A 121619-nucleotide genomic window follows, 5' to 3' on the forward strand; every position below is an offset into this window, starting at 1 on the left:
TTTCGGCTAACGTTTTAAATAATTCAATGAAACCTTTGGTGATTGGACAAAAAAACATAGGCTGATCAACTGTGTACCACAATTTCGTACCTGTAAATTAGTCTACGCCTCAAACGGTCTACGTTTATTACAGAAACCTTCGAATAAATTCGATTACAAGTAAACAAGGCCATAGACTGGTGAAATTCGCATGGTTTTCTCGTGAAATGCGCACTGCTAAATAGTTCTACTATATCTGTCGCACGGCTTTATTAGCGTATCGTAGGCCGGTCTTAACTTTTATTAAACCAAGCTTTTCAAGCGTTTTGTGGCGATTTTCGGCCAAATTAATCTGTCTATTTGTGTATAATCCGATCAGATGGGTAAGTTTTAAGATACTGTCGACAATTTACAAAGACTTGGTAATATATTTAAATAGGCTTAAATGTGTTTTGTATCGTTATTATACTTTAACGACTCTACAAAACGATGGTTAAATTTGTTGATGAGATTTTGAAACAAGGGTTTGCGACGATGTTAATGAAAAATTTTCGTAAGTTGTGTGCACATGCATTTATCACAAAAACTCTCAAACTTCGCTCCGCTCATTTGGTCATGGTATAATCTTATAAGAATCGTTAGAAAAATATCATCGTCATTTCCTTTACTTTCACTGCTTTAGACATCAGTTGGAATACCAAAGTAGTCATTATAAGTGTCCAAAATGTCAGAGTCCCGTAGAATCGGCAAAAAAGAAACGATTAATTTTCAGTACTTCTACGTTATTACAATTAAATATTGTAATACTCTTATAAAAATCGTTAGAAAAATATCATCGTCATTTCCTTTACTTCCACTGCTTTGGACATCAGTTGGAATACCAAAGTACTCATAAGTGTCCAAAATGTCAGAGTTAACTTTAAAATCGGCAAAAAAGAAACGATTACTTTTCAGTGCTTCAACGTTAATTACAAAAACCTTCGGCAATTGGAAAATGCCATAGACTGGTGAAATGTGCACGTTTTTCTCATGAAATGCGCACGACTTTATAGTTCTACTATCTATATTTATGTGCGTTTTGTTCGCCGGTCTTAATTTGGATTGAAAAAGGCTTGTAGGTTTTAATGGCGATTTTGGGCCAAATTAAACTGTCTAGTTATGTATTATCCGATCGGATGGGTAAGTTTTAGGATATTGTCTACACTTTTCAAAGACTTGGTAACATACTTAAATAGGTTTATATGTGTTTTGTATCGTTATTATACTTTAACGACTCCACACAACAATGGTTAAATTTTTTTATGAGATTTCGGTACAAGGGTTTAGATACGGCGTTGATGAATAATTTTCGGAAGTTCTGTGCGCATATGCATTTATCATAAAGCTCCCAAACACTTGCTTCACTCGTGTTTGGTCGTGGGAAAATAATAGATGCAATATGTTCTTATATAGTATATATAGATAAAATTTTTGGGTAAAATTGCTTAGTTTATACCTTTTACACAAATATCAATGTACTCAAATTTTCTGATAACTACTGTATATCATTGGTGATATTACTAAAGCGCATTGCAATTCAGGAGAGAACGACTGCAGTTACTACAATCACGCCTGCATATTGGGTATGAAAATAATTGGCAAAGAGTGATGCCTTCTGACAATAGAATTATTTGTTTTGTATTTAAAGCTTGTTGGTTTGTTTACTCGGAGAATGTATTTGTTTACTTTAGGGAAGCGAGAAGTAAACACGCTGAATATACTCCTACATTATTTATTAGCTGCGGTCCTGTGTAAACATGCCGAAGTCATAATCTCCCATATGCCTAAGAAATCTGACAAAAGTTGACCTTGTGATACCTTGTGGTACAAGACTCTTGACAATGCTACTGTTTCGATGGCTGCCTGATCGTTATTAACTTGTGAATAATAACCAATCACGTTTGTAGAAAGGTTCTTGTCGTCGGTAAAACAATCTCTAACAGGCATCACTGGGTTCACTCTAAACCAGATAGAAACTAAAATAAAACTACCATATTTTTCACACACCATGGGAGGGCCGTATTTTAGGCGCAGTCTCAATTCTGTGGTCTTTTTCTCTACTTTATCAATATATATAAATCTAAATCACAATTACTAGCTATGCTGTTGCGGATTATGGGCTTCATCACTCTTCCAGCTTTTTTTCTTTTGCTCAACTAATTTCGTTGGTGAAAATAAATCACAAATCAAAGTTTGTGCGTATATGTGTGTTTTGGTTAGTTCATCTATAGCCATTAAACTTTAGGAATGAAATATACGTTTCATGATAGATTTGATCTCAATTCTTTGGTTTCATTCTCTACTTAATCAACACATAAAGCACTATATTACACATTATATTAGCACAATTTAAAACAAACATAAAAAACAACCCCCCCCCCCCCCCCCCCGTCTGCATTTGGTGGCGTAACTTGACTCCCAGTTTAAACTGAGCCTCATAAACATGTCAGCTGATGCCATTTTAAGAAGTTTCTTAAACAAGTAGATATCGGTTAGTAGCCTTCCTCTGCTGTATACTTAGAATGAGTTTTCGTTGTTTTAGCGGTAAATTGTCCACGGAGAGGTGACCGCAGTGCATTTCCAAAAGGCACACAACAGATTTTAGAATTCAGTCCACACGCAGGGCACACCGTAGTAAAGGGAGCACAGTCAAACTTTTATAAAAATTTAGTTTTTATGTGCGCCTTATGATGTATATGATGTAAAAAACACGGTAACTCAAAGCTATCTTACAAAAGATCATATGTAGAGGCTAGCTAGCTTAGGATCTTAAAAAATTTCATGCGAGTATGTGAATTTATTACTCTGCGCTGATAAGTTGAAAGACTGACTAGCACACAGTCTATGGAATAAGGTTAGCGTAGTTGCCTGGGAATGAAAGTTCTATCATGGAAATAACTCTCTATTCATTCAGGTTACTAGTATGGCAATGAGTTTGTTTACTTCAGTGGACAGCTTATTCCAGCTAGTAACCTAATAGTCTAGTGCACCATGAGAGATTGTCAAGTATAATAACCATATGTGCTATTATTCTGAAACGTTGTATGGTGTAATGGTTAGAGTGTTGGTCTATCATGCTGAATGATATGGGTTCAAATCCCTTACGATGCATGGATCCAAGGAATGCACCTCCAATCCTGGCTTCAAACGGATGGATGTAGCCTGTCTTGACAAACTGTTTTTTTTGCGGATTGTCCCCCGTTGAGCCGGGCGAGCAAAACAACAGCTTGTCACAAGACCTACTGCGTCTGATGCATCAGCTGCACTGAAAGGGAGTTGTTCTCTTCCGTCTATGCGGCTTGGCTGCGATGTTATGTCGGTCGCTCCATTGGTAATCATAATGGATTTCGCGCAAAAATTTATGTAGAAAAAAATATGATAAATACGTTTAACTTTATTCAAACTTAAGAATAAAATAAATTAAAAATAAAATCAATAAGAACAAATAAAACTGACTAATACAAAAATACAAATAAAACTGACTGAGCGCACAAATAACAACATGTTTAGTTGTTGTTGTTGCCTAAGTTCTTAAGTTCTACTAAAGTTTATCGTAGAGACTGGTCTCTGGTTAAACTGTTCTATCTTATTTTTTTCTAGGTAAATTTTTGCGCGAAATCCGTTATGATTACCAATAGAGCGATCAACATCACATCGCAGCCAAGCCGCATAGACGGAAGAGAACAACTCCCTTTCAGTGCAGCTGATGCATCAGGTGTAGTGTGTCTTGTGACAAGCTGTTGTTTTGCTCGCCCCGCTCGCCGGGGGACAACTCCGCAAAAACAACAGTTTGTCAAGACAGGCTAGGATGGATGTGGCTTTTAATATAGTAAATATTTGTTATCCGCTAGATACCATATTTCCCACCTACAGGAATGTAAAAGGGGACCAGAATCACGGTGAGCTAAAATAGGATGGTGTGGATCTGTAAAACTTTCCTAGCAAGTTATAAATTATACAGGAATTGCAAAGATTCCCCTTTCTTAAAACACACATTCACTGCGTGTTGAGTGCCCCTTACAACCCATCTATCGGAAGAACTAGAAAACTGCAAGCAAGTTGTGATACCAGTGAATGAGAGCGAGCGCATCAGTGATGCTGCACAGCTTTGTGTATTTGTCAGTTCTTTTCCTGACAAGATGATCGATGAAGAGGTTATTGCAATTGTCCTTCCTTTTCACGACACAAACAATTTGACTTGCAAAGCTTTCATTTGTTTTTTAAAACACTAACACTGTAGAGTGTAGAGGATTATCACTGTTTCTATTGTTTGTTTGATGTGGATTGGGAGTTGTGCGCTCATTGAGTTACGATGTGATAAGTGTTTCAATGGATATTCGCATGTTGAGGGTTAACGCAGTCACTTTGTTTAAATAGATAAGGAATTTATGTCAGAGGCCATAGCAGCCACTCTTGTCTCGCTTCGCAAGCGCTTTTGCACATTGAGTTCTATCACGGATAGTAAATATCTTTTCATCGCTGAATGGAGTGTTGGGTATTGTTTAAAAGTATCAGTATTACTTAGAAAACTATCTTCTGATAAGAAGTAGATCGAACTGCTCAAATTGAAATAGGAATGGCTGAAGTGTGGAAAATGTTCAAAATGGAATAGTTTGTGCGGCATTTTCTTGTGCGTCATCTGCAAGAGCCGTTTCTATCTTTCGCCAGCATGAAACATTTGAGTAACTCACTTGACTCGCTGCTTCCATCTTGAGGATGAGGCAACCTGTGGATTACCCTCGTCATAAAAACATAGTCACTGCTGTTCACAGCGCCGTAGCCTATAGTCCTAAGACCATAGCTTCCAGTCCAAACTCTATAGCCTCCAATCATAACACCATAGACTCCATATACTGCCCATATTATTACATATACAATCTTTACTATAATCCATTTGTCTGAAGCCAGTTGGATGTTAGTAAAAGATTGCATGTCGCAGGGTTCGAACTCAGGCAATCAGGTACACAACAATCTTTGCCACTCAACCAACTTGCTGCATTTTGGACTAGTTGTACGTTAAGCTATTACACCTGATAATCTCATGTCACCCTGCCAGAGTACTAGTATATATATTAGGTAAATAATACTAGTGTCACTGACATAAACCCATAAGTCGTGTGAATGTCATTTGAAGGTGAGCCATTAGTCACGCGAATATATGGCACATGAGATGCCGATAGAAAAGTGAACAAAGGAGGCTCTGATTGAGATACTGCTAATTTTTATTGATCCGCGCCGTGTTAACTTGGTGGTAAATCCTTTTAAAGCCTCAGCTCGTGAGCTGTGGTTGGTTACTTCTATTTACTCATTATGAGAATACCAGTCAATAGCTGAATTACCAAAGCTATTCAATTAGCAGTGACATGTGCCGCAAGTGCTGAGGGTACTTGTCATAGTTTGCTTGGACGCTTACTCCAGTTGTCACATTTTATGCTGAAGTGTTTGACATGACTCATCCAACGCGGTTCCTTAGATAAGTTCTAATCAGAAATGTGTTTGCTGCCGTCTCAGCTTCAGATTCTACCATACTTTTTGCTGCTTCTCTCTTTCAGTCAAGGTGAGGAGTTGTCTTTTTTCGCCTTTACTTTTTTGTTTTATGTAAAATATAAATGTAATCTCTAGTTTGTATATATGACGATTTGCATTACATACACTGCATTTGTAGTAATATATTCGGCTTGTTGTAAATTTTAATAAAGAACCACGTTTCCTATTAGACTTGCCACAACTTTTAGTTAGAAGTAAATTCCAGTAAGCTGATGTACTCTGAACACAAAGTATATTTACTGTTTAAAATATAATAACTGATATTTGCAATTATTGTGCTCATTTTTATACAGAAATTTTTTACAAATAAAACAATTATTGAAAAATTGAGGTGTTTTATATTATCTTTAATAGTTATAATCTACATGTAGAATAAATAAAAGGGATGTAGTATACATATATACTCTAGTAGTTTTATCAAACATTTATGAATATATAAATTTTTTAACTTTTAAGTAGTTATCAACAAAATGATATTTTTGACATGCCAAAAAAAAGAAAAAAAATGAGAAAACAGAAATTAGGAATTATTGAGTAAGTTGACCAAAAATTTGTTAAAAGTTGATAACCTTATAGTATTGATAGTGAATTAGTGATTTGAAGGTTGTAGTAACAGAAAGTTCATAAGCTAAAGCATAAGATGGTGGATGTAGTCTGTTGGTGTCACGGAATAGCAAATGATGTTTGTCGCTTTCGTGTTCGTACATTCACAGTTTATTTGCTACCCAGACATGTTAATCTATATATATATTTCTCAAAGTATGTCGTCCGTGTGTCGTATGTCTGTCTGCATTCCGGCTATAGCTATTATTAGAATAACAGCAGCTGGACAACAATGCTGACGTAATGTCATGGAGTACCGTCATTACAAGCCTAGCAACTTACTGCAATTTTCCATTGGCAATGTGCCAGGCTAATAGCTTGAAACTTACAGTTGTTTAACAAAGTTTTAAAACCTTTACAGTCGTTTTCATTTTTCTCTTAATTTATTTCAACAACGCAAAACCCTTCTCCCATGATATGTAGTTTGAAAGTTAGAATGGTAAATGTTGTTATATGTTAAACACAAATCAATTTTCTGTTCAGACTTTTTTATTACCCAGGCAACACCAGGTAGTACAGCTAGTAATCAGATATAATTAGGAGTGAGCAATAAAGTTCTCTGTAAACCTCCATATTAGTAAAAGTATTCATAATTTAATCTGATATATTTCATGTTCACATACCTTTAACAAATGTTCCATGCTTGCAAAAAATGGAAAAAGCGCTTGCAAATGGTGCACAAGAAAATGCCGCACAAGCTATTCCATTTTAAACATTTTCCACACTTCATTCATTCCTACTTTAACTTGAGCAGTTCCACATGTGTCATCGCAAAATATTCAATGATAGTTTTAGTTTATAAGCATATTATGAAAAGCGATATCAACTAGTTGTATAGTTGAAAAGTTGTATCAACTACAACTATCGGTGGCCCCATTAAAAGGAGATATTGTAGTTAGTTCTGTGTGGGTATTGGAGTAATGACAGTACAGGGTTTCCTTTTACATATTAAAGTTCTTTTTTTTAAAAAACACAAACACGTACGTCTGGTTTAGTCACGATTGTTTTTAATTGGTCGATTATCTTTGATGATACCCTTAACTTTGATTTGTTAATATCACTAACAACTTGAACTGCCATATTTCTTTTTTTCACCCCCAAGATATTTGGTTGACAGCAAACGTGTGGCTAATATTTTTAGTGTTTGACTCACAACATTGTTGCCGGTATAAAATAGGGCATGCTAAAACCTTTTCATGTTATAAAAAATTACAGAAATTGGAAATAGTAACCAACTCAAAATTGATGACACCGGACAGACCACAGTTCTGATCACTTTAAGATATGAACTCTTCAACTTACGATGTAAATTTTAAGCTAATAAATAATTCATCATTTGGAGTAATTTCTAAAAGTTGAAGTTCAAAATACTTCAAAACCACAGTTTTGCAAATCGGCAATTGTGTACACAGTTCTCCTTCACATAGCTTGGTTCAACGGTGTTGGAATAATGTGTAATTAGGTTACACACCTTTTTTATTTTGAAAACTGTGGGTTTCAACTGATTCAAAAGGTTTAGTTTATAACAAATATGTGGCTGATAGTTTTTTTTTGCTGATTTATACAGTTGCTGCCAGAGAATAGCAAACACAGGGTTAATAACTTGTAGAATGCCGACACTCCGAATAGCAAAAACATGATATAATTATGACCGAGTGAATGTCTCCACCCGCAATACTAGTCATTGACTCAAAATGGAAGATATGCACTACCAGACTACTCATGTAGGTCTTTTCAATGACATCATCAAAGATGTGACATCATATCCGATGGTGAAACTATGTTCCCTCAACTCACTAACTAACCATTATGATAGACTATGATAGACAGACTGTCTATGATAGACAAACATCCATATTTAATCCATGACTAATGGCATAAAAAAAACGCTTTTCAATGACATCATCAAAAGTGTGGCTCTCACAACATCATGCGTGGTGGTAAAAGAACATAAGTGTTTGTTTGATTCACTAACTAACTGTAGACAGATATCTATGACTAATTCATAACTAAATATAACACTTTTTTCATGACACCATCAAAAGTGTGGCTTTTATGACATCATACCCGATGGTGAAACTATGTTCCTACAAGTCACTAGTCATGGACAGACATCCATAACTAACCCGTAACTAATAACATAATAAACAACGCTTTTCAATGACATCATCAAAAGTGTGGCTTTTATGACATCATACCCGATGGTGAAACTATGTTCCTACAAGTCACTAGTCATGGACAGACATCCATAACTAACCCGTAACTAATAACATAATAAACAACGCTTTTCAATGACATCATCAAAAGTGTGCCTCTTATGACATCATATTCGATGGTGAAACTACACGCATGATCGTAGGACTATGACTAACCACAGACAGACATCCATAACTACCACTGAGTGGCCATATGTTACTGTTTGACTTAGCAATAAAGTTAATTTATCTATGGCCTCTAGGCATTCACTTTTATAGCATCACTGCGCTTGTCTCATACTCACTGAAGCCGTTAGGGCCTTCCATGGCTAAAGATCACTAATTGACGCCTTTTCATGTCCCATGGTTAATAGAAAACTGAAATTTCTGCATTCGCGTTACATGTTTCAAAATCCTGCATAACTTATGCCCAGAATATTTGTATTTATCCTTCAAAACATGACAAACATCGCTTTTCATTCCATGACACCAACATACTACATCCATCATCGTATGTTTCAGCTTGTAAACTTTCTGTTACTACAACCTTCAATTTTCTATCCCTATTTCTCTGCAATACTATTACTGCCCTGAGCAAGCAAAACGCCATATCTTGATTGTTTTAAATTTTTCAGTACAAACACAAACGCGTTTTAGTCAAGCCCGGCCATAGTATTGGCAGTATTCCAATTATATTTTTTGATTTATTACGGTCGGATATCAAACAATCTTTACCAGAAATTTTGTTTTGTGAAAATTCAAAATCAAAGGAGTTATTTCACTTAGGACGTTTTGATTGCCTAAATTGTCAGATAGGGCATTTTGCTTGCTCAGGGCAGATTAGATTAGCAACTTTTAAAGCACCTTTGATCAACTTACTCTACAACTCTTGGTTTCTGTCTATTCAACTTTTTTCCTTTCTTCTGACATGTGACAGAAACATTTACTTACCAAAAATGAATAAATAGAATGAGAAGTTATGTATAAAGATGCAGTGACCTTGGAACATATATCCGTGTCATTGCTTTATAAAAGTACATTTATAGGTATGACGTGTCTGTCGATGTGTATTGCTGCGTGCTTAAAAGATGAGAGCTGGTAAAGGTGCATGAATGTATAATTGTTATTGCTTTTTATGCGACAAGAATATGGTTGTTTTTGGTCAATACTATATATGAAAAAGTGTGCTTTTCAAAAAGCCCCAACATCTTCTTTTCTCTCTGAGCCTATCAGTGCATATTAACATGTTGACCTTTTGCAATAGAGCCTTTGTTTTCGCTAAACAAACTTTGGAATACTGTTTTCTGTATCAACGTTGTAGATTATGTAGAGTATCACACTATAGATTAGATGACATACATACCAGTGATCATAGGTGGAGTATCACACTATAGAATAGATGATATACATAGCAGTAATCATAAGTAGAGTATCATACTATAGAATAGATGATATACATAGCAGTAATCATAGGTAGAGTATCATACTATAGATTAGATGATATACATACCAGTGATCATAGGTAGAGTATCATGTTATACCTTAGATAATATACATAGCAGTAATCATAGGTAGAGTATCATACTATAAATTAGATGATATACATTGCAGTAATCATAGATAGAGTATAATGTTATAGATTAGACTATATACATACTAGTAATCATAGGTAGAGTAACACACTATAGATTAGATGATATACATACTAGTAATCATAGGTAGAGTATCATACTATAGATTAGATGATATACATAGCAGTAATCATAGATAGAGTATAATGTTATAGAATAGATGATATACATAGCAGTAATCATAGGTAGAGTATCATACTATAAATTAGATGATATACATTGCAGAAATCATAGATAGAGTATAATGTTATAGATTAGACTATATACATACTAGTAATCATAGGTAGAGTAACACACTATAGATTAGATGATATACATACTAGTAATCATAGGTAGAGTATCATACTATAGATTAGATGATATACATAGCAGTAATCATAGGTAGAGAGTATCATACTATAGAATAGATGATATACATACTAGTAATCATAGGTAGAGTATTATGTTATGGATTAGATGATGCACATACCACTAAATGTAGGTAGATCATGTACATTATATAAAGCTTGGCTTGACCTCCTCCTTGCATTGCAGAATATGTTATCTGAAGTGTATGTTATGCTAGTTACATTGTGGAATATGCTAATTGCAGTGTATGATATGTTATAGTACTCACAGTAAATGATATGTTGCCTGCAGTGTACAATATGTTACACTTACAGTGCATGATATACTGCCTAAAGTGTATGATATGTTACCTACAGTGTATAATAAGCTACCTGCAGTGTATAATGTGCTGCCAACAGTGTATGATATACTATCTGCAGTGTATAATATGGTTCCTACAGTGTATGGTATGTTACCTACAGTTTATGATATGCTGCCTACGGAGTATGATACAATACTTGCCGTGCATAATATGCTACTTACAGTATCTGATATGCTATTTATAGTATATGATATGCTCCTACAGTGTATGATATGCTACTTACAGTGTATGATATGATATTTGCGGTATATGATATGCTGCTTATAGTGTATGATATGATATCTACAGTATATGATATGCTACTTACAGTGTATGATATGCTACCTATAGTGTAAAATTATGCTACCTACAGTGTATAATATGGTACCTACAGTGTATGATATGCTACCTACAGGGTATAATTACAATCATGTAGTGATTGTCACATATCTAACTAGAAGCGTATGTAGTAAATCAATTGCTTTGATTGAAAAGTTGGCCTAGCTGTCAGTTTCTTTCCGACTCTTCAATTTCACTCGTCTTAATCAAAATTGAGATGATAATGCTTCCTGCTAAGTGTCAGCGGACGCTGCCAATCTGACTTTGTACTCTCACTTAAAAATCAATCTGCTATTTCAAAGATTGAATTATAAGAGAGTCTTGAAGGCGCTATTAATACATGCAATCAATACTAGAGTGAGGTGATGCTGCGTGCTGGGTTTGATTGTAAGGACCCTGGCAGCCCCCTGCTGTCAGGCTCACTCGACTCAGGGAATCGTATCTTGAGTCCTAGAATCTTTTCTCTTCTGCATGAGGCCTTAGAATTAGGAAGTGCAGTTAAACACCGTCTTAAGGGACGTTTAAGTCTATTACACTATCTATTATATTCTGAATCATTTGAAATAGTAATAAGTCTTCTGAAATATTAAAAAGACTTCAATAGGTCTCATTGCAATAACTTATTCACTGTATGGAGATATGTGCTGATTGCAACATCTTCTTATTTGTTGCAGAGCGAGATGAACAGATAACAATATTTTATTTGCTGTAGAGCGAGATGAGCAGATAGCGATATTTTATTCGCTGTAGGGCGAGATGATCAGATAGCGATTTTTTTCGCTGTAGGGCGAGATGAGCTCATTGCAATATCATATTCACTGTAGGGCGAGATGAGCTGAGGGCAATATTCTATTAATTGTAGGGGAGGAGGAGCTGATTGCTACATTCTCAGGTTCAGAGTTTTTGCACTATAACTTTACGGTTCACGGAGAGGCTATTGTAAGTGAAAGGGAGACGATTAGCTTGTCATTTAAGACAACAGACGGAGATGGACTACTCTTCTATACAGGTATCGTCATATCCCACCATAAGACAATCAAACAGTTTTACAATAGTACACGTTAAAACAGCACACCAAAGAGGAAGGAGTGGAATGATGGTAGCAAAACGTCCATCACTGTCAAGAAATAAGTATTACAATAGAGTTACGTAGAGACAGCAGTGATACATTGACAGCATTGTAACTCTATTAAATCTCGCTGTGCATAGATGTTGACTAAGAAATGAGGTTATTCAAAAAGTTACTTGACGAGCTACTTAAGAGTCAGGTGCGCCTGCAGTTCTTCCTTTGGAGATTGCTACTTACATAGAGTTACTACCTGCAGTTCTTCCTTTGGAGATAGCTACTTACATAGAGTTACTACCTGCAGTTATTCCTTTGGAGATAGCTACTTACATAGAGTTACTACCTGCAGTTCTTCCTTTGGAGATAGCTACTTACATAGAGTTACTACCCAAGATAGGAATGACAGTTTATAGTCATGCTTCCCTATTCGTTTCACAGCTGAACCCCTACAACTGACGAGAGCAATCTCACACCTACTTGTTTGGAATAAAACAAAAAATGCTCACAAAAAACATGAAAAACAGACATAATCAGAGTATATGAAAATGATATGTTATGGGAAGGTCATTCTAAGAAGTGTCTACTGTTTTCACACAGCAAAATATGAAAAACTTGCTGATAGGTGGTGACTAGTTATAAAAGAATCTCACTCGTGACTAAAACGAAGTCGTCTACTCGGTGATTAATTTGGCAAGCTATTTAGAGTCTCTGTTATCACTACCTTGCAGATGCATGTAAGACACATTGACCAGTAACTTTCTGCTGCAGTTGGTGTAACTTTTCTCCCTCGCTGCAGTTGCTCGCAAACTAAATAAATCTGTCCATATTATCTGTTTAAACTAGCTATTCCTTAGGTTCATTTCATTGATAAAAAAACTGCAGCTAAATGGTGCGCAACACTACAGCAGACGGCCTAAATATTCCATTCTGAGAGCGTTTACATTACCAGTGCATTTTCGTTACCAGTGCAAAAAGCCAATGAAGTCATAGAAATTATGATAAAAAGATAGTAATGATAATAATACCACAATTACTGCACAGTCAGAAAATTAAAAAGTTAATTTCAGTTGTTTTGTATTTGAAGAGCCAAATGGGTGAGTTTGAGAAAATCTTAGAATGGATTAAGTAACTTACATGGATTTTACTTTTCTTATAACGTAAAATACGTGTAAATTACCTATTCCGTTCCCAGATCTTCCCAATCTCAACCATTTGGTCCTTCCAATAGAAAAAACTGAAATTAACTTTTTAATTTTCTGACTGTACAGTAACTGTGGTATTATTATTATTACTGTTTGTTTATCATTTTATCATAATTTCTATGACTTCATTGGCTTTATGCTCTGGTTGTAAATAAAGTTCATATCCATTCATTATTGATTTGTATCAACAATTTTTTTCCTTTTTCTTTTTATTTTACTTGGTTTAGGGCCCGTGATTACAATAATTTTACGATAAGTTAGGGGCATCGGGCACCTCCAATATTAAATTAATTTTTTTCACTTTAGTCTACACAGGACAGTCTATGCCGCAAAATGAAAAATGAAAATCGAAAATTTAATCGAAAATCTAAAATGAAAAAAAATTCAAATACTATAATAAAAGTTGTGGCTGCCCTTACATCCAAAGCCAAGGTCAACATCTCTTTCAACAAGACTCCAACTTATTACCTGTGCCTTACTAGCACAGCTGATGACCACTCACGGCACAGATCGGTCTCTTTATGATCAGCCAAACTCTCCTATGGCAAACTAGACACATGATCTCTTTTTTTGGCTGTCTATCGAAAATGACAATGACTTGCAGCTTGGGTCAAGCAGTATGGTAGAGAAAAGGTGACCCAGTTCTCCGTATCTACCACTTCCTTAACTGTCAGATTAACCTGAAGGGATGCATTTTGCAACACGCCCAATCTGACATAGTCAGATAGCCATTTCACTTGCCCAATGTGTGAAGGACAGTGATGGATGTTAACGTGCTCACGATGTCAGATTCTCTCGGGCCTCCAAGTTATGGTCTAGACCAGAAAGACCCGGCAATTTAAGATCGAAAGTTTGCTGAGAGCTTTTTGTTAGATCGGCATGAAGCAGGGCTCGAGCCACCAGCCCCATGGTTGAAAGTCAAAGATGGGCTAGGCCACCCTGACACCCTAGACACATGGTACTAGTTTATATAATAGAGATACCGCTATACATTCTTTCTTCTTTGAAGCGCAACAGGAGAAAAAAAGCTATTTCCAAGGTTGAATTTGAGATTCTTGTTATTTAAATCAAATTTAAGTACTTACGCTGACTTGATGCTTTACATTTTTTACTTACCCATGAATAAACTTTTTTCTATCGAAGGCAATATTCAAAGAGGCTACAAAATATAAAACAAGCTGACTGCTAAGTTTGTTCTATGATCGTAACAAAAAAATAGATGTTATTTTACACAAGAACATGCAAGTTAGCTATAGTGATTCTAAAAACTACTCCATAAAAAGGTTGTAGCAGATACATGTATGGGCCAACCGCTATGCCTTTGTATTGACCATAGACAAAGAACTGAACCAAGCTATCCCAACGGTAATATATCAGCGCATCAGTATAAACAATGTAAAGAAATAATAAACTTTTGCTGTCATACGTTGATTTATTTTCTTTATAAGATTATTTCGGTACAATGGTAAAGGAAAATATATTACTCGACGGGTTCTCTTTTTTTGCTCTCCCTTTTTTTTTAGTTTGTTGCACTTAGTTGCAGTTTAGTCTGGGGATTTCTTACTTCTTTATGAAGCAAAGACTACATAAATTCTTTACATGTGGAATTTACGTTAAGGAGGTTTACTTATAGAAGCATCATCTGCACTTGACAATTCAATAAGAGTCTTGTTAGTTTGTTATGTTATCATCAGCTTAGTTGATAAAACAGTTAATCATTATAGTGTATAGACTATCCCAGTGTGTAACGCATCATTTCCTATCCTCATTTAGCCATGCATTGTCAGCACGACCTTTTTGCGTGCCCTCGGCCTCTCTCAGGAAACTTGCGGCTGATATTATTACTAATAACTCCCTAGAAAGTATTTATTTCTTTTCTGGATGATAGCCAGGTATATGTCGTTGTCTGCTCTGTTGCTTGACAAGGTCAGCACAAGTCAGCAAATCAATATTAAGGTACATGTATACGCATAAAAACATTTATAGTATTTCCTAGCATGACAGAACGTTTTCTACAGTGTTTAGGCAACCTTGTGTTTTGGATTAGAGCCTTTGGTTCTTAAAAGCTTTCATCCCTTCCTCATAATAGTTTTTCTTCACACTCAAACTATACATACTCATACCCTGGCAGTCTAGTGTACTATGGGAATAACTATATACACAATTATTTTGCGATGCTGAAAAGTGGTTGATTGATGCAGGTGGTAGTGTGCTGGTCTACTAATCCTAATGTCTTGAGTTCGAGTCCTGAACAAAGCGATATTTTATCCTAACCTCTAAGTAGGGCTTTAGACAGACACTACTCGTACTACGGTACGTAGCAAAGACTGTCACTCAAGCAATCTAATTTGTCTTGAGAATGGGTCAGGTGTAATAACCATATGTACAGTTATTCGGCAGTGCAAGTGGATGGGTGATTGGTGAAATTGTTAAAGTGCTGGTGTACCATCCCAAAAGTCATGATTTCAAACCTGTGAGATCCAATCCTTTTTCCAACCTCAAACCATGGCTTTGGACAAACACTGCTCGTACTACATAGTAAATACTAGTTGAATACCCGACATTGCATGGGTAATAAAACAATTACTCGTTGAATTTGAGTAACTTAAGCTAGTAACTTACTATAATAAGAGCCGTGACATCTGAAGCCAGCTTGTGACATTACATTATGCATAATATTTTATAATGCAATTATGAAGTTAAAGCCTGCTAGTATGTATGCATAAGTATGTGCCCTATTACTCCATAGTATGGCAAGGATAATGTAGTGTAGATGTAGTGTTGATTAGCTCACCGGTCTGCAGACTTGGGGGTTCTGAGTTCAAATCCTATACGAAGCGGATTTATCATTCCTAAAACTTCATCACTGTAACTGGACAGACAAATATTGAGATTTATATCTACATTTACATATATCTAGATTTATATACATACATGTAGATTGTCCAATCATTTGTTTGTAGTTTAAAAACTAATCTTTGAGCAGCCATGAATAACCAGCATATTAAAATAAACCTTACTGTCTGCTGATGTGTGACTTCAGCACGGTTACAGGCACACTTCTTTCTGTCCAGGTGATACCATGCAGTACCTGAATGTTGGTTTATATGAGGGAGTTATCTATCTCGCTATTGATATGGGAAATGGGGAAGAAGTTGACCTTGTTGGCACCGGAAGACAGTTTGATGATGACTACTGGCATGAACTTGTCATCAGCAGACATGCATCAAAGGTGAGACCACAGGCTACATCTAGCTATGAGTCACTATTAAATAGAGTAAATCTTGTTTTATTAGGTCATAGGTGAGCTTTAAACCCACCCTTATGAACTTATATCATAGACTCCTAATAGATATGTATTCAGTCTTTATATAACATAGTATGAATATCATCTAATCTATAACGTGATAGTCTACCTATGATCATTGGTGTGTATATCATTTAAGCTATAGCATTACTGTATAATGTGATACAGCTACAATATTATAGTATGGCAGCTCAAAAATACTAAAAAAGCAAAGCTACAATCATTCCTATCTGCTTAAAATAAACCAGTTGCAATGACTAGATCTATTCCTCAGTCTCAATACAAAACTGTTTTGTTATTCTGTTATATCCATAAGCTTTTTACAGTGGTTGACCACTGTAAAGTTTGACTCAAAATGCTAGACCCATTTTTGTAGCTGCTGCCAGAGCTCTGTAATATTGCTATTGTGTGCTTTCCTATTAAACAGTATTATTGATTTGGCAGCGCATTAATCCTTGACAATGTATGTCAATGTGATTTTTAAGGCTGACAGGTGCTCTTCTCCATTGCCCATTCTTTAATGGCCATCTCATCTTACCTTCTCTTCCTCTCTATGGCCTATTTGAGGCTTACGAGAGTATCTATGTAGTCAATACTGGTTTGTCATGAGTATTCCTAAGTGAGGCAAAGAAGGGGCGAGGTCTCGGTGTCACAGTAAAATACATCAGATGGATCTCTGCGCTGTTATTACATCAACTGTTTGTTGTAGCTCAAGGTTACATAAAGCCTCCTATAAGTGAAGATTTTAAACTAGCTGGAAAATATAGCTAAGCTATATACTAAAAATAAAAGTATCAGTTTAAATTAATTTTGTATGTTTTTATTTTATAGCCTAATCTGTATATTGTACAAGAAGCTCTCTTTGGATTAGGCTTCTTGTATACATAGTGCTATATATACAGTATACTATACAGTACATATATGTACATGTACTATATATACTGTACATACAGTATATGTATATTGTATAGTATATTTATATTTAGTGTATACTGTACACTATATGTATACTGTACACATATGGTGTATACTGTATTCTATATATGTACAGTATACATAGACTGAACATATACATTGACTGCATATGTATACTGTATAGATATACAATATATATAGTATATATGTATGCTATTTATACTCTATATATATATACTCTATATATGTATATGTATGTATATATATTATATACACTATATCAAGCTCAGTTACCTTCCCATGTCTCTGGTAGGAGACACTTGCTTGAGCAGACATTACCACTCAAGCAAGTTAATAAGGGTGAGGAAACAATTTTTGTTATATATACTGTATATATTTAAATAATAAGTAATTTGGATTTTACTAAAATATATTTGGGTTATAATTTGTTCCTTGCTTGTGTGTAAATCTAGTTTAGTGATGTTTATATAAATACTATTATCTGGGTTTGATTTTGAAAAAAAACTCAAAAAATTATATATATAAATGTGTTTTTGCACAATTGAACTGAAGAAGCAAAATAAATACACATATTATTTTGTGTTTTTACATTTTCAAACCTAAATATGTATACATATATCACTTTAAACTCGGCAAATGTTTTAAGCATGTTTCGCACTTGTTTCACTTTGATACCCAAATGTTGACGACTTTTGGGTATTGTAGTTGACGAAGGACATTGGACGCTGCACTGTAAGTATTACACAGGCTGTCTTACAATCTGATTGGTCGGTTGCTTTGTTTGGTTCAAATGCTTTATTGCTGTGCATTATATTATATTTTAACTTTTGTTCTTACTGCATAGTGTAGCATATGTGATTGTGTTTAATCTTTATATATTATCTTATTATTGTATCTTTGTTCTATATTATTTTACTGACAGAACTAGTTGAGCATCGTTAGAATCATTAACAAAGTTCATCGTTGTGTATGATCACTCAACTGTTCTATAACCCGACATCTATTGTAAATGTTAAACTCTCTCCACCTGCTCAAGTTTTCAAACTGCTGTCCAGGCACTCATTGCCTGGTTTTGGGTTTAAGAGTTGTCTCCTCTTTGTATAGTTTTTTATTGATCAAAGTTTTAGGATTAACCAATTCTATAGGCCATTGCAACTATGTACCTGCATTGTAAACAACTGTCAAATAAAGCATTTAGAACACATACTATTCACTACATCAAACACTGTTAGAGTTGTCTCCTCTTAGTCGGTCTCTTAAAGTAGCATTGAAGTAAGCTCAAAGTAGAACTTACACCAAATTTTACTAAAGTTTATCAAAAAGTAGCGGTATTTTTCTATTATTTGAAATTTTTTTTGGTGATTGAGGTGTTCTGGCAGCCAAGATTGAAATTGACAACACCTGATTGCGGTTAAACACATTGGTTCGAATGTGAAGGTGAAAGTGAAAATGCGATTGTGGCGCCTATTGTTGCACTTCGGCAAAGAGGCTGACAGAATAGAGGCGTACAACGCTGTAACTTGAATGCAATAGCCGATATCAATAATAAGAGAGACCGAAAGCTGCGAAGCTATGACATCATTTCAACACGTATTTTTCTTCGGAGCGTTGAACTTCGATCAAGTTAAAACATCGAGGTCATGCATTTGATAAATACTATGAGAGTTATAGTCTCTTGTCTCTACACATGGTCAGGTGACCAACTTTTGGTGTTAAGAATCATCTTAGACAAACCAATGTTGTGTTGGTTTGTATGTACATCTGTGTATTTACATGTGCAGTACGTGTGTATGTCACACATGTACCTCTGTTGAATGCATGTTTATATTCAATCATAATTTGTCAGAATGACATGCTCTACAGGTGTCTGTCAACGTGGATAGAATGTATGAGGTATCACGCTCATTTGCTGGAAAGTTCTCTCAGCTTGTAAGCAGGGTTCTATACGTGGGCGGAACACGGAACCTGAGAAAGCTTCCTGGCTCTCGAGCTACCCAGAACTTTCGCGGTTGCCTAAAGGAGGTTAGTAGTTGGTTAATCTGCAGATAATCCCCTCTTTAATCTGTCTATACCTCAATCGGGCAACTCAGCTGATAGTCAGTTAGTTTAAAGCTTTAATATTTTTGTTAACTGTAGATACGTACATCTAGCAAGATGTACGTACTGTTACAACTACATATCTACATCTACCTACATCTAGCCAGATGTAGGTACTGTTACAACTACATATCTACATCTACCTACATCTAGCAAGATGTAGGTACTGTTACAACTACATATCTACATCTACCTACATCTAGCCAGATGTAGGTATGGTCTTCAGATCAAAGGTAGATATGCGCTTCTGCGCATCGGGTGTCCAGTCCTTGTCAATAATAAATAGTCTTGGATAGTCTGAAATAGGAATTATTGCAGGTAAATGTAGATAAGAAGGTGAGTGATTATTGGATAGTCTGAAATAGGTATTAATGCAGGTAAATGTAGATAAGAGGGTGGGTGATTATTGGATAGAATATATAAAAGATCTTAAGTCAAAGAGTCAGTTTTCTGCAGATCAATCTCCAAAGTTTTGAAAAAGGATTTAAGTACAGTTTAACTTGGTTCTAGAGCACAATCTGTTTTGGAAGGTTCCGGAAATTAAAACTGTTCAAATGCTTAGACAATTTTTACAAATAATCTTTGCTATATGAGCCGTGTCTGTCAGTAACCACAGTTGGATGTTGGGAAAGGACTTCGGATTTGCATGAAATTTGAACATTTTGCTTATCAGCCGCGCACACTACCATCTGCACCACCTGGGTTTGGGAATAATTGTGCTGATACTTATTACACCTGATGATCTTTTATACTAGCTGAGAGCTAGCCATGACTACCACTGCATTTCCATGCTTCGAATGGGCTCGAAGTTGCTTCCACTTAGAATTATAGAAGCAGCAAAATATAAACGCATTTGATGCCATTTCACTTTGCTAATTTGCGTAAAAGATTTGCTGTGAGACTACTTCGGCATGGAATTGGGTAGATCTGTTGATGGATCTGAATTGATAATACTCGGCTAAGTTTTACCCAGTGAAGGTTAAACAATTCCAACACACAACCACTTGGGTTTCTGCTATGAAAACGTTTTACTACTCACCACTGTTTTTGCTTAACTTTTTGCCTTAGCATTAACATTTACATGCCAAGGATGAGTTGCTCGTACGAATATGATGTAATAATTAATTTTTAGTACAACTAGTTGACTACGCATAAATTGAAAAATGACCGTGACCTGAAAGTGCGTCTACTTTAAAAAGTTTGGTTCTGACGGATACATCCCGAATCTTAACATGATCTATATTGCAACTCCAAATCGTTGAAATGGTAGGGTTTGAATTCGTCAGCAGCGGGCAACTCCAAACACACTTGAAGCATGGAAACACAGTGTATAATAGGAGAGACGGTGTCAGTCTGTTCAAAGCCATGCATAGAGGTTAGGAAAGCGAATCGCTTTGAGCGGGATTCGAACTTACAGTTTTTTAGCTTCGCAGGCAGACACTAGCACTTGCACCAATCAACCGCCTTGCCATACTTGGAAATAATTATGCGATTAGTTATTACACTTGAAGATCTCTGAGAGAGTGTCAGGTGTGTCTCATATTATAAAAGCAGATAATATGTATTTATTTACAATAACTATGTTAAATGTTTGATTTTTTAACATTTGAATTTTGTACAGTAAACTACGTTTGGTAGCTAAATATTTAAACAAGTCATTCTATTTATGTTCAGGTAAAATTTATTGCCGACTCTCTTCGCCTTCTGATGCTGAGGCAAGCCAATTCAGGTTCTCCTTTCATCTCACAGTTCGGAGACATCAACATGGGGAACACTTGTCAGCCTGTAAGATACAGTATTTGATATATAGTGTAGGTAGCCGGCTGTAGTCATCCACTGAGTGTATTATTAAACAGGGTACCTATGTTTGCAGCTGACTCTGTATAAGTATAATGTTACTAACAGTGTCTTGTAACTGACTCTGTATGAGTATATTGTTACTAACAGTGCCTTGTAACTGACTCTGTATAAGTATATCGTTACTAACAGTGTCTTGTAACTGACTCTGTATAAGTACATTGTTACTAACAGTGTCCTGTAACTGACTCTGTATAAGTATATTATTACTAACAGTGTCTTGTAACTGACTCTGTATAAGTATATTGTTACTAACAGTGTCCTGTAACTGACTCTGTATAAGTATATTGTTATTAACAGTGTCTTGTAACTGACTCTGTATAAGTATATTGTTACTAACATTGTCCTGTAACTGACTCTGTATGAGTATATTGTTATTAACAGTGTCTTGTAACTGACTCAATTACATAATTTCGCAAACTTAATTCAATAAATAGTTGTCTTCAACGACTCTGTTAAGATAGATCTGTTAGTCTGTTAAGATAGATTCAGAAAAATTATGTTCTACTCATAATGAAATATATATATAGTATATGATGCTTGTTACCACAGGTGTCCTTTAGCGGGGATATTGCCGAAGCCGAGATCGGGCCGTAGTCTACACACACAAAATAACAACAAAGGTCCACGTAGTTATGAGCAAAAACAAAAGTATCCACCCAAATATCTCACCAATCCGATGAGCAGCACACACAAAAACTAAACCAATCGACTGAGCCACCCATCATGCCAAAATATTCCAAGTTTCAAGTCATGTCTTGCACAACTCACTTTATGGTTTGTCAAAACTTGTCCCAAAGTCCCTATTAATTTGAGACTGTCCAATATCTGTTTTAGAAATGGTCGCCGCTAGCCTTGCCTAACGTCCTGATTCAACATTTTAGTAACTATCAGGGCATTGCTAAAAGAGGGAATCAAAAAGTTCGGGAGCACTCAGCAAAGTCCCGATAGTTACTGAGATGTTGAATTAGGACGTTAGGTTAGGCCAGCGGCGACCATTTCTAAAACAGCAATTAGACAGTCTCGAATTAATAGGGACTTTGGGACAACTTTTGATAAACCATAAGGTGAGTTGTGTAAGACATGACTTGAAACTTGGAATATTTTGACATGATGGGTGGCTCAGTCGATTGGTTTAGTTTTTGTGTGTGCTGCTCATCGGATTGGTGAGATATTTGGGTGGATACTTTTGTTTTTGCTCATAACTACGTGGACCTTTGTTGTTATTTTGTGTGCGTAGACTACGGCCCGATCTCGGCTTCGGCAATATCCCCGCTAAAGGACACCTGTGCTTGTTACAGTTGTAAAAGCTCAATAGAAATACTACATCGATAGCTAAACAGTGATGTTTATATAAACTTTTCTATTTGTGTGACGAGGCTCTATTTTCCATTTTTCGTCACACTTTTGAACTTGTAGGCCACACAGAGTGAAGGCGTTTCTATAGTGCGCATCCAAGACAGAATTCTACTACAGAAGCTAAGCACATCAAAGACAAATTATATCTCCTTTACGTTTAGAACAACTGTAAAAGATGGACTGCTCTTGTACGCAGTAGGAGAAGAGTGAGTGTTAATATGAATTCCTCAAGTGTACAGTAGAAGAAGGATGGGTGTTGAAAAATAATCTTTGTAGCAAAATTAGAGTATGCAGTTATACTGCAGTGGACAACCATTCAATAGGGTCAACTTTTCAATAGTCAATTATTAAAGTCTGCTCTATGTGATAGACTAACATAACACTGAGATAATTTACAGAAGTTTTTTATGATTGCTTTACAATAGAGTTATAACTGAAAACAAAGAGTGTTGTGGAGTTTTTGAGATAGTTATGCAAGAGTAGCATGTTAGTTGTGTAAAAGTGCTTAGTCACCTTGATGTCAGACAACTGTGCAGTTGGGTGCTTGTTATACAATACTGATAAAGGTTATACGGTATACTAGTGTAAGAATAGTCAGTATACAGTACTGATAAGGACTATACACCAGTTAAATAATAGTTTTTACCACAATTTAAAATTGTAACAAAAATTATTTCAGTAATTGATGTACCAGATTCTTTACTAAATTAGAGCCTTGTTTTTGATTGGTCAAATGCGATATTTAAAATCAGTCTATTCACCCGGCTAGTTCTTCACCAATAAACCTTTTGGGCATCAAATTATTCAGCCGTGACTCATAACTCATAGCTTGTTAACAAAGATTGGTAATGAATGAATCTCTAATGTTTCAGCAGTGTCTTTGCATTGGAGTTACTAGAAGGACATCTCTACCTCATAGTAGAACATATCGGAGTGATTATTAGAAGGCAGATCGGTAATGCTCGGGTAGATAATGGTACAGACATACACGTCTATGTTACCTTGGAAAACTCTGGCATCAGTATTGAGGTTGGTATGGCTATGCCTTCCCTACACATTATGCAATGTTAGCCATGCCATGGTATTAGTAATAATACAATTATATGTAATTAAATATTATTAGACGTTCTCTAAAGTTTCAAAACTGTGTTTGGAGGAAGAAAGTTGACTCCATACTACCTTTTGGAGTCAGGAATGTTCACGCCACACACCCTTTTGGAATGAGAAATGTGCACCTCCCACATCAAATCAAGACAAGTTGTTAACAGGCAGTTAAATCAGACACCCATTTTGACAATTGACAAAAAACTTCTACAGAAATCCAGAGCTTCCTCCTGTTGTTTCAGGCTGATATAAACATATAAAATGTGGAGGTTTTACTTTGAAATTTTTAAACCTTGGGAAATGCGTCAAACGTTAATTGCTCCAAACAAAGTCTATCGAACCAAGAGTTCTTTTTACCACTTTTACTGGACCAACAGATTGAGCAACATGCTTAAATGTGTGCAGTAACCAGGTCATTGAACTATTTTATATGTTTAGTTGAGTGCAGCACCCAGGTACTTTAACTATGTAATATATTTAGTTGAGTGCAGCACCCAGGTAATTTAACTATGTTTTATATTTAGTTGAGTACAGCACCCAGGTACTTTACCTATTTTATATATTTAGTTGAGTGCAGCACCCAGGTACTTTAACTATGTTATATATTTAGTTAAGTGCAGCACCCAGGTACTTTAACTATGTTATATATTTAGTTGAGTACAGCACCCAGGTACTTTAACTATGTTATATATTTAGTTAAGTGCAGCACCCAGGTACTTTAACTATGTTATATATTTAGTTGAGTACAGTACCCAGGTACTTTAACTATGTTATATATTTAGTTAAGTGCAGCACCCAGGTACTTTAACTATGTTATATGTTTAGTTGAGTACAGCACCCAGGTACTTTAACTATGTTATATATTTAGTTGAGCGCAGCACCCAGGTACTTTAACTATGTTATATATTTAGTTGAGTACAGCACCCAGGTACTTTAACTATGTTATATATTTAGTTGAGCGCAGCACCCAGGTACTTTAACTATGTTATATATTTAGTTGAGTACAGCACCCAGGTACTTTAACTATGTTATATATTTAGTTAAGTGCAGCACCCAGGTACTTTAACTATGTTATATATTTAGTTAAGTGCAGCACCCAGGTACTTTAACTATGTTATATATTTAGTTAAGTGCAGCACCCAGGTACTTTAACTATGTTATATATTTAGTTGAGTGCAGCACCCAGGTACTTTAACTATGTTATATATTTAGTTGAGTGCAGCACCCAGGTACTTTAACTATGTTATATGTTTAGTTGAGTACAGCACCCAGGTACTTTAACTATGTTATATATTTAGTTAAGTGCAGCACCCAGGTACTTTAACTATGTTATATATTTAGTTGAGTGCAGCACCCAGGTACTTTAACTATGTTATATATTTAGTTGAGCGCAGCACCCAGGTACTTTAACTATGTTATATATTTAGTTAAGTGCAGCACCCAGGTACTTTAACTATGTTATATATTTAGTTGAGTGCAGCACCCAGGTACTTTAACTATGTTATATATTTAGTTGAGCGCAGCACCCAGGTACTTTAACTATGTTATATATTTAGTTAAGTGCAGCACCCAGGTACTTTAACTATGTTATATATTTAGTTGAGTACAGCACCCAGGTACTTTAACTATGTTATATATTTAGTTGAGTGCAGCACCCAGGTACTTTAACTATGTTATATATTTAGTTGAGCGCAGCACCCAGGTACTTTAACTATGTTATATATTTAGTTAAGTGCAGCACCCAGGTACTTTAACTATGTTATATATTTAGTTGAGTGCAGCACCCAGGTACTTTAACTATGTTATATATTTAGTTGAGCGCAGCACCCAGGTACTTTAACTATGTTATATATTTAGTTAAGTGCAGCACCCAGGTACTTTAACTATGTTATATATTTAGTTGAGTGCAGCACCCAGGTACTTTAACTATGTTATATATTTAGTTGAGCGCAGCACCCAGGTACTTTAACTATGTTATATATTTAGTTGAGTACAGCGCCCAGGTACTTTAACTATGTTATATATTTAGTTGAGTGCAGCACCCAGGTACTTTAACTATGTTATATATTTAGTTGAGCGCAGCACCCAGGTACTTTAACTATGTTATATATTTAGTTAAGTGCAGCACCCAGGTACTTTAACTATGTTATATATTTAGTTGAGTGCAGCACCCAGGTACTTTAACTATTTTATATATTTAGTTAAGTACAGCACCCAGGTACTTTAACTATGTTATATATTTAGTTGAGTGCAGCACCCAGGTACTTTAACTATGTTATATATTTAGTTGAGTGCAGCACCCAGGTACTTTAACTATGTTATATGTTTAGTTGAGTACAGCACCCAGGTACTTTAACTATGTTATATATTTAGTTGAGTGCAGCACCCAGGTACTTTAACTATGTTATATATTTAGTTGAGTGCAGCACCCAGGTACTTTAACTATGTTATATATTTAGTTGAGTACAGCACCCAGGTACTTTACCTATTTTATATATTTAGTTAAGTGCAGCACCCAGGTACTTTAACTATGTTTTATATTTAGTTGAGTACAGCACCCAGGTACTTTACCTATTTTATATATTTAGTTAAGTGCAGCACCCAGGTAATTTAACTATGTTATATATTTAGTTAAGTGCAGCACCCAGGTACTTTAACTATGTTATATATTTAGTTGAGTACAGCACCCAGGTACTTTAACTATGTTATATATTTAGTTGAGTGCAGCACCCAGGTACTTTAACTATGTTATATATTTAGTTGAGTGCAGCACCCAGGTACTTTAACTATGTTATATATTTAGTTGAGTACAGCACCCAGGTACTTTAACTATGTTATATATTTAGTTAAGTGCAGCACCCAGGTACTTTAACTATGTTATATATTTAGTTGAGTACAGCACCCAGGTACTTTAACTATGTTATATATTTAGTTGAGTGCAGCACCCAGGTACTTTAACTATGTTATATATTTAGTTGAGTGCAGCACCCAGGTACTTTAACTATGTTATATATTTAGTTGAGTACAGCACCCAGGTACTTTACCTATTTTATATATTTAGTTAAGTGCAGCACCCAGGTACTTTAACTATGTTTTATATTTAGTTGAGTACAGCACCCAGGTACTTTACCTATTTTATATATTTAGTTAAGTGCAGCACCCAGGTAATTTAACTATGTTATATATTTAGTTGAGTACAGCACCCAGGTACTTTAACTATGTTATATATTTAGTTGAGTGCAGCACCCAGGTACTTTAACTATGTTATATATTTAGTTGAGTACAGCACCCAGGTACTTTAACTATGTTATATATTTAGTTGAGTACAGCACCCAGGTACTTTACCTATTTTATATATTTAGTTAAGTGCAGCACCCAGGTACTTTAACTATGTTATATATTTAGTTAAGTGCAGCACCCAGGTACTTTAACTATGTTATATATTTAGTTGAGTACAGCACCCAGGTACTTTAACTATTTTATATATTTAGTTAAGTGCAGCACCCAGGTACTTTAACTATGTTATATATTTAGTTGAGTACAGCACCCAGGTACTTTAACTATGTTATATATTTAGTTGAGTGCAGCACCCAGGTACTTTAACTATGTTATATATTTAGTTGAGTGCAGCACCCAGGTACTTTAACTATGTTATATATTTAGTTAAGTGCAGCACCCAGGTACTTTAACTATGTAATATATTTAGTTGAGTGCAGCACCCAGGTACTTTAACTATGTTATATATTTAGTTGAGTACAGCACCCAGGTACTTTAACTATGTTATATATTTAGTTGAGTACAGCACCCAGGTACTTTACCTATTTTATATATTTAGTTAAGTGCAGCACCCAGGTACTTTAACTATGTTATATATTTAGTTAAGTGCAGCACCCAGGTACTTTAACTATGTTATATATTTAGTTGAGTACAGCACCCAGGTACTTTAACTATTTTATATATTTAGTTAAGTGCAGCACCCAGGTACTTTAACTATGTTATATATTTAGTTGAGTACAGCACCCAGGTACTTTAACTATGTTATATATTTAGTTGAGTACAGCACCCAGGTACTTTACCTATTTTATATATTTAGTTAAGTGCAGCACCCAGGTACTTTAACTATGTTATATATTTAGTTAAGTGCAGCACCCAGGTACTTTAACTATGTTATATATTTAGTTGAGTACAGCACCCAGGTACTTTAACTATTTTATATATTTAGTTAAGTGCAGCACCCAGGTACTTTAACTATGTTATATATTTAGTTGAGTACAGCACCCAGGTACTTTAACTATGTTATATATTTAGTTGAGTACAGCACCCAGGTACTTTACCTATTTTATATATTTAGTTAAGTGCAGCACCCAGGTACTTTAACTATGTTATATATTTAGTTAAGTGCAGCACCCAGGTACTTTAACTATGTTATATATTTAGTTGAGTACAGCACCCAGGTACTTTAACTATTTTATATATTTAGTTAAGTGCAGCACCCAGGTACTTTAACTATGTTATATATTTAGTTGAGTACAGCACCCAGGTACTTTAACTATGTTATATATTTAGTTGAGTGCAGCACCCAGGTACTTTAACTATGTTATATATTTAGTTGAGTGCAGCACCCAGGTACTTTAACTATGTTATATATTTAGTTGAGTACAGCACCCAGGTACTTTAACTATGTTATATATTTAGTTGAGTACAGCACCCAGGTACTTTAACTATGTTATATATTTAGTTGAGTGCAGCACCCAGGTACTTTAACTATGTTATATATTTAGTTGAGTGCAGCACCCAGGTACTTTAACTATGTTATATATTTAGTTGAGTACAGCACCCAGGTACTTTAACTATGTTATATATTTAGTTGAGTACAGCACCCAGGTACTTTAACTATGTTATATATTTAGTTGAGTGCAGCACCCAGGTACTTTAACTATGTTATATGTTTAGTTGAGTACAGCACCCAGGTACTTTAACTATGTTATATATTTAGTTAAGTGCAGCACCCAGGTACTTTAACTATGTTATATATTTAGTTAAGTGCAGCACCCAGGTACTTTAACTATGTTATATATTTAGTTGAGTACAGCACCCAGGTACTTTAACTATGTTATATATTTAGTTGAGTGCAGCACCCAGGTACTTTAACTATGTTATATATTTAGTTGAGTGCAGCACCCAGGTACTTTAACTATGTTATATATTTAGTTGAGTGCAGCACCCAGGTACTTTAACTATGTTATATATTTAGTTAAGTGCAGCACCCAGGTACTTTAACTATGCTATATATTTAGTTGAGTACAGCACCCAGGTACTTTAACTATGTTATATATTTAGTTGAGTACAGCACCCAGGTACTTTAACTATGTTATATATTTAGTTGAGTACAGCACCCAGGTACTTTAACTATGCTATATATTTAGTTGAGTACAGCACCCAGGTACTTTAACTATGTTATATATTTAGTTAAGTGCAGCACCCAGGTACTTTAACTATGTAATATATTTAGTTGAGTGCAGCACCCAGGTACTTTAACTATGTTATATATTTAGTTGAGTACAGCACCCAGGTACTTTAACTATGTTATATATTTAGTTAAGTGCAGCACCCAGGTACTTTAACTATGTAATATATTTAGTTGAGTGCAGCACCCAGGTACTTTAACTATGTTATATATTTAGTTGAGTACAGCACCCAGGTACTTTAACTATGTTATATATTTAGTTGAGTACAGCACCCAGGTACTTTAACTATGTTATATATTTAGTTAAGTGCAGCACCCAGGTACTTTAACTATGTTATATATTTAGTTGAGTGCAGCACCCAGGTACTTTAACTATGTTATATATTTAGTTGAGTGCAGCACCCAGGTAATTCAACTATGTTACATATTTAGTTAAGTGCAGCACCCAGGTACTTTAACTATGTTATATATTTAGTTAAGTGCAGCACCCAGGTACTTTAACTATGTTATATATTTAGTTGAGTGCAGCACCCAGGTAATTCAACTATGTTACATATTTAGTTAAGTGCAGCACCCAGGTACTTTAACTATGTTATATATTTAGTTGAGTGCAGCACCCAGGTACTTTAACTATGTTATATATTTAGTTGAGTACAGCACCCAGGTACTTTAACTATGTTATATATTTAGTTGAGTACAGCACCCAGGTACTTTAACTATGTTATATATTTAGTTAAGTGCAGCACCCAGGTACTTTAACTATGTAATATATTTAGTTGAGTACAGCACCCAGGTACTTTAACTATGTTATATATTTAGTTAAGTGCAGCACCCAGGTACTTTAACTATGTTATATATTTAGTTAAGTGCAGCACCCAGGTACTTTAACTATGTTATATATTTAGTTAAGTGCAGCACCCAGGTACTTTAACTATGTAATATATTTAGTTGAGTGCAGCACCCAGGTACTTTAACTATGTTATATATTTAGTTGAGTGCAGCACCCAGGTACTTTAACTATGTAATATATTTAGTTGAGCGCAGCACCCAGGTACTTTAACTATGCTATATATTTAGTTGAGTGCAGCACCCAGGTACTTTAACTATGTTATATATTTAGTTGAGTGCAGCACCCAGGTACTTTAACTATGTTATATATTTAGTTAAGTGCAGCACCCAGGTACTTTAACTATGTTATATATTTAGTTGAGTGCAGCACCCAGGTAATTTAACTATGTTATATATTTAGTTAAGTGCAGCACCCAGGTACTTTAACTATGTTATATATTTAGTTAAGTGCAGCACCCAGGTACTTTAACTATGCTATATATTTAGTTGAGTGCAGCACCCAGGTAATTTAACTATGTTATATATTTAGTTGAGTACAGCACCCAGGTACTTTAACTATGCTATATATTTAGTTGAGTGCAGCACCCAGGTAATTTACCTATTTTATATATTTAGTTAAGTGCAGCACCCAGGTACTTTAACTATGTTATATATTTAGTTGAGTGCAGCACCCAGGTAATTTAACTATGTTATATATTTAGTTAAGTGCAGCACCCAGGTACTTTAACTATGTTATATATTTAGTTGAGTGCAGCACCCAGGTACTTTAACTATGTTATATATTTAGTTGAGTGCAGCACCCAGGTAATTTAACTATGTTATATATTTAGTTGAGTACAGCACCCAGGTACTTTAACTATGCTATATATTTAGTTGAGTGCAGCACCCAGGTAATTTACCTATTTTATATATTTAGTTAAGTGCAGCACCCAGGTACTTTAACTATGTTATATATTTAGTTGAGTGCAGCACCCAGGTAATTTAACTATGTTATATATTTAGTTAAGTGCAGCACCCAGGTACTTTAACTATGTTATATATTTAGTTAAGTGCAGCACCCAGGTACTTTAACTATGTTATATATTTAGTTGAGTACAGCACCCAGGTACTTTAACTATGTTATATATTTAGTTGAGTACAGCACCCAGGTACTTTAACTATGTTATATATTTAGTTGAGTGCAGCACCCAGGTACTTTAACTATGTTATATATTTAGTTGAGTGCAGCACCCAGGTACTTTAACTATGCTATATATTTAGTTAAGTGCAGCACCCAGGTACTTTAACTATGTTATATATTTAGTTGAGCGCAGCACCCAGGTACTTTAACTATGTTATATATTTAGTTGAGTGCAGCACCCAGGTACTTTAACTATGTTATATATTTAGTTGAGTGCAGCACCCAGGTAATTTAACTATGTTATATATTTAGTTAAGTGCAGCACCCAGGTACTTTAACTATTTTATATATTTAGTTAAGTGCAGCACCCAGGTACTTTAACTATGTTATATATTTAGTTGAGCGCAGCACCCAGGTACTTTAACTATGTTATATATTTAGTTAAGTGCAGCACCCAGGTACTTTAACTATGTTATATATTTAGTTGAGTAAAGCACCCAGGTTCGACATCATTTGTCATAATTGAATAATCAAATTATTCGTTACAGCTCAACGGCAGTATGCCTGTAAGCATCAGTCTGGGTGAGCGGCGCAGCCCTAAACTTGAACTCACCAGTCAGGTTAGCCTCGCAGGGTTAGCCCTTACTGATAGTGGTATGAAACTCCACCCCGCTGTCTACACTTCTGGGCTACGAAGAGGTTTTGTTGGCTGCCTCAGAGATGTGAAAATAGATGGTAATGTATTCAATGGTATCTCATTGACCAATAGGCAACCTTTATAGTTTTCATTACCATTTACAAGTACATTCATGTATATGGCATCGATTAAATTTGAACTCGAATAGGACAAGATGATAATTTTAACAGCGAGTTCATTGTTCACTATAAAACTGATTTTTATAGAAACTTCATTCGCGAGTTTCTCTGGTCTTAATATCATAAACATGCCCATATTTAAACAGGTACCATAAATTATCAGGTTTTAATTTCAAAAATTCTAATCTTCATTGCTGATAAAATGCTTGAAGGCAATTGATAAGAATTTGTTTACACCTAATATTTCTAACAAGAAACAGACTGCAATTTGTTTAAATATAAATTCTAGCTCGTATTTTAATTCTATTCGCAGATTATATATCAGATTCTCAGACTATATAGATTCTCAGGCTATATATCAGATTCTCAGATTATATATCAGATTTTCAGAATATATATCAGTTTCTCAGACTATATATCAGATTCTCAGACTATATATCAGATTCTCAGACTATATATCAGATTCTCAGACTATATATCAGATTCTCAGACTATATATCAGATTCTCAGACTATATATCAGATTCTCAGATTATATATCAGATTCTCAGACTATATATCAGATTCTTCGAACTTATTTCATATATACTAACTGAAGATACACAGCAGCTTTTTACCAAACAATCGGCAGCATTTATTGCTTAGTAGCAGAGAAAGGTTGTAGCCAATTTTTGTTGGCAAATGTATGACAGCATTTCGTCAACTGCGAGCAACATCTAGTGACTTCGACCTTGGTCAGCAATGTCAATTCGCTGGGCAATTCCAAACCGAAAGCGCTTCGGTAGCTAAAGGGTTAATTTTTTCGCTACTGAATTAAATCTTTTACCGTTACTTAGTTACATATTTGGTAAAACCCTAAGTTTGACAAGGGGGCATATAAATCGTCATAACTTTTGGACCAATAATCATAAAATCTTACTTCAGCCGATGCCATAAAAACTGCTACAATTGTGTTGCCGAATAAGCTTTGAGACATTTTCTGCCACTTCTGCTACTATTGAAATGAGTATGTTCGAGTTGAACGAGTCACCAATATTATTACAGCTTTCGGCATTATTATTACTGCTAAAAATAAAATAATCTTTCAGTAGCCTTATTGTTCAATAAAAATCACAATGTCCATTGATCTACATTTAGTCAAACCTCCATAGTTGTAACGTGCCTGACATGGCTATTGCTAGGAAGAAATTTTAGCAATAACAACATGTAGCCATGTAACAACACTAGTTGGCACTGGCAATAAGCTAGCCATGTAACAACACTAGTTGGCACTGGCTATAAGCTAGCCATGTAACTACACTAGTTGGCACTGGCAATAAGCTAGCCATGTAACAACACTAGTTGGCACTGGCAATAAGGTAGTCATGTAACAACATTAGTTGGCACTGGCAATAAGCTAGCCATGTAACAACACTAGTTGGCACTGGCAATTGCATTCTTGAATTTGTCATCTTTAGGAATGTACCAAGATCTACGGAGACTGGCTCAGGCGCAAGGAGTTAGAGTGTCTGCCAGCTGCAACCAGTCAGCGCTGAGCTGTTCTAGAAATCGATGCCGAAATGGAGGGATGTGTGAGCAGACTACAAGATGTAACTGTTATGAGACTGCCTACATCGGACGACTTTGCTCAGATGGTGCGTTAGTCATTAGCAATTGGTTGAGTTCTTAGGAAGTGGTTTTACGTTCTCTGCTAAATAATTGCAATGCTATCTCATTCTTCACTATCTAAATATGAACTATTAAAAGCAGATTATTATAATTCGCACCTAAAACTTTCAAATCGATTTTGCTAATCTTATTTTAGTGCTATTTGAGTGCTCAACTAGTCAAGGATAATATTAAAAGTTTATTAATCTACTAAAATTGTCTGTTTGAATAATTTTTTTTTAGAATTAGGACACCAATGTGTCACCCATGTGTGTAAGTGATATGAATATGTGTTATTAATAGAGGTGGAACGAGACAGGTTTTTTAAGTTCGAGACGAGACTCGAGACACTGTCTTGTAAAAATTCGAGACTCGAGACACGAGACAGTAAAATAATGAGCATTTGGTGACGATTTCACTACACAAGTACTAGCTACTACAAGTACTAGCTACTTGGTATATATAAAATTAATAAAACTATTTTTAAATTGAATTTTTACCTGGTGTAAACAACTTAAATACAACATTTTAATAGTGATATGCATGTAGTTTTTGTAAACAAAAGTGACACAAACAGCTCTAAAATACCGAAGTTATATATTCTAAAAATTTTGAGCTTGATTGATCATAATTATTATAAACATATTGCTTTGTACATGTATATTTTTACCATCTATTGAATAGTTCTTACTTTTTAATGTAATGAAACCGATAGCCGTCGCTCTACAAAGAAATACCGCAACTAAAAGAACACACGATCACACTTTCATTCTTATCGTTTCATTAATGTTAAGTTTTGTTTGTGTATTAACTGTAGTATGTGAATTATATTTAAATTGTACTCATGAAATTATATTAATTACTGTATACATGCACATGTATATTCTTATATTGAGCTAACAAAACGTCATTGTTAACCGAACACGGACTATGGTCAACACGGCCTTTCGTTCGTTTCTCCGTGTCCGGGCAAGTTTTACCCGCGATTGGTAGTATATACGTAAAAGAGGCCCGAATTTTATGAAGGACAGTTGGTGTTTAGACACGATACGATAAAATACAGACATTTTACCCGCAAAAGTCTTATTTATTAAATTGGATTATCCGAAGAGTAATTAGATACGACCCGGTATCTGTTTTAAGGACACAGAACCGAACCAAAATATAACAGGGCCGTTGTCCAGACTACATGATTAGACTCAGTGGCCAACATAATCAATAGCAACAGGTAGTAACGGACCGGGTATAACTTTAAAGGCAGTTGCCCGCAATCCATTACAATATATGGAGTTGTTGCTACCACAAGAAGCCATGTTTTAACAACCTTGCGCAGGCGCTTTTGCTCTATTTCCTGTCTCGAGTTTGGCAATAGTCAAGTCGAGACGAGACCGATACGAGACGAGACAGGTCGATACTCGAGACATCTCGTGTCTCGTTCCACCTCTAGTTATTAACAGAACTACCAGCTGGTCTAAAAAGCTACCGCAAATTATTAGACTGGCATTTCATACTAAAGTAGGATAGTTAGATTATCTTAGCTTTACATAAACCTATTCAAGTGTGGCTAAACTTGAGTGAGACATTTTTGCATGCTAATAGCCAAAAGCACATCACAAACTGATACCGGATATATATGAAGTACATTTCTATTCCATGGTTGAAGAGAGCCCAGTGATTCGATTTAATGGGCAGCAGCAAGTAAAGGTCAAACCTCAGGTCAAATGGGTGACGCTTGCTGAAGATATTCTACTTCAGTTTCGGACAGGCCACGCTCATGGTGCGCTGTTGAACAGTCGAAATGTGAATCGCAGAAGTGGGCTTGACATGTTTCTCCATCTTGGGCGACTCTATATTCGTATAGCTTTGGCTGGAATAGAACACGTGAGTTAATCTCATCTCAGTGGCTATGTGGTCATGTTATGTGATCATGTTATGTGATCATGTTATGTGATCATGTTATGTGGTCATGTTATGTGATCACATTATGTGATCACGTTATGTGATCACGTTATGTGATCACGTTATGTGATCACGTTATGTGATCACGTTATGTGATCATGTTATGTGGTCATGTTATGTGGTCATGTTATGTGATCATGTTATGTGATCATGTTATGTTATCATGTCATGTGAACATGTTATGTGATCATGCAAAACAAGACCGTACTCATAGAAGATGTAAAACTATCAATACAAAAAGGATTCATGGCTTACGGTAGTAGAAAGAGCTGCTTACTACTTTTAAGAAAGTCTTGTACATTCATTGACTATACTAAAGTTATAGCCATGACATGTTTTATCTCAGAGGACAAAACTTGATTTATATCAACGGAGACAAACAAGTATGTCTTACAAGAAATAACTCTTTTGCTCCATCACGCTTAAAATAGTATCCTGCTTTCGCAATCAGGGATCTCTTAAATTTCACAATCATAGAGGTAACTCAAATCACACAGTCTCGGAAATCTGTCAAATCTCACAATCATGGTGGTTTTTCAACTTTAACTGTTATGCTGAAGTTATGCTCAATTATTGAATAGCTTTCTTGTGATGTGTTCTTAACAGTGTTCTAAAAGACATACGCACATGTAGTACTAGTAAGCATGTGTTAGTAAGAGACATCATTTTTACCTTGAAAGATTGAGCAAAATTTTCTTAAAAAGATGAGTTTTTGAAAAAAGATTTTTAACGGCTTGGTGAGAAATTTCACAGAAATTTCCAACTTAGCGCAATCATGTGCATGCAGTACATGTAGCATCAGCAGTGTAGGTGTAGTTCTTGGTGTAAGGTGGTTTTTGTTAAAAGATTCCCAATTCTAACAAGACGTTTTTATCAGAATAATGGGCTGTTTGTCGAAAAAAAACGCCCGTGCACCATATCATATCTGTACAGTAGCGTTTTTTATTGCATTCAAAGTTCATTAGCTGTTAACCAAATATAACCATCACATCTTCCTATTTAATTTTCTCTCCATCAAGTAGAAAGTGTTGCTTTATAAATTTATAAGTCATGAGTGATGTTATTTTGACCTGAATTACTAATAAATAACCTCAACGTATTATACATTTCACTTTAGGTTCTGGTCATTGGTGAGAACCTCAATGATAATAGGTGGCATTCACTCATCTTTAAGAGGCGTGTCAAACAGGTCAAGGTCACATTCGACAACATAGTGGTGAAAGATGAAGAATTACCTTTTACAAGACAACAATCGTTGTTAGAGCAGGCAATTACCATAGATGAGATCAAATTAGGTCAACCAATCGGTGAGTTGTATAAAGGCAACATGTATGACATCACATTGCTGTTGTATTTTGGTGGCAGACTCGTAGTGTTTGTGGTGAATGAGTTTGTCGTTTTTAGAGCTAGACAAATAACTATTTTACAGACCACCCCTTATGTTTACTAGCTTATGTTTACTAGCTTAGTTCAAAACAGAAGAAACCGGTTGAAACCGGTTTCTTCTGTTTTCTTCGGTTTCTTCTGATGCAAAAGAAATCTTTTCTTTTGCATCTATCACATGGGTATGTGGAAAATAGTCGCATGTACAGCGCACTGGGTTGTGCCAACTTCCTCTAAACATATAGAACTGTACCAGTTGACACGTGCTGTAGAGTTTATCTTTGCTCTTTTCCAAAAAAATAAACCTTATTTTTTATGCGGTGATTTAAAAATTTTATATATAGTCCACCTTTACACATGAAGTTTATATTTTTCAAGTTTGTTTGTAATACCGTTGCGTGTTGGAGCTAAATGTTTTCAAAATATGCTGTACATCATTTGATTTCTCCCATGGCCTAAAAACTGACATTTATTGTAGCTCTTTATTATATGCTATTGCAAATTGTACATCTGAAAACTAAATTTAAACAGTTAAATTTTATTTTAAAAAATTAAATGATTAGATTTATAAGCAATAAGCTGCGGTTTGTATCATTACGTCAGCTTTGTGACACGCAAAGTGCTTTGCAATACTGACATGTGGAGAGAGGGATACTCTGCACTACTCACTTTATTCCAAGCCAAGTGGTTTTAAAACTAACTTTGTTTATGAATTTTGCATTCATTAATTACTTTGGGGGTGAAGACGAAGGAATGTTTAAATTTTACATTGTACTGTAGAGAATTCCTATATTGAAGAGGTCGTAATAAAAAGTTTCATGGTGCATGCGGTTGAGTTCTGAAGAGACCCAGCAAGTAGCGATAAAAACTGGGACCTCACTCCATAATTGAGCAACTGACATCACGCATCTGCCGATGACACCACTGTGATAATTTAGTTCATAATTTACATTTGGTATGAATATTATAGTTGCAGCTTAATGCTAGGTGCTGCCTCATGATAGGTGCTGCCTAATGATAGGTGCTGCCTCATAGTAGGTGCTGCCTAATGGTAGATGTTGCCTAATGATAGGTGCTGCCTCATAGTAGATGTTGTCTAATGGTAGGTGTTGCCTAATGATAGGTGCTGCCTCATAGTAGGTGCTGCCTAATGATAGGTGCTGCCTAATAATAGGTGCTGCCTAATGGTAGGTGTTGCCTAATGATATGGGCTGCCTCATAGTAAGTGCTGCCTAATGGTAGGTGCTGCCTAATGATAGATGCTGCCTAATGGTAGGTGTTGCCTAATGGTAGGTGTTGCCTAATGATATGTCCTGCCTCATAGTAAGTGCTGCCTATTGGTAGGTGCTGCCTAATGATAGGTGTTGCCTCATGGTAGATGCTGCCTAATGATAGGTGCTGCCTCATGGTAGGTGCTGCCTAATGATATGAGTCAGCATCATAAGTCTGGTGACTGTATATTTCTAAACAACTTAAAATGTGAGTGTTTCTACTCAGGATTCTATTAGCTAATGACAAGGTGAAAGGCATAGAAAATGGAGCAAAATTCCTCTGTATTAGAATAAAGAGAACACAACTACGTACCAATCTTTTGATAATAGTTAGGAATGTGCTTACTGCAGATGGAGATGTTCCTAACAGCGCCGGTTCTGATTGGCTAGAGCCAACTAGCCGAACCTCTTTTGTTGGTCATATGAGACAACTCCTCATCAACAACATAGCTTACTTTGAACTCGCCAGTCAGGGAGGTAATAAAGACGTTACTTTCACCGCTGAGGTGAGCTCCAGCCCAACAGCTCCTATACATCCCGTAACATTTGGGTCAGCCGACACTTTTGTTGTGAAAAACCTCGCTGCCGGAGTTGGACACATAACTTTCTCTTTAAAGCTTAAAACCCAAGAAACTGATGGACTTATTATCTTTAGAAATGGAAAAAGACGAGATTTCATAGCCTTAGAGATGCTTCAGGTAACTTTACATGCTCTTTACTTATCTGTACATGAATTATCTTGCCACTCCTCAAACTCCTGTTCTCTCCAAAACTGCAAAATGCTGCATTGCAATTTATTAGCTATTTTCTATTTGGTTGTATACAAACATTTTAGTGATTTTTTGTGAAGTTGTAATAACCTGCGTAAGTACAGACTACTTATTGTACCTGAAGGAACAACTTGCTTGGCTGAAACTCATCATTAATATAATATTAGCCTCAGCAACTCGAAATGCTCACAACCGAGATACATTCTTTACTTCCTACAGGTTTATGATATCTGTCATACAGTAGTGAGAATCTTGTGCATGAATAGTGCTATCATTGCTTGAGATGAGGTCTTTCCTTAGGGCTCTGTTTTGCATCTCCTTGTCTGTCCTCAGCTCCAACATCTACCTTAATACCGTATATTCTCAAATAAAAACCAAACCAGGAAAATAGCCATAAAACGGTGAATTTATAGAAACACACATACGGTATAAGCCGACCCTATAAATCATAGCATGCAGTAAGCAACTATTACAGCAAAAGGTTGCAAAAGAGAATTACTTAATAGAAATAATGATCAATATTGTTATTTTGTCCTTTTATTGATAACTAACCAAATTCCCGGCGTTGCACAGGTATTAAAAACAGCTTATAAACGGTGGCTGGTAATGTAGCTGCCATTAGCCAATTTGAGTAAGTTAGTATCCGTATTGCTAAACCTACTAACAAGAGCCGGGAGAGCAAGTTTTAGCTGCGTTGGTTGCGTGTGTGATATGTGTATTTCAACCCTGATCATGACTCATATCTCTCCTCGAATCCATTCATCTCGCGTAGCTTAATTGGTTAGGTAATTGTTTGGTGATCAGAGATTCTGAGATCAAATCCTCCGCACTACAGATTTGTTATAGCTGGTTACCAATCATTATTATAGCCGGACAGACTGAATCACAGATGGCAACAAACTTTGAGATATATGACTGTCAATTCTTTTCAACTTTGTTAGCGGCGCTAATAATTCAAATAAACTGCATGTTATGTTGTATATGACGACTGTAAGAGATCACATGTATGACCAACCAATCACAGGCAGTTATTGCTGTCATAGCATATTATTATCAGCCACACGCTGCTTCGGGTGTGTGCGGACAAGCCCTTATCATGAGATCAAAAGCTAGACAGAAAAGAAAGGCAAAATGCGTTGACGCCGTTGCATTTTTTGCGGTTTTTTCTATGAGTGCAAACTCTCCATACAGTACAATACAAACTGTAAGTAAAAAGTTACCAGCTGAATGCTGGGCATAGTTCAAGTTGCAGTTGTTGGATGAAGTTGAGACAGTGTCATTTTATTTGAGTGCGCTCAGAATTATGCGTGTATAACTGGCCCTTTAGTTTGGTAATTTTTTTAAAATTTTAGCTTAGTTTAATTTTAAACTAGGCTTATATGCGAGGATATACGGTGCGTTCTCATGACCTATTTTATGTATCATACTTACACAACTTACACAACAAGCACTTACACAATTTGCGTATGTTCAGATGGATTGTTCTCTACTAAAGATTTTCCTCTTATCACGAGTTATCATACCTCTACCTTCAACATAGCTTCACATTTATATTTTAACACATTCTACCTGCTTTATCTCATATAGCGCTATTCCGCATGCTCTCAGGCTAATATTTTATAAAATACAAAAGATGCTTAGCCTTAGGGGCTCATTAGTTAGACTACAGATTGGGCTTTGTTTTATGCTATTGGAGATAATGTTTTTATTTTAGGGTCTTCTCTACTATCGATACAACGTTAGAGGCGAACTTGGTAGAATTCAAGCTAGCCGTAATTCTAGAGTAAATGACGGACAGTGGCATGAAGTCATAGTAATGAAACTCGCGAATGGGAGTCAGTCTATGATCATAGATGGTACCAACTACATTTCTCAGGTTAGCATCATATTAGTGTCTATATATGTAGTTGAGAATATAGAACTATTCATCTGCAGCCATGGCCTAGTGGTCTAAAACAACAGACCTGCGAAGAACAGGATGGGGTTCAATTCCCAACAGGGCCACTGGGTGTAACAGAAACAGCAACTGACTTTAAATTGCTCTCCACAACTGGGCATGTCTCTGGTTGTTGAGGCTCTTCTGCCACTGAGCTCAGACAAGCCCGGCCAAGATCCCAGAACCATTGTTTGGGCAATAATGCATTTGAAACATGTTTTTGAAAGCATGTTTTGGTAGACCTAAATACTTTTTCAAGGAGAAAAAGTTTTACAGCGCAAGTAATGAGCCTCAGACCCCACATGGTTAATAAATTCAACTCTTGTTTCATTCAACTGTCGTATCAGAAGTGTTTATTTTAGTAACCCAGGTCTGACAGAATTAAATCTGGAAATTATATTATGGTTACCAGTAGATTAACTAAATCGGATTCAGTCATTCACATAAATGATGTGGCGTGAATTTTATAAAATTGTTTTTTTAGTTTAGTAGTAGTATTTCATTGATCAAACTCATTCAAGATTTTTATGAGTGTGAAAACATATACAGCCTTTGGTTGAAATAAGTGAAGCAAACATACTTGATCTTTGAGGAGTTGTTCACACATATGGACAGGGGAAGATAAACCAGGTGGACTTACATGTAAGTTTAGTCTATAGGTCTAATACTAGATACCTTTCTTTAAATTAGCTACATTGCCGCTTTTGATATTGAATAATTTAATATTAATTTAATATGAATTTAATATATAATTTCAGGGAAACGTAAAGGAAGAGTTTAGATTCCGTGAAGAGATATACATAGCTGGGGTGCCAAGCGACATGTACTATCAGTTACCTTCATCTCTGCAAGCAGATAAAGGATACAAGGGCTGCCTTGCTTCTCTTGATGTGAATGGCCTTAGACTAGATTTAACTCCCTACATAGACAACAACATCAGGCTGGGAACAGGATGCTTTGGTATGACACTGCTTTCCATAGATTGATCTATGTTTCGCTATAACAAGAGAGTTGTGCACTGCTTTCTATAAATTGATCTGGTAGGATCTCATGTAAGTGCAAACAGCGTCCTTTTATTATACTCATACCACAAAGATTAGTCAAGCAGCTTGCTTTATTCACATCTGCTTATTTGCACAGAGATTTTCCAGCGTATACGTAAAATCTAAGAAAATAATTGACTCTACACTCAAATTTGTCCCGCCATTAAAAGTTTCTCGAAACGTTGCAGGCTGTATGTCAAAAGTCAACAAGCTGGTAAATGTGAAAAATAATTCTTTAAAAGAAATCTAAGTAATAATAAATATAGAAGTCAACTTTGTGTAGATCCTGTAATCTCTCCTGTAATCTAAGAATGAAGTACACTGCATATCTTCATCTCCCCTCCGAAAGCTATCCGCAAGCTGATCCTACACTTCCATTTGTGTTTCCCTAAGTCAAGTGGCAATAAAAACCTTTTTTTATATACTATTACACTCTATATTTAGCTTTTTTATCTTTTACCTTTTTATATTGTTTGCTGTAAGTAGCTGTTTCATTGCTATCTGTAATTGCCTGCAGTAAGATTTTGGTTTATGTAACGAATTAAACGACTTAGCTTCAATATATGACGTCTTTAACACGCAACGGAGATCTTGAGATGAATTAGTTTGTATACGGCAGTTTGGCTGTAAAAGGTTTGACTGTAGAGACTTGACTGTAGAGGTTTGACTGTAGAGGTTTGACTGTAGAAGCTTGACTGTAGAGGTTTGATTGTAGAGGTTTGACTATAGAGCTTTGACTGTAGAGGTGTGACTGTAAAGGTTTGATTGCAGAGGTTTGACTGTAGATTGTAGAGGTTTGGCTGTAGAGGTTTTTTGACTGTAGAGGTTTGGCTGTAGAAGCTTGACTGTAGAGCTTTGATTGTAGAGGTTTGACAATAGAGGTTTGGCTGTAAAGGTTTGACTGTAGAGACTTGACTGTAGAGGTTTGACTGTAGAGGTCTGACTGTAGAGATTTGACTTTAGAGGTTTGACTGTAGAAGCTTGACTGTAGAGGTTTGATTGTAGAGGTTTGACTATAATGGTTTGACTGAAAAAGGTATGACCGTTAGCAGAGGATTGACTGTAGAGAGGTTTGATTGTAGAGGTTTGACTGTAGAGGTTTGACTGTAGAAGCTTGACTGTAGAGCTTTGACTGTAGAGGTTTGACTGTAAAGGTTTGATTGTAGAGGTTTGACTATAGATTGTAGAGGTTTGACTGTAGAGGTTTGATTGTAAAGGTTTGACTGTAGATGTTTGACTGTAGAGGTTTGACTGTAGAGGTTTGATTGTAGAGGTTTGACTGTAGATGATTGAGTGTGGATGGTTGAATGCACAGTGCACCCCTAGGTTATGAGGTCTCTGTTTTATGGTCTGTTCACTTTGCGAAGTGGAGCACATTTATTCATCACCTCGTTACGACATTCTTTTGCTATACGACATCAACAAAAATGTCTCTTGAAATTCAACTTTGGCGGTCGGTGTGATGAATATGTTGGAATAATAAATATGCCAATATGCTATTTGCCAACAATTCCTCCACTAACGCCTGAAAGAGATATGATACTCTCTCAGTTAGCATTTTTTGTGTTTTGTAAATGCATGATACTGCGTAAGTGAAACGAAAATTAGTGAAAGTAAGCAAAAGTGAAAATGTATTATGCATTTTAGCATATAATATATTCGCTATAAAATTTAATCCTTTATACGTATATAACTATTTAACTACATATACAACTTTAGTTCATTAGCCATGGGTCCTATGATTGACAACAATGTTAAAGGAAGAAGTAAGAATTATAATCATAAGCAGATCATAACCACTGAATACACTAAAGTTATTCTTAGTAACTATAGTTACTAAAGTTAATAGACTATATAATGTTACTAATTTCTAGTATGTGAAGTACATATATAAAATTTTATGTCTTTTACCAGAGGTGTTTGCATTAGATAGTTACTATAAGCTTCTATACTCCTCTATACCACACTTTTGCCTTTCTGATAGCAACATCAAAATGAATTAATGTTGTTCGGCGGGGTCCACTGTATTATGAGCTTTGAATATCAATGGTAATGTACGTTATCTTAAATTTTGTTCAAGTTAAGATTCACAGAACACTACAGATATACATGTACAGTAATACTTCAACTTACGAGTGCTCCAACGTACGAGAAACTTAAGAAACGAGCCAGCTTTCTAGCAAGTTTTAGCACTAACATACGAGCCATGTTTGAGATACGAGCACTTGAGTGAGTTGCCAAGTATGCCGGAGGTGTTTTATTAGAACAGCATCACTCTGTATTTTTCAACTGCTCAGGTTATACTGTTGTACCGTGTTTTTTTGTGCACGATTTTCTGTGCAGAATTATGTGAATTAAAAGTACTGTGCGTAGACCGAAAGTTTGCCAGTAAAATGAAAGATAATACAAAGAAAAAGCAAATGATAACAGTCGATATTAAACGGAAAAGTATTGAAAAATATGCGAAATGTGTATGCGTGATTCAGATAGCTCGGCAATATGACAGAAATACATTCATAATTATCAAACAGAATGATTATATTCAGGGCATTTAGTTCGCAAAAGGATTAGCCATAGTTTCTAAACGGTGCAGCGATCTTCACGACCGCTGATGGCATTGGACAAACAATTGGCCGGTGACAGCGTAACTGAAACGATGCAATGTGAAAAGGCCCGCGCTATCTATCTAAACTGTTTAATAGACATTCGGACAAGTTGGCTAGTGGTCGTGTGTTAACCATTTGTGACGACACCTGTGTTCGTCCTAATCGCAACATGTTGCAAGGGCGACAAAGGCAAACGTCCTTAGATAGGTTTATCTTAAAACGGCCGGCTAGTCGTGAAAGCGAAAAAAAGGAAAGATTTCTCGCTAACCAGTGAGAAATTTCAAACTATGAACGCCGAAGAAATTTTAATTACGTTTAGTTGAAAATGAAAGTTTGCTTTTAGGTTTGCTTCTAAGTTTGTCTTTTAACACTTTGATAAAATCTAAATTTATCAAAGTCAACTGTTGTAACGAAGGATAACTTATATCTCCCTCCCTGGCAAATGCGAATGTTAACTGCTATTGTATGTATTTAATTTTACATTTTAATTAATCACATTTCCTTGCATTATTTTTTATTTGTTGCTTTTTGAAAGCATGTAGTACGTAAGGACAATAGCCAACATGTTCTTTCTGTTACAACATCTTGTTTTGAGTGTTTTATTTGCCTTTTTTAGAGTATGGAAACCAATCAATATATATTTAATTGTTCTATATATAAATTAATTGCACCAACATGCGAGTAAATTGACATACGAGCTCAATCTCGGAACGCATTAAGCTCGTAAGTTGAAGTATGACTGTATTATTACAAGCATGTTATAAAGGAATTGTAGGAAAATCATGCAAAACTATCTATTTTCGATATACACTATGTGATGCAAACAGTTTATTACTATATAAGTTATTGTCTGTAGTTATCCTCTCCTGTAGAGGCATGTATAATTTTTACTATAGATCCATCAGCATGTGCCCCAGACTCATGTCAAAACTCAGGAGTCTGTACACAATCATGGCCTCAAGTCAACTGTTCGTGTGAGATGACCACATTCTCTGGACCAACTTGCGCAGATGGTAAGTTACTAATGTAAGTCACTAAAGGTTCTAAGATGGGGGTAGGGAACCTATGGCTCTCAAGCTCCATATGGCTCTTTTGATGATTGCATCTGGCTCTTTGGTAAGTCAGTGGAAAAAAATCCATAATTTTGATTTTAATTTAATTAACATAATAATACAAGCAATGCTGAAATTACAGTAACGATAAACCAATTAAAAAATCAGGTCTATTTAATCGAAATATATTTTCAGTTGCAACTTTTCAATGTGGTGCTCGCAGCAAAGGGTTTCTAGTGTTTTCTGTACTCCGCTCTGCACAGACCGCACAGAGACTGCAAGAGTCATTTTTAGATCGAAAGTCAAACTCTTCAAACCAAAGGATGGTTAAAGAAAAAATTGTTATTTGAAATCCAGGTTTTTATACTCTAAAATTGCTCAAACATATAAATTTTATACATTTAATTTGCTGGGCTTCCTTTTCAATTTTATGTTTTCGACATTCGAAATATACATATAGCTCTCCTAAAATTAAATTTTGAAAATGTTTTTTGCTCTCTCAGTGAAAAAGGTTACGTTGACCTTACGTAACCTTTTCTATGTTCTAAGAAATCACTTTATTTACTAAATTTGTCATTTTTGACAAATCTAAAAAAATTATACTGGAACGAAGGTTCAACTATGAGTTTAACAATGAGACAGTTCATTTATTGATTGGTATGTGTGCTAAAGCTATATATAGAAGGGAATTCAAATCCTCGTTTTCTACCAAAAAGTGCTGGCAGCAGATTTGAAGTATAACGATTTATTTACTCCACATAGATTTTTCTTGGTTAAAGACTGCTTTTGAAGATTTTACAAAAGTTGTTATAGCTGAATAGTAAAGCAATAGAAAACCATCGTTCTCACCAAGAATGTAATATTAATTAGTTGGAGTAACAGAATTGTTTGCAAGAGCCAATCATTATGCAAGTCTATTTGCAAGAGCCAATTATCATGCGAGTTTATTTTTAAGAACCAATCTTTATGCAAGTCCATTTGCAAGAGCCAATCATCATGAGAATCCAATTGCTTTCATTCATTTTACATATTCATTTTTTTTATGTTCAATAGTTATGAATGGATGCATTCGACTTCCCAAAAATAATACTTTATGGAATTTTCCAGACAACAGGCTAGTCAGTTCAATTTGAAAGGCTGGCCGGGCAGTCAACAAGTTGGTGCCTTACTGAATCAATTAAAATACATGGAATCAAATTGCTAACATTAGTGTAAACACGTCTTTAGACAATTGAGTTAGCATTTACATGTAATCTAAAAGCAAAAAATGTGGCCCTTTGACAGCATTTTTTTGTATGGAAATGCCACGAGGCTACACAAAATGGATTTTTCAAAAGAAGCTTCTCCTCAAATAATTACCCCGTCTAGGTGTTAAGTGCATTTTCTTGCTTCAAAGACTTTTTCGAAGAAGCGGTTATTCTAATAAAGAAATCAGTGCAGCCGGGTTTCCACATAGTCAGAGATCTGAACTTCATAGACTTTAGTTGATGGTCGTGGCAGCACCACAGTAGGGTCTTAGGAACATGGTGGTTAATCTGTTTTGGAGTTGTTCACTCTCTAACAAAGCTAAAGAGAGGGCAACTTTTTTTTACTTGTTTTGGCTGATAGTTCCTGTCAATGTACAATGACAGTGATTCTCTTGTTAAGGCTATTTATATTTAAAAGTTTGTTAGCATTGATTTTTTATGTTTTTGGCTTTAAGTTCGAGTTATCACAGCAAACCTATATAAAATGCCATTTATACAAAAACTTGTCGCTCAGAGCAGTTAAAATCTGCAATGGCTATCATTTTTATTTGTCGGTGCATACTACATAGGAGACATTCTTTGAATTATAAACATTGTGAATAAGCCTTCTTTTATAAGTTCATGATGTTATGTAGAGATATCTTGATTGGCCATGATCTATTACATTTAAATACAATGTCAGTTGCACAAACAGAATTATTTAAGTTTTTTGGTTTAACTATTTAACTAACTGATAACTTTTAATAAATAACATTACAGATGCGACTACGTATGATTTTGGGAGAACGACAGGAGGACTCATAGAGTATAGATTTCCTGCACCCCAACCAGACACCATGAGTGACAACCTAGCCATTGGTTTTATTACCTCCTTAAAAACAAGAGCTACTATTTTGAAAGTCATTTCTTCTAACTCGAATGACTTTCTTGAAATATACATTTTGGTAAGGAATACCTTATCTGACCTGGTCTTAATTAAATACTTGAATCGCTAGCCTTTGCCACCATTACTCCATATATCCTGATAACCTAAATATCACAATAATCTTAATATCTTAATAACTTTAATATCCAGGTAACATCAATATCTTGACAGCCTTAATATCCTGATAGTATCAATATCCTGATAACCTAACTATCCTGATAACAATAATATCCTGATAACCTAATTATGATAACCTAATTATCCTGATAACATCAATATATCCTGATAGCCTTAACCCTTTCAGGTCTGCTAGTTTGTTATGTAATCATTGTTAGGCAGGCATTCCTGAGCAACAATCAAGCAAATTACCAATTTTCACTAAATGCGCCATTTCTCATAGATGGACTCAATTTTGTTACAATACATGCTACTAGAAATTTCCCTGTCATACAGCCCACGACCAAAACGATATGATATTGGAAAAAAGAAAGGGTACTTATGGTTGAGAAATGCAATATTAGCAGTCAAATGGCACTGCAGTGCAATAGGATAACTGCAATGGTAGCTGTAATGTACTGGGTGTTATTATGTACAACAAACAGCAATAATGAAAGAAAAAGATTATATGTTTATATCTTTCCCCCACAATAGGAGAAATGCAATATTAGAAGTAAAATGCACTGATATTATTAGAATAACCAATATTATTAATATAGTAATACAGTAATAATAGAAAACCAATGCACAATTTCGTTTACATTTCAAAACGTCATAGCTAACAATATCAAGAAGTTGTGATATTTATATAGATTTTTAGAAAATCTATTTAACAAAATTATTTACAAAAAATAATAACAGTAACATATTGCCCAACATCGGTCACTATATACTTCGATCTTGTAAATTCGAATGCTTATTCTTATAATTAAATTTTATAAAATCGAATAATTATTCTTATAATTAAATCTTATAAAATCGAATAATTATTCTTATAATTAAATATTGTAAGAATCTCATAAAAATCGTTAGAAAAATTATCAGCGTCATTTCCTTTACATTCACTGCTTTGTACATCAGTTGGAATACCATCAGAATACCAATGTGCTCATAAGTGTCAAAATGTCAGTTACTTTGAAATCGGCAAAAAAGAAACGATTACTTTCAGTACTTCTACGTTAATTACAAAAACCTTCGGCAATTAATCAATGCTATAGACTGGTGAAATGTGCACGTTTTTTCGTGAAATGCGCAGGGCTTAATGGTTCTATTCTCTGTCGCTCGGCGTTTCAATTGCCGGTCTTAATTTTGATAAAAGTAAGGCTTAGCAAGTTTTAATAATGATTTTCGGCCAAATTAATCTGTCTATTTGTGTATAATCCGTTCAGATGGGTGAGTTTTAGGAATTTTCTACAAATAATAAAGACTTGGTAACATATTTAAATAGGTTTATATGTGTTTTGTATCATTATTATACTTAAACGACTCCATTGAAACATGGTTAAATTTGTTGATGAGATTTCGGTACAAGGGTTTGTGATGGCCGTTGATGAATAATTTTCGTGAGTTTTGTGCACATATGCATTTATCATAAATCTCTCAAACAATCGCTTCGCTCGTGTTTGGTCGTGGGATAATTTTCGATAAGCTTATAAAATTTCAGTTCTGATGGTACATTCAAATTTGAGCTGTGTCTATTTTTCATCAATTCACAATTGTGTGAACATGGCATAATAGAAAATTTGTAAAAACTTTGAATTTACCCATGTAAAATATCGCTGATTTATTCACAGAAACACAAAATAAAGGTCTGAAAGATGTGATAATATAATATGGTAACATATATGTAATCTATATATAAAATCCATATATGCAAAATCTTCCCATTCTGACCACTCTGAATCAGTCATATCATTACTAGCCGCCATTACTAAACTATACTAATTTGCATAATGAAGCTTCATGAGATTCAGCAGTGCTTTACTCCAAAAGTTGTCATAGGAACATATGAAAGTATTCCATCATGTTGATAGGCCAGAATGTCTTTGTTTGAACAAGCCCATAAAAATTATGGTTCTCATTGGCTAATCTATGGAAAATTCCATTCTAGTACATGCATGTTGTCGAGTCCTTATACAGACTCTAAGACCTATAGTGTAACAATGGTGAGTCCTAATACAGAATGAAGGATCTGAAAGGGTTAATATTCTAATAACTTGAATTATCTGATGACCAACATATCCTGATAACCTAATTATCCTGATAACCCAATTGTAATAATTTCCTTTCCATTCCTTTGAGTTTGATTGGTAGGATGGAGAAATCAGAGCCAGATATAACGTAGGAACTGAAACACGCACTCTTACATATCCATCTTTTGTGAATGACAGAGTTTATCATGTACTTACTTTCACTCGCAAGGGGTACAACTCCACCCTCCAGATAGATGATGGTCTTAAGATTACAGATATTCCTCAAGGTTAGTTCGACTATGTTCATCGGATTTTATACAGGGTAAATAGAAATGTGAACTCCCTATGTATCTTCCAAGAGCAGTAATATGTACAAAAGAATAATGTATTTTATTTAATCAACTTGAGAACAAATAGTTTTTACAAAAGTAAATTCACATAAAAACGCAGCATATTCTGTGTTATATTAATATATTTGTAATATTTTAGTTTCTGGCTCCCCGTCAATAGAAAGACGCAGCAGTGAGGGTAAAACTTTGTTGTAAACCTGCTGCCATTTCAGTTATCTTGTCATTCTCCAACCAGTGTTATAATATTGAGCTTTTGTCTTCTTGTCTTATTGTGTTTGCGCTCCTCCTAACAGCAACAAATACTTCACCATCTTCTGACCAAAGTGGTGTTGTTAGTAAATCTAGTCTTTGTGTGTTTGCAGACGCTCATCTCAAAGTATTCAACAGTCAATCTCGTATTCTGGTTGGAGGATACATCTCCACAACAGGCACCATCGCCTCACCATTTGTTGGACAGCTCACAGGAGTGAACCTGAATGGTCTCGCAGTACTTGATAAGGCTAAAGAGAACCATCAGCACATCACAATACAAGGAGATGCGCAAATGATCGAATCTGGTTCTCGGTAAATATTTATGTGTAGATAACTCCAATATTTTTCACTTTTGGGCTGCATATGGCCTTTATCCTATTATTATTTCCCTTTGTGTTCAGCTGGCAGCACTAGAGTAGTTTGTTTCTCTCATTTAACTCTGTATAGTTTACATTCAATGTTGAGTTGGCAGCTAATTCTCTCAGCGGTGAATTTGACCAGCTTCATATAATCAGTCCCTGATGGTTTATCGTAAACTACTTTACCTAGTGACTTTTTAGGAGTTGAGTTTCCTTTTTCCGACAGGATTCTGCACATGAATTCTTGTTAGTTACTTTTTGTTAATATCCGTATCCAGCTTTCATCTAATTTGCTTTTACTGAATTACGTAAGCGTTTGTTAAATGTTTGTGCCGTGTTGACCTTTTAGCCAACACATACAAACGTTGTACAAACATGTGTTTCGGCTAATTGACTTCTTTTGAGTTCATTTCCTTTAGTTGCATTCTTTCCGATATTGTGTTTCTATATAAAATTTGTTACATGTTGCAGTCAACATTCTTGTATAAAAAACAGTTTTATTACTTTCATTCTACAGGTCTAACTCTTACAATAACATCTCAAAAAAGTTGTTGTGCATTGAAAATAAATACATTTTATAATCTATGTGAAAAACTAGATTATATGTAAAAATTAAAATAACAAAAAGTAATAAAAGATACTTTTCTTTCTTTTAGAAACATGTGAACGAAACTGTAGGCTTAGCGTTTCATAAGTTCATTCAGTGGTTGTGTTAGAAATAGGCAATGTAACTTACTCCCACTTACATTAGATATACTTTGAACTATTTATATTTTTTCCCATTTTATTTTCAACTCCCGGTAGTTTTTAGCTTCTTTTGAAAAGCTTCAACTGTTTGATAAGTTTTGAATGTCATGTTGAAAACTACTCTAGGTGGACAGTCAGATATTTTTATGAACTTCACCTCACGTGTTTGAAAATTCATATGGTGAGGTAGTCATAAGTATAGGTTTGGCTTTAGTAGATCTTTGTAATCGGTTTCTGGTAATTTTTTTTGTAATTGATAGCCATTGGTTGCACGGTATAGATATTACAATGTATTACTGAGGCAGCTTTTAATCAATGCTGCCAACTATGTTGAAAAATCTTTTGTTGAACACTTTGAACTTTTCTTGCTGGTCAATCTGGAAGTAAAGAGATAATCCCTCTCACATAACTAAATTTATTTGATTTTAAGGTGTTACACGTTGTTCGTAGTTTAATCACATGTCTAGTTATGTAAACCTTTTCTCTATCTGTCATATTTATGGGTGTTTTCGTTGCAGACGAGATGATGTAATGATACATGATATGGTTTCAATGGACGCTGGCAAGGGTGAAAACTCTGGAGAAATACTTGTGCTTGCTACAGACAAGCCCACCTGTGTCCCAGGTCTTGATGCCGATTACTGTAATAAAGTCGCAGGCAGTGAGGAGATCGTAGATAGAAAGATTGCTGTCTCCAGCATTGTACCCGTGACGTATGTACTGTTTCTCTCTTTACCGTTTAATTCTCCAGCATTTTTCGAAGAACGCTGACAGTTTCACACGTTTTTGCTACTTGAAGTTATCTACTGAAATCTTACCTAGATAATCTCATTGACTGAATGAAAGTTTTCCAACATGAGATCACCTGCTAAAACCTTTCAGACATAACACCACATACTGAAACCTTTCCTACACAAGACCACCTACCGAAACAGTTCCCACATAAAATCACTTTCTAAAACTTTTCCCAAATGGGACCACCTACTGAAGCCTTTCCCACATGTATGAGATCACCAGCTAAAACCTTTCAGACAAGACCACCACCTAAGGTCTTTTACACGTTAGGCTACCTACCGGAACTTTTGCCACTAATACTACTTGTGCAATTACCAAAGCTTGTCACTTTTCTGAGCATGTCCTCATCATTTTGATAATTTAATTCTTGTAATTTGAAAATGTTAGAGTGCTCCATTGTTTGAGTGGGAGTCGTCATTAACTGTTGAAGTATTTGTGAAAAATTGCAGCATCAAATTTATTTTCACACAAGCGCATGCTGGTGTGAAACAGGCCTAAATCAGCATCATGTCATTGTTACACTGCTATTTTTGACAAATTGGTTGACATACTAGTTTTTCTTGCTACTAACTTGTTGGAGATATCATCTCTATCTTCTTATTGTCTTCTTTCCAATTTAAACATTTTCCTAACTTTATTAAAATAGTAGCTAGTAAATATCTATACCCACTTGGTGTTATGATTGGATATTTGATTGTAGCAAGTAGTACCGTACTTTCATTGTCATTCTCAATTGAGAGTTGTGCCTTCATGACAAGATGCTTCGCATTGCTAAATGGCAAGGTATAATTCATTGAGAAAACCCACTTTGGTTGAACCCTAGCTTGTCTTGACAAACTGTTGTTTTTGCGGAGTTGTCCCCCGTTGAGTGGGCAAGCAACACAACAGCTGGTCACAAGACGTACTGCACCTGATGCATCAGCTGCACTTATAGGGAGTTGTTCTCTTCCGTCTATGCGGCTTGGTTGCAATGTTATGTCAGTCGCTCCATTGGTAATCATAACGGATTTTGCACAAAAGTTTATGTAGAAAAAATAAGATTACAACATTTAACCAGCGACCAGTCTCTGCGGTAAACTTTAGTAGAACTTGAGAACTTAGGCAACAACAGCGACTAAATATGTCGTTATTTGTGCGCTCAGTCAGTTTAATTTCTATTTTTGTATCAGTCAGTTTTATTTGTTCTTATGGATTTTATTTTCAATTTATTTTATTTTTAAGTTCTACTAAAGTTTACAAGAGAGTTGTAAACAACCAACAGTCTTTGGTTAAACGTTGCAATTTTATTTTTTTCTACATAATTTTTTGCAAGAAATCAGTTATGATTAGCAATGGAGCGACCAACATAACATCGCAACCAAGCCGCATAGACGGAAGAGAACAACTCCCTATAAGTGCAGCTGATGCATCAGGTGCAGTACGTCTTGTGACAAGCTGTTGTGTTGCTCGCCCGCTCGACGGGGGACAACTCCGCAAAAACAACAGTTTGTCAAGACAGGCTAGTTGAACCCCCTTCTAGGTACATGTAAAGTTTACTTACAAACTTTGTACATAATTCTCATTTGAAATGCATACTATAAACAAATAAAAATGGGGAAAAGTGGATGTTTGCCAAAACTGGTTTTGAGTCAAGGGACCTATGAATACTTCCTCCAACTTTATGTTGCACTATAATCGCGCTCTGTGTTGCCAGAGTGACGAAGCCTCCTGTGATCGAATGGCCAGGTGGTGATATATATGAGCCAACAACCGTACGGCAGAGGTATACAATAAGAACTGAAAGGGTGACTGATCCTAGAGAAGACACGTCCTATCAGCGAATAAGAGAGTTTTATCCTTCTTCTACACATGGGTAGGTTAGAAATTGCTCGCTATTGGCAGTTCGCAGCAGGTCTTTATTGCAGTAATCGAACAGCACATACTAATCGTTAAACGATGAACTTTTGGCTAAGCTACCTTGAAAGTTCTATTTAATCAAAACTACTAGACACTAGTGATCGTGTCACATCACATTCACTCCTCGCTGATTCGAAAAATTGCACATGACTCAAAATATGTGGTGCAGGCTTGTTCTGTTTCATGTCCGCGGTGTCTTTCATAAATGCTAAAGTCAAAAGAATAACCCATGTAGATATGTACCAGCCACAAATAAACATCCTAAAGCAGGTGCTTATGATGAAGCGAGTAATTTCCCCAGAGGGGGATAACTCTTGCCAAATAATCTACTATGATGGAATATAGGATAATCTCTGTTATCTTTTAAAGTTGGTTCAGGAATAAAACTAGAACACGTAAGCAACATTTGCATTATACAAAACATGTGACTTCATGTAGATTTCTTTTATTTTCAGTATATAATACCACTGATTACTCTATTTTATATCTAAAATGTACCGAACACTTTTGCAGGCCTTTTGATCTAAAAAGAAATTTACCGCTGATCGCAGGAATATGTGGAGCAGCCTTGATCACCGTCATACTCATAGCTGTCATAATATATCGACTGACACGTAAAGACAGTCGCAACTACGCAAGCACTCCTAGGCATCACCCTAGTTCATCTATTGATGACGATCTTAAAAATAGCATAAATGGACAAAGGACAGACGCTTCTACGCCACACACGCCACTTCCTCTGAATGGGTCAAGTCAGCGGTCTGGTAGTAAGGAGTGGTATGTGTGACCTGCTGCCGATTTGGTTGTGTGATAGTTATGTACAAAGAATTATATTGAATCATACTGTAGCATATAGTATTTATTGTTCGCCTTATCAAAATATATATAATGACAAAGTTTCTCTGCATTTCCCTGCTATAAACTTATTAGGAACTAGCGCGCTAGCAGTCTGGTGCATTGTGAGAGATCAGCAGGTGTAATAAGTATGTGCATAAATATTCTTAGGTGTGGAGAGGCGGCTGGAGCAGCTGGTTGCGTACTTAGTTGGGAGTCTGATGACCTTGATTCGATTACCGTGTGGTAAAATCTTTTTCCTAACATCTTAGCATGGTAGATGGACAGATGGACGAGCACAACTCTAGTTATATATATAAATATCAAAGTTTGTCATCTGTTCGGATATCTGTTCATAGCTATTAAAATCTTGGAATGAAGAATCCGTATCGCAGAAGATTTGATCTCAGAACTTCAAATTCTCCAGACGATGTGCTAAACCATTGAGCTACGCGAGTTTGATAGATTCATTGGGCGATATATGTCGCTATGTGGATGAAAATACGCTTACCGCTCTGCATTATGGCGCAAAGTCTTTTTATGCTTGCTCTCCCGGCTCTTATTAGTAAGTTTAGCAATCCTAGCTTACTCAAACTAGCCAATAGCGATGTGCCAGATGAATGGCAAATGGCAGGCAACTACATACTACAGCTTACCTGTCTGTAAGCTGATTTTTAATACCCGTGCAATGCCGAACATGACTTAGTGTTTACTATAAACTAGTTTATAGCAGACGAGCCAAATGCCCGGCGTTGCAGCAGGCCAAAGATAACTTCGAACACATTAACGTTCAAATCCCATATGATACAGTCTTTGGTCTCCAACCTTCAACCATCGCTTCAGCCTGAGAGACACATGGCTCTTATTATAGTAACGATCATAGCATTATAGTAATATATTATAACATCTAGCCTGTGAGTAGCTAAATAAATTTATATTTAGAGCAAAAAATCTTAAATTAAATCTTAAATTATAACTTTATCATGCAAGCATGAAAAAAGTTTTCTCACTTCCTGCGATGAATCTCTTTAACCTGAGACCTGTTAACTGATTCCAAGCAGTTCCATAGAAGCATAAATAAACACAGCAAGTCCTAGCTTCAGTCCTCATTGAAGAGCGGGGAGGGGTGTAAAGCCCTCATATCTTACTTGGCTATTTGATGTATTTAATATTCTTCCATCAGACATGCTCAGTGGCACTCAGCCGCTCCTTAGCCTCAGATATCAGCTGCAGGCCTTTAGCATTCAGTTGCTGGCTCATTGATGCAGAGTGCCTACAGGTTACATATCAGCCGTTACACAACCTTTAGACAGGAGCAAGAAGTCAATGCGAGTGTCTGTATGAATACATAAGGAAAATCTACAAAATTTTTTGTAAAAGTGACTAAGCCACAATTTGAAAAAAAGTAGTACTCTGTCAGTCTGGTGGGCCGTGAAACATCGTTAAGTGTAATAACCATCTGCACAATTATTGTAAATCCTGAGGGTAGTGGAGTGGTGCATTTGGGAAAGAGTTGGTCAACCATGCAGAAGGTTGTGAGTTCTAGTCCCAATCAATGTAATCTTTTTTCCAACATTCAACCATACAGTCGCTTGGGTCCAACAGGCACAACTCTTATTATGGAAAAGATTGTGATGAATTTCAAATAATCAGCCATTCTCAAAGTATTCACAAAATTTTCAAATAAATCTTCACGAAAATAGTAGTGAATATAATAGTAATAGGTAGGAGCTGTAGTGTATGTAAGCCGATGCTGAAAATAATATTGCGTTAACCTCTGAACCTTCAACCTGATGGCTGAGGCCAATCCGAGAACCTAAATTTTCCAAGTCACCAAACAGTTGATAAGTTTGAACTTGCATTGGTGATTTACATGCTGGTAGACTTATTTACAAAGAGATTTTTTACCTGAAGTGAAGCTCCGCAGGTAGCAGCTCATCATCTCTCTTGACCATAAATAAATCGTCCGGTACCTCAGCAGGTGCTGCTACATTCCTGGCAGATACTTCGTCTCTCGCAGCATTTCTATGAGCAAGATCCTCTTTGATCTCTTTCATCATCACAAATACTTCCGCATCTACAGAAAGTGAAATATTGTAACAGGTAAAATGGCCACGAGTGAACTTCCTAATTTATAGTTGTAGGAAGTTCAAGGCAATGTTCAACTTTAGCAGCGCATAACACTCTCTTGAAAGAGTTGTCCTCTCTCTAGCAAAGAATAGTTAGAGAGGACAACTCCTTTTTAAAACGGTGATACTACAATTATATTTAAAGATGTTGAAGACCTAATACCACTGAAAATTTTGCTCAGATATTTAAAATAATTGTATAACAACAAATATAAATGAATAAGAAAGAAAAATTCTAGTTTAATGGTGCAGCGCAAAATTTTTCCATAGTAACGTAAACATGAGCAACACCATAAAAGTCTATAAATTGGAACAGCTAGATTCGCTGTACAGTCAAACATTGACTTTCTATTATAATCTGTTCCCTAACATTGTTCGAAAAGCGATTTGTTTAAAATCTGAAGCTATCTTTGCATTATATTTATTGTAAGTAATTTTAATCCATTCCAGGTATAAAAAACAATTTTTAAAGCACTTTTTATTATTTCACATCTTCACACTATCATTCACGCCGTACACATGTAATAAACGAGCAGATAATATGTAAAATACAGTAATTATTTTATAAAACAAGCTATCAATAGACTAGACTAAGTTGGGGAATGTACTGTACTGCTGTATCTCTAGCAACTCTACCCCAGCCTTGTTTACTCAGTCTTTTGTACCGTGTCTGATAAACAAAAAGTGTAGAAATAGACTATGTGTTCGATTGTAATAAAGATCATATTTAGAAGCATAAAAAAACATTAAAAAAACAAATACGTCATGTTTAATTTTTACAAACTTGAACATAAATGTGAAACTAGCCAAGGCGAGCGCGAGGTTACCATATAAAAAAATGTTTTAATAAAACAACAGCAATGTTTCCTAGCAAAGATTGTCTGAAATAAAAAAGCAGCACAAAAACTTTTGTTTTCCTGATTTTTACAAAATGCAACGTAAAAAACTTAAGTCCAGTAAGGTATCGGAAAGCTGGCCTTGGCTTCTTTCGATTTGCTCAAAAACCAAGGTTTTAGTCAAAGTCCGTGGCTTAAAGATCTGATTTTTTAGTTAAAATCCAATTTGATGAAAATCAGAAACGTTTCGAAATCATGATATGATTGTATATGTAAACTCATAGTTATACCGCAACAAGATACGATAACTCCCACAAAATTTGTTGATCAGTGTAAAGCTAATAAATTTGCTTACTTGGACCCTTGACTATCTCGTGGTCAAGTGTATGAAGTTGTGGTAAAAGCTTGAGAACTAGCATTTTGTACGACTGCCTCATGCAAACGGGATTGCCAACGTCCCTCACCGGATCACGCAGAGCGATTGAGCTCAGGTTCTGTAGAGATACCAATGAGCGTAAGGCTTCAATCGTACCTACAGTGACGAGCGTTTTACAACTGCAAAGACTAACAGAACCACTCACAGTAAGAACAAGCATAAAATACATCAATCCGAGAACAAAACGGTTTACATATGGCAGCTTATATATACATATACAGATACAAGAAAGTGACATTAGATCAGGGCTTCCCGATTAGGGGCATTCGTACTTGTAAGGGGTGCAAGAATAAACCATGAAAATGAAGGTGTATTTGTAGGTGTAACAACTTGTTTATGCAAATCAAGATTTTCATATCTTCTATATATAAAAAAATAAATATTGTAATGGCACGGTTGTATAGCCATCACATTATATCAATAAACTGAAATTCATGTCTTCTGCTTTCGCAGCACCTCAAAATTCTCTCCTAGCTACCTAGAGTCGGCTACCTCAACTTAACATAGACTAATAATCTTATAATAAAGTTGGGGTGAGTGTGAGACTAACCTATCATATTGCCTGCGAGATTAAGCCACTCCAACCTCTCCAAAGTTTCAAGGCCACAGAGAGAAGAGATCTTGTTGTCGGAAACATCAAGAACAAGGAGATTAGTCAGTGAGCTGATTGGTTGTAAATAGGTTATTGCATTATGGGAGAGATCAAGTCTCTCCAGCCCTATGCATCTAGCTGCAAAAGAAAAAAGGAACGAGGGCTAAGATATTCGCATCTAATGAGTTATCTTGGGAGACCATATTCTAGCATTTTTACAGATAGGGAGTCTGAGAATTTCAGTCAACATGAATGACTTTTTACCTTATATACTTTTCTTCGCAGCTGCGTAAAACAAGTGAGAAAACTTGTCTTATCAATTATGGAAACATCAAGACTATTATAAGAGCCATGTCATCCATCTTTTCGTGAAAATGGTATGTTGAAAAGATTACATTCAATGGAATTTGAACCCGGGACTTTTAGCTTGGTAGACTGACACTCTATCCCAGTGTTTCTTAACCTTGTTGGATGTACTAAACCAATCGGTTTCATATCCTTTCGCCAAATCCTTTTTTATTAAAAATTGTTTTTCTCACATTTAAGAGATTGACATGTTTTAATGGTGCACAAAATGAACTGTTCATTAACGTCACCATTTTCAAAGAACAAAACCGATACATTGCGTGAACTTACAACAGATTGCATATCTATATTTCTCAAAGTTTGTCCGTTTGTAGGATTGATTGTCCGGCAATAGCAATTATTAAAATAGTTGTAGCTGGACAACAATGCAGATGCAAAGTCATGGAGTTCCGCCATTAGAAGCCTATCTTATTAAGCAGCTTACTAGAATTTTCCATTGGCAACGTGCCTGGCTAATAGCTTGAAAGGCACAGTTGCTTGGCAAAGTTTTTAAACCTTTACAGTTGTTTTTATTTTCCTCTTAATTTATTTCAACTACACAAAACACTTCTCTCATGATATGTAGTTTGAAAGTTATAATGGCAAATGTTGTTATATGTTAAATACAAATCAATTTTCTGCCCAAAGACTTTTTTATTACCCGGGCAACGCCGGGTAGCACAGCTAGTCTTTCCATAAAGAAATGACCTTGAAAATCAGTGTGACTTCTGCTGTTACCAAAGAGAGACCTCCACCAAACCCTCGAGACTGACTCACCGACGCCCTAAAGTTCGATCAAACTCAGGTTAAGAACCAATGCTCTAAAACCTGCGCCAATCGTGGTGGTACAAATAGTTATTCTGTGTGCTTTACCCTTTACACCTGATGTTCAGTCATGGCACACCAGACTGCCAGTAACATAGTAATAATAAAGATGCAAAACCAAAAACATGTAATAATCGCAAAACATCTTTACGTTTATTATTTTGTTAATTGATTTTTACCATAAACTATTTTCATTTCTTAGTAAAACAAGAACTGTCTCAATTAGGAAAAATCAGAACTGTTTGTCGCAGCTCGAAATGATTGATAACGCTGAGCAAATAAAAACCCTAGAAAAATGATGGCAACTACATAGACTTCTATATAGCGCCTTCTATTGCTATAGACATCCCATACCGATAGCAGAGATGTCCGTGATAGACTGCTGCGCCAGGGATATCGTGTGAATACTGGTAACATCAAATTCATTACTAGCAGATTTTAGAAATTGTTCTGTGAGCACTCCATCCGCATTCTCTCCATCCATGACCGCTGAACACCATGAAGGGATGACTGAAAGAGAAAGCGATAAGCCAAAAATGAAATCATCACATAAAACTGGTGTTTCATAAATGACACTATTATTTTCACGTGGATACACAACGGATATAGATGTATTTTCTAGATTAAATAAACAGAAGACAGACAGCCCAAACATAGTTTTTATCTTGCCAAAATGTGGAAATAGAAATTAAGTGGCATATACAGCATTTACAACTCAGGGAGACATTTCCAAGCATAACAGCAACAATATAGGCAACTTATAATAACAATTAACTTTAAATAGATGAGATTACTTTAAAATATTTACTATTTTCCAACTTACTGGTGCTAAGAGTAGTGAAGCACATGCAGACATGCACTCGTGAAGCATATCGCTATAGGTTAATGCTGTATCCTTGAGACCACCCATTAGTTAACCCAAAGTTAGACCATCCATTCAAGATAGAAACTTTGTTTGGAAACTAGCTTTTGGTTAACTTGCAAATTCAAGAGTAGGTTTGGAGAATTCGAAACACAAAATCGTTTTTGTGAATTACAGAAGTTCTTTGGTGTTAAAGATAATGAGTTTTGCACATATATCTGGTGATCTTTATGGTAATAGCATAAATAATTATTTGACTTGTATGATATGTAGAAAAAGTAACATAAAATGGTAAAAGAATAAAAGTGAACAATTCCGACCCGCTTATTAGCCAATTCAGAGAAAGTTAGTCAGCATACACAATATGACCAGCAAAATTAAGGAACAAGTCTATCTTAGTCAAGAGTCAACCAAATGTTAGTATTTGGTTTGAAATGGCTAATTTTTCCTTTAACAAACTACATGGAAAAAATTCATATTAGTAAATGAGAATGCAACTTCAAAAGCTTGCAAAATCGAGAGTACATACAAGTAAACAGCTTTTTTCCAAGAATGTGCCAATACTAATGCCTTATTTTAGAACCTGAGAAACAAAAATCTGCTATACGGTTGTAACTGCTAATAGTTGTCTGTATTCATCATTCTGTTGACCAACTAGAGTAGTCATTGATATCTTGGCTATGATTATGTTTGAAGTTTCTACCTGAATGCGATTTTTACTAACAGCTATGCTACAAGTTTCTTCAACATCACTAGTTGGCCAAGAGTCGTTTCCAGAAGAGTTCTAAATGAGTTCATCGAAAAACCATGTGGTACATTTATTAGCCAATTAGGTATCAGCCAATGATTCTTCATTGAAAGACCTTCATTGAAAGAATTCAAAAACCTTTTAACTGGTATAACTCTTGGTGCAATGATTCCATACTAGACACATCAACTTATCAAATCTTCTGCACTTGAAATCCTCTTGGCTGTTTGAACAATAATCTAATAGGTTTCATTTCATTTTGTAACTGATCACGGCTTGCAAAATCTGTAGCGGTAAGAAGTTTGGCTGTAAGAGAAGCTTCTAACCAGCATATGGTCAAATTATTTGATACGGCATCATGGATATGTCTAACTGTACAAAACATGCTTATGAGTTTCCGAATAGCTAAAAACCTTTACGCCTGTATACTCCAACGATCTTTATTTACCTCGTTTCCACAGGGGCAGTTAACAAATAATCTTTGTCTCATTTTTTAAAAAAAGTAGTCATTTATCGGCCCGGCCCTTTCATTTCGCTTAATGTTTTATGAAGATTCTAATCCATGATGTCCTGTGTACACCTCTTAGCAGCAAGAGCGTTATTCGTATCTTTTTCTTGATTCAGTTTTTCATCGAATTTTCAATATTTCAATATTTGCATCCTTACGAGAACAGCGTCTCTCTTTTATTTTTTTCCCTTGGTTAATTCTAATTAAATTATTGCTTATTTATCTGGAATGCAACTCAGATAAAATACAAAGCCAAAACTAAAGAAACAAAATTGGTCTCAGTGCTTTCTGAATAAGCATTAATTTTCATAACTAGTATTAAAAAAATGGCTCAATTTTTTCAGCTAAACACATCACAAAAAATCTACATTTTTCCAGCTTCTTTTTTATGATTCAATGTCTGTGTATGTCCTAATTTAATGAAATTTTTCATGCCTTGATGTTAAATATAATTATTGTACTATTTGAACATATTTTTAATAGTAGTGTCAAGGCAAGTCAAATCAATTAATCCCATTCACTCCATAATGTGGCATTAGAGCGATATTTTTATTAAGTAACATGAGCAGATTACTCTTAGTCTGGGTTTCTTTCTCCCTCTTTTCCCATTCTTTTTTTATTGTGATTTTTAAATTTGATTGGGGCAATGTTGTTATTAAAGTTGCGGGTAGGGATTAGGCGGGGACAAGAGCTTTCAATAAACATTCTTGGTAGGGTTGCGTGAAAGAAAAAAAGGGTTAGCTGTTAAGGGTCCGCACAAAAAATGAGTGTTTTTTAACATTGGTGTTGATTGCACTTTAAGTGCTTTTGTGGCGTGTATTGTGTAAGTGGGCATTTGAGAAAAAATGGGTTGGTATTGCAATTTCTTCATTTATTATTTTGTTTTTTAGATTTTTGTCAGCCATCCTCCGACGCTCTGCAAGAGTGGCTCATGACCACTCAGACATGAGGTCAGAAATCCTCTCATTTTTTTAAAGTTTGAACACCCACCTAAAAGCTTTTCTGTTCACAGACTCTAGGGAATCAATGTGCTTGGATAAAAATGGAGACCAGACAGTTGATGAATATTCAAGAGCTGGGCAACAGATGGTTTTAAAAGAAAGGGCTTTTGTTTTGGGTGAGCAACTTCTGAGGGATCTCATGAGCATGAATAGTGTGGATAAGGATTTGGTTATAGTCTTTTCTATGTGAAGGTTAAAGTTGATTTTATTTTCTATGACTCCGAAGTATTTAAAGTGATTAACATAAGTTAGTTGTTGGCCTTTTATAAGATATTTGTGAAAAAAGAGGCTCTCATGAGACCTAAAAAAAGAAGTTGTCTCACATTTTGTGATGTTAAATTCCATCTGCCATTTATCAATCCAGTCTATGAGCAAGTCAAGATCTGCTTGAAGATTTGCACAGTTGCTGGCTGACTCAATCTGGGAATATAAGAAAGCATCATCAGCAAAAAGTCTGAGTCTAGAGGTCTTAATAGCCGCTGGCATATTATTTATAAAAATCAAAAATAGGAGGGGCCTAAAACAGATCCATGGGGCACACCAGAGGAAACTGGACATGGTTTGGAGTATGTTTCATTTATAAAAATGGTCTGTGTGCGATCCTTCAACTAATCCTCGACTCAGGCGATAATTGTTCTGTCTAAATTAGTTTGGGTAAGTTTGAATAAAAGTTTGCTGTGAGACACTTTGTCAAAGGCCTTAGAAAAATCAAGGATAATGGCATCGGTTTGGATTCCAGTATCAAATGATTCAATGAGTTCATAAGTTGTGAGGATTAGCTGACTTTCGCAGCTTCTCAAGTGAAAACCATGTTGGCAGTCATAAAAAAAATCAATGGAGTCTAAAAATTTGCGGATGGAGTGTGCGACTATGTATTCTGTGGTTTTTGACAGCACACATGTCAGAGAGATTAGACAATAGTTAGTTGGCAAGAGCCTGCTACCTTTATTTTTAAAAATGGGTATGACAGTAGCCATTTTCTAATCCTTAGGGACAGTATGGTTGGATGAAGAGTATTGCATTATCTTGGTAAAAGTGGGTGCAATATAGGAGGCTAGGTGTTTCAGCAACGAGGTGCTCAGTTCATCTGGGCCAGCAGCCTTAGAAGGGTTAAGTTGTTTTAAGAGTTTTAAGACACCATCGTTGGAAATAGTTATTGCTTCAGTCTTCTGTTTGGTGTAGTTTGCTACAGTTTCGTTTGTTGGGGGAATGGGATAAGCACTATTATCAACTGTGAAAATGGAGGAAAAAGTTTCAGCAAAAATATTGGCTATATTATCAGATGGTTTGCCAGTGTTGTCGTGCAAGGTTTTGACTGTGTTACTGAATCCTCTTTTTGAAGATATGAATTTAAAGAGAGGTTTATTGTTGCCTTCCGTCAATTCATGGCAGATATGGATATTTAGAAAGGTATTATAGTCTTGTCTAATTAGTTTTTTACATTTTTAATCTGAAGCTGGAGCATCTGTTTATTTTCGGTGGTGGGGTACTTTTTAAATGTTTTAAACAATCTATTCCTTCTATGAATCTCTTTAATGCTGGTGTGTTTAATCCAAAATTTCTGTTTACATTTTTAAGGGGAAAATGAGAGATAGAAGCCTTAGCTGTTGCCATAATTCCATTTTTAAACGATTGCCAAATGTCATTAATGTTGGATTTGATTGATATGAGATTAGTTATTTGCCTGTCAAGGGCTTGGGATTGGATTGTTAGTTCAGTGTTATTAGTTTGGTTATATTGAAATTTAAAAATGGGCAATAGTTTGGAGAGGTTTGCCTGTTTGGGGCTATCAGGTATGCTCACCTCAAACTGCACATAAAAATAGTCAGATGTGCTTGGCTCTCCATGGGCATTATTAATTTCCATTGAGGATAACACAAGGTCTAGGGTGTTTCCTTTAATATGTGTTGGAAATTTAACAGGTTGGGAGAAACCATGTGTTTGAGAGAGGTGAAAAAAATCGGTGTGCATTTTCCTGTCTCGACTGGCTTTCAAGGTTTTACCAGGCCACTGTATTTCAGGTAGTGTGTTAGCGTATCTAGTAAGTTAATTGATTACTAGCTAAAAATGGAGGTAGATAAGCTATAGGAAAAACAGCTTTTGGGGATTCAAGTAGTTGTTATTTTGAAGCTTTTCCGTTTAATATATATATATATATATATATATATATATATATATATATATATATATGAGCAATCTTTATCATGGTAATAAATAGTCATATTTTACAATGTTTTCCACAAGTGAACTGAATGCATAATCTAATGTATACTTATATAAGAAACGCCATATGTCTAACGAAGGCTAAAATTATGCCATTGTATTAAAGAAAAACTGGACAAGTATTCCCAATAAGTTTTTTTTCAAACTAACTTTATCCGTTGTCCTGCGAATGTTTTCTCCGTTGTCGGTAACCTTACGAGAAGCTTTTCGCGCAAGATTTACATCAGATGATTTGAGATGGCAGATGAAAAAATTTACAAAAATTGTTAACGTATAAAACTACACAACAGTAATTTGTCTGTTAATCAGTGACAAATTTTCAGGTTGTGTTGTTCGTTCGTATATAGAAATTATCCCTGTGAATAAATAAAGATTGAGCTGGTAGAGATTGTTTCTAGTAGGGCCCGCGGTTACTAGAACAACTACTTTTCTACCTTCGAAACACAAGGCTTTGGCCTTTTTCCGTTCGGTTGCGCTCGGATTTTCGTGGTATGATTGTCTGGGCAGACTATCCTAGTTTTGCTTATCGGTTACAGTATACATTGTATGTACCTCCTTACCTTGTTGGCTTACATAAAGCTACTCATTAATAGAAACCAAAGACGTAAGATAAAATTAATGATTTGAAATGATAATGTTTAACGGCTTTGCGAAAAACACGTTTCCATGATATTGTTAATGCCCATTTATTACAACGAAGTAATCAAGCAAAGATCTAGAATTAGTACGGCACGAGCTACAAAACGCACGAGCTATTTTTCCTATGGAACCAAGCGTATGATGAAACCATTACATAATAATGATCTGTCCAATGAAAGGCGATTATCGCGAATAAACACACTAGCTCGTCACACAATGAACGGCATGAGATCGGAAAAGGCAAGATTACGCTGGTAAAAGAGCAAAGGATTAGCCAGAAGACCAGGATTAATACCAAATGGGAAGTCATTGCTGATATAGATATTGAAGTAAGAGTGCGTAATATATTTGCCTGCGAAACACTTTTATCATTAAACGCTCTCGCGGTCTGGAGATAGTTAATTACTACATAGCTAGTACAACCGAAGATCTGCTGGAGTTTTCTAAACACCAGTCTGTGGTAGGAGTTGGTTGCATTGCAATCCGTAATCACAAAAAAAGCTGTATTTGAAGATATTCGATAATCACACAGGCAAGTAGTTGTTTGTACGTACGTATAGCTACTGTAATGAGTAATATAAGTTGGTATGAGAAAATTGTCAGCTAAAGAACCTAGTCACTCGTAATTATTATATTGGGGTCTAGGAAGACATATGCTAGCCAACATTGAGCTGGCACGAACTTTATTGGAGTTGGTATTGGTTTGCCATGAATAGTATGAGCGCAAACAGCGTCCTTGTAGTTGTAGCTGTCAATTATCTCCGTGCCTGCTATCTGATTCACTCTACATTATTTCCACTTCATAATACCAAGGTCTGTTGGTTTAAACTATTTAAGTGACTTTGATTTTAAAGAAATGCTGTTGATTTATCACTAAATATGCTTGATAGAAGGTTACTAAGTGTTGAATTTTTAGCCATTATTTGCTACTATCTTATATTGTTGCAATTGCAGAAAGATTACACCCTGAGATTACTTCAGCCTCGACTGAGAGCTCGACAGTGTGATGAATAGTTACTAAATAATATTTACAAGTCTAGAGGTATGGAAATCTACCACATGACAGTTTTATTCAATTTTTCAATCTAAAATAGGAGAGTTTGCTTTTTATAAAGAACCTCATTTGCCAGGAATATCATCACATTGCTTCTTGCTGCTTTAACCAAAGATAGAATGAACGAATCAGAACTTAGCATAAAGTAAAGGAACTGTAAGTGCTTGTTCATAACAAAACCTTTTTTGCTTTACGATTTCATGTGCCGTAATGTCAGATGAATGTTGAATGTTGTTCTTCTTTTAATGTTGACTTTATGACATAGTAAAAGCCAGATGGCCTACAGTTAGTTAACCTTTTCAAAGGCTATTTTTGGATTTAGCTGTAATTTGCTACCTGTCCATCTGTTTGCACCCTCCGAGGCTGTATAAATCTCTAGTTGGCATTGTTCGCTGTCAAAGCCTCAAGCTCCTCACACGGATTATCAATCATTTGAAGATGGTTGTGAATAATTGTATAAGAGGAATCATCGGCAGAATCAATCAATTTACTTTTATCTCTTATGCTTTAACCGCATTTTAACCATTCTCACTGTTGCTTTCCTCTCTATTCTTAGTTGCCTCTATCAAGTTGCTCGACCCATTTCGTTGTCCCATTTACCTACTCGCTATCTGTAGGCAGTGATTAGTCAGTTCAGTTACTGTTAACTTACTGTTAACGAAGTCTTGTTAAGTTCACTTTTACTGGGTCATTTCCTTTACATTGTGCTAGGATTATTTTTGTGGTTTAAGGGTAATCAGACACTGGGATGGAAGTTTTAATCGGTCAGGTTAGTGCAATATCTACCAAAGCTAGAAAGCTTCTTCATCTTTGCAGGTCTCGATGATGCCAGAGATGTCCAGATATGACACACTGCCACAAGTAGGAGCTCATACAGGCCATGGCAAGTCAGCTGCTGATGAGTCGCTCAGGAAGATCAGCAGCGATAGCGGTATAGGTATCAGCTGCTCTCAAGGTGTTGGCGCGTCACCTCGGTTACCTAATGGGTATGAAGATATGATCGCAGAACCAAGACTAGCCACTGATGTATCAACAGCCATGCTGCTCGCGCAGCAACAGAGTTTGTCAGCGGCCGCTCTCAACCCGGCCATGTTGGGTCTTATGTCCGCCGGTATGGGCTTCCTCAGCAATCCTCTGGCAGCAGCCATGCTTCAGCAAGAGGCGACGGCACGGAAGTTTCTAGAAACGAATAACCCTGGTGAGCGCTTAGGTCTAGGAATGTTCTGGACGCCGTGAATGATCTGTCTGACAGGGCTGTGATGGATGTGTGGTAAACCGCAAATGTTTAACTCCTAGCTTAGACAGTTAGGTAATTGGTGTGGTGATGAAAGAGAAGAGAGAGAGGAAAGAAGGGGTGGTACTCCATGCCGCTGATATCCATCTATGCTTATTATTGCTTCAACAGTTATGATTCTCAACTCTTTCATCTTCTGTCACAGCATGACTTGCTATGGCCTCCCATTCCCTCCGTTATATAGATGGCATCTTTCTCTGTCTGCAGGCAAAACTGGCATAATGGGTGGCATGGGCAAAGTTGGCCGTGAACAGTTTCCCATGTATCCAGGGCTTGCTCAACATCCCTATGGTGTACCAGACCAGTTGGCCATATCTGAGGCCCTTCGCTCTCAGGTTAGTTGGGTAGGACTGTGCATGGACTTAGTGGTACATGCATGTCGAAGTACTAAATCATTATAGTAGACTGTCATGTGTAGGCAAAAGAGTTTAAAAAGGTGTGTTGTAGAAAAAGTATTAGCTATAATAACATCGTGACCTTAGCCTGTGTTCATAGTTACCATTCTTCTTTTGTAGCTGCTTAGCCGTAAACTTAGTGAAGAAGTCAATGCGGGACGAGGTCCAGTTAAACCGACTCGGAAGGCCAATAGTTTCAGTGGCACGTCATCCTCACCCCTAAACAGGCAGTTTTCTCCTCCAACCAGTAATGCAGTCTCGCCCAACCATAGCCTGAGTCCAGGCTGTCGAAACGGGGATGAGCAGGTCACCTCCCCTTACGGTAGGTGTTGTGTCTGCACGACAGTCACAGTAGGCTAGCATATTGGAGGGCAAGCTCTTTGTTATCTTAGAGAATGACTATGTTTGACAACCTGAGGACAGTGTGAGTCAAACGTATGCTTTCGAAAGAACGTATTTGGTGCATTATTTTGACAGGAGTGTTACATAATAGATGCGTGATTAGCCCAGCAAAAACCTTTCCTTTGTTAGCTGTTGACTTTTTATAACGGCCTAGCGTATGTCAACAGTGAGTTATTATGTAACTGCAGGCATAAACGGTGGCTGCCTCCTTCGTTGTCATTCCCCCAAGCATCCATCATTTGGTCTCTCGTTGGGAAATTCTTTATCGCAAGGTTGGATGGTTGGCGTATTTTAATTAAGGTGAAACGAGCTCTGGATAATTGATCTCTGGATAATTGATCGCCTCTTTGTCTAGGATTTGATTGGATCTCAAATACTTGGCTCACCACAACTCGGGGCCACTTGTCTAGTTGTTAGACCGCTCACCATTCCTGCCGTTGTTTGACTCACTAGCTCTTCAAGAACTTGATTTCTGAGGGTTTGACATTCCTAGCTCAATGGGCCAGCCCTCAATAGTGCTTGTTCTTTTTAATTTTGGTTCTTGTTGTTACTAGCCTTTCTGTAGCCAAATAAGCTCTTGCTTCTTTCTGAGATACAGTTTGCTAGCGAGTCAAATTAATCCACTTGTCTATTTTGGATTGTCATGCATATGACTTTGCTTATAGTGGTCAAATGACAGTCATTTACACCCCTTGAAAACAGTCTGCTGCTGCAACTATTGCGTTTGTCAGCCTCTGCATCTGGGTCTGAACATCAGGTAGTAGAGGTTTTTTGACAATGGTTATGTCAAAATTTGAAAACATAGCCTTAAATCTTCGTGAATATTTGATATTTGTGGGCTGTGATTATCGGCTATCTGTTATGTTCCATAAATTTTGGAAGTTGCTCTATTGGATTTAGTCAAAAGTTCATTTTGACACATTTATTTTGAAATTCCAGTGAGCTACACAAAGTTTACTTTACAAGTTTAGTTTGTAAATTTAAAAGTGGTTCGCAACATATGAGATTTAAAGAAATGGCTTGGACAGAAACCTGTTAGTTGGTACTGCTATGCTCCAGGATGAAATATTTATGTCCATGATCCCAGCAAGGGCTGAACTGAGTCATTTAGAGTACTTCACACGCTGTCTTCACTGAGACCAAAAGGAACTCGTGATGAAATGTTAAAACCTTATAATCTGCAGCCGTGTACTGGACGGCCGGCTCAGACACTAAATGCTCGTCTGCTCAAATTATGAAACAAAGAAATATTAATATGCTATTTTTATACACGGCCTTCATACAGGGTAGTTGGGATCCTTTTTCATTTGATTAGATTAGATTAAACAGAATGCAGACTAGCCCTATCTTTGACTTAGTGCTTGCAGGCTCTCCCCATTATGCATCTTGTCTGTCAATTCCAGAAGTTTTGGAGTTGATAGTTTTTTTCATTTTGATTGATAGATGCTCTCATTCAGGTATTCCTGTCCACCGCTCTTCCTGTGTATTACTCATGCTAATGTACTAGCAGCTGAAGGCTGGTCTACGCTTTATCGACGTATCGCGGCGTCGATCCCGCAATACTTCCGTGATCGTCAATGATAACCATGTTCACACTATCATAAACCTATCCCGTTTGAATCAGGAAATACTCTGTGATGTAGTGTTCCCATTTCTCTTTTTAAATCTTCGCAAAGAAACCCCTTCGTTTTCGCATGCCGGAATTAAACACTAGTCTTGCAGCGACTATCATAAACGGATAAGAATAAATCACACTATCCGCGACCGCGAATTACAATCGCCGAAATGGTTCACATTCAAAAGGCGGTCGTCGATGCTCGGTGAAATATCGGGAAAGTTTGACAGCTGCAAACTTTCCCTACCTGTCCGCGTTGCTTTGTCGATGCCATCAGTTCACGGTTCACATAATCGACGATGAACACCGAAAGGAAAACGCTAACAAACGACGATATAGTATGAACCACCTTTACTCTTCAAATCATAGACAAGCCAGAAGATCAAAGGTGGTAACTTCAGGCAGCAGATTCTACTGCCCACAGCAATTTAGTTGTTGTGTAATGTAAGAGAGTTGTTTATTTTGTACATTGTGCTTGGCACAACTCCCGCAGGATTCCCGACATGGATCCTAGTTTAAGATTAGTTGGGTCATTCACTTACCGAAGGCTCTATCTTCATAGTTGACTTGCAACAAAATTCACATTACAGTTATTTGGTATCAAAAGATTCACCATGACTTACTCTGCTGTGTTGAAGGTGCAAAATATATGGAAATGTGATTACAAGCTCTTATCAAAGCTCAAAAACGAACAGTTAATCGTCGCCATCACGAAAACGGTGTAGGTTGGAATCAATTTATTTCTCTGGCGTACTCAAACAAATTGGTTATTGTTTTGACACGTGATGTTCTGATGTGAAATTAAAGGCCAATAAAAGGCTCAATATAAAACTTTTTGTAGCACTAGTTTATGACAAACACCTCTACTGGAAAGCCTGCATCAAATATAGATGCTCGCTACTTCACAGTTTTGTTTCGGCTTGGTCTAATCGTCTAGTAGTAATCTGATCATGTGACCCATACTTCTTGCCAAACAATGCGAATAATTTCTGCAGCATGTTTCGACTATCACAGGTGACCAACAGGCTCGTCATGTTTATCAGAGGATGATATGCACTCCTTCGAGTTAAGATTAAAAAATTAATCTAATTTTTAGGCTAGGTTTCGAGATATCAGTGCTCAAAGTGACAGCATTACAATGATGATGAAATAAACGCGCAAAGGCAATAGAAATGGTTTTATTGAATGCGAAAAGTATATTTGTGAAAATATTTCGACGAATGAGGTTGCTTGAAAGTGTAAACAAAAGCCATCATGGTCAGCTACGTCCCATTTGAGCCATTTTGGAAAGGGATTCTAATCTACGGCGTTTTCGTGATGGCTGCGGTTAACTGTTCGTTTTTGAGCTTTTAAGAGCTTGTAATCACATTCCCACATATTTTGCACCTACAACACAACAGAGTAAGACATGGTGAATCTTTTCATACCAAATAACCGTAATGTGAATTTTGGTGCAAGTAAACCTTTAAAATTCGTCGTGGCATGTGAAAGTAGACCAGCAGTTGAAATGTTTTTCAAAGCGCATAAAATATTGCTTTATTGGACATAATTTTATGTTTGTTTCTAGGGGATGATGATAGTGTTCATTCTGGAAAGTCATCAATAGGAAGTCATACTTCACAGCCAAACAGCCAACCCCTGGCCAGCCACCCGTCCATGGCAGTATATGGCAGCTCTGTTGCAGAAAACTTTGGATCAATGCCTGCTCTCAATGCTCACCAGTTCCATCCTAGCAGTAGGAAACGAAAAAATGGCATCACTGGTCAGTCTTCATCACTTATTTTAATATATCCTGTCCGAAAGCTTTTGTGGTTCTCACATGCATTGCGTTTCCACTCTTTGAATGTGATCGGAGTTGCCCACTGCCGACGAATTCGTACCTTACCGTTTCAACGATTTGTAGTCACGCCATATAGATCTTTAAAAGGTTCCTAATATATCCATTAAAACAAAACTTGTTTAAGTAGACTCCCTTTCAGGTCACGGTCCCTGTTCAATTCATGTGTAGTCAACTAGTTGCAATAACTATGCCAGGATGCCTGATCATAAATGATCGCAATGCTGAACTCTTTTTACCTCCACTGAGGAGAGCTTAGTCGAGTATTATCGATTCGAATCTATCAGCAGTGAGTGTTTCTAAGATGTCAAACAGTACTCTTACAGCAAATGTCTTCACACTAATTTAGTCAAGTGAAATGACAACTCCAAACCCATTCGAAGCATAAAAATGCAGTGATGATCTCCGTTATTTTTATGTAATATGTAAAGTACTTTTATGCACCCGGTATATTCCATGGAAGATTCTAGAAAGATGGTGTAGGTGAATGCTAAGCATCAGCATAACCTCTGACACCAGAGAGAATGCAGGCAGTCAGTATAGATAGGGTAGTACTAGCGGTGTACTTATCTGCATTCAATGGTGATCAGACTTGAGTTTGTTTATCTTTCCTTCCCACACGATGTCATCAGTGGGTAGCAAATCATTCACAAACTTGGCCAGAGGTCTGGCCAAGTCAGTTTAAAAGCCTTATTAATGATTTGCTACATTGCCAACGTCTTACTTGGCCAGGGCTAATGGTTAACCATGTTGTTAGATATTTACTGTTTAGAATACTCAGATCGTATCTCTAGTTTGTCTGACCATCCTTTACATTCCAACTTCCACAGAAAACTGCTACACCTTATACCAGACACCAACATCTTAGCAATTCATATTATAGAACAGCTTTTTGAAAAAAGAACTTTTTTCCAATACTCATAATTTACGTTAATTACTGTTCTTTATTTAACCGATGAAAATAAGGTTCATATCATATTAGTGTTTTGGGCTTTGGTCAAAGACACTAAATCAAAACATTTTTCCAGTTGTAAGATGACTCCAAATCTCTTGAGCCTATTCTTCAGCTAACTGACAGCACAGCAAGTAAGGGGATCTTTCGGTATAATTTGGAGTAAATAGAGAACTGGAAGGCATGCGAGTTTTTAAACCATTCGATTGACATGAGCTTGAAGGAACACTTTAAGCATCCTAAATACAACAGCGTTTGATTGCGGTGATATATTCTCATAATAACTAGCTCCCTGGCGGTCAGGTACACCATGAGATATTGTCTGTAATAATTATCCGCACAAGTATTCCTAATCGAAGCAAGGTGGTTGCGTTACTCAGATGGTAGTGTGCCTGGCTACTGAGTTGAATGTATGTGTTCAAATCCCATGTGAGGAAATCATTTTTTCCAACAAATGAAAAGTTGGACGGAGATAGCTCATGTTATAGTAAAAATTTGTGTAAAATAGCCTATAAATTTGTTCTCTGGTAAAATATTGTTGAAGCATTTCTCTTATGGTGAATAAGTGTTCTAAAATAAGTTATATATTATCCATGGTATTGTGATTATATCGCATACTAATTATGTTGCGGACATTACCATCACCTATCAGATAGGAATGCTGATCAAGTTTACATCATCAGTAGCAAATGAGTGTCTTTTGCTTCATGGCCCCTTGGCACTTCCTGCCACAAAACTGTTGGTTAATAATTAAAATTTGATCAGTAATAACACCATGCTGATTTTCGAAATATACTCGCAATGACGCCCTGGCATCACGGTCACTCTGACAGTAGTGTTTTTAACAATTTAGCTATTTTTAAGAAATTCGATAGAATGGTAAGTTACTGACCTGCTATATGTCAAACATGCGGGGCTCCTTCTATACTAAAATGACTTGTCTCTGGGAAATTCCACTGTTTATTTGCAGTCTGTAGGCTATTGGATCAACTAGCAAATATTTAGTATGTGGTTGTTATCTTTAGTGATCAAACAACTTGTGTTTAGGTCTTTCAGCAAAGTGTTTGGCGATAAGCAGACATATTGCCTGTTAGTTCATGAAAATTTAAAAAAGGGGCTTCGTATTTCTGACACAGTTAAGTATGGACTTCAGTTTTCCCCGCAATATCTTCATTAATGCCTGGGTTCAGCCAGGGTTCATAATAATAAACAGCGGCGGCAGGAATTATCTTCGATACCTTAGCAGTGTACTAAAGAAATTAGGGGTTGTTAACTAGGTCGTCCAAATTATAACTGTAAAAATGTCATTTTCTACTAATATCTGATGCTCTACACGCACCAACGAAATGCCTCACCGACGCGTAGTGTAGATGTATGCTGTGGTGAAACACATCGACACTACAAAACAATGCATCCGATTGCATCGTAATACAAATGATTGACCAATGAGAATTGGTCTCAGTCGTGCAAAGTTCATGACTTCTCTGGATTGTTTCTTACCGTTATTGAAGTATAGTCAACGTGTTAACGATCTAATATGGATCATCAACAAGTTGTAATCGCAATAACAATTTTGTGTTATTTTCGTTAAGGATGAAGACCGTCAAGTAGAAAAATATGTTGGGTTTATGACATAATTAAGGCTTGAAAAAGATTTTAATAGATTTTTGCTGAAAGAGTTATCCTAGCTGTTTCATGGGCAGTTCTAAAGTATACCAGTACGGTGGACCCCATCATACAACATTAATTCGTTCTGGTGTTGGGATCGTAAAGCAGAAATGATGTGAGGGGCATAGGAAGCTATTGTAATTATCGAATGCAACAATTTCAACAAATGCTTTATATCGCTAGTTCAATAATGGGCTGATGATCACCTCAAATGTAGGACTTGATTTTAGCTAATATTAGGTTTTGGTTATAATTCTGCAAAGGCCTCGGTTGTGACAAAGAGACACGGTAATACTGTGTCACTATTCGCATGCGCTGTTTGAGTTAGCCAATTTCATAGGCATCTGCATGACAATGACGCTGTCTCCATGACGCTGTTAATCCCAAGTCTGCTTCATCTTCTCAAATTACAGTTACTCGCACTTCACAGTTACACGGACATTTTTATCGAATGTTTCATGCTTGCAACATATAGAAACAGCGCTTGCGAATGATGCACGATAAAATGATTCCATTTTTTATAGTAAGCAAGCGGGCAAGCGATTCAATTTTAAACATTTTCCATAGTAGTCATTCTTATTTTAAGTTGAGCACAGGCTGCTAAGCGAGGCAGAAGTGCGCTGCTATGGTCTCCGGTGTAGAATTCCTTTTTTTAACAAAGCGACAAGGCACAAGGAATATCTATTGAAACACTTTTCACACGTAACTCAACATGTGTGCACAATTCCTAATCCATATCATCCGCACAATGGAAACATAGTGTATAACAAAAACAACTTGTGTTTGTCATTGACCTGTTATATTCCCAAATACAGTAGGCGCTACTACAACGTAAATTATCCGTTCCAGTAATGTTCACGTTATAGGGATTTTACACTATACAGACAATAAAATAAATGTAGATTGTCTAATCTGTTCCAGGCTCTTTCCAAACTCACCCCTTTGGCCGTACAGAAATGAAAAAGACCTAAATTTTTAATTTGTTGGCTGTACCATAATGCAGTATTATTGGTTTGCATCGACAACTTTTCTCCTTTTTCTGATCAACTTCTCTGGTGTTATTGACCATGGTTGCGGTAATTTTACAACAAGTTAATGGGGAGTGCACATCTTCAATTTTCATTCACAACATGTTTTACATATTTTTTTTAAACAGCAAAGTCTATTCTACAAAGTAAATCTAAAAACAAATATTTTATATGTCTACAATAAAGCAAAACAAAAAAATATTTTTAGCATAAAAAGAACGGTACAACCTGTGCGTCATCTATCTGTATACAGAGATTAAGGTTGGGGTAAAAGATAATTTTTAATGATACTCCAACTCGTGTCATTCAGATTGGTAGACCGATGGTGTAACACCTGGACCAATCGATCACCTTTAAAGGTTGACATGCAACAAAATTCACATTACAGTTATTTGGTATCAAAAGATTCACCATGTCTTACTCTGCTGTGTTGTAGGTGCGAAGTATGTGGAAATGTGAATTACAAGCTCTTAAAAGCTCAAAAAAGCTTTTAAAAGCTCTTAAAAGCTGCCATAGATTGAAATCAGTTTTATTTCTCTGACGTAGTCATTACATTTGGTTATTGTTTTGTCACGTAATGTTCTCACGTAAATTGAAAGGCCAATAAAAGGCTAAATTTAAAACGTCTTGTAGCACTAGTTTATGACAAACACTTCGGATTTCACCGAAAAGCCCTTACCAAATATAGACGCTCGCTAGTTTACAGTTTTGTTTCGGCTTGGTCTAATCGTCTAGTCGTAATGTGATCATGTGACCCATTATTCCTATCAAACATTGCGAATAATTTCTGCTGCATTTTTCAACTATCACAGGTGACCAACAGGTTTGTCATGTTTATCAGAGGATGATATCCACTCCTTCGAGCTAAGATTGAAAAATTAAACGAATTTTTACGATAAGTTATAAGATATCAGTGCTAAAAGTGACAGCATTACAATGACGATAAAATAGACACGTAAGAACAATAGACATGGTTTCATTGAATACGTGAAGTATATTTGTGAAAATATTTCGACGAATGAGGTTGCGTGAAAGTGTAAACAGAAGCCATCTTGTACAACTGCTTCCCATTTGAGCCGTTTTGGAAAGAGATTCTAATCTACGACGGTCTCGTGATGGCGGCGATTAACTGTTCGTTTTTTAGCTTTTAAGAGCTTGTAATCACATTTCCACATATTTTACACCTACAACACAGCAAAGTAAGACATAGTGAATCTTTTGATACCAAATCCCAAATAAGTAATGTGAATTTGGTTGCAAGTCAACCTTTATTGTAAGTATTTATGAACAATTGCGTAGCTGTTCTCTGATACCCTATTCTCTGTTACCCTATTCTCGGTTTAGTCAACACATATGAAGATCTATCACGACGAACTAGAATGTCACAAAAGTTGTATATGTAATAGATATAACGCTAGACGTATGTTTTTTTTCTCTTGCAAGTGCGTCGAGATAGGTTACCATTCAAATCGAATTTGAGAGCTCGTCTGACTTGACACTTTACATTATATGGAATTTTTCAAGTAGTACGAAGCAATAAATTCCTTACATTATTTGAAATTTGCGTTACAGGAGGCATACGTTATAGGAGCTTTTACTGTAGTTATAAATTGTTCTATAACAAAATTACTATAATTTGACCAAATGTTTGTCTGTTTTTGAATAATTTCTACCAAATGGTAAAATATCTTCTTTAGATATTTGAAGCGTTCAACATATCGTGCTTCTATATGTATGATATGTTGATGTTATTATGTACGATGTTAAACTTTCCAACTGTATGACTTTAAAAAGTACCTAATGAGTTGCTAACAAAGGAATACTCATGTTTCCTATCTCCATGAGAGTGAATTTTGAAGCGCTAAGGCTAAGTATTTCTTGTATTGCAGGATCAATGCCAGTGTCTGATCTGAGTTCTTATTCACTCGGTGGTTACCCAAACGCCCCTGGCGACATTCCTCTGCATAAACTCTCCACTGCCAGCCTTCCTGCTTCCTTGCCATCAAGTCTCCCTCTGTCACATGATTCTCTCTCCAATGCATCCCAAACTAGCGTGAGGAAGCGGCAGCGAAACAGTCAGATAGAAGAAAAGGGAGGTCGACATGAGGTCAGGGTCAGCATCACTTTGTTTTGCATACTCGGTGTCTGTATCACTTTACATTATCTATACTCTATAGTTAATTTATTATCTTCACTTTACATTATCTATACTCTGTAGCTAATTTATTATGTTCACTTTACATTATCAATACTCTGTAGTTAATTTATTATGTTCACTTTACATTATATATACTCTGTAGTTAGTTTATTATCTTCACTTTACATTATCTATACTCTGTAGTTAATTTATTATGTTCACTTTACATTATATATACTCTGTAGTTAGTTTATTATCTTCACTTTACATTATCTATACTCTGTAGTTAATTTATTATGTTCACTTTACATTATCTATACTCTGTAGTTAATTTATTATGTTCACTTTACATTATCTATACTCTGTAGTTAATTTAGTATGTTTACTTTACATTATCTATACTCTGTAGTTAATTTATTATGTTCACTTTACATTATCTATACTCTGTAGTTAATTTAGTATGTTTACTTTACATTATCTATATTCTGTAGTTAATTTAGTATGTTCACTTTACATTATCTATACTCTGTAGTTAATTTATTATGTTCACTTTACATTATCTATACTCTGTAGTTAATTTAGTATGTTCACTTTACATTATCTATACTCTGTAGTTAATTTATTATTTTCACGTTACATTATCTATACTCTGTAGTTAATTTAGTATGTTTACTTTACATTATCTATACTCTGTAGTTAATTTATTATTTTCACGTTACATTATCTATACTCTGTAGTTAATTTATTATGTTCACTTTACATTATCTATACTCTGTAGTTAATTTAGTATGTTTACTTTACATTATCTATATTCTGTAGTTAATTTAGTATGTTCACTTTACATTATCTATACTCTGTAGTTAATTTATTATGTTCACTTTACATTATCTATACTCTGTAGTTAATTTAGTATGTTCACTTTACATTATCTATACTCTGTAGTTAATTTATTATGTTCACTTTACATTATCTATACTCTGTAGTTAATTTAGTATGTTCACTTTACATTATCTATACTCTGTAGTTAATTTAGTATGTTCACTTTACATTATCTATACTCTGTAGTTAATTTATTATGTTCACTTTACATTATCTATACTCTGTAGTTAATTTAGTATGTTCACTTTACATTATCTATACTCTGTAGTTAATTTATTATGTTCACTTTACATTATCTATACTCTGTAGCTAATTTAGTATGTTCACTTTACATTATCTATACTCTGTAGTTAATTTATTATTTTCACTTTACATTATCTATACTCTGTAGATAATTTATCGTGTGTCCGTTTGCTTCCACTTATTATCTTCATGTTGTTGTCAAAACCTCTCTGAATCCTGCTTTGATATCCTGATGTTTTAGTTTAATGTTATATTTAAATATTATTTTTATGCAAATTATGGTGTACAGTCAAAACAAACACGTACGCGCTAAGTAGGTCATCCAAGACTTTTTTTAACTTGTATGTTTAAAAATTGTTCTTTGTCTTCTAAGTGTATCATGCATTTATCATGTTTGGCTCATATCAAGTCCTCAGTTCGTATCAACTGCAGCAGGTGCTTGTCTGTTGTAGGATGAGTCCTATTGGGAGAGGAGACGAAAGAACAATGAGGCAGCAAAGAGATCGCGAGACTCGCGGAGAGCTAAAGAGGATGAGATAGCGATCAGGGCAGCTTTTCTCGAACAAGAGAATTATAAACTGAGGCTAGAGCTGAAGACCACCAAGGATGAGCTAGCCAAGTTACAGTAAGTTCAAGGTCTTATTAGTCCTGTCTAGAGGTGTGATTGGCTGTGTCACATCACTCAGGTCTATATTAAACAATGAATACTAATATATAGTGTGTTTCAAGTGTTTTCAAGAATACGCCAGACGCGCTTGATTGTCATACAGAAAGTGTTTAGAATAGACACCCACCCCTATGTGGCTAAACAGACCGATGTCACTTGCAGGAAGATTGTTTATTTGTGAAATGATGTGGTAGTTATTGGAATCGATTAGAAGCTAGTAAAAAATTACTGGCCATTGTATGTACGCAGCATGGCATGGACTACTAGCTAGAGAAGAAAGCCTCTCCCTCTTGGTCAATCTATTGTTTTTGCAATTATCGTAATAGAAATCATTTGTTCTTTCTTTTAATAAATGATAACATGGTGCTAAAAAGCTTCAGTATATTCAATCATTTTATTTCGTTGTTACCTACCCACAAGCCAAACTTTGATACGGAGGTAAGTTATTAAAATAGGTCAAGTCGATAATCAAAGTAGGTTAAGTCGATATAGAATTCAATGTTAGCTATTGCTTAGAGTGTCGCTTAGTTCGGAAGTTTGTCAGCTTGTCAGAGCAAGTTTTCTGTTTATTAAAGGTTTCCATTTGTTATCATAAAAGTGAGAGCTTCGTGACTATTCAATACTACTAATGTTTGTTTATCGTTGAAAGGAACGTTCGTTCGTTATTTATAAAAGAATGGGGAAGGAACAACTCCAACATCTCAAGCAACCGTTGATTAGCCTGTGGTATCGAGGTGGTATCAGTAGATTGCTATACCACGCCTATGTATGCTCTGTGTGGGTGTAAGATATAATGTCGTGGTGCAGCTTGGGACAGCCCTGATCAACTCAACTCCTCTCAGTTGGTTTTCTACAAATCCTGTTTCTCGCATCTCTCTCTTACCACCTACCTCCCTCACCACTAGTCAACTTTGAACTTTCAGTGCCCTTGTTAGTTATTCTGTTTGGAGTCAAGGAATTTTTATGTGTTTACCGTAGGCACTATGTACTAATCTATCATCGACTAGTGATGATATCATATATCTGATATCACAAAGACAGCTATCCTGGTGGAGGTCATACTTGGCCGCTGCTCCATAAACAGTCCGATCTTATCTGGGTGGTCTTGTCTTGCCTCTCTCTCCCTCTCTATGTATATATTCTAGGGTTGTACCCCTCTAGGTATATATTCTATGGCTTTTTCTCTCTGTGTATATACTCTTTGGTTGTTCATTCCTCTATGTATATATTCTGTAGCTTTCTCTCTCTTTGTGTGTGCTTCTATGTACATACTCTATGGTTTTCTCTCTTTGTGTATATACTCTGGTTTTCTCTCTTTGTGTACCTACTCTATGGTTTTCTCTTTTTATGTACACACTATGGTTTTCTCTTTTTATGTTCATACTCCATGGTTTTCTCTCTTTATGTTCATACTCTATGGTTTTCTCTCTTTATGTTCATACTCTATGGTTTTCTCTCTTCATGTACATACTCTATGGCTTTCTCTCTTTATGCTCATACTCTATGGTTTTCTTTCTTTATGTACATACTTTATATGATTTTTTCTCTTTATGTACATACTTTATATGATTTTTTCTCTTTATGTTCATACTCTATGGTTTTCTCTCTTTATGTTCATACTCTATGGTTTTCTCTCTTTATGTTCATACTCTATGGTTTTCTCTCTTTATGTTCATACTCTATGGTTTTCTCTCTTCATGTACATACTCTATGGCTTTCTCTCTTTATGCTCATACTCTATGGTTTTCTTTCTTTATGTACATACTCTATGGTTTTCTCTCTTTATGTTTATACTCTATGGTTTTCTCTCTTTATGTACATACTGTATGGCTGTCCTCTTCTGATCTACTACAATTTAGGAATGCATTTGACACACTTATTTAAAGTAGCCATCTGTAGCAGACAAAGTATTCATTTTCAGTGTTGGTCCATAAAATCTAACATGGAGTTTATGAGTTTCCCTCTCCTTATAAAGATTAAATAATAGACTGCAACAGCCTTATCATACATACTAACTAGTAACTAATGATCTGTCGATAATATCAATTGCTGTGACTGCTCTCTTGGATTCAGCAGGAATTATAGTGAATGTCGATAAAAATCGGTAAAATGTCGATAAAATCCATACGACATTCATTGCCTATCGTCAGCGATTTTTAATAGTGGATGTGCACCTTTTCTGTTAGCCGCGATCAGCGATTCACTGTTGTAATCAGTGATGTCTGTTTGTGCGAAGAGATCCCTTTTGTTCTCCTGTGTACCGCAGCCAGTCATCTAATATGCTGGGGTCAAAACAGCTTGCCGGTGCATTGGTGAGGTTCACAGAGCCGGTGCTACTACATATATGCCATTTGTGTTCAACCGCTAGCCACAGTGATGAGTCGAGGCCACAGCTGCGGTTATGGTATGCGTTGTTAGTGGCCTAGCAGCTAACAACTTAGACATTCTTGCGCAAGATTAACTTTGGCACAGAGATTAGGTGACGCAATATGGCAGTTATAAAAAGTGGAGTTATGCAATGGCTGATGATCTTGCATGTAGATATCCATTGCTGATTGGACGAGTTGTATCGCCTTACCCGCCGCTCTGTTTGTCAGCAGGTGTGCGAACTCTGTAACAACCGGCTGATGTGTATTTTGGCAATATAAATGTAGGCGCTGAGAATGGTGCGTTTATCGGTGCAGCCAAGAATTGTTTTCTCTGGGTGTGCATACAGGCACTCGTCCATCTCTCGACTTTTTGTTTCTGAAAGCTACTGCAAATTATCAATCCCGCGCGAAAGTTTTTTCTGTCTTTCTCTTTGGCATCTTGATGAGAGTTTGATGTCGCTAGATGTGGTATTGCTTTGCTGGATTTGCCGGCGAGATAGGTCTTGTCACTGCGGTATCGTTTAGTGAAAGCCATTTGTGTTTAAACTTTCTATTCCCACCGTTTGTATTTCTGCCTCATTTCCAGTCAATTATGTCATTGTCTGGGGAGGGATGTGTGCAGCAGACCGTTTCATTATTCACAATACATTGGAGCTTATGCTATGGCAGTTCACTGCGCGTTGCATGCCTCTCACTCTGATGCATCGGCTGCCTGTCGTTTTCTTCTAAAACTGCGCCAAGATTTTGCAATGCTGCACCGAGTTCCCATCTAGCTGGATCTACTCTCCGCATTCCTTCTATCTGCGAATGTATTTTCAAATCTCTTTGTCATACTAATGTTTATCCTCTGCTTGTTTCCGATTCATTAATCATGCAAGGCTTTTGCTAATAATTATGGCATATTGTCAAAAAAGCTTTCAGTTCACAAGTAGTGCTATCATATATGGGCTCTGATGACGGCCCCTGTATTGCTTTCCTTTCTAGAGGTCCTCGTAATCTGTCAACAAATCGATATGAGTTGCTACAGATATAAGCTACTACAAATACGTTAAAATACCACAATTCATCCAGCTTAGCTTTTTCCATTAATAAATAGAGTATTTATGAGAAATTCAGGGTACATTATATATTACCTACTCTCTTAATATACTGTTTAAATCATATAAACTATATAAGATCTCTTTTAAAAAGGCGGTTTTCTTGTCTTGTAACAAGTTATGATAATCACTAGTACCCTGGCAGTTCGGTGTGCTGTGGGAGATTCTCAATAGTGCCTATAAAGCGTAGAGAATAAGTTTGTGCATAGCTATTCTAAAATAACTAAATGTGGACAGTTAGCGCTGATGGCAGTGTGCCTGGCTGCCAACCCGAATGTCGTATGCTGTATGATACACACTTTTCCTTACATCCAGTCATAGCCTCAGACAGACAGACATTACTCATATTATGGTAAAGACTAGGTGAATGCCCGATAAGTAAAAATATCTTTGCACAAAAAGTGTATTTTAGTTTAAGATATACAGCATTTACCATTCTAACTTTCAAACATCATGTGAAAATTGTTTTGTGCAGTTCAAATAAACTAAGAGAAGAAATGAGGTGTTCAAATGTGAAACAATTAGCAATCGTTACGTAATGTTTGTTTTGCTACGATTGCAGTGAAAAATGATTTTCACATGAAAAATATTTAATTTTTACAAATATAGCGATCAAACATTAGACAAAGCTGAGAATAGGAGTGTAACGACACATTTGAAAATTATAAATTAAAAAACTAGGTAATAGATTTTGAAATGGCCTTTAAAAAACTTTCAAAAAAGAACAAACGCGAAAGGTAATATTAATTAATAATAAAAAGGATATACAGCATATGGTTAGAGCGATGGGAACGATAAAAACGGCTTAGCCTTGTGGTTACGAGCGCTTGTTAGTAGACTCGCTATTTCAATGTTGCGAGTTCAAATCCAGTATGAAGGTAGTTTTTTGTTGCTATAACTTTATCGCTAGAACTGGAGAGACGAACGACAGTCAAACATTGAGATTTCTATCTACAGATTTATACCGATTGTAATAGCTAAAAAAGTGTTTATGAGTTTGAACAAACTCACTATTCAAACAGCCTTCGGGGGTCGAACATTGAGGTCGCACTGTACTGCTTTGAGCAACTGACAAGTGAGGTCAAGAGATTTGTCGTAGCTAGCGTTATAAAACTGAATGCAGAGTCGTGGGACATGCGCAGACAGGTTGAAGGGTTGGAGGTTTCCGGTTAAAATAAGCTGTTAGCAGTGTTAGCAAAAGCTAACATTTATGCTGTCTTTTCAAGACACCTTGCCAATCAGCTAGTTATAAATATATTGCAAGGTGCGAGTCTTCAACGGTTGTTAGCAAGCCTTGTCAAAAGCAGAGAATTGTTTTGAATGTACATTTTAGGGAAGTGGATTGATACCACTTAGCTTTTCTGTAGTAATCCTTCACTACTTATCAGTTCAGCCTTTGCAGCTTTAGCACTTCGCTGGGTAAAAAATGTTCATTAAAACATTTAAAAGAATTAACAATTAATAAATAAAATATAGAATACATAAATCTCCCTCGTCTCCTGGTCTAGTGACATCCCTCCGTAAGTCATAGCAGTTGTCGTGGTTCGCTGTTTCCCTTGTTAAGTTTTGGAAAGTTTGAAAGAGTAAAGTGCTTGTAATACCAATCATCATGTGTCTTACACACTCTCAATCCTCGAAATCATCTTATGAACTTGCGAAAAAAAGAGGAAAATGCTTACAATTAATAGAAAAGTGAATTGATTAGATGTGAGTCTATTAGTTTCTATTTCACAGATTTTTACCTGTCCCAAGGACACCTATCACTGGGGCACCTGTCACATGGGCACTTATTACAGGGCTGCCTATCACATGGGCGACTGTCCCAGTGGCACCTGTCACAGGGGCACTTATCACATGGGCACTTATCACGGGGCCGCCTATCACATGGGCACCTTTCCCAGTGGCGCCTGTCACAGGGGCACTTATCAAAAGGGCACCTGTCACAGGGCACCTATCACAGGGGCATCTGTCCCAGTGGCACCTGTCACAGGGGCACTTATCAAAAGGGGTACCTATCCCAGGGGCATCTATCACAGGGGCACCTGTCCCAGGGGCACTTATCATAGGAGCACCTGTTCCAGGGTCACTTATCACAGGGGCACCTGTCCCAAGGGCACCTATCATAGGGGCGCCGGTCCCGACTAATCATGAAACGTGAAGGATCACTGTATAATGCAAATGGCTCGCCGTTATCAACAAGGCTGCTCTATAAGCTGAAGAGCAACGTCATGCACCAAGGTTTTCTAACTTGGGACGGCCCCTCTTGAGGATGAAGTCGGATAACTCCTCGTTCCAGAAGCACTTCTGAAAAAGATTTCATTTGGCTCATTCCAGAGAAATCTATGTAACCAGTAGGAATCGAGATAAACTCGTTTTGTTTGTCTAACTGTCTACTTTATTCTCTCACTTACCCTGATTATTTGAACTTCACCGCAATTGTCAGCAAGCCAAATACATACTCTGACAAGTTCTGACAGCATCTCCGCGTACTTATCTATGAAATAGATTTCTTATGAAGTCGTTCAAACAGCAAGGAAAATTGAGACGGTTGTTTTCTAAGCATTAACGCATTTGGAGTTATCTTACTTGTCTCGAAATTTACGCATAGTTAACTGAGCGATCTTCAACAGGACATGTCTTTTTAAGAGCAACTAAATTCACACCTAAGTATTTGAGTGGTTGTAGCAATTTATCTTTGTACTTGAGCTACTGTTGGCGTTGACTTTGAAGATTCGCTCTAGTTTATCTGTCCATTATGGCTATATTACTGGTCTTATTGCTCATCTGTCTGTAACAATCTAACCAACTGTCCTTCAAAGACTAAAATCATATAGTTTTGTTTGCTGGAGGGTATGAGATGCAAAGCAATCAGGTGTGTGTTTATTCCTTATCACCCTGGCATAGTATTACTACAGCTCCACTTGTCACACTCTCTGCGCATTATTCACTTTGATGCGATCACTTACAACTCCTAGTCCACAACGATGCTCAATCATTGGCTGATGTCCATGACACAAACTTGATGGAAAAATAAGCCCAAGCTATTAGGTTTGTGAAAATATGGTGATTGACTTAAATCCTGCTAGCAAGAATTTATAGAAGTTGGCGGCGAGACAATCTTTGCAGTAAAGATAATTTCTGTTGAAAAAATATTAGAAGAAAGTTGATTCTGAAAGACTGCTGCTAGGAGTATCACAAAGCTAAAAATATGAGAATTTCTATAAATAAAATTCCCCTTCCTAAATACTCAAACTGAAAATAAAGCAACAAAATGGAATTTTGCAATGGGCTTTGACATTAGTCAATGATCAGAAGGAAATAACAATGATCAGGAGGAGATAACATGGAGCTGATTAAAAAGTTAACCCTGTGAAGTTCCATGGATCAACCCGTAAGTACCACACTAGCAAGATGGAGGGTTCAAGAGACAATTTGGGTCATGGACTGTGGATAATTAAATATCCATTAAATGTTTTACTCTAGGGCTAGTTGGTAGTACTTTTGAGGACAGTAGCTGTGACCTAGTGGTCTAGAACGCCTTTACATGCAAACAAATGGTTGGGGGTTCAATTCCTGGTTTTGACAGGAATGACATCCAACTCTTTGCAACTAGGTATGTCACTAGTCGCTGAGTTTTCCTTGCCATCGGACTCGAACATGGTCAGTTGAAATCACAAAGCCAATCAATGGAAGCTTCCAGTGGAAGCAGACATTCTTGATCTTTGAGAGATTTCTCACCCAGAATCATTGAAATAGCAAAGGGGGTGTTAGTAGTAGAGGTGGGGGGTGTTGGTAGTAGAGGTTGTACACTACTAGTATCTCTGGTTTTTAATGTTTCTATCAACCCATTTCAAGAAGTGCTTCTTAAAAGGAAACTTCCAAAGATGTCTGCGCGGTAGTGAGGTTGTAAACAACAACGGAAGGTTAGGGGTTGTTAGCGACAGCGCCATTGTTCATCGCATTGGAACCAAAACTAGCTGAGATCGTCTCCACAGCGAGCTCTATAGGGAGCTCCGCAGCAAGCGCTACAGCAAGCATGCTCTATAGGCTATTAACTTTGGCAGCTGATTATGTAACCTATTTATCTTCCATTGATCGACAGTGGTGATAAAAAAATGCTCTAGTCACTGTGTATTAAGGTTACGCAACCCTCTTACATAACAATCAATATGACGAAGTAAGCTCTTACCGCCTTGCATAATCATACAAAGCCTCACTGATATTTTTAATGTGTTGACACGCTGCTCACAAGGAGGTATTATAGTAGGTTATTGATCAATGGAAGATTTTTATATTAGGCGAGTGCGGCACCCATGGAGATGTTGATATTTTACCATCGGTCAAGTTATCTCTCCTCCCTGTTGGATTTCTACTTATCATAAGCAGTTGATTTCTGTTTTTTCAATTTTGTAATATTAAAGCGTGCTGCCTTCTTGATATCGCCAGTACCCATGTACCCTGTCAGCCTGTAGCACTGTCCTTGTGTGGATATTTATGTGAAGACAGCTGAACTCATGTTGTTATTCACCACAGCAAGTCCATAAACTCGCAGGCACACTAACCACACTTCTAGTAACTGTCATAAAAACCTGCTGTCTGTCTATTCAATTGACTTGTAGAGTCATAGAAACTTGTTAACACTGTATCGGGTATGTCGGGTTGTCTTCTCACCGCTTGTTCGTCAACTATGTGCACCATAAAACGATGGCATCGCTGAGGCGATGTGGATGTCAGAAAACATGGCAGCTATCAAACTTTCTCGATATTTTGCCAAGCATCCACGATAGTCTGTCCAATGCACACCACTGGGTGATTGGGATTGGCTGTCACCAGTCGCTTGATCTATATTTCTCTTCATGATAGTTACTGCAGGGCTAGCATATCATCGTTGTGGACTATTCGTCGATGTAAACACAAATGGGTTAGTGATAGTGTGAACATTGTTATCATGGAGGACTACCGATGCATTGTGGGATTAACACCTACATACCGCGATATAGTGTGAACTAGTCCAGCCTTTTCCGTTCGTTATGAAATTCAAAAGTTTTGCTACGACAGTCAATGTAGGGTGATCACCTCATCAGTTGGTGCGTTTATAGAGCTGTTCTTGAGCGGATGAAATACACTTGGATTTTAGTAACAAACTAGAAGGTAAAACGACTCCCTATTTGCTCACACGTGCCTAATTTCTGTTGAAAGTTGTTATTAAATGAAACGTTGTTACTCACACATTGCCAGATGATATGGTTCATTTATTTCAAATTTTGATAATGCGATAGGGATCTCATTTTTCCCTTATTTCAATTCCATCAAACACATCTGGCATATCAAAACGCCACAAAAAGAACTAGAGGAATAGTGGCTTAGCTCCTTTCTCTAATTGTTGCTTTTTTCTCAGTCTGTTCAGGCGCTAGACAAGCTAGGCAGGTGGCCAGTTTGTCTCAGGACTTTTCCTACCAAATTTGTCTTGACGTTAAGTCAGTCATGTTGCAATGGTGGCGCCCTCCATAGCATAGCTCTCCTTCATTTGGATGCTCGAGCACTAGCATTCTCTTGTTTGTCGAGGAGTTGCTCTCCTTCGCATCATTGCTTGTTGATTAAAGCTTGTACATCATACGCACTTCATAATTCTGCTGGGCATACATGTTCATGAGCCCATGTTGAATGATTCAATTCTCTGTCTGCCTGGTATGCCTGTTACAATGTTTCCATGTGGTGGATAATACGGACTCGGAGTTGTGCGCACATGGAGTTACCATATAATAAGTGTTTCAATGGATATTCGCATTTTGTGGATTAATGTGGGCACTTTAATTGAAAAGATAAGGAATTCTACGCCAGAGGTCAGGGGTCATAGCTGCACAAAACGAAATAGAAACAACCAAAGTGTGGAAAATGTTTAAAATGGATTAGCTTGTGTGGCATTCTCTTGCGCATCATTCACAAGTACCATTTCCATATTTCGCAAGCGTTAAACATTCGATAAATAATTATGGGTAACAAAACTTGTTTGATATGCGGGAGTTTGTTGTGTTTCCATCTTGCATGGAAACATAGCGTGTAAGAAGTTGAAGAACTATCTGGCTTGGAAAGTTAGCTTTTGAATAAACGATGAAATAACCATCATTCTGTTGCAGAGTGGAGGTAGATAAACAAAGACCGGAGGCTTTTGGCACAGAGCCAAGCAAAGCTGATACTGGAAGCCCCGGTGTAGATCCTTTGGAGAGTGACCTAACTAGTCAGGCAGCAGGCCCCACACCTCCTCTTCCTACAACGACATCATCCTCATGATCAGTGCTACTGTGCCATGTGTAAGTCAACCTTTTACTATTATATACTAGTACCCAGAAGTCTGGTGGGCTGTTAGATATTCTCAGGCTTGTCAATAAAATCATTGTCCACACAACTACATTTTGTATGTGGAATACCAAGAAGTAGTCGATTGGCGCAGGTATTAGTGTCACGAGTTCAAATCCCGTATGATACAATCTTTTTTTTTTCTCGGCTTCCAACCATGGCTTCAAACTGACAGATACGGCTCTTATTATAGTAAAGATTTGCGTTCTTTGTCAGTATCAACACTTAATCTTGCATCAGAGAATCTTATTATAAGCCTAGGGCCGGTTTACGCTGCTTGTCATCGTTTCCCTTTCGGCGTTCATCGTCGATTATGCGAACCGTGAATTGATGGCATTGATAAAGCATCGCGGACACATCGGGAAAGTTTGCCAAGCATCGACGACCGCCTTTCAAATGTGAACAATTTTGGCGATGGTAATTGGCGGTCGCGGATAGAGTGATTTATTCATATATCCGTTTACGATAGTCACTGCTGGACTAGTTTTCTATTCCAGCACACGAAAACCAAGAGGTTTCTCACGAAAATTTGAAAAAATAAATGAAAACACTACATCACGGAGTACTTCCTGATGCAAATGCAAATGTTTATAATAGTGTGAACACGGTTATCATCGACTATCGCCGATGTATTGCGGAATCAACTCCGAGACATGACGATATAGTGTGAACCGGCCTTTAGATAGAGTAGTAACTGTGGTGGTTGCGTATTATATGACATGGAAATGGTGACGCAAGTGCTTTTCATACACACAAAAATTTAGCTTATGGTTTATTAGTTAGAGGAAAACTGTTAGCAATTAGTAGTGTCTGTTCTGCTTTCTATGAGCACTTTAGATGGAGAGAACATAACTCACAAGTGTTTTTGTTGTGGATGTTTTGTTCCCACTCACATCTCCTAGACTCACATATTTGCAAAGCTAATATAACTCAACATCAAAATCAATGTGTTTTCAAAATATTTGCCTGATTTAATCTGCATTTTGTTATTGAAATTAACATTGGACTGTTTTAAAATGTAGAAATAGTCATTCCTTAGAGGCAATGCCCTCTCTAAAAGGCACTGAAAATAGTGTTATCCTGAGGGGAATACGTAGGTATGGTAATGAGTGAGTTGTTGTTTATACTGTGTCAGTAGGTAGTATAGCAGACATTCATTATGTTCCGTTGTGCGGATAATGTGCATTTGGAGTTGTGGTCTCACTGAGTTGTCGCACAGTAAGTGTTTCGATAGACATTCACGTGTTGGGGATGAACGCAGGCTTTTTGTTAAAGAAAAATAAGGAACTGCGCCAGAGGTCATAGCAGCGGAGTCCTGTCTCGTCAAAATCTAATAGGAACGACTGAAGTGTGAAAAATGTTCAAAATGGATTAGCTTGCGCAGTATGCTTTCAGCTGTTTTCACCTTCCAGAAGTTCTGGTTATGTTAGATCTAGATCTGTCTGTCCGAAGCCAAACCGAGTGAGTTAGAAAAAAAGATTGCCTTGTATAGGAGTTGAACTCTGACATTTTCATTTTGCAGCTAGACACCCTGCCATTTTCACTACTCAACCACCTCGCCTATTTCAAAATAATTGTGCACATACTTATTACATCTGACTATCTGTCATGGCGCAAGGGACTACCAGGGTACTAGTATAGCATAAAAACAACTGTATTTACTGAAGCTCAAGACTTTTAACCCTTGGTGTGTTTTACTGGAAGTGAAAGTAGTGCAGGGTGGTCAAGTTAAAATATCTAGATGGACGCCCCTGTCGCGGCTCGAGGCAATTGATCTGTTTGCACCTAACATCTGGTAAGCATCGCTTCTGCAACGCATGACACGGAGTAGATTAGGGGAGGGGATGCTATAAAGCATGATGGACGACTATTTATAAGGCGTGAGTTTCAGCTGTTATGTATTTTTTACAAGGTCGTGCTATACTTTTGGCACGATAAAATGGTATTAGTGGTCACGCTATAACTTCACCCTTGAAGCACTCGGTACGTTCCACGCGAAGTGATGTTGACCATCTGTTATTTTTGTCATTGCAGTCACCTACATACAACCTTGCTTTACCTACTGCTGATTTACTCTTGGTTGCCGAGTCCCCGACTATTCCTCAGTGGAATCGTTGAGCTCCGCAAGATTCACACACTCTCCAAAGATTCCTTGATCTCTTCTCCCTTGCCATTCATTTCTATTAGTACGCAATGCTTCAATTCGTGCAGAATCGCTGACCCGCTGATGTGTCTCAAAAGATTGACCAAAGCTTCACTTACCATATCATATTCGATAAGGTTACAATTACACTGGCTGTTTGCCTCACTGTTCTTAGCCTGTGCTTCTTATGTCTGTTATTACTAGCTTTTACAGGCTATATTACTCATTATATTCCTGCAATCAAAAGTTCGGAAATATGCGGGTTTCCTTCCGGACTAGTGTTGTGATTGGCTAATGCTATTTCAGTAATTATCTTATCAAAGATTTTTTTATTATTGGTTGTTTTTTCAAGTCATGTTTATAGGTCAATAGGTCACTACTATTGCATTCGTTATCCTTATTGTTACTCTTATTATTATATTCTCATAGGTTATTCTTGTTACCTAACAAACTTTTGGTCCGCTGTTCTATAAGTGAGTCACTGTACATAGGATGCCCTTGCGAATGTTGCGCGCGTGTTGAATGATTTCCCCTTTGTCGAACGCTTTGTGGTTTCAGCGCACAGAATATTTTTATGCGCTTTTGGGAAGAATCTTTGATTTTTTGCTCGATTGATTGATAGGCTAAGGGGTGTGTGTGTGTCTGGTATGTTTGAGATATATTCCAGAGTCAACTCGTTATATAAATTCCATATTTATAATACTTATTTTACCCTTATATGTACAAACAAATTCTATAAGATATCCGTTCTATACGCTATTCTCGGCTTGCACAGGTTGTGTTTCATGTGCCATACGTATTATTTCATCTTATTTCCTATGCAGCCAGGTTTTGTCTGGCAGAGCCCTCTGGTTGTAGGTGTTATTTTGGTTATAGCAATATTCCTTATACATATGTTATAGTCAAAGGTTCTAGCTCATAACTAGCCATATATTCTTGTCTTTAAATATTATGTCCTTTATGTAATAAATGTTTTTTTATTGTTCATAAAATATGGTTTTGTTGATTACATACGTTGCCGATAATAGATATTGCACCATCGAATGTAACAAAGGCAGAGCAATGTAACAAAGGCAGAGCTGAAGTGAAAGATCTCTTCAAAATGTAGCTATCATATGAAACGGCAAGGAATCTTTTCCGTCGGTCCGTGATGGAGAATATATATATACTGTACATACGTGGGTGTGCGAAATAAACTGGACCCTTCGGTGAAAAACAAAAATTCTCATTTACTATATTGTTACTCGTTGAATTTAGTCAATAGCCATAAATTATATATTAAATTAATCCTCATCTTGTCCTGATTTCAAATATGTAAACCAAACAGCTGTAAAATTATGTTATTGAATGATTATGTAGGCTGAATTATGAACATTTCATTTATTAATGGTTGAAGACAACAATCTGTACAGATATGATCACATCACATACATTCTTATTTGCCTATTTCAAGTCATGTACATGTATATGACTTGAAGAATTTCAAGTCATGTCTAGTATTAGAAATATTCTGTGTGACACCCAGTAGCCCTTAGATAACTGGTATGTTTTTCTAGTAACGGGGGTGGGGGTGGTAATCGCCCACCTTGGATTTTACAGGGGTTCATCAGCATACCGCTACTACGCAATAATGGAGGCCAACCTAAGGTTTTACCGGTTAGATATAGTGGAGCAGTGGTGAGGATAGCCTGAGTTCTATAGGTTAAATATAGTGGAGCAGTGGTAGGGGTAGCCTGAGTTCTATAGGTTAGATATGGAAGACCAGTATTAGAGCTAGGAAAGGTTTTATCGATTAGATACACTAAAAGTTGTTGGTAAAACTAAACAATAGATTTTTAGTCTTATTCGGGGAGTTGTCTACTCGTATTAATGATGAACTTGCTGTGCTGGGAAATCTGGGCCTCTTTAGTATGTTGTTGTACAAATCAAGAATGGTTAAAAACATGGATACGGCAGTTACTCACAAAATGACAGTTAGAAGGCCATTAGACACTTTGCCCAAAAAAGGCGAGAATCTTGGTGACCTGATTTTCTTGACGGAAGGTTGCGTTCCCTTGGAATAAGGAGCTAATTATCTGTTGTTGAAATGAAGCTAAGCGAAAGTTTTAGGCGGGTTTATGAGCTCTTTTTTGGTGCCAATTGTTTCATAGATTATAGGCTATAATGAGTATTGGTGTTGCAATCTACTCAGAAATTTATAATCATAAATGAACAGAATTATAGAAGATGTTTAATCAAGCAGTGTTGCATCGAAAGAGGAAACATTTGGCGATGAAAATTATCCTAACAAAAATGTCTAAAAAGACAGAATTAAACGGAACAAATAGACGGAAGACTAGTTGTTTGGAGAGTCTGAAGAAGTGGAGCCAAGTCTGTAGTAACAATGATCTCTAACCATATTGACTGAGAAAGATTTTAGTCTGCTTGTTTGTCATTGCAATTTGTAGTGAACTGTCTATATTAAAATAGTAATTTGAATTGGCATATCAGGAGGGCTGACGGACCAGTTAGTAGTTAAATGAATGCTGTCAGGCTCCCTACACGTAAAGAATATTCATTTAGGATACAAATGAAGCATTTGAATTAAAGTGACATGCCCCTCATAGTTTTAAAAAATAATGGTATTACATGTATTTCCTAAATTTGAGGTACACAAGGGTGGGCAACAACTAAGTTGGGTAGAGTCTATGGGTGGGTAAGTGCACGTAAGGTTCTGCATCCTCAAGAGAACTTTTGGACTTTTTAGGATCACCATAACGAGGTATGTATGCACAAATGTTGAGAAGATATCGGGATATGGGGTACAACATACGCATTCGTTTATGCCTGCTCTGATCCATAAACTTGCAGTTATCTGTTACTTGCCACTTTTAGCAATATTTGACTGACACAATTGTTATCTTTTTGGCCTGCATCAAGTGAGATTGTTATATGGCGAGAATTTTGTTACAGTAGCTTTAAAACATTAAAGTTTTCATGAAATCTTGTGTCACTTCCTTTGCTGATGCGTCATCACATCACACACAGACTTATTTACTCAGTTATTGTGTACCTTGGCGTCCAATCAAGAAATACGCTGTCATAATATTTAAAAAATTAAAAGATTGGGTTATTGGAACTGGACCGTTTTATGTTTACCTATCGCATAGCCTTTATTTGTAGAGAATAGTCCTTATTCGTAGAGAATAGTCCTTATTCGTAGAGAATAGCCTTTATTCGTAGAGAATAGCCCTTATTCGTAGAGAATAGCCCTTATTCGTAGAGAATAGCCCTTATTCGTAGAGAATAGCCTTTATTTGTAGAGAATAGTCCTTATTCGTAGAGAATAGCCTTTATTTGTAGAGAATAGCCCTTATTCGTAGAGAATAGCCCTTATTCGTAGAGAATAGCCCTTATTCGTAGAGAATAGCCTTTATTTGTAGAGAATAGTCCTTATTCGTAGAGAATAGCCTTTATTTGTAGAGAATAGCCTTTATTTGTAGAGAATAGCCTTTATTTGTAGAGAATAGCCCTTATTCGTAGAGAATAGCCTTTATTTGTAGAGAGTAGCCTTTATTTGTAGAGAATAGCCTTTATTTGTAGAGAATAGCCTTTATTTGTAGAGAATAGCCTTTATTTGTAGAGAATAGCCTTTATTCGTAGAGAATAGTCCTTATTCGTAGAGAATAGCCTTTATTCGTAGAGAATAGCCTTTATTCGTAGAGAATAGCCTTTATTTGTAGAGAATAGTCCTTATTCGTAGAGAATAGCCCTTATTCATAGAGAATAGCCCTTATTCGTAGAGAATAGCCGTTATTCGTAGAGAATAGCCTTTATTTGTAGAGAGTAGCCTTTATTTGTAGAGAATAGCCTTTATTTGTAGAGAATAGCCTTTATTCGTAGAGAATAGCCTTTATTTGTAGAGAATAGCCTTTATTTGTAGAGAATAGTCCTTATTCGTAGAGAATAGCCTTTATTCGTAGAGAATAGCCTTTATTTGTAGAGAATAGCCTTTATTTGTAGAGAATAGTCCTTATTCGTAGAGAATAGCCCTTATTCATAGAGAATAGCCCTTATTCGTAGAGAATAGCCCTTATTCGTAGAGAATCCAGAAGCACCCTTAAAGCGGTAGCTCGAGATCTTTATAAGCATTTTTTTATGTTTTTAGGCAACTATAGCCAAACACCTGCCTTTGAACAGCCGTTGGCTAGTCATTAATAGAGTGATTACTGCGTTGATTCACACATCTTGAAAGTGGCAGGTAGAGGACAACTCCAAGTTTATAACTAAGCGTAGCTCCAAAGGACTATTTATCGCGTCACACATTCCATGACACATACTTTTTAGATATTTAATCGCATTTACTTTTCCAAAACATCTCAAGGTCTCAAAACATCCAAAACTCTCACGAATGCACGGCAGCATCAACACTGCTGTAAGAAAAGGGTGTCTCAGTGAGGCCTTTCTAATATTGTAGGGATTGCCTTCTCTTAGCCATTTTCAATTTCTTGCCTATGATGCAGTTTGTACCTTCTTGATATCAAAAACTATTTGAAAGTCATGATATACGGAGTCAGTGCACTTATTAGCATATAGCCTGTATCTAGCAGGCCACACTGTTTGCCATCAACATGTATGTGTGTGTATCCTATAGATTTTATGCTGACAATAATACTCTGAGCAGAGAACTCCTTCTGTTGTCCAGAACATACGTTGAAAATGTAGCTCACTTGCAGAAGTATCTTTATTTGCTGTGTTTCAATTATTGTTTAGAGTCATCCAGTATTTCATATGTTATATTATATTTTGTTATATTATCCCATGACCAAACGAGCGGAGCGAATGTTTGAGTTTTATGATAAATGCATGGGCACACAACTACGAAAATTATTCATCAACAACGTTGCAAACCCTTGTACCGAAATCTCATCAACAAATTTAACCATTTTTGTGTAGAGTCGTCTAAGTGTAATAATGATACAAAACACATAAAAACATATTTAAATATGTTACTAAGTATTTGAAAATGGTTGACATATTCCTAAACCTTACCCATCTGATCGGATTATACACAAATAGACAGATTAATTTGGCCAAAAATCGTTATTAAAACTTGCCAAGCCGTGCTTTTATCAAAATTAAGACCGGCAAACAGACCGCCGAGCGACAGAGAATAGAACCATTAAGTTGTGCGCATTTCACGAAAGAATAACTTGCACATTTCACCAGTCTATAGCATTGATTAATTGCCGAAGGTTTTTGTAATTAACGTAGAAGTACTGAAATCGTTTCTTTTTTGCCGATTTCAAAGTAACTGACATTTTGGAAACTTTTGAGTACTTTGGTATTTTAACTGATGCCCAAAGCAGTGAAAGTAAAGGAAATGACGATGATATTTGCTTCTAACGATTCTTATGAGATTATTACAGTATTTAATTATAAGTTTGGATGACTATTGAAGTCTTATAGTCACACTAACAACATCGATGATGGGCAATATGTTACTGTTATTATTTTTTCTAAATAGTTTTGTTAAATAGATTTTCTAAAAATCTATATAAATATCACAACTTCTTGATATTGTTAGCTATGACGTTTTGAAATGTAAACAAAATTGTGCATTGGTTTTCTATTATTACAGCATTACTATATTAATAATATTGGTTATTCTAATAATATCAGTGCATTTTACTTCTAATATTGCATTTCTCCTATTGCAGGGGAAGAAATATAAACATATAATCTTTTCCTTTCATAATTGCTGTTTGTTGTATATAATAACACCCACACCCAGTACATTACAGTTACCAGTGCAGTTATCCTATTGCACTGCAGTGCCATTTGACTGCTAATATTGCATTTCTCAACCATCAGTACCCTTTCTTTTTTCCAATATCACTTTGGTCGTGGGCTGTATGGCAGGGGAATTTCTAGTGTGTTATATTACATGTTGTTATATTTATAATGTATTTCATTTTATTATGTTATAGTATATTGTGTTACATGGTACTATGCTATTTTATGTTTTTCTATATTATTTGGTATTAAAATATATCATATTCATACTTATTATATTAAGAAACATTAAACAATATTATTATTGTTGATGGCAGCATGGTATCGAAATATAATTTTGCAGTTTTGATAGGCCACAGCTTTAAAAACAATCACGTAATTATAACTTAGTAAGTATTGCTGCTGATTGTGGTTGTCTCATGTTTAGCCGTGCACTCAATACCTATAAATAGAATTTTATTTTGGACATGGTATAACAGTGAGTACTTCTCACCCACGCTGCTGCACCCCAAAACATCTCTACTCTTACCAAGTCAGTAAGGACATTCAATTATCTATCTATGATTCAAAGACAGCATGACTCACCGCTGCCAAGGGCAGCGGGCTAGTGATGAGTCATTATCGATTGTTGCTTAGTTAACTGATCGCATCGCACTGCAGCTAATTGAATAGGTAACACTCCGCTGCTCTAGTGCCAGCACTGTATGCACTGGCATATATTTGATTGTATTGTGCTGGTTTCTATTCTTTAGTGATTGTTCACTATCCGCTATTGTTATTAACTATGAAAAATGTACCTTGATAGGCTGTACCTTCAGTGCAGTAGTGATTGTGTTTATATTCAGTAAAATAATTATTATGGTAATGGAAGAGAAAGTTATTCACCAAGTGCTACACTTCATCTCCAACACTCTGACTGGCTGCTCCGTTGCTCCATTGCAGGCTGAAACAGGTAATCTTTATTAATATTTATGTTTTCTTTTCTCTCTTTTTTATTTATTATTCATTATATTATTATTATTATATTACTGTATGTATAACTATTATTGGCATTAGAAGTCATCAACAAAAAGCTGTTTTTGCCAAAAAAAAGATGAAAAGACAGAAACCAGGAATTATTGAGTGAGTTGAACAAAAGTGTTTTAAAAGTTGATAATCTAATAGTATTGTCAAGGAGTCAGGATAGTGAATTGAAGGTTGTAGTAACAGAAAGTTCATAAACTGAAACCTACGATGGTGGATGTAGTATGTTTGTGTCATTGATTAAAAAGGATGTTTGTTATATGTATGAAAGGATATATGCAAATATTCTGAACATAGTTTATGCAGACATGAAGTTATTCATTTATTTTATTATTTTTACTGCCACAGTGAACGCATTGTTTTGTGCAGAAGCAGTGATTTAAGCTTGTCACCACTTGCAGGTTTTTCAGATAATTAAACCCTAGTCTATTGCTTAAAGTATTTTAGATTTTTGTAATTCCAGGCTATAACAGCTGGCCTATTTAACAGATTTTCCTGTATGGTGTTAGAGAGATGTAGTTTGAAATAGAATTAAAATGTGCTTTACATTTGTGTGTGGGGGGACAATCCCTAGCAGCTGGATAATGTCTATTTTACTTGCCGTAAGCCAGGGTTTTTCAATTAGGGGTACGAGCTGTTGTTGGCAGGACTGCACGAACCACTTGTGAAGACTGGGTTGTCCAACACTCAAAAAGAGCATTGGAACTTTTACTTCCATTTCTAACAACTTGGTTATGTAAATAAGGTTTTTTATCTCTTCCATACATCAAAAGTAAATATTGCAACTTCATCAGTCATGAAAATGATTTGCCCATTTCACTTACCTGCAAGGAACCACATTTCCATCGGATAATAGCAGAGAAGAGGCAGGAAAAGAGTCAAAGAACACGAAGTGATGCGTCTTTTATATGTTGCTGCTGTGGGAAAACATTAAAACCTTTTTAGAATGACCTTATGAACATATTGTTTTCAGATATTCCGTAATATGTGTGTTTTTCATTATATTTTGAGCTTTTTTGTTTCATTCTCAATAAGGGGGTGTGAGAGTGCCCTCGTCACTCACAGGACGTTCAGCTATGAGAACAAATGAAGAAGCCAGCTGGAAGCAGAGGCTGTGCATGGGCATTATTGTATGAATACTGGCTCTGTGGTCTTGGCTGAACACGTTTGAGCCCATTGGCAAGAGAACCTCAATGATTAATCCAGTTGCAGGAACAATTTACGGCTATATGCTATTCTTGTTACAAGAGTGGTGTTCTAGGCCGCGGATGACCCCTTGCGCTATGCATGTACATATACTTGCACTAGAATATGGTCTGTGACAGACATTGTTTAGAACATTTGATGGATAGTTGGTTAAACCTTGGTATAAAACTATGGATGAGAAATAGTAGCTCATTGGTCAGGTGCTGTAGGGGTCTGAAAGAAAATAAGGATAAACTAACTCCAAAGAAAGCAGGATTTTCTATGCTGTATCAACTGTCATTGTCAAAACATGTTTTCTTTTGCAGTAAAAGCTGACTTAGTGGAATGGATATAATTGCCAGCAAAAAAGGAATTCAGCACGATCTTAATGAGGACCTTAATGACATTCTAGACTTTACAGCGGTAAGTCACCGGCAGGTGTAACAGGTGCTTGACTAGTTTCTGGCAGCCACTTTTTATGGATTGCATTCTGGTAAAAAGGTTAGCAAAATTTATATATATATATTTATATATTTTATATCAAAGATATAATTCCAAAACAATTTTAACATACTATGAAGTGGTGTGCGTATGAACAATCTTTCAAAGATCGCGTGTGATGTCTACATGAATAATTGCAAGCAAAGGCTGTGCATGTTTTTTAAGAGCATCTTTGTACAAACAATGGCTCAGTGATTTTTGCTGAACATGACTGAGCTCAGTGGCATGGAAACCTTGACAAATGGAGACATGCCCAGTTGCAAAAAGCAATTGAAAGTTGGATGTCAATGAGGTTTTGACCACCGCCGGTGGCCAAAAATGAGAAAATAGCTAAAATATCTTTGACCATTTTTGGTAGAACCCAAACCTGTTGTTGGCAGGTCAGGCATTCGAGACCACCAGACCATGGCGGCTCTCTGTAAAAAGTATGTCAAATAACTTACACACAGAATATATAAGGAGCCTTGACTGGCAAAAATTTACAACATTTATCCTCTTGTTGAGTATGAGCATGAGGAGTTGTCTTCTTTTTTATTCAATAAAGATTTAAATGTTACAACAAACTGTAATATTCATGGAAGGAAGCAGACACAAACAGTTTGTTAATAGTTCTTTGGATAACTCCTAATTTTACTAGTTTAACAAATATACAAGGAATTGCACCAAACAGTTGAATGTTTGATTACTGGTATATGAGCTGTGGAAGAGCCACTTGTTGGTAAATTTAAGAATATTTCAAGTAGGAAGCTTAGAAAGGGGCATACTTATAAAGATAGCTGCCTGACTAATGGTTTAGTTGCCACATCTAACACTCTTTGCTCTGCTTTATAAATGATATTTGATAATTACCTACAAATGCAGCCTTTTGTTCTTGCATATCAAACAAGATGGTTCTGGCTGACAATGGTGTTATTGTATAGCCAGGTAAAGACAGTCTTAGAAAAAATATGATTCATCTATTCTATTCTCGCCAACAAAGACTCTGAAATATGATAGAAACAACTGATTAGGTATTACCAGCTGTATATGGTCTGTGTGACTGCTGCTTATTGGTTGAACAGACTTTAAGACTGTCACTTATTGGTTGGCATAAAAGGTGACACCTAGGCAGGGTTAGCAAGTGCTTGTTTAAATTATGCTATAAAATATTTAAGAAGTGTGTGACATGATGTCGAGGGTAGCTTGATGATAATTCTTCCTGTTGTAAGATGAAGCGCTCGCGTCTCGTGTATATTATGTTGAGTCAATAATAGATGATTTTAAAATATAATCCTGGCTAAATAGAAGTACTTTTGGCATTGTCTAGCGAGAGGTTGGGGATGCTAATCGTGCATTCAAATGAGGTGTTGAAAGTTACGGAACAACAGACAAAGAATTAAACAAGAAAGTGCGAGATACTTCTGAATAAATTAATTTTTGTTCCGTTTTGGATAGGTACAATTATATTGCATTTCCTTTGGGTTAATTACTTTGGAGGATTTTAGTGTAGCAAGTGAGTTTATCATAAGCATTTGCTAGAAGCACGGTTAGTAGCAAAATATATTGGAGAATTTACAGCGCAAGTGTTTGCAACTGATGCCAACAGGGCAGCAGGGCAACAGCCCAACAGCGCAAGTGATGCAACTGTTTCTGTGATTTGTTACAGTGTGGTGGCAAACAAAAATTATCATATCATTATAACTAAAAGCAACTGCATGCATTTATAGTTATGATCAGTAAACACAGTATTTGTATAGCGTGTGACCATTGCGACCAGACCTTTGACCTTCAAAGGACATGGGTAAACAGGCGCTTGTATAGTGTATGACAATAGACTGCAGGTGCTTCTTTAGTTAACATGTAATTATGTTAGTGCAACAAGCTCAACAGACATCTGAAAGCAAGAATTCATTGATGGTCAAAATTGGGCCCATATAGATCAGCCATGACCTTAAGGCAGATCTTAATTCACTTCCGAGACATTTACATTTTTGTGTGAAATCTTTAGCCTAAAATACTAATTTTTATTCGGATGTTTTTTCTGCTTTAAACGCTTCTTAGTCATGTAAATTCTTATAGACTTCTGTAAAACTGCATTGAAAATTACTAAATGATTCTTAATTTCTTAGTGATATGCCCTTGTTACAAGTACGGGCAGCCATACATGTGTGTTGTATCAGATTTGAAGCCATAATCAAAGCTAAAATGAGACAGTTAAAGATACTACATTCTATTTGATGTCTACACAGCCTTTGAAATAAGTTGGTACTGCTTTGACAAAAACAACACGTAAAGTGTTTGACCTCATGCCAACCTCTAATTATTTGGTTTATTCTATAAAAAATTATCACTGATGTTGTTTGGCTATGTGATGGAAACGTATGTTGCCATCTCCTTTTCTGTATATCATTTTGGAGTTGTATTCTCTTTTTCATTTATGTAACCACGCCCCTAAAGGAGGCTGGCCTTTGCTACCTTATTTACATATTCAGCTGTATTTAAGGCAGAGCCTCGGCTCATTTACGTTGTTCAATATATGCCTTGCATTTAGAACCACACTCTTCTGTTACCTTGCGCAATAACAGAACCACACCGAGCACTTACTTTACTCCAAGACTCAGTCTATGGACTGTGCTGTGGGAGTAAAGCCACAGAAACACTGTCGACCCCGTCGACCTCAGGTCGACCCTGTCGAACTAGTATAGTACCACTCTGAGAGCAGTTCCGGGTGTAAGGTGGTTGATGTTGACCGGTGGTGTAAGTCGACCTAGTCGCCTCCGCGTGTTGGTCACGGGCAACCCTTACACAGCCCCTGTGAAGAGTGAATGCAGACCGGTAGAGTAAGCCGACCTAGTCGCCTCTACGTGTTGGTCGCAGGATCCAACACACTGGTGGCAGCAGTGGGATTATTCAACCACGGACTTCTAAGATAACCCTTGTAACCATGCCAAGCAGCCGACGGAATGCTACCAGAGATCTGGCTGAGGCAGAGTTACACCATGTCGACCAGATTGGTCAACTGACAGAGGCTATTACTAGAGCCTTACAAATACCCAAGAAGGAAGCTAACTTCAAGCCACCAAAGTTCGATGGGAGTGAAGATGTAGAGTTGTTCATCTCCCAGTTCGAAGAGGTTGCGGAAGCTAATGAGTGGAGTGAGAAGGCCACTCTCCTCCACCTGCGTGAGACGTTGAAAGAGGGAGCCAGAAGCTGTAGTCGAGGGGACTCGCCTGCCTCCATCTTCTCGGCCTTACGCACAAAGTACGGGCTCTCCCCGAGAGAGGCTAAGAGTAGGCTCCACCTCAAGAGGGAATCCAAGACGAGCCTCCAAGAACACGCAACAGAAATGGAGCGTCTGGTGAAGATAGCGTACGCTGACCTTCCAGACTCCTACCAATCCAGTATGGCCATGGATGCGTTTTCCCTGACCCTGGGAAACACGCCCCTCCAACGCCACCTTTTGGCAATAAAAGCCCAGAGCTTGGAGGAAGCGGTGCAGGCAGGGAATGAGTTCCTGCAAATTCAGCCCACTCTTCCTCGGCCTGGTGCCCGACCCATAATAATGACAGTGGAGGAGGAGGAGACTACCCCTGCTACAGTCGCCCCCGTCCACTCGGATTCCCCATCAGCCACCCTGAATGACGTCCTGATGGCTATAAAAGGATTAGCAGATGGACTAAGGGAAGGAAATCTGTTGGGACAACGGGGAGTGGAGAAAAGGGGACCAAAATGTTGGGGTTGCGGCCAGACAGGGCACACCCAACGCCGGTGTCTTCAAGGACAACCACCTCAAGCCACGAGGTCGGGAAACGGTTCCCATCCACAGCAGTAGGGGGAAGTACTGACTGTGGATCGAATATACCCCTGCAAGGCCAGTGGCAACAGCCACGACGGACTAGGCGACACAGGCTCCCCCCCTGCTCGCCACCGGTCCCCTTGCACAACCAGTATCAACCCTTACCTGAGTGTGCAGGTCTCCCACCCTCAGAAGCCAAGGAAGAAACGTACGTCTGGCCAAAGCCGCCTCGGCCTTCCAAAAAAGGCCCCCAGAGAATGAGCAAAGCCAGACGAACTCACGGAGACGAATCATGGAAGCCGCATAGTAGCAGCTATTTCTTGCCAGGTCGCATCGGAGGTCAGCCCATCCAGTTTCTCGTGGACACCGGATGCACCTCTAATCTGTTGGGTCGACATGTCTTTGAGCGCTTACCAAAGGATGTCAAAAGCCAATTAGAGGTTCGGGAGGACTATGGACGGATGGCAGATGGTACCCGGCTGCAGTTTCACGGACTCATTACTCTCCCAGTCAGAGTCAGAAGTGTCCAGGTTACTGTATCTCTCGTGGTGTGTGCCCTGAAGGAGGACGCCATCCTGGGCATGCCCTTCTTGGTCGACCACCACTGTGAGATGAACTTTCAGCAACCCATGTTGGTGTTAAATGGACAGAAGTTGACCTGCACTGACCGAGAGGGTCGACCCCTGACAAGTGGAGTCCAAATAATGCGAGCCACGACGCTTCCCCCTCGAACCGAGGTCCTGGTTGCCGGACGTCTCACGTCCTCATCTTACCAACCAGTCGGGTTAATCGAGGGAACAAAAAGCGGTTATATGGTGGCCGCCAGCCTACATCAACCCGGTGAGAAAGGGAGAGTAGCCATCCGCTGCATGAATCCCACCGACCATCCAGTCAGCGTGACGGCAGGGACGGTCGTGGGACAGTACACTGGAGTCGGGCCGGACGAAATAGGGGTCTCCTGGACAGCGAAGGGAGAGGCCGAGATTTCTAGGGAACCTTCCCCTTCTGTTTCCAACGTACCTCCCCACATGCTGGACTTGCTCCAACAGGCGGCGCCACATTGCTCGTCCCCTACCGAGCACCAAAGGATGGAAGACCTTTTGGTCCGTTATGCGGATGTATTTAGCCAAGGAAGCGAGGACATGGGGCGTACCACCCTGGTACAGCACGAGATCCCCCTTCTTCCAGAGGCACAACCCATCCGTCAACACCCATATCGGGTAGGGCACGAGAAAGAAGCCGAAATCGAGCGACAGGTCTCGGCCCTGGAGAAACAAGGCATGATTGAGCCCGCTCACGGGGCCTGGAGCTCTCCGGTGGTCTTGGTGAGGAAGAAGGACGGGGCGTGGCGATTGTGTGTAGACTATAGAAAACTTAATAGTGTCACTCGCCAGGACGCCTACCCCCTCCCCGGATTGACGAGAGTTTGGACGCCTTGTCCGGCAGCAGGTTTTTCAGTACCTTGGACATGATGAGTGGATACTGGCAGGTACCCCTCTCCGCCGAGGCCCAGGAATGGTCAGCATTCGCCACACGCAGTGGGTTATGGAGGTGAAAGGTGCTCCCCTTTGGACTGACCTCCGCCCCGGCTACCTTCCAGCGGCTAACGGAGCGCGTCCTCCAAGGGCTACACTGGAAAACCTTGCTGCTGTACCTGGACGACATCATCGTCATGTCAGCAGACTTCTCCAGTCATGTCACTAGGCTGGCAGAGGTGTTGGAGCGATTGAGACAGGCCGGGCTGAAACTAAAGCCCTCTAAATGCAGTCTGTTCCAGACCCAAGTCAAGTACCTGGGCCACATAGTCAGCGATACGGGAGTGGCTACCGACCCTGAGAAGATTCAGGCCATCAGTGGATGGGCAGCACCCCAGGATGTGACGCAGTTGAGGTCATACTTGGGTACCACTGGGTACTATCACCGATACGTACCTGACTACGCCTCGATCGCCAAACCTCTCACCTTGTTGACAAGCGAAGGGGTCCCCTGGAAGTGGGAGGAAGAGGAACAGGAAGCTTTCCTTAGGCTCAAATGGTCACTGACACACGCTCCAGTACTGGCATATCCCGATCCCTCCTTACCCTACGTGCTAGATACCGACGCTAGTAACGTAGGGACCGGGGCTGTGTTATCCCAGGTCCAGCAAGGCAAGGAGCGACCCATAGCCTACTATAGCAAGACCCTCTCCTCCGCCGAACGCAATTACTGCGTAACTAGAAGAGAGTTGCTGGCAGTTGTGCTGGCTGTCCGGCATTTCCGGCCCTACCTATATGGCAGAGAATTTACAATCCGGACCGATCATGCCTCCTTGGTTTGGTTGCACCGGAGGAAGGAACCCTCTTGCCAGGTGGCCCGGTGGCTGGAGAGCCTGGCCGAGCACAAGTACCGAATTATCCATCGAAAAGGCGATAAGCACGGTAACGCCGATGGATTGAGTCGACGACAGTGCGTCGACTGCCGGCAGTGTGCTGCCATTGAGAAGCGGGATCAGGGGCCAACGAGGTCACAAGTATGTGACTCTCTAGTAACCCCAGGGACAAATTGGGAAACCGCTGTGCCAGTGGACCAGGCTCCGGTGCAGCCACCAAGAGGTACAGGAACACCCAGTCCCAACATCCGTCAGTTGGGTGAAGATGAATGGCCTCGACTACCCAGCAGCGGACATGCCTCAGGGCCCGGCCTCCCGATTCCCACACCAGCCAGTCCAGTCCCAGTACGGCTGCCAGGCGGTGCGGGGTCACCAGGAGTGTTGGACGACCCTCCCAGAAGGCCTCAAGACCCTCGGTTACGGGCCATCAAGATGGCAGGTGAAACCGGAGTCGTTGAGGGAGCTGGTGAAAGCACGGTCCCAAAGGTTCCAGAACGGTTGACAGTGGTGCAGACTTCGCTGGATGAAGTACGGGCATTACAACAGAGAGCCGCTACCGACCTAGGGATCATTTACCAGGCCGTCAGGAACCGGAGGAGGATAGAAGAGGCCGTGCTGCAAGTAGGCAGCCCCGAGCTGCAGCGATTGGCCCGGATGCTCCACCAGCTCCAGCTCGACGAGTCAGGTGTATTGACCCTTCATCTCACTCAGAATGGGCGAGAAAGGGTGGTGGTGGTATGCCCGCAAACGCTGAGACAGGAAATCCTGTGGAAAGCCCACGAGCAAACGCACTGCGGTGTGGAGAGGACCTTGAAACGCGTCCAATTGGACTGGTACTGGCCGGGCATGGCTGGAGATATCCGGAGGGCAGTTCTCTCTTGTGAAGTTTGCCAGAGGGCCAAAACAGGGAAAGGCCGGACCTCCGGGAACAGACAACGGCTGTACGCCGGGAGGCCATGGCAACGCCCTACCTCAGACCCCTCGAGGAAATAGCTGGGTGTTGGTGCTCACTGACCATTTCACTCGGTGGTCAGATGCTTTGGCCATCCCCGACGCTACAGCCCCAACGGTAGCTCAGGTCCTGGACGAGAGAATATTTAGCTACTTCGGTCTGCCCGAAATTATCCACACCGACCAGGGGAGCCAATTCGAGTCCTCTTTATTCCAAGAGCTATGTGACTTGTGGGGAGTCGATAAATCTAGGACCACTCCGTACCACCCCGAAGGGAATGGTGTGGTTGAAAGAAATAATCGTGTATTGGGTGACTCCCTACGAGCCCTCTTACTGGGCAGAGGACAGGAAGATTGGGATCAGTTGCTGCCACAAATCATGCGGACGCTGCGAGGTTTGCCGCACTCCGCCACTAAGGAAACACCCAATTACCTGATGTTGGGTCGAGAGCTTCGTCTACCTGACCAGTTGCTGTATGGAAACAGGCTGGAATCATTTACAAGCATACACGAGTATGTCCAGACTGTCCACGACCGGTTGATGCAAGCCCACACTCTCCTCCGAGATAGACAGAAGGAAATTGTGTCAACCGATGTGAGAGAGCCTCCGCTATTCAATGAGGGTGACCTCGTGTGGTTACTAAGCAAGCGGCGGAGAAGAGGGGAAAATCCGAAACTAGCGGCCAAGTATGTGGGACCCTATCGCGTACTAAGGAGTCACGAAAATCATACTTACGAAATAGAAAGGTATGGACAGCGATCCATTCAAGCTGAAGGAAGGTTAAGACTCTGTCGCCCTAGTCCGGTGCAACAAAGACGAGCCCCAGTTGAAGTCGAGCCTGCCCGACGTCCTAACATGAGAGGTCAACCCCGAAGACGAGTCTCACGAGGAAACCATAATCCGGATGCCGTTATTCTAGAACCACTCCTGCCTAGCCGACTAACGGAGTTACCAATACCCCAGTCGCCGGGAAGATTGGAAGCACTTCGGTTTCCCGGCGAAGGTTCCTTGGTCTCTCTAGGGGAACACAACCCTAACTCGATGGCTGACCCCGACCCTGGCGGCGAATTGACAACCGAGGAGGAAAGAACCACGGGAAATATAGGAGCCCAGGCTAGTAATACCGGGGCTGGGAATGCAGCACGGCCCCAACGAATAAGAATGCCTCCCGCGTATTTGGCCGACTATGATACCAGCGCCGTCCAATCAGGAGAAGCCATCAGAAGTCAAGGTCGGAAGGCGGCCATCTTGGGCCCCAGAAAGAGCACGCTCATTGCTTGCTGTCAACTCGAAGCGCACACATCTACATCTCCTCTAAACATGGAAATTACGAAAGAGACAGTAAAGAAGGCTTCGCCAATCATCGGAGCCTTGCCTTTATTATCCAAAGTGACCATTCCACTGGAGCTCCACCCAGCTCCTGACGAGACCCTGGACGACATGGAGTCGGACTCATTGAAGGTGAATTCCTCTACACACTCCCCACTGCCGACGAAATGGATCTCTGAGGAGACGGCCAAGAAAATCTCAAGATTATGCCGGGAAAAGGGTGTTAACTGCCCACTATGTCAACAGCTGTTGTCTACCCCTCGACGGCGCAGGATACATATAGCTCAACATTTCACCCGATTTTTCTGTAAATGTGGGAGAAATTCCACGTCCAGAGACACTATTTCGAAGCATCAGTCACGGATTAAAGATGCGGAGACACGAAAAGCTCACGGCGGAAAGGGCATCACTATCTATGAAGTCGATCGCACCAGCTACTCCGCATGGAGCCAGAAGGTCCAACTGACTAACCCCCCGACGTTCGAAAAGCCCACACCCTACGGGCCAGTTAAAGCGAAGCCGCCTGTGCGAAGAGGGCCCCAGGCACCCTTTCCCTCTCCCCCGAAGAAAAAGTGGTGTAGTCCGCTCAAGGTAGAACGGCCGATCCCAGCTCCCAGGAAACTAACCACGGTCGGAAGCGTCCAGAGCAGACTGGGGAATATTCGACCCCGAGTCACGGTGGACGTCCTGCGGGAAGAGGCCTCCAATCTCCGACGGACGGCTCGTCGTCTAGAAGACCTGGCGAACAGAATGTCGACCCCATAGAAGATACGAAAGACATTGTTTATCCTTATTTTTCTTGGTATGTTTTAGTTAGTTGGTGTCTCTCATATTATTGTATTTTTCCTTTCTTTTGGTATGTTGTAGCTAGTTGGCGTTCTCTCATCTTATTTTATTTTTCTTTTCTTTTTTTTGGTTGGTTTTATATAGCCGATGGTCGTCTATAGGGGCGGCGTATGTGATGGAAACGTATGTTGCCATCTCCTTTTCTGTATATCATTTTGGAGTTGTATTCTCTTTTTCATTTATGTAACCACGCCCCTAAAGGAGGCTGGCCTTTGCTACCTTATTTACATATTCAGCTGTATTTAAGGCAGAGCCTCGGCTCATTTACGTTGTTCAATATATGCCTTGCATTTAGAACCACACTCTTCTGTTACCTTGCGCAATAACAGAACCACACCGAGCACTTACTTTACTCCAAGACTCAGTCTATGGACTGTGCTGTGGGAGTAAAGCCACAGAAACACTGTCGACCCCGTCGACCTCAGGTCAACCCTGTCGAACTAGTATAGTACCACTCTGAGAGCAGTTCCGGGTGTAAGGTGGTTGATGTTGACCGGTGGTGTAAGTCGACCTAGTCGCCTCCGCGTGTTGGTCACGGGCAACCCTTACACAGCCCCTGTGAAGAGTGAATGCAGACCGGTAGAGTAAGCCGACCTAGTCGCCTCTACGTGTTGGTCGCAGGATCCAACACAGCTATCACTGGGATAGATAGTGTCAATATTGGCCATCCCTGGTATAGAGAGTGTCAATATTGGCCATCCCTGGTATAGAGAGTGTCAATACAGGTCATCCCTGTTATAGAGAGTGTCAATACAGGCCATCCCTGGTATAAATAGTGTCAACTTCAGCCATCCCTGGTATAGATACTGTCAATATAGGCCATTCTTGGGATAAATAGTGTCAATATTGGCCATCTCTGGTATAGATAGAGGCAATATTAGCCATCACTAGTATTATTATAGTGCAAATACAGGCCATCCCTGGTATGGAGAGTGTCAATATAGGCCATCCCTGGTATGAAGAGTGTCAATATAGGCCATCCCTGGTGTAGACAGTGTCAATATAGGCCATACTTGGTATAGGTAGTGTGGATACAGGTTATCCCTGGTAGAGATAGTGTCAATATATTTATTATAGTCGTACTAGCAGATCTCTAATCAAACCACAAATTAGGAAAATTTTACAGAGCATGAGTCAGTAATAAATCTTAAGCAGTTGTGTGAATGACATTGCACATTTTTATTGTAAATGTTTAGATAGCCCATAGCTTCTCATTAAAACAACATTATATGTATTTCCTTTTGGTTTCTAAAAGTTCTATCTTTCAATTGTGAACATGGTGGAAGCCATCTACAAAACTGTCTTATAGACTGAAGAACAGCAGCGAGTGCTGCTTTGCTTTTCTCAAATAGAATTGTCCACTGGTGATACACTAGCTCAGGTACCAGATGCAGTGTTCCAAAGAAATTATATTCTCGTAGGCCCTTATTAATAGCTTAATTGTTTGGGTTTGGAGTAATGTTTTAGCACTTTACTGGTAAAGTGCTAAAACATTACTCCAACAAACTGTGCTAAAACAATAGGCCTACTCTACAGTACACGTAGCTGGTCACCAGTTTTAGTTTGTTTACCCAAACTCAGCACACCTCAGGAAAGCCTGTGTTCCTGTGTTCCTGTGTTCCTGTGTTGCCTTTTAGATTGAGGAAAACGCTTCCCTCAATCTAAAAGGCAACACAGGAAACACGCCCCATTCTATAATTATGCACTACACGCTATCAACCCTGGGCCATGAGACACGGAACCTTGGAATTCTAAGAAAGATCGTTTGCAACAAAATTGGAATGTTCTTAATGTCGACTACTAATCATAGGGATCTTTCTGAAGTTACCCCAGGTTGCAATCGTCTCATCGGTAATTCTTTATCCCTGCACAGAAATGCTATGATAGATTAGCTTAGACTGCATAAGGCTGACGATATATTTAGCAGGCCATCCGCATAACGCATCTCATTAGAGTCCAAATAAATCACTAGTGACAGCTCTTGGTGTCCTTGGTGTGACTGCAACTAGCATAAACTAGCGTAAAAGTCTTTACTGAGCAGCTTCCACTTTTAGCTTCCTTTTCTAAGGACTTTTAACCACATCGTGAAAGTATTATAACTCATGACAGTTTAAGGTTCTGGGTCTGTTGATATTGTTGTCAGCAAGAATTCTATATAGAGTTAGTGTAGCAACACCTGTGCCCCAGTGCCGAGCCGCCATGCTGATGTGACAAGCAGATTATGGTTCCACAGGACACTATAGTAAAGGGATGGTTGTGCGTACATGTAGTGTTTTACTGGGTGCATTGCATTGACATCAGTTTTAGCCTCTGCATATATGGGAAGAATTTTGGATTTCGTTGGAGCTATGAATGGGAGGAAGGTGAGGGCAATAGAGGGATGGAAATTAATTGAGTTGAATTTTACTAGTGGTATGCTGCTAGTGGTATGCTGTTAATTGGTATGCTACTAGTGGTATGCTACTAGTGCTATGATACTAGTGGTATGCTAGTAGTGGTATGATACTAGTGGTATGATACTAGTGGTATGCTACTAGGGGTATGCTACTAGTGGTATGATACTAGTGGTATGCTAGTAGTGGTATGATACTAGTGGTATGATACTAGTGGTATGCTACTAGGGGTATGCTACTAGTGGTATGATACAAGTGGTATGCTAGTAGTGGTATGATACTAGTGGTGTGATACTAGTGATATGCTACTAGTGGTATGCTACTAGTGGTATGCTACTAGTGGTATGCTAGTAGTGGTATGCTACTAGTGGTATGCTACTAGGGGTATGCTACTAGTGGTATGATACTAGTGGTATGATACTAGTGGTATGATACTAGTGGTGTGATACTAGTGATATGCTACTAGTGGTATGCTGCTAGTGGTATGCTGCTGGTGGTATGATACTAGTGGTGTGATACTAGTGATATGCTACTAGTGGTATGCTACTAGGGGTATGCTACTAGTGGTATGCTACTAGTGGTATGATACTAGTGGTATGCTGCTAGTGATATGATACTAGTGGTATGCTACTAGTGGTATGCTACTAGTGGTTTGCTACTAGTGGTGTGATACTAGTGATATGCTACTAGTGGTATGATACTAGTGGTATGCTACTAGTGGTATGCTACTAGTGGTATGCTACTAGTGGTATGCTACTAGTGGTATGCTACTAGTGGTGTGATACTAGTGATATGCTACTAGTGATATGATACTAGTGGTATGATACTAGTGGTATGCTACTAGTGGTATGCTGCTAGTGGTACGCTGCTAGTGGTATGCTACTAGTGGTGTGATACTAGTGATATGCTACTAGTGGTATGATACTAGTGGTATGCTACTAGTGGTATGCTACTAGTGGTATGCTACTAGTGGTATGCTACTAGTGGTATGCTACTAGTGGTGTGATACTAGTGATATGCTACTAGTGGTATGATACTAGTGGTATAATACTAGTGGTATGATACTAGTGGTATGCTGCTAGTGGTATGCTGCTAGTGGTATGCTACTAGAGGGATAGGGGGATGTGGAGTTTGTCAGTCAACAAAGACACCCATGGCTGTTGCCACATTATTTGGAAAGTACCACCACGACTAATTTTTGGTTAAGTAACCACCATGACATAAATATTTTGGTTAACAATAATCGAGGACAAAATACTATAATTGGGCTTAGAGCTTGTTTCATGTTAGTAAACATGAATACATAACTTAAAGTTTGTTAGAATTTTTTGCACTTTTTAACTGGGAACATTCTACCAATCTGGCATATTTTGAGAAAGCTGAAACTTTATTTGTCCTTGACATTACTAGCTTAGCCCTGTCAATCTCTGCTGTATAGCTCAGCTAGGCATTGCTTATAGTAACCGCTAAACAATCCTATCCTGAGCAAACAATTTCTACTGCAAAAAAGTTTCAAACTTCTCTCATCATTGTTAGTTGTTATTTCTATAGTAATAATAGTTGAAAAAGTCATGTATGACTATCAAAAAAGTCTATGATAACTACAGGATTCTTTGCTGATGCAGTTCATTTGAAACTGAATTTACAATAATTAATTCCATGCCAGGTTTTTTCACATGACTTGCTTGAAGTCATAAGATTGATTTAGGAACGAAGGCTAAAAAGGTTATTTTATGAAATATGATATGTTTATTAGCTGGTTTCTACCTAGCGATTTGCATAGCGACAATAAAAATTCCTATTTTCCATAAATGAAGCTGTTTGGAGAAAAAACAGAGGTAAATTTCGCACAACAAGGCATATGGCACCACAGATTACGTGGTTCGACAGAGCAATCAAATGCATAAGCCATATACCTTTTTCGTACTGTATGATCTCGATCGGCTATATGATCTCTTCACACACTATATGATCTCTCCACACACTATATGATCTCTCCACACACTATATGATTTCCATACACTATATGGTCTCTCCACACACTATATGATCTCTCTACACACTATGTGATCTCTCCACACACTATATGATCTCTCCACACACTATATGATCTCTTCACACACTACATGATCTCTCCACACACTATATGATCTCTCTACACACTATATCATCTCTCCACACACTATATGATCTCTCTACACACTATATCATCTCTCTACACACTATATGATCTATTTACACACTATATGATCTCTCTACACACTATGTGATCTCTCCACACACTATATGATCACTCCACACACTATAGGGTCTCTCCACACACTATATGGTCTCCACACATCATGACCTTTGTCCTTGGAAAGGTCAACCAGCATTTACTCAATTAGTTTGATTCGCTGATTCATCAGTCTGAATAAGATTTTGCACAAATTCTAGGAAATCCTGTTTCAAAAAACCAAAACTGATCGTTCATAGACCTATTACCCAATATTTTTGGCAATAGAAAGAAATAACCTCGCAGTCTATGGGAAACCAAACCTCAATTATTCTGTAAGCTAGATTAACTGCTAGCTTTATTACAAGGTTAGATTGATGGTCTTGCACCGGTCTCTCGCACCTCTCCTTTTCATCTCGCCCTCTCCTCATTGTTCTATATTTAGTTAATATATCTTCCAACCAAGTACCTCCTCGACCTCTCACCCCCACATTAGTGCAACGAGGTGCCCATCACTTTAGACATTGAGCTATTAGGAATGTGTAACATGCAAAAACCTCAAGTGAGAATAGTGTCTGTCTAGAATATTAGTGAATTATTAACTTTGTGGTTAAACCTGTTGTTCTAACAGTAAAATGGTGTTCCTTGTGGTGGAGGATTATTGCCAAAGAATAACCATTTACATAAAATTTTTGTTGGTCACTAGAACAAAGGTATTGAATATTTATTCATGCAATCATTTCCTCGCTTGGTATGAAGTTTGTGAGTCTGCACACGTCTCTAAGCCTATTGCACAATAAATGGCTTACAGCGAGCTATGTCACATACGTCATGTAATTACATGCAATCTCTAAAAGTCTGTGTATACTCATAAACTTTGTGAATGATTCTCTTGTTTTCCGTTGTCTGTAGTTTTCATCTTCTTTTCAATAGAATTCGCTATACAACGCCTAATCTATATAATTCTCAGTGTTGGTCTTTTTGTTAAACCCTGTGTCCAATTATTGCAATTAAAATCAATCAGAAAAAAATCCACACAGCACTGGATTTGATCTCGGGACCTCCAAAAGAGGCGGCGCAATTAATCAGTAAGCTACATGGAATACGACAGATTCATTGGGCAAATAGTCATTACATTGGTTAAGATACACAGACTTAAAATGCTTGCTTGAGGTTAATAGCTAACACTGCTGGTTAGGCCAATTGTTAAGCCTAACAATTATTAATCTGGCCCAAAACGCTATGATATACGTCTTTATGATATACGTCTTTGCTATGATATATGCTGTGTTTGTCTGGCTGTTTGAAACCAAGGTTGAAGGTTGAAAAAAGGTTGCAATGTGTGGGATTTGAACTCGTGCCTTTCACCACTGTAGAGCCCACTCTAACAACTGCATCAATCAACCACCTTAAGAAGGTGGTCGGTTACTCGTAGTAATTCATCATTACTACTAGTATCCTTGCAGTTTCGTGTGTCATGAGAGACCGTCAGGTGTAATAACTATGAATATAATTATTCTGGAATGCTTAAAGGTTATTAATTGGTGCAGTTGTTAGATGGTGTTCTAGCATGCTAGAAATTGTGAGATCAAATCTTGCACAATGTAGATTTTTGTTCAACTTTGAACCAGAATTTTAGACAGACGGACAGACCTGGCTCTTGTTATAGTATAGCTTGGGTGTTTTATAATTAATTTTATTGGAAAGTAAATGAAAAGTGCATTTGCCTAGTTAAAATGCATTCTAACATCCATTGTAATTTTTAAGAGATTTAACATGAAAGGTTGCATAGATCATGTGATCATCTGTTTCAAGTTTGTCTTCATGAGAGAGTATAGAGTTCCCCGTTTAAACGCATGTACATGATATTACAATGTTCAACATTGAGTGCTGCCACATTTTTAATAATCAAGCATCTTTTTTTAGTTGCTGACAGAACAGGATTATCCGTCTGTAAACCTGGGTGAGTAAATTATAATTACTCTTTGTGCTCGCAAATGTTTTATAAGAGCTTGGTTATTTTATTTGATGAGTTATCTCCTCAAATAAATTGATAACTCCAACTCATAAAACTATTTCACGGAAAATCTTGAAATACTTTCACTGCTGCAGAGTTTGTTGTTGCATACCTTACCTTAGTTTAACAAAAATCAAATTGTTTTTTTCACATTCATGTATTTTAATTCAATTTAAATTTTAAACTTATTCAAAAACTACATATCCATGAGGTAAGTTGTACTTACCTCCATGAGGTAAGTTGTACACATGTATTTACAATCAACAGTGAAACACACGTAAATATGCCTCTGGCTAGCCACTCACAATTGCTAGCTTGAGGGTTAACACAATGTTGGGTGGGTCAGACACTGTCTCCTAATGTAAACTCGTAATCTTTTTTCAGCATTTCAGCCTAATCGTAGCCTTTCATTAAAACGTTACAAGTTTATGTCAAAAGGATGCATAATGAAAAGGTTGGCAATATTTTTGCATCAGAATGAAAAATTGATGATTGCAAAATATCCGCTATAAAGGCATTTTATCAGTGTGGCGGGCTTGAGTTTCCAGGTAGCCAAGGAAATGTAAACAAGGTAACTTTTGCTATTTTGAGCTAACATGGAAGGAGCTTTTCTCGCGGGTAAGAAAGTGAAATAATGTATTCTAAGGTCCTCCAAAAATCATTGTCATCTATTCTTGTAACACCATAGCTAGACTGAGTAAAACCAACAAGGTTCTGGTCTTGTTACAAACTGTTATCACCTGTTGCGGACTGTCATTCCACATTTACTTTTTCTTGTTGTACTAAGATATTTCCATCTACTCAGGAGCTTATTTGTTTCCGATATCATCTTTACTATAATAAGAGCCGTGACCATCAGTCCATCGCTAAGAACATTTTGATAAAACCACTTTTTGGTTCCTAAGAGGGGGGAATACCGCTTTCAGCAGGATTTGAACTCCTGACATGCGCTTTGGTAGACCGATACTCTACCACCTCCACCGACTTATCACCTTTGTGTGCTCTGGTATAATTGTGCAATTACTCATTATAAATGATGACCTCTTACGAAGCACCTGACACTGACTGCCGCCGTACTAATAAACATAATAATATGAGTGACACGCTTGAGCTGGGTTGATCATAAGACATACATAAACTGTACTCCACGCTAATAACTTACAGAAAAGATGCCACTTATAAAACCTGCCAACTCTCCGCAATATTACATTTTAGAAAACTATTAGTGCACTTAATATTTCATCTTCTGACATGAAATGCGTTTCAACTATAAAACCATTAAAATAACTTAACTAATTGACAAAATTATTATTCCTACTTTATATTTTATTTATTTCTATTGATGACACCTTCTATTAATAGAATCTAAACCAAAAATTAAAAAAATTACAAAACTTATTTATAGAAAGTTGACCAGCCGCATCTTCAAATAATACAATCTCTACACCTTTAACAGAGGCTCAGCTTGCGCGTGGAAATGCCTAAACTTATTTAAAATTAGACATCATTGCTGATCTCCAATGCAGCAGGGGTACGTGATTAGCATGTTGTTAGCATGTAATACGTACTGTTTACTCAATTCTTCTGCCACATCAAAGTTTGCTACACCTAGTTTCCCGAGTTGGTTTGTCTCTATATAGCAGCACTTTCGTATTCATTTTCATCGCTGAACTTTCTATGACTGACCAGAGCAATGTCACACCCTCTTGTTTTAAATGAAACAAACAAGGCTCGAAACAATGGAAAACAGACGTTCTGAACATATGAAAACAATATGTTATTGGAAAGTCATTCTAAGAAGTGTCTCACGTTTTCACACAGCAGCATATAAAAACAGCTCACTTTATGATCTTCCACTGTTTTCCTGCCTTTTCTCTGCTGAAACACGCAGATCATTTTCCGGATTGAAGATATTACGATATTTATTTTTGATATATAGAAAAGATAAAAATTCGAATGCACACAGACAAATTGTTGCGACAACAAATGTATTTTTTTCGTTCTCACAATTGATACTGCACTCCAGTAGCAACAGCCCGCAACCCTTGGAGGTACAAGTTCCTCTAACCAGAAAAAGTTAAACAAATGCGAACAACATCTTGTACCTTTAGCACTGCGAACCGTTGTTTGCTGGGGTGCACGAATGACTTGCACAAATGAAGAAGGTGTGTTTAATGTTGCAACAACTTGTCTATGTGCGCCTGGATTCCCATCTTTTCTATATATCAAAAATAAATATCCTAGCACCATCAATCCTGTGTATTTCACTTACAAGGAACCCTGTTTTGATCAAATAATAGCACAGAAGAAGCAGTAACAATGTCAAAGACCATAAAATGATCTGTTTATATGTTGCAGCCGTGGAAACGTAAGACATTTCTTAGAATGACCTTCCAATAACATACTGTTTTCATATATTTCAAATGTCTTTCATTGTTTTGAGCCATTTTTGTTTTATTCTAAACAAGGGGGTGCGAGATCGCCCTCGTTTGTCATAAGAGGTGCGGCTATGAAAACCAGTAGAAAAACACTGCTATATTGCTATACGCGATCATTGAGGATTTAGACAGAAGAGGTAACTCTAAAACTGTACAGAAGATTGTTATGAACGAGTTACTCTCGGCAGTATGAAGCACAAACAGGTGGACCCAATATGAATATAGAAAGACAGGTTAATACGTATCCTTTGTGTGGTTTCTTTTGTTTCACTAAAACCACACAAAAAATGAGAAACTAAAGAGGAATATAACTTTTACTCGTCAATGAAGCGAACTAGAGCCAGAATACTTCAAAACTGCAAAGCAAGCGTGCAAAGAGTATATGAAAATAGAACTTCGTTTACACCTGCAGAATATTTTACTTACAAAAGTACAAGCCACAGACAGACAAGTTTTGGCGAATGAGCGCACACTCTATTTGATGTTACTTTGGAACAAACTGCAGACGTGAGAAGTTGACTAATGTTTCACTGCCAAGTTCATCCTGGACTGAAATTCACACACTCTTAGAGAAGTGTAATATTTATGTAAATACAAGTTTGATTGACAATACTGTAGGATGAAATGATCCAATGCCAGGAGTTATCAGATAAGGGCATTTCTTGCAAACAAGCAAATTTAAATATAATTTACAAAATAGCAGCTGAACAAATAACTGTAACCAAATGCTGTCAAACCGACCTTTCAAAAAGTTTGACAGCTTGCGCAGGTGCTTTTACACGATAGACAGCTTAGGTTAGACTCGGTAATCGACTGTATTCTTTACCGATTCATCATAAAGCAACTAGCTTATCATATTCCATACATAAAATTATCAAATACTAATTTATTGGTGATCCCCCAGGAGTGCTAGAGCCGAATCATTCCCTGCACGTGCTTGCTTGTCTAGCTGGCTCATGTCACCCTGGTGTGAGTGCTTGGCTCTACATCTACCGGTATCCTCTCTCAATGCACATGCCACAGGAAACACCTGTATCCTGTACTACTGCCAGCGCATCCATAATATTCTGGTACATATTGGAAGTCATTGATGATTCTACATGCTCCAGGCCACTTCGGTAGTAGCTACTGGATATAACCCAAGTGTTACAGCTGGCACAACTCTGTCTGGTCTCGTATGACACGAAGTGACCAGACAGAGTAATGATTGTCTGGTCACTTCTGACAAGAAGGGACCAGACAATCATTACTGGCAGCATTACTGGCGGCCCATTTAGTCTCTAAGTTTCATTTGTGTTATTTTTATACAGTAAAAAGTCATTTGACCTGCTTTGGTTTGTCTTCAAGTCTGCAATCTGAGGTCTTTGTATTTCTGGTATACTTACAATAATCTATTTCAACCACAGGAAAAAGATTTAATTAAAACCATCAAAAATAAAAATTTAAACTAAGTTAGATTAGAATTAAATTTATATTCTCATCAATTAAAACAATTATTAAGAAATACACCATTAAAAATCATTGATGAAGACTCTGTGTGCACAATAGACTAGGTTATGTTTGCTCAAGGACTAAAACAAATTTCAAATTAAAAACATAACAAGATAATGTAATAGGCCTATGTTATAATAAAGCATTATATTATACTTTGATGAATAGTGGAACTAACCAATGCTCATATAAAAGGACACTACTTCTTGTCATCTCAAGAATATAAGGAACTCGCCTATACTGTCAGCTGGCTATAGTTAAACAAAATGTATACCTAGACTGAGATCTTGATATATGACATTGCCTTAGCCAAATAGGGAGCTGAAAGCTCCACCAGTGAACAACAGGTTAGGTTTAAAGACACAACTTGGAATCATTCTTGCTGAATGCCTTTTTCAGATTACTCCGCTGGAGCTTCCATTAAACCAGAAAGAAATGATCTATTTGTTCTTAACTAAATAAAGAAGCATTATAAACTAAATATCTTTGTTATATCTTTTAATCCTCCTTATTCTTTTTTATTCATTTTTAAAAAGCTGAGAACTGGTGAAGATTCTTTTATAAGCAAA

General features: G+C 37.4%; 3 protein-coding genes across 9 annotated transcripts; 2 read left to right on the top strand and 1 right to left on the bottom strand.

Moving 5' to 3' along the window:
* Positions 1-23827: 23827 nt before the first annotated feature.
* Positions 23828-55414, top strand: LOC137396764 (neurexin-1-like). 2 transcript variants are annotated; one of them, XM_068083073.1, is made up of 16 exons: positions 23828-23874; positions 31934-32120; positions 33658-33834; positions 35511-35728; positions 36924-37113; positions 38812-39158; positions 40945-41106; positions 41925-42126; positions 45712-45828; positions 47874-48058; positions 50350-50515; positions 50718-50756; positions 50941-51142; positions 52455-52649; positions 54425-54583; positions 55141-55414. In XM_068083073.1, exons 2-16 carry the CDS (start codon positions 31946-31948, stop codon positions 55412-55414), a joined length of 2808 nt encoding a protein of 935 aa, XP_067939174.1. In that variant the 5' UTR covers positions 23828-23874; positions 31934-31945. The 2 variants fall into 2 exon arrangements, with proteins under 2 accessions (XP_067939174.1, XP_067939175.1); XM_068083074.1 differs by lacking the exon at positions 50718-50756.
* A 981-nt stretch (positions 55415-56395) lies between these two features.
* LOC137396815 (leucine-rich repeat-containing protein 61-like) lies at positions 56396-66644 on the bottom strand. Of its 4 annotated transcripts, none has more exons than XM_068083129.1 (6): positions 66527-66644; positions 60979-61134; positions 59413-59592; positions 58782-58958; positions 57370-57538; positions 56396-56734 (listed from the first exon to the last, which is right to left on the bottom strand). In XM_068083129.1, the coding sequence occupies exons 2-6, from the start codon at positions 61106-61108 to the stop codon at positions 56641-56643; spliced, it is 750 nt and encodes a 249-aa protein (XP_067939230.1). In that variant the 5' UTR covers positions 61109-61134; positions 66527-66644; the 3' UTR covers positions 56396-56640. The 4 variants fall into 4 exon arrangements, with proteins under 4 accessions (XP_067939230.1, XP_067939229.1, XP_067939228.1 ...); XM_068083128.1 differs by lacking the exon at positions 66527-66644 and adding an exon at positions 66117-66292; XM_068083127.1 differs by lacking the exon at positions 66527-66644 and adding an exon at positions 64067-64158 and having other exon boundaries at positions 59425-59592.
* Positions 66645-66799: 155 nt separating this feature from the next.
* On the top strand, positions 66800-93734 carry LOC137396328 (uncharacterized). 3 transcript variants are annotated; one of them, XM_068082552.1, is made up of 10 exons: positions 66800-66934; positions 67560-67647; positions 68476-68857; positions 69161-69288; positions 69469-69670; positions 72933-73127; positions 78740-78963; positions 80562-80734; positions 90380-90553; positions 92634-93734. In XM_068082552.1, exons 3-9 carry the CDS (start codon positions 68482-68484, stop codon positions 90531-90533), a joined length of 1452 nt encoding a protein of 483 aa, XP_067938653.1. In that variant the 5' UTR covers positions 66800-66934; positions 67560-67647; positions 68476-68481; the 3' UTR covers positions 90534-90553; positions 92634-93734. The 3 variants fall into 3 exon arrangements, with proteins under 3 accessions (XP_067938653.1, XP_067938655.1, XP_067938654.1); XM_068082554.1 differs by having other exon boundaries at positions 78740-78957; XM_068082553.1 differs by having other exon boundaries at positions 66821-67141; positions 67564-67647.
* The last annotated feature ends 27885 nt before the right edge of the window (positions 93735-121619 follow it).

This window comes from Watersipora subatra, chromosome 5 (genome assembly GCF_963576615.1).
Source record: "Watersipora subatra chromosome 5, tzWatSuba1.1, whole genome shotgun sequence".
Classification (NCBI taxonomy): Eukaryota; Metazoa; Bryozoa; class Gymnolaemata; order Cheilostomatida; family Watersiporidae; genus Watersipora; species Watersipora subatra.

Coding starts and splice junctions, on each gene's coding strand:
- LOC137396764 (XM_068083073.1), top strand. CDS start 31,946: ATGCCTGTAAGCATCAGTCTGGGTGAGCGGCGCAGCCCTAAACTTGAA. Junction 37,114..38,811: donor CAAATTAGGTCAACCAATCG/GTGAGTTGTATA, acceptor TGCTTACTGCAG/ATGGAGATGTTCCTAACAGC. Junction 54,584..55,140: donor TATCCTTCTTCTACACATGG/GTAGGTTAGAAA, acceptor ACACTTTTGCAG/GCCTTTTGATCTAAAAAGAA.
- LOC137396328 (XM_068082552.1), top strand. CDS start 68,482: ATGATGCCAGAGATGTCCAGATATGACACACTGCCACAAGTAGGAGCT. Junction 69,671..72,932: donor GCAGGTCACCTCCCCTTACG/GTAGGTGTTGTG, acceptor GTTTGTTTCTAG/GGGATGATGATAGTGTTCAT. Junction 78,964..80,561: donor GAGGTCGACATGAGGTCAGG/GTCAGCATCACT, acceptor TGTCTGTTGTAG/GATGAGTCCTATTGGGAGAG.
- LOC137396815 (XM_068083126.1), bottom strand. CDS start 64,088: ATGGAATTTAACATCACAAAAT. Junction 61,135..64,066: donor GGAATTTAACATCACAAAAT/GTGAGACAACTT, acceptor TTTCTCTTTCAG/TCATCCCTTCATGGTGTTCA. Junction 58,959..59,412: donor TCTCGCAGGCAATATGATAG/GTTAGTCTCACA, acceptor TCGTCACTGTAG/GTACGATTGAAGCCTTACGC.